This window comes from Pimephales promelas, chromosome 11 (assembly GCF_988280905.1).
Source record: "Pimephales promelas chromosome 11, fPimPro1.hap1.1, whole genome shotgun sequence".
Lineage (NCBI taxonomy): Eukaryota > Metazoa > Chordata > Actinopteri > Cypriniformes > Leuciscidae > Pimephales > Pimephales promelas.
The window spans coordinates 25,878,336-26,022,514 of record NC_142779.1 but is presented as its reverse complement, the minus strand read 5'-3'; the positions used below and the strand labels follow the sequence as shown (position 1 = coordinate 26,022,514).

At 38.0% G+C, this 144,179-nt stretch overlaps 4 protein-coding genes across 4 annotated transcripts; 3 read left to right on the top strand and 1 right to left on the bottom strand.

Moving 5' to 3' along the window:
• Positions 1-29,932: 29,932 nt before the first annotated feature.
• nanp (N-acetylneuraminic acid phosphatase) lies at positions 29,933-32,740 on the top strand. Its single transcript, XM_039657073.2, has 2 exons — positions 29,933-30,094; positions 32,000-32,740. The coding sequence occupies exons 1-2, from the start codon at positions 29,993-29,995 to the stop codon at positions 32,642-32,644; spliced, it is 747 nt and encodes a 248-aa protein (XP_039513007.1). The 5' UTR covers positions 29,933-29,992; the 3' UTR covers positions 32,645-32,740.
• A 1,751-nt stretch (positions 32,741-34,491) lies between these two features.
• polr1b (RNA polymerase I subunit B) lies at positions 34,492-51,502 on the bottom strand. The gene is made up of 15 exons (XM_039657128.2): positions 51,279-51,502; positions 51,028-51,195; positions 49,065-49,211; positions 48,836-48,968; positions 48,614-48,750; positions 44,129-44,352; positions 43,309-43,480; positions 41,132-41,300; positions 40,733-41,014; positions 39,723-39,856; positions 39,443-39,613; positions 37,154-37,310; positions 36,821-37,017; positions 36,488-36,738; positions 34,492-35,783 (listed from the first exon to the last, which is right to left on the bottom strand). The coding sequence occupies exons 1-15, from the start codon at positions 51,450-51,452 to the stop codon at positions 34,901-34,903; spliced, it is 3,399 nt and encodes a 1,132-aa protein (XP_039513062.2). The 5' UTR covers positions 51,453-51,502; the 3' UTR covers positions 34,492-34,900.
• Positions 51,503-52,095: 593 nt separating this feature from the next.
• On the top strand, positions 52,096-56,741 carry cisd1 (CDGSH iron sulfur domain 1). The gene is made up of 3 exons (XM_039657160.2): positions 52,096-52,256; positions 52,826-53,031; positions 56,308-56,741. The coding sequence occupies exons 1-3, from the start codon at positions 52,229-52,231 to the stop codon at positions 56,395-56,397; spliced, it is 324 nt and encodes a 107-aa protein (XP_039513094.1). The 5' UTR covers positions 52,096-52,228; the 3' UTR covers positions 56,398-56,741.
• A 1,379-nt stretch (positions 56,742-58,120) lies between these two features.
• Positions 58,121-91,324, top strand: ipmka (inositol polyphosphate multikinase a). The gene is made up of 6 exons (XM_089117222.1): positions 58,121-58,512; positions 60,487-60,572; positions 62,046-62,142; positions 68,358-68,530; positions 78,552-78,633; positions 89,914-91,324. The coding sequence occupies exons 1-6, from the start codon at positions 58,290-58,292 to the stop codon at positions 90,426-90,428; spliced, it is 1,176 nt and encodes a 391-aa protein (XP_088973348.1). The 5' UTR covers positions 58,121-58,289; the 3' UTR covers positions 90,429-91,324.
• The last annotated feature ends 52,855 nt before the right edge of the window (positions 91,325-144,179 follow it).

The window sequence follows — 144,179 nt, the reverse complement described above, 5'->3', positions numbered from 1 at the left end:
ACAGTCAAAGTGGGGGTTACGTTTTTGCACGTCATACAGAATAACCCTAAAGGCACCAAGGTGGCGGTGCCACCGGCTTTATATTAAATATAAATATAGCTGTGAGCAGCGATAAAGGGCCAAAGCCGGCGGTACCACCATCCCGGTGCCTTTAGGTAACTAAAGGCATAGGGGTTGCGGTGCCACCGGCTTGGGCCCGCAATCGCTGCTCGCAGCTATATTTATTATTATTATTATTATTATTTATACGACTATTCGGGCACTTTTGGGGCCCTTAACATGCTCAAAAACTCTTGAAACTTAGCACACGGGTCAGAACCCGCGGCCATCAGGGCCGGGCTGAAGATGGTACCCGGGCGTGGCAGGGGGGCTAGACAGCGCCCCCTGGAACGGGGTCCGAAAACTTGGTCCATAAATCAAACACGCTTGCATGTAATAATATGAAACTCGGTGCACATATAGATCTCATCGTTCATATATACCTCAAACTATTACTTTTTACCCCAGCCCAACAGGAAGTCGGCTATTTAGGGTTGTTCATAAAACACTCGCAATGGAATTTGAAGTACTACTCCTAGAGAATTCAAACTCACGGCACGAAACTCGGTCAGCATGAAGTCAAGGCATTGACGATGAAAGTTTGCGAGGGGATTTTTGATATCTCGAACGGTTTGGCCATGGCGAGGAAACGAAATTATGGCGAGAAACGTGAAACAGGAAGTGTGTTATAACTTCAGCATACATTAACTGATCTTGATGAAACTTCAGCAGTATGTTCGCTGTAAGAGGACGATCACATGGATGTGACTATTGTGAGTCAGAGTTATAGCGCCACCAACTGGCAGCAGGAAGTGTGTCACTTTCAAAATGCTTTGAACTCACCCTTTTATTTTTACCCGATGTGCTTCAAACTTAATCTGTATAATGTAAATACATAGCAGATGAAGACCTGTGAATGGATTCTTGATATCTTTGATACTGTTGCCGTGGCAACGCATCAAACTTTAAAATTCTTTTTTTTGATGATTTTGAGACTCTTAGCGGCTTTTGGGGCCCTTAACGGGTTTGAAAACTCTTGAAACTTTGCACACAGGTCAGATCCCACAGCCATCAGAGCCGGGCTGAAGATGGTACCTGGGTGTGGCAGGGGGGCTAGACAGCGCCCCCTGGAACGGGGTCCGAACACTTGGTCCATAAATCAAACACGCTTGCATGTAATAATATGAAACTCGGTACACATGTTGATCTCATCGTTTCATCTATACCTCACGCTCTTACTTTTTACCCCAGCCAAACAGGAAATCGGCTATTGAGGTTTGTTTGTAAAACGCTCGCAATGGAATGTGCAATACTCCTCCTAGAGAATTCAAACACACGGCACGAAACTCGGTCAGCATGAAGTCAAGGCATTGAGGATGAAAGTTTGCGAGGGGATTTTTGATATCTCGAACAGTTTGGCCGTGGCGAGGAAACAAAATTATGGCGAGAAACGTGAAACAGGAAGTGTGTTATAACTTCAGCATACATTAACTGATCTTGATGAAACTTCAGCAGTGTGTTCGCTGTAAGAGGCTGATTACATGGATGTGACTATTGTGAGTCAAAGTTATAGCGCCACCAACTGGCAGCAGGAAGTGTGTCACTTTCAAAATGCTTTGATATCACCCTCTTATTTTTAACCGATTTGCTTCAAACTTCATCTGTATAATGTAAAAATACAGCAGATGTAGACCTGTGAATGGATTCTTGATATCTTTGATACTGTTGCTGTGGCAACAAATCAAACTTTAACATTCTTTTTTGATACTTTTGGGACTCTTAGCATGCTTGAAATTGCTTGAAACAGATAGATACAGATAGCTCGACAGATACATCACATTTATTAGCCAGTAGGCATGTGCAACTTTGGCAAAAGATTAAAGTAATGTCAAAAAAGTAAACAGTAAACACTAAAAGCCTCATATCTTCTAAAAATGTAATTATACATCATTTGTTTCTAAATTAAATTATACAAATATTACAATTAAACCAGTTTTTCCCTTTTTTCATTTAAGAATTATGTTTACGTTCAAAAACAGCCAGAATGGTTTTAAAATTCAGAAGAAGAAAAAATAATCTGAGTCATACGTAGTGCTATACTGCCCTCTTGTGTTCAATATCAGGTAGGCCTATTGTGTATATTCCCACCGGTTAATCAACGTGTGACTCCGCTGGGACTCGGGAACTTTTAAATCGCTTACTTAAAACCGAAAGTCAAAATACAGATATCCGCACAAGACATTAATGTTGTGGAGTAGAGCAAGCATTTTAAATAAATTCCTATTAAGTAACTAAACAGAATGAACGTTCACTCTGTTCTGCTGGTTCCTCGCTGTTGGCGCGCACAGTTATGAATGCTTGTGCAGCCATGAGTTTTAGTTTAATTTTAAAATTAGCGCAATTTCGGGATTTGTATTATTTGAATTTATTTTTAAAAAACACAATGTTGAGTTTTATTGTAACACTGTTTAATCGCGCCCACGGTTATATTTTGTATATTATATATAATTATAATGTATTTCTGTATAAAATAATACTACAATAAAAAACACATTTGTGACCGACCTGATCCAGCAAAATTAGTCACAGTGACCCAAATTTAAAAATTGAGATTTTGATATTAATGGAAAGAGGACACTGTAAGCTTTTAAATGATACCTTGGTCATACCTTGAATGGTTGTAACGATATACAGATTTGAATTCTGGTCGTCTGCCCTTTTTTTTCCAATTGAAAACCTAAAAAAAAATCGCTTTTAAAGTTTTTTTGCCCGTTTTTTTTTTTTTTTTTTGATATCTTTCAAAATCCATAGCATTTTAAGGGATAAACTATTTATTTTATATAGCTTTATTTGACCAAATAGATTAACATATATAAATGCAATTTAACGAGGCTGAAACTCAACTTATTTTTAATTTTTTTGAAATAAATAATTAAAAAGTCACTTTTACAAAAATGTTCTAAAATCAGAAAGATTAAAGAGGAGTCAGAGAGAAATTCAGTTTTCATACGGATTAGCCCACATAAGCAGAGAGCAGTCTGTTTTCTTTCATTTTGAATGGTTGTGTTTAAAAGTAGACATTTCAATATATATATGTCTGTGAGGATACCTTATACGCTGACTTTCGGTTCATGAGACAAGCTTCAGTTCACGTGCCGCGCGTCTCCGCGTCGTGATTAGGCCTAGCCTATTGTCTGCAATTTATTTCTTATTATTAAATCCTAGTAATTGGTTGATGAAACATTGATTTAAATTAAGATAATTATTTTAAAACGAAATTTACTTTAAAGAAAGGCTTTGTGCTTGCACGTTTAAGCTATGTGAAAGTTTTAGTGCTGCTTCCAGAGAACGGTCACGTTCGGATTGTTTTTCCTCATAAATGCGAACACGGAAAATAAAATAAAGATTTTATGTTCTGGAGAGAGTCAACCCTTCTTCATCGGGTGAGTATTACTTTTGGTTTGTGCAGTGTGGTTCACATAGGCCAATTTATTAAAATATTTAATTATCTGGGAATTGGATCTCCTCCATAATGCTGAAATTGCCCAATTTAAAAAAAAAAAAAGTAATAATTTAAGTTTTGTGGTGTAAGTCTACGTATTTTATAATGTTAACTTCAAATAATACTAATAGTAATTTAAAGATGTTGTAGCTAGCATTGGGTCTGGACGTGAAGGATAACTTCGGGAGTTGAAGGGACGTGTCGGTGTCGTGATTCTGTCTTCTCACACCGTGACACAGGTTCGTGGATCTGAGTGTCGCGATCGTTACAGCCTTACATAGGCTATATTCTTCTTGCAGATAAATATACTCACGCAGTTTAGGTTAGAAGCCTCCAGTGAGTTCAACGTTTCAGGGGATACCCGGGAAATGCTCAGAGGTGACGAGGGGAGTTGAGAAGAGCAATGTTTATTTCAGCGAATTTAAAGCTTTGACAACTTTAATCGTTATTTAAATACCTTTACTCAATTATCTCGACTACGAAACCCTGTGAGATTATTTTTGAATGTCTGTTCTTTGAAATTAGCAAAAAAAAATTTTTTTTTTTTTTTTTTTTGTTATTTCATGGTTTTTCCACATAATCGGCCCATATCTTAAAATGGAAGGTTGCAACTTCCGACTCATTTCGCCAGAGCGGGTCACATTTGATTTTTATTTTTTAAACAATGTAATGTGTAACCTAAAAATAAACAGATTATTTGATAAATGGTATATTTAAATCTGCATATTGTAGCCTAATATCTGCAGGGCAGCCTAGTCTTAATAAATGTATGCTTCATTTTTCATTAGTAAATTTGATCAATAAATTCAATAATTTAGAATAATAAGACACTATAGGGCTGTTACCCTAGGTAAGGCTGATCAAATTAAATCGGTTACACAATAATGTTACGAGATTGGTTTAACAGGAGTCAATTAAAAATCGCTGTAAAGAACGATACTTTTAAACATAACCCTAAATCACCATAAGGTGTCGCCAGATGACCGTCTTAATGAACGAGTCATGGATTCAAAATGCTGAATCATTCAGTAATGAGAAAACACATTGCTTTGAGATGCGCGATGGGTCGCTGTGATCTTTGTTTAACTATTTTCTCTGCTGAAACAGAAAAATGTCAATATTGCATCTAAAAAGTCAATATTGCATATAAAATCTAAGTGACTTGACTTGTGTGTGTGACTATGTTTGTTGTAGTGATAAGAGTTGCACCCTTGTTAAAGTTTAAGGCCTTGTGTTTTTGGATATATATCTTTCTTTCTTTTTTTTTCTTTTTTTTACAAAATATGCATATAACCCATATATTTTAGATTTATTATTTGCTTTAAATTAAATTAAGATTGTATTTTTGGTAATTGAACCTGAATGAATTTAAAAATGAATGTGCTATATTTCAGATCATATATTTGTTTTTCTTAAAATTTGAACTAACTTTATTCTCAGCTGAATTATACATATTTTATTTCTGTATGAATTAAAAACACATTTGATTTTTCTTTTTTAATCAATGTAGAATGTGTAACTGAAATATAAACAGATTAGGGCTCTGTTCGAGGACAAGTAACTAAAACCAATGCGACATGATGAATGTTTGTTTCCCAAACCATCTCAGAGTAACAGCTTACTTTTCTTTCTTACTATATTCTTTCTTACTATAAACTGTGCTGTAGAGCTTGCATCAGTCAAAGCAGGGTTACATTTTGCATGTCGTGCACAATAAACCTAAAGGCACCAGGGTGGCGGTGCCACCGGCTTCATATATATATGTATATATACAGTATATATATATATATATATATATATATATATAGCTGTGATCCGCGATGAAGGGCCAAAGCCAGTGGCATGGCCACCCTGGTGCTTTTAGGTAACTGAGGAACCGGGGTTGCGGTGCCACCGGCTTGGGCCCTTCATCGCTGCTCGCAGCTATATTTATTATTATTATTTATACGACTATTCGGGCACTTTTGGGGCCCTTAACATGCTCAAAAACTCTTGAAACTTTGCACACGGGTCAGAATCCGCGGCCATCAGGGCCGGGCTGAAGATGGTACCCGGGCGTGGCAGGGGGGCTAGACAGCGCCCCCTGGAACGGGGTCCGAAAACTTGGTCCATAAATCAAACACGCTTGCATGTAATAATATGAAACTCGGTCCACATATAGATCTCATCGTTCATATATACCTCAAACTATTACTTTTTACCCCAGCCCAACAGGAAGTCGGTTATTTAGGGTTGTTCATAAAACACTCGCAATGGAAATTGAAGTACTCCTCCTAGAGAATTCAAACACACGGCACGAAACTCGGTCAGCGTGAAGTCAAGACATTGAGGATGAAAGTTTGCGAGGGGATTTTTGATATCTCGAACGGTTTGGCCGTGGCGAGGAAACGAAATTATGGCGAGAATCGTGAAACAGGAAGTGTGTCAGAACTTCAGCATACATTAACTGATCTTGATGAAACTTCAGCAGTTTGTTCGCTGTAAGAGGACGATCACATGGATGTGACTATTGTGAGTCAAAGTTATAGCGCCACCAACTGGCAGCAGGAAGTGTGTCACTTTCAAAATGCTTTGAAATCACCCTCTTATTTTTACCCGATTTGCTTCAAACTTAATCTGTATAATGTAAATACATAGCAGATGAAGACCTGTGAATGGATTCTTGATATCTTTGATACTGTTGCCGTGGCAACCCATCAAACTTTAAAATTCTTTTTTTGATGATTTTGAGACTCTTAGCGGCTTTTGGGGCCCTTAACGGGTTTGAAAACTCTTGAAACTTTGCACACAGGTCAGATCCCACAGCCATCAGAGCCGGGCTGAAGATGGTACCTGGGTGTGGCAGGGGGGCTAGACAGCGCCCCCTGGAACAGAGTCCGAAAACTTGGTCCATAAATCAAACACGCTTGCATGTAATAATATGAAACTCGGTACACATGTTGATCTCATCGTTTCATCTATACCTCACACTCTTACTTTTTACCCCAGCCCAACAGGAAGTCGGCTATTGAGGTTTGTTTGTAAAACGCTCGCAATGGAATGTGCAATACTCCTCCTAGAGAATTCAAACACACGGCACGAAACTCGGTCAGCATGAAGTCAAGGCATTGAGGATGAAAGTTTGCGAGGGGATTTTTGATATCTCGAACGGTTTGGCCGTGGCGAGGAAACAAAATTATGGCGAGAAACGTGAAACAGGAAGTGTGTTATAACTTCAGCATACATTAACTGATCTTGATGAAACTTCAGCAGTGTGTTCACTGTAAGAGGCTGATTACATGGATGTGACTATTGTGAGTCAAAGTTATAGCGCCACCAACTGGCAGCAAGAAGTGTGTCACTTTCAAAATGCTTTGATATCACCCTCTTATTTTTAAACGATTTGCTTCAAACTTCATCTGTATAATGTAAACATACAGCAGATGTAGACCTGTGAATGGATTCTTGATATCTTTGAAAGTGTTGCCGTGGCAACGCATCAAACTTTACCGTTCTTTTAGGATGCTTTTGAGACTCTTAGCATGCTTTAAATTGCATGAAACTCGACAGACACATCACATTTATTAGCCAGTAGACATGTGCAAAGTTTCAGAAACGGGCGTGGTGAGGGCTCAGTATCGCCACCTTTTGACAAAAGTGGGGTTGTTGGTTTTATCTACAGTTACAAAAATCGGTATGTATATTGTACTCCTCGAGCCGGACAACTTTCTAATTGACACTCATTAGCTAGGACCCACAGAAAGTCAGATATGTTTGTATGAATGTGGAGAAAATCTCAGAATTTTGCCAGTGTCTCAGTGTCTCTCTGTGTGAGTGAGAGGAGGGGCGCCTGTCAGGTTAATTTTAACCCTTTATTTGCTGTGTGCGACTTCTCCGGCATTTTCGGGGGCCTTAACATCCTCAAAAACTCTTGAAACTTTGCACACGGGTCAGAACCCATGGCCATCAGGGCCGGGCTGAAGCTGGTAACCGGGCGTGGCAGGGCGGCTCGACAGCGCCCCCTGGACTGCGATTCGAACATTTGTCCATAAATCAAACACACTTGCATGAATTAATATGAAACTCGGTACAATTATAGATCACATCAGGCCAAACAACTTTCGTGCTCTAAGTTTTATGACAGTTCAAATGGAAGTTATTTATGAATAATGAATTATGGGTTGTTTGAATAATTGTCCTAGGAGAAATACATCAAATTACAACGCATGTGTTTACCAATCACAACCAAACTCGGTGTGCATGAAGTCAAGACATTGAGGATGCTCAATTCCGGACGGATTTTTGATATCTCGAACGGTCTGGCCGTGGCGAGGAAATGAATTTTATGACAAAAAAGGACACATAAAGTGTGTTATAACTTTGCTCAATTTACCTACAGTTACAAAACTTACCACGTATATTGTTCTCGTCAAGCCGATCAACTTTCCAATTTAAAGTCATTCGCTCTGAGCAACAGAAAGTCAGATATTGTAGTTTGAATGGATTTATTTCCCCTGCGATTTTCTCTCTCTCTCTCTCTCTCTCTCTCTCTCTCTCTCTCTCTCTCTCTGTGTGTGTGTGGGGGGGTGTGTGGGTGTGTGTGTCTGTGTGGGGAGGGGAGGGCTGTTGTCTGTGTTTATGTGTGTGTGTGTGGCTGGCTGCGATTTTTCCTACAAGTCCTTGTCTCTAAGTCCTTGTCTTTTTGCATAACAATTTTGCATAACAATATTTTTAAATGACAAAATAGGCATATAACCCCCATCTTTTAAATGTATAGTTTGCTTTAAATAAAAGTAAGATTGTATTTGTAATTGAAGTTGAATAAATTTAAAATTCATGTGCTATATTTCAATATATTTGTTTTCCTTAAGATTTTAAAACACTAACTTCATTCTTATCTGAATTACAAATATTTGTTTCTGTATAAAATAATACTCTGACTAAAAACACATTTGATGTTTTTTTTTTGTATTTTTATTTACATGTATTTGTGTGTGTGTGTGTGTGTGTGTGTGTGTGTGTGTGTGTGTGCGTGTGTGTGTGTGTGTGTGTGTGTGCGTGTGTATAAAGTGAAGGGTTTTTTTTAGATAAAGTAGAATTTCTATAACTATGTGTTGAACTAATAAATCACTCTTGTGTGTGTTAAACACAATCTACTTAATACAGACAACTTCATTATAAAGATAAATAACAAATCCAAAAAATATATGATTATAATCTATGACAAAAAAAGCCATTACAAACTATATTAATGGAAAATACACATTGCTCTTTGTATTGTTGTAAAATATTCATGAAAAACAAGATAACAAAAATGAAAAAGATAAATTATTTTAGATATAGCCATGTTTTAAATGTATAGCAGAGATGTTAATTGAGGCAGCAACATACAAACTTTCTAGAACAACATGGACCTGGATAGCTGGTTTTTATGGAGGACAGTGAAGAGGAAGAGGGTGCAAATCAAACAGCTCATTCTCAGACTACACAGCAAACAGCTTAAGTTTTTAGTGCTTTGTTTGAGGTTTTTAGTTCTCTGTCCTATCTATTATCAACAAATAATAGATGGAACAGAACAAGAAAGGCAATTAATAATCTGTCATTGCGTCACTGCATTATGATATGAAAGGCTCAGTACAGTGTGGCACAAAACGCTTATGCGTATCCCGAGTGGAGAATGATGCGCTTAAAGCCACATGGAGTTACAGCGCACAGCGCATCGAGTCCGCATTGATGCAAGCTCTACAATACACTTCTTTTTGATAGTCAAAGCGGGGGTTACGTTTTTACACGTCGTACAGAATAACCCTAAAGGCACCAAGGTGGCTGTGCCACCGGCTTTATATTAAATATAAATATAGCTGTGAGCAGCGATAAAGGGCCAAAGCCGGCGGTACCACCATCCCGGTGCCTTTGGGTAACTAAAGGCATCGGGGTTGCGGTGCCACCGGCTTGGGCCCGCAATCGCTGCTCGCAGCTATATTTATTATTATTATTATTATTATTTATACGACTATTCGGGCACTTTTGGGGCCCTTAACATGCTCAAAAACTCTTGAAACTTAGCACACGGGTCAGAACCCGCGGCCATCAGAGCCGGGCTGAAGATGGTACCCGGGCGTGGCAGGGGGACTAGACAGCGCCCCCTGGAACGGGGTCCGAAAACTTGGTCCATAACTCAAACACGCTTGTATGTAATAATATGAAACTCGGTACACATGTTGATCTCATCGTTCATATATACCTCATACTATTACTTTTTACACCAGCCCAACAGGAAGTCGGTTATATAGGGTTGTTCATAAAACACTCGCAATGGAATTTGAAGTACTACTCCTAGAGAATTCAAACACACGGCACGAAACTCGGTCAGCATGAAGTCAAGGCATTGACGATGAAAGTTTGCGAGGGGATTTTTGATATCTCGAACGGTTTGGCCATGGCGAGGAAACGAAATTATGGCGAGAAACGTGAAACAGGAAGTGTGTTATAACTTCAGCATACATTAACTGATCTTGATGAAACTTCAGCAGTGTGTTCGCTGTAAGAGGACGATCACATGGATGTGACTATTGTGAGTCAAAGTTATAGCGCCACCAACTGGTAGCAGGAAGTGTGTCACTTTCAAAATGCTTTGAACTCACCCTTTTATTTTTACCCGATGTGCTTCAAACTTAATCTGTATAATGTAAATACATAGCAGATGAAGACCTGTGAATGGATTCTTGATATCTTTGATACTGTTGCCGTGGCAACGCATCAAACTTTAAAATTCTTTTTTTTATGATTTTGAGACTCTTAGTGGCTTTTGGGGCCCTTAACGGGTTTGAAAACTCTTGAAACTTTGCACACAGGTCAGATCCCACAGCCATCAGAGCCGGGCTGAAGATGGTACCTGGGTGTGGCAGGGGGGCTAGACAGCGCCCCCTGGAACAGGGTCCGAACACTTGGTCCATAAATCAAACACGCTTGCATGTAATAATATGAAACTCGGTACACATGTTGATCTCATCGTTTCATCTATACCTCACGCTCTTACTTTTTACCCCAGCCAAACAGGAAGTCGGCTATTGAGGTTTGTTTGTAAAACGCTCGCAGTGGAATGTGCAATACTCCTCCTAGAGAATTCAAACACACGGCACGAAACTCGGTCAGCATGAAGTCAAGGCATTGAGGATGAAAGTTTGCGAGGGGATTTTTGATATCTCGAACGGTTTGGCCGTGGCGAGGAAACAAAATTATGGCGAGAAACGTGAAACAGGAAGTGTGTTATAACTTCAGCATACATTAACTGATCTTGATGAAACTTCAGCAGTGTGTTCATTGTAAGAGGCTGATTACATGGATGTGACTATTGTGAGTCAAAGTTATAGCGCCACCAACTGGCAGCAGGAAGTGTGTCACTTTCAAAATGCTTTGATATCACCCTCTTATTTTTAACCGATTTGCTTCAAACTTCATCTGTATAATGTAAAAATACAGCAGATGTAGACCTGTGAATGGATTCTTGATATCTTTGATACTTTTGCTGTGGCAACAAATCAAACTTTAACATTCATTTTTGATACTTTTGGGACTCTTAGCATGCTTGAAATTGCTTGAAACAGATAGATACAGATAGCTCGACAGATACATCACATTTATTAGCCAGTAGGCATGTGCAACTTTGGCAAAAGATTAAAGTAATGTCAAAAAAGTAAACACTAAAAGCCTCATATCTTCTAAAAATGTAATTATACATCATTTGTTTCTAAATTAAATTATACAAATATTATAATTAAAGCAGTTTTTCCCTTTTTTCATTTAAGAATTATGTTTACGTTCAAAAACAGCCAGAATGGGTGTAAAATTCAGAAGAAGAAAAAATAATCTGAGTCATACGTAGTGCTATACTGCCCTCTTGTGTTCAATATCAGTTAGGCCTATTGTGTATATTCCCACCGGTTAATCAACGTGTGACTCCGCTGGGACTCGGGAACTTTTAAATCGCTTACTTAAAACCGAAAGTCAAAATACAGATATCCGCACAAGACATTAATGTTGTGAAGTAGAGCAAGCATTTTAAATAAATTCCTATTAAGTAGGATTGAACTAAACAGAATGAACGTTCACTCTGTTCTGCTGGTTCCTCGCTGTTGGCGCGCACAGTTATGCATGCTTGTGCAGCCATGAGTTTTAGTTTAATTTTAAAATTAGCGCAATTTCGGGATTTGTATTATTTGAATTTATTTTTAAAAAACACAATGTTGAGTTTTATTGTAACACTGTTTAATCGCGCCCACGGTTATATTTTGTATATTATATATAATTATAATGTATTTCTGTATAAAATAATACTACAATAAAAAACACATTTGTGACCGACCTGATCCAGCAAAATTAGTCACAGTGACCCAAATTTAAAAATTGAGATTTTGATATTAATGGAAAGAGGACACTGTAAGCTTTCAAATGATACCTTGGTCATACCTTGAATGGTTGTAAAGATATACAGATTTGAATTTTGGTCGTCTGCCCTTTTTTTCCAATTGAAAACCTAAGAAAATCGCTTTTAAAGTTTTTTTGCCCGTTTTTTTTTTTTTTTTTTTTTGATATCTTTCAAAATCCATAGCATTTTAAGGGATAAACTATTTATTTTATATAGCTTAATTTGACCAAATAGATTAACATATATAAATGCAATTTAACGAGGCTGAAACTCAACTTATTTTTAATTTTTTTGAAATAAATAATTAAAAAGTCACTTTTACAAAAATGTTCTAAAATCAGAAAGATTGAAGAGGAGTCAGAGAGAAATTCAGTTTTCATACGGATTAGCCCACATAAGCAGAGAGCAGTCTGTTTTCTTTCATTTTGAATGGTTGTCTTTAAAAGTAGACATTTCAATATATATATGTCTGTGAGGATACCTTATACGCTGACTTTCGGTTCATGAGACAAGCTTCAGTTCACGTGCCGCGCGTCTCCGCGTCGTGATTAGGCCTAGCCTATTGTCTGCAATTTATTTCTTATTATTAAATCCTAGTAATTGGTTGATGAAACATTGATTTAAATTAAGATAATTATTTTAAAACGAAATTTACTTTAAAGAAAGGCTTTGTGCTTGCATGTTTAAGCTATGTGAAAGTTTTAGTGCTGCTTCCAGAGAACGGTCACGTTCGGATTGTTTTTCCTCATAAATGCGAACACGGAAAATAAAATAAAGATTTTATGTTCTGGAGAGAGTCAACCCTTCTTAATCCGGTAAGTATTACTTTTGGTTTGTGCAGTGTGGTTCACATAGGCCAATTTATTAAAATATTTAATTATCTGGGAATTGGATCTCCTCCATAATGCTGAAATTGCCCAATTTTAAAAAATTTAGTAATAATTTAAGTTTTGTGGTGTAAGTCTACGTATTTTATAATGTTAACTTCAAATAATACTAATAGTAATTTAAAGATGTTGTAGCTAGCATTGGGTCTGGACGTGAAGGATAACTTCGGGAGTTGAAGGGACGTGTCGGTGTCGTGATTCTGTCTTCTCACACCGCGACACAGGTTCGTGGATCTGAGTGTCGCGATCGTTACAGCCTTACATAGGCTATATTCTTCTTGCAGATAAATATACTCACGCAGTTTAGGTTAGAAGCCTCCAGTGAGTTCAACGTTTCAGGGGATACCCGGGAAATGCTCAGAGGTGACGAGGGGAGTTGAGAAGAGCAATGTTTATTTCAGCGAATTTAAAGCTTTGACAACTTTAATCGTTATTTAAATACCTTTACTCAATTATCTCGACTACGAAACCCTGTGAGATTATTTTTGAATGTCTGTTCTTTGAAATTAGCAAAAAAAAAAATATATATATATATATATATTTTTTTTTTGTTATTTCATGGTTTTTCCACATAATCGGCCCATATCTTAAAATGGAAGGTTGCAACTTCCGACTCATTTCGCCAGAGCGGGTCACATTTGATTTTTATTTTTTAAACAATGTAATGTGTAAACTTAATATAAACAGATTATTTGATAAATGGTATATTTAAATCTGCATATTGTAGCCTAATATCTGCAGGGCAGCCTAGTCTTAATAAATGTATGCTTCATTTTTCATTAGTAAATTTGATCAATAAATTCAATAATTTAGAATAATAAGACACTATAGGGCTGTTACCCTAGGTAAGGCTGATCAAATTAAATCGGTTACACAATAATGTTACGAGATTGGTTTAACAGGAGTCAATTAAAAATCGCTGTAAAGAACGATACTTTTAAACATAACCCTAAATCACCATAAGGTGTCGCCAGATGACCGTCTTAATGAACGAGTCATGGATTCAAAATGCTGAATCATTCAGTAATGAGAAAACACATTGCTTTGAGATGCGCGATGGGTCGCTGTGATCTTTGTGAACTATTTTCTCTGCTGAAACAGAAAAAAGTCAATATTGCATCTAAAAAGTCAATATTGCATCTAAAATGTAAGTGACTTGACTTGTGTGTGTGACTATGTTTGTTGTAGTGATAAGAGTTGCACCCTTGTTAAAGTTTAAGGCCTTGTGTTTTTGGATATATATCTTTCTTTTTTTTTCTTTTTTTACAAAATATGCATATAACCCATATATTTTAGATTTATTATTTGCTTTAAATTAAATTAAGATTGTATTTTTGGTAATTGAACCTGAATGAATTTAAAAATGAATGTGCTATATTTCAGATCATATATTTGTTTTTCTTAAAATTTGAACTAACTTTATTCTCAGCTGAATTATAAATATTTTATTTCTGTATGAATTAAAAACACATTTGATTTTTCTTTTTTAATCAATGTAGAATGTGTAACTGAAATATAAACAGATTAGGGCTCTGTTCGAGGACAAGTAACTAAAACCAATGCGACATGATGAATGTTTGTTTCCCAAACCATCTCAGAGTAACAGCTTACTTTTCTTTCTTACTATATTCTTTCTTACTATAAACTGTGCTGTAGAGCTTGCATCAGTCAAAGCAGGGTTACATTTTGCATGTCGTGCACAATAATCCTAAAGGCACCAGGGTGGCGGTGCCACCGGCTTCATATATATATGTATATATACAGCATATATATATATATATATAGCTGTGATCCGCGATGAAGGGCCAAAGCCAGTGGCATGGCCACCCTGGTGCTTTTAGGTAACTAAGGAACCGGGGTTGCGGTGCCACCGGCTTGGGCCCTTCATCGCTGCTCGCAGCTATATTTTTTTTTTTTTCTTTTATTTTTCTAACGACTATTCGGGCACTTTTGGGGCCCTTAACATGCTCGAAAACTCTTGAAACTTTGCACACGAGTCAGAACCCGCGGCCATCAGAGCCGGGCTGAAGCTGGTACCCGGGCGTGGCAGGGGGGCTCGACAGCGCCCCCTGGAACGGGGTCCGAACACTTGGTCCATAAATCAAACACGCTTGCATGTAATAATATGAAACTCGGTACACATGTTGATCTCATCGTTTCATCTATACCTCGCGCTTTTACTTTTTACCCCAGCCCAACAGGAAGTCGGCTATTTAGGGTTGTTCGTAAAACACTCGCAATGGAATTTTTAATACTCCTCCTAGAGCTTTGATCCAAATTCGACGAAACTCGGTCAGCGTGAAGTCAAGACATTGAGGATGAAAGTTTGCGAGGGGATTTTTGATATCTGGAACGGTTTGGCCGTGGCGAGGAAACAAAATTATGGCGAGAAACGTGAAACAGGAAGTGTATCATAACTTCAGCACACATCAACCGATCTTGATGAAACTTCAGAAGTGTGTTCGCTGTAAGAGGATGATCACATGGATGTGACTATTGCGAGTCAAAGTTATAGCGCCACCAACTGGTAGCAGGAAGTGTTTCATTTTCAAAATGCTTTGATATCACCCTTTTATTTTTACCCGATTTGCTTCAAACTTCATCTGTATAATGTAAACATACGGCAGATGTAGACCTGTGAATGGATTCTTGATATCTTTGAAACTGTTGCCGTGGCAACGCATCAAACTTTACCATTCTTTTAGGATGCTTTTGAGACTCTTAGCATGCTTCAAATTGCATGAAACTCGACAGACACATCACATTTATTAGCCAGTAGACATGTGCAACGTTTCAGAAACGGGTGTGGTGAGGGCTCAGTAGCGCCACCTTTTGACAAAAGTGGGGTTGTTAGTTTTATCTACAGTTACAAAAATCAGTATGTATATTGTACTCCTCGAGCCGGACAACTTTCTAATTGACACTCATTAGCTAGGACCCACAGAAAGTCAGATATGTTTGTTTGAATGTAGAGAAAATCTCAGAATTTTGCCAGTCTCTCAGTGTCCCTCTGTGTGAGTGAGAGGAGGGGCGCCTGTCAGGTTAATTTTAACCCTTTATTTGCTGTGTGCAACTTCTCTGGCATTTTTGGGGGCCTTAACATCCTCTAAAACTCTTGAAACTTTGCACACGGGTCAGAACCCATGGCCATCAGGGCCGGGCTGAAGCTGGTAACCGGGCGTGGCAGGGCGGCTCGACAGCGCCCCCTGGACTGGGATTCGAAAATTTGTCCATAAATCAAACACACTTGCATGAATTAATATGAAACTCGGTACAATTAAAGATCACATCAGGCCAAACAACTTTCGTGCTCTAAGTTTTAAGAAGGAAGTTGGGAATTATGGGTTGTTTGAATAATTCTCCTAGGAGAAATACATCAAATTACAACGCATGTGTTTACCAATCACAACCAAACTCGGTGTGCATGAAGTCAAGACATTGAGGATGCTCAATTCCGGACGGATTTTTGATATCTCGAACGGTCTGGCCGTGACGAGGAAATGAATTTTATGACTAAAAAAGGACACATAAAGTGTGTTATAACTTTGCTCATTTTACCTACAGTTACAAAACTTTCCACGTATATTGTTCTCGTCAAGCCGATCAACTTTCCAATTTAAAGTCATTCGCTCTGAGCAACAGAAAGTCAGATATTGTAGTTTGAATGGATTTATTTCCCCTGCCATTCACTCTCTCTCTCTCTCTCTCTCTCTCTCTCTCTCTCTCTCTGTGTGTGTGGGTGTGTGTGTCTGTGTGGGGAGGGGAGGGCTGTTGTCTGTGTTTGTGTGTGTGTGTGTGTGTATGTGTGCATGTGCGTGTGTGTGTGGGGGGAGGGGAGGGCTGTTGTCTGTGTTTATGTATGTTTGAACCACACACTGTGGCTGGCTGCGATTTTTCCTATAAGTCCTTGTCTCTAAGTCCTTGTCTTTTTGCATAACAATTTTGTATTTTTTTTAAATGACAAAATAGGCATATAACCCCCATCTTTTAAATGTATAGTTTGCTTTAAATAAAAGTAAGATTGTATTTGTAATTGAAGCTGAATGAATTTAAAATTCTTGTGCTATATTTCAATATATTTGTTTTCCTTAAGATTTTAAAACACTAACTTCATTCTTTTCTGAATTACAAATATTTGTTTCTGTATAAAATAATACTCTGACTAAAAACACATTTGATGTTTCTTTTTGTATTTTTATTTACATGTATTTATGTATGTGTGTGTGTGTGTGTGTGTGTGTGTGTGTGTGTGTGTGTATAAAGTGCAGGTTTTTTGAGATAAAGTAGAATTTCTATAACTGTGTGTTGAACTGATAAATCACTCTTTTTTTTTCTTTTTTTTTAACCTTTATTTATCCAGGTAAAATGTTTGAGAACCACTTCTCATTTACAAACATGACCTGGCCAAGAGGCTACAGGAAAAAATAAGAACATAATGTACAGCTGTACATAGTCAAACACATAACACTTAGAACAAGCAGCTAAATAAAAATAAAAAAGACAACAAAGAGGAAAAAGAAAACGAATAGAGTGCTTAAATAAGTGTGTAAATATGGTTCATGATTGTCAGCAGGAAAAAGAGTCAACTATGTAATTTTCGAGGTTTTGCTTAAAGGTGGAGATTGGGATCAGAGATGTAAGTTTCAGGGTATTTTGTAGTATGTTCCAGTCGTGTACTGATGCAAAGCGGAAGGCATTATGTCCAAAGGTAGTAGAAGTAGGGGGGATACTAAATTTAATCAAATTACTTGATCTTGTGTGATAGGTGTTATAAGCGGCATGAAATAGGGATGACAAATAGAGAGGTGCCTTGCCCAGAATTGTCTTATATATGAAGAGAAACCAATGATGGAGCCGCCGGGTATGAAGGGAGGGCCAACCCACCAGTTTATACAGGTCGCAGTGATGAGTGTGATAGGGTGCATTTGTGGCAAAACGGATGGCTGAATGATGGATTGTGTCAAGTTTTTTTAGAGCTGTGTTTGGTGCCACTCTTGTGTGTGTTAAACACAATCTACTTAATACAGACAACTTCATTATAAAGATAAATAACAAATCCAAAAAAATATATGATTATAATCTATGACAAAAAAAGCCATTACAAACTATATTAGTGGTAAATACACATTGCTCTTTGTATTGTTGTAAAATACATTCATGAAAAACAAGATAACAAAAATCAAAAAGATAAATTATTTTAGATAGAGCCATGGCTGCTATAAAATTGAGACAACATGTTTTAAATGTATAGCAGAGATGTTAAATGAGGCAGCAACATACAAACTTTCTAGAACAACATGGACCTGGACCTGGATAGCTGGTTTTTATGGAGGACAGTGAAGAGGAAGAGGGTGCAAATCAAACAGCTCATTCTCAGACTGCACAGCAAACAGCTTAAGTTTTTAGTGCTTTGTTTGAGGTTTTTAGTGCTCTGTCCTATCTTTTATCAACACATAATAGATAGAACAGAACAAGAAAGGCAATTAATAATCTGTCATTGCATTATGATATGAAAGGCTCAGTACAGTGTGGCACAAAACGCTTATGCGCATCCCGAGTGGAGAATGATGCGCTTAAAGCCACATGGAGTTACAGCGCACAGCGCATCGAGTCCGCATTGATGCAAGCTCTACAATACACTTCTTTTCGACAGTCAAAGTGGGGGTTATGTTTTTGCACGTCATACAGAATAACCCTAAAGGCACCAAGGTGGCGGTGCCACCGGCTTTATATTAAATATAAATATAGCTGTGAGCAGCGATAAAGGGCCAAAGCCGGCGGTACCACCATCCCGGTGCCTTTAGGTAACTAAAGGCATCAGGGTTGCGGTGCCACCGGCTTGGGCCCGCAATCGCTGCTCGCAGCTATATTTTTTTTTTCTTTTATTTTTCTAACGACTATTCGGGCACTTTTGGGGCCCTTAACATGCTCAAAAACTCTTGAAACTTTGCACACGGGTCAGAACCCGCGGCCATCAGGGCCGGGCTGAAGATGGTACCCGGGCGTGGCAGGGGGGCTCGACAGCGCCCCCTGGAACGGGGTCCGAACACTTGGTCCATAACTCAAACACGCTTGTATATAATATTATGAAACCCGGTACACATGTCGATCTCATTGTTTCATATATACTTCGCACTTTTACTTTTTACCCCAGCCCAACAGGAAGTCGGCTATTTAGGGTTGTTCGTAAAACACTCGCAATGGAATTTTAAATACTCCTCCTAGAGCTCTGATCCAAATTCGACGAAATTTCGGTCAGCGTGAAGTCAAGGCATTGAAGATGAAAGTTTGCGAGGGGATTTTTGATATCTCGAACGGTTTGGCCGTGGCGAGGAAACGAAATTATGGCGAGAAACGTGAAACAGAAAGTGTGTCATAACTTCAGCATACATCAACCGATCTTGATGAAACTTCAGCAGTGTGTTCGCTGTATGAGGACGATCACATGGATGTGACTATTGTGAGTCAAAGTTATAGCGCCACCAACTGGCAGCAGGAAGTGTGTCATTTTCAAAATGTTTTGAAATCACCCTCTAATTTTTAGTCGATTTGCTTCAAACTTAATCTGTATACTGCAAATACACAGCAGATGAAGACCTGTGAATGGATTCTTGATATCTTTGAAACTGTTGCCGTGGCAACGCATCAAACTTAACCATTCTTTTAGGATGCTTTTGAGACCCTTAGCATGCTTTAAATTGCATGAAACTCGACAGACACATCACATTTATTAGCCAGTAGACATGTGCAAAGTTTCAGAAACGGGCGTGGTGAGGGCTCAGTAGCGCCACCTTTTGACAAAAGTGGGGTTGTTAGTTTTATCTACAGTTACAAAAATCGGTATGTATATTGTACTCCTCGAGCCGGACAACTTTCTAATTGACACTCATTAGCTAGGACCCACAGAAAGTCAGATATGTTTGTTTGAATGTAGAGAAAATCTCAGAATTTTGCCAGTGTCTCAGTGTCCCTCTGTGTGAGTGAGAGGAGGGGCGCCTGTCAGGTTAATTTTAACCCTTTATTTGCTGTGTGCGACTTCTCTGGCATTTTCGGGGGCCTTAACATCCTCGAAAACTCTTGAAACTTTGCACACGGGTCAGAACCCATGGCCATCAGGGCCGGGCTGAAGCTGGTAACCGGGCGTGGCAGGGCGGCTCGACAGCGCCCCCTTGACTGGGATTCGAACATTTGTCCATAAATCAAACACACTTGCATGAATTAATATGAAACTCGGTACAATTATAGATCACATCAGGCCAAACAACTTTCGTGCTCTAAGTTTTATGACAGTTCAAATGGAAGTTATTTATGAATTATGAATTATGGGTTGTTTGAATAATTGTCCTAGGAGAAATACATCAAATCACAATGCATGTGTTTACCAATCACAACCAAACTCGGTGTGCATGAAGTCAAGACATTGAGGATGTTCAATTCCGGACGGATTTTTGATATCTCGAACGGTCTGGCCGTGGCGAGGAAATGAATTTTATGACTAAAAAAGGACACATAAAGTGTGTTATAACTTTTCTCAATTTACCTACAGTTACAAAACTTACCACGTATATTGTTCTCGTCAAGCCGATAAACTTTCCAATTTAAAGTCATTCGCTCTGAGCAACAGAAAGTCAGATATTGTAGTTTGAATGGATTTATTTCCCCTGCGATTCTCTCTCTCTCTCTCTCTCTCTCTCTCTCTCTCTCTCTCTCTGTGTGTGTGTCTGTGTGGGGAGGGGAGGGCTGTTGTCTGTGTTTATGTGTGTGTGTGGGTGTGTGTGTGTGTGGGAAGGGGAGGGCTGTTGTCTGTGTTTATGTGTGTGTGTGTGTGGCTGGCTGTGATTTTTCCTACAAGTCCTTGTCTCTAAGTCCTTGTCTTTTTGCATAACAATTTGCATAACAATATTTTTAAATGACAAAATAGGCATATAACCCCCATCTTTTAAATGTATAGTTTGCTTTAAATAAAAGTAAGATTGTATTTGTAATTGAAGTTGAATGAATTTAAAATTCATGTGCTATATTTCAATATATTTGTTTTCCTTAAGATTTTAAAACACTAACTTCATTCTTATCTGAATTACAAATATTTGTTTCTGTATAAAATAATACTCTGACTAAAAACACATTTGATGTTTTTTTTTTTGTATTTTTATTTACATGTATTTATGTGTGTGTGTGTGTGTGTGTGTGTGTGTGTGTGTGTGTGTGTGTGTGTGTGTGTGTGTGTGTGTGTGTGTGTGTGTGTGTGTGTGTATAAAGTGCAGGGTTTTTTTTAGATAAAGTAGAATTTCTATAACTATGTGTTGAACTAATAAATCACTCTTGTGTGTTAAACACAATCTACTTAATACAGACAACTTCATTATAAAGATAAATAACAAATCCAAAAAATATATGATTATAATCTATGACAAAAAAGCCATTACAAACTATATTAATGGAAAATACACATTGCTCTTTGTATTGTTGTAAAATATTCATGAAAAACAAGATGACAAAAATCAAAAAGATAAATTATTTTAGATATAGCCATGTTTTAAATGTATAGCAGAGATGTTAATTGAGGCAAGCAACATACAAACTTTTTAGAACAACATGGACCTGGATAGCTGGTTTTTATGGAGGACAGTGAAGAGGAAGAGGGTGCAAATCAAACAGCTCATTCTCAGACTACACAGCAAACAGCTTAAGTTTTTAGTGCTTTGTTTGAGGTTTTTAGTGCTCTGTCCTATCTATTATCAACATATAATAGATGGAACAGAACAAGAAAGGCAATTAATAATCTGTCATTGCGTCACTGCATTATGATATGAAAGGCTCAGTACAGTGTGGCACAAAACGCTTATGCGCATCCCGAGTGGAGAATGATGCGCTTAAAGCCACATGGAGTTACAGCGCACAGCGCATCGAGTCCGCATTGATGCAAGCTCTACAATACACTTCTTTTTGATAGTCAAAGCGGGGGTTACGTTTTTACACGTCGTACAGAATAAACCTAAAGGCACCAAGGTGGCGGTGCCACCGGCTTTATATTAAATATAAATATAGCTGTGAGCAGCGATAAAGGGCCAAAGCCGGCGGTACCACCATCCCAGTGCCTTTGGGTAACTAAAGGCATCGGGGTTGCGGTGCCACCGGCTTGGGCCCGCAATCGCTGCTCGCAGCTATATTTATTATTATGTTGTGTAGCTGTGTTTTGCTGTTTGTTGTCAAACCCAAAAATGTGTTTATTTTTAAAAATTCCATTATTTTCTATGAAAAAGTTAATAATTGTATTTTATTGACAACATACTGTAGTTTGTCTTGTATATTTTTTTATTAGATCAGATAACATTTTAAGCGTCCATATGGTCATGTTACATGCCCCTCTTATGTCACAACATGCCCCATATGGTGGACACATGTGGGTCACATTTCACATTCAATCTTTTGGGGTATATTAAGAAAAAAGTGTACACTGTATTAATAAAACAAAATTAATGTGGAAGAAAAAATTCTCCGAACCCCAAGTGGATTTGCACAAACCGAGAAAAGGTTGTGCCCCGCTCTCTATACTGTAATAATATTGTAATAACTGCTATTAACTCAAAATAAACTCTGATTAACGAATTAGTGAGTAATAGAGCTCAGTTATGAGGTAGTTCACTTTTAAAGGAGGGGTTGACTGCTTTTTTTTCTTTGCATGATTGTGTTTATGGGGTGCAATATAACATGTATTCGTGGTTTTTCTTTTTTTAAAAGTCTTATTTTTCATAAACTTTACCTTTATTGTCAGCCGCGCTCTCCTCTGTCCCCTGAACGAGTGCTTGACTTCCTGATGAAACCGCTCCCTCGGAAACACGTAGTGGGCTCAGATTGGTTAGTTTGGGCCGGTGTGTTGTGATTGGCTAAACTGTCGCTCACGTTGTTCGGAAGATTAATGCCCATTACCTTTACGGGCGAAACGTGAGCTCCGGTCCAGATGTAAATATGTGTCGAACTGCAGTATCAGTTTGAGGCAGAATCAGAACCGATGAAGAGAGTACACAGAACCTCACCACACACGGCTCTTACTAAACGCTTCTGAATGATAATTTGCTAAATTTTTTAACTTTATGCACGTTTGTTTTACACAATAGCATCTGACTGGCAACAATAGCAACTGACTGGATACTAATGTTAAACACAAACAGCGTTGGCAAGTTTACGTTCTTGATCAAATCGAAAATAACGTCATAAAGCATATATAGACCATTTCACAAGATGTAAACAACACTGGTCCAGAAGCACTTCCTGTTTCAGTTTTTTAACACTACATAAAAGCTGGGATAAAATATAACCAACAGAACATTTAAAACTGAATCAAAAAGTTAAACAAACATCTTTAAGATGTTTTCTTTACATGTGAAATAAGGAAAACAGTTACAAACTGAAACAGGAAGTGCTTCTGGACCAGTGTTGTTTACATCTTGTGAAATGGTCTATACATGAAAAATATGTTTAAAACATTAGTACTTATACAAAATTCAGGTCCATAATGTTTGCACACGTTTGTCGTAGACACAATAGCATTACTAGTAGCCTAAAGTGGCTATAAAGCCAGCGCTGGCATTTGAAAAAAAAAATAAAACACAAGGCTACGTCTGTAATTATACATGAAAATACATTTAAAATGATGAAGTCTTAGCCTACTTACAGGTTGTCGCCCAACAACTGCTGCCTCTGGTTTTAAAGTTGAAACTGCTTCACGTTTTAGTAACAGTTTCTTGTTAAATCCGGCATTGAATTTGTGGAGATTCTGGAAGCTGTCTTCCGTAAAGTGCACAGAGAGCTAAACTATGATCATCATTTTCAGGAACATAATCAAACATAAATTGTATCCATTGTTGACGAACTACAGCGTCTGTGGGAAGCTCGAAGACATAAGACCTGACACACTCGACGAGCTGCTGGTGCTGCTGAAATATGTACATGTCCTTTTCTGCATATTCCGGAGGGAGGGTTGATGCAAATGTGTGGGTTAGTGACGTACCATAACCCAGCTGTAGTCCCAATCGAGTCGTTTTTGTAGGCAATTATACCTCCTGATATTAAAAAGACGATATCTCTGCTTACATTGAACTTTCAGCGCTGCAACTTTGCTGTTCATGCACCAACAGCAACATTACACACTATTTAAAATTAAAAAAGTGAAATCGCAGTCAACCCCCCCCCCCCCCCCCCCTTTAACTAATCAATAACTTAATTTATTTACACATTTGTTTGCTCGGTTGGTTAAGGAGGGAACCTCGTGTTAGGGAACAGCCCATTCTCACCCCCAAGGCGTCACTTCACTGACGCCTTGAGAAGCATTCGGACATGCTTCAATATCTGACGCTTTAGGCGCCCTTTAGCGTCAGTTAGATGATGCCCTAGGATCGCGTGTACCCTACCCCCACCCCACACCTAAACCTAACCGCGTCCTCTGACTGACGCTTTCCTTCATGTAAGTGACGCTAAAGGGCGCCTAAAACGTCAAATATTGAAGCATGGTCAAAGGTGACGCCTTGAGGTGAGAATGCGTTGGAGGCAAAGGGGAAGGTGCTACCGTAATTTATAGTCGACTCCATGTTACAAATATGTTAGAGCTATCACTTATGCCACTAAAGATTGCTTTATAAATAATCTTCCTGATCATTTTCATCATCTCATCCTCCCAGATAGCTTAGAAGAACTCCATTTTGCTACAGAAACTTTTAACCCTCTCTTTTCCAGCACTTCAGACACCGTTTCTCCTTTACTCATAAAGAAGATTAAAGAAAAAAGTCCAATGTCATGGTACAACGAGCACACTCAGGCCCTTAAGAAAGCAGCCATAAAAATGGAGAGCAACTGGAAGAAAACAAAAATAGAGGTATTTCGTATTTCATGGAAAGAGAGCATGATTGCATAGTGGAAGTAGCAAACGACTTTTCTCCAGTGTTGTGACGTATTTCCGAGAGAAACAGAATACTAAATGAGGCAAAATAGTGGACGTGGATTTTTTTTCCAACTAGCTCCTGATTGGATCTAGAAAAGGAGGTGTTCCATTCAGAAATGGAGGCAGATCTTAATGCTAGTTTAAAATCGGTTGTTGAGGATTACTCGCCGCCTGAAACACCGCCAGCAGTCCCCTTCCTGCAGCAGGAGGAGGAGGAAGATGAAGAAGAACATCTTCCTGCAGCACACGGAGGATAATTTCGTCACGGGGGGAAGCAGAACTTAGCCGTTACATGCGGAGGGTTCGAAATGGTCACCTGGACGTGGCGGCTCAGGAGCAAGTTCACACTCGCGAGCATCTCGATGTATCCCAAAGGTAACATACACTAATTGGAATTATAAAACTATTTTAATGTGCTATTACTGCTGCAACCTAAACCGTTATGATAGTAATCTGCGTGTAGCAACTCGCTAACCCGCAAGTGCATTTATGACATCAAAACTAGATTATTGGGTAACACATCACAACACATAAAGCATTAATAGACATTAATAAGCAGTTTGTAAATATAGCTATAAATGCTTTCTTCTTGATTTAAAAGCATATCTAGGTCCCACTTTATATTAATATAAAGTGGGACATATGCTTTTAAATCAAGAAGAATGGTACTTAAGTACCATGTACTTATTGAAATTAATAATTTGATACAATTGACTTATTGTGTACATACATGTTTTTACATTGTACTTATATTTTAAAAATGCCAGCATGTAATTACAGATGTAATTCATTTATGTAATTACATCTGTAATTACACAGCTGGCCCATCCCTTACACTTAAACCTACCCTTAAAACTACCCATACCACCACACCTGTCCCTAACCTTACCCGTATCACACCTCAATAGCAGCAAAAGTGATTTACGATACAACATGAGAACAATAAGTACATTGTACTTATTTTTAAATGTAAGTACCCCCTCGAAAACGAGATGTTTCATCTCAAGGGGTTATCCTCAACCATAAATTCAATTCAATTCAATTCAATTTAGTAATGGTCAGTTAACTATGTTCGTGAGCTCATCTAAAGTGCTCATCTAGGTTACACTTTATTTTGATAAATTGAGACATTCTACTAGTTATAAGTAACTTTTCAACTACATGTCAAGTAACTCTCATTAGAGTTTTAGTATTATAGTAGACTGTCAGTAGACTGTTAGGTTATGGTTAGGTGTTTAGGCTTTGGGTTAGGAGAATAAGCTTACTTGCAGTCGCCAAGTTACTTATAGTCAGTTGAATTTCAGTTGGGGGACCAACAAAATAAAGTGTTAGCAGATATTAAGCTGACAGTCCAACCCGATCTCACGACCAAGTCGTATGAATTCGACGAATGTTAAAAAAGTGGCTAATTCGTAACAATTCATACGACCTCACTCGTACGAATTAATACGATTTTGCTAAATCGTACATATTTTACGAATTGGCCAATTCGTATGAATTCGTACGAATGACCTACCCCTGACCCCGCCCCTAAACCTAACCATCACGTGGGTTTAGACAAATCGTACGAATTAGTACGAGTGAGGTCGTACGAATTAGTACGAATTAGACACTTTTTAATCATGCGTCAAATTCGTACGAATTGGTCGTGAGATAGTGTTGGACAGTCTACTTATACTTTAATGACAGTTAGTTGACATGTTGTAGAACAGTTACTTATTGTTAGAAGAATGTTTAAAGTGGACTATCAAAATAATGTGTTACCGAGGACTATTCATGCCTTGTAAAGCATTTATAAAGGAGATTTAAAGGCTGTTAAATATGTTCTGTATCACTGTGTTGTGTTTGTTACATTTTACTATTTAGAAGATTGATGTGCCTTTAAATCTCTTTATAAATGCTTAACAAGGCATGAATAGTCCTCACTTTAGATGAGCTCACAAAATATTTAACTGACCACTACTAAATGCTTTAAAACTACCTGTATTTACTACATTTACTTACACTTTCTAAGTGATCTTATGAATGACTGACCACTCAGTATAAAAAACTGGTTTATACTTCATTTAGAAACTATTAATTGATCATTAACAAAGTATGAAAATACAATTATTAAACACACTATAGATATGCTTATAAATCAAGAAAAAAGCATTTATAGTTATATTTATAAACTGCTTATAAATGTCTATCAATGCTTTATGAATGATGAATTAACTGTTTACTCATGCTTAACAAATGATTAAAAGCGTGCAGTTATTATAAAGTGTTACCGATTATGGTAATGCTCTACTGGGCGGTTGCCCTTTAAAAAATAAAACCACAGCTGGTCCAAAATGCAGCCGAGTTCTTCCCAGAACCAGGAATATTAGCCCAAATTAATAAAGTGCCTCTTCTTCAATTGGACTTTCTGTCATGTCTGCAACTTGACAGATATGTTGTCAATTTATTACAATTTAAATAAAAAAAATTCATGGTCTGTTAGTTTCTTCAAACTCATTATTGGGCTTTTATTCAACTTTATGAAACTATAATGAATTTATATGATTGTATATGCTATTTTGACTACAAGCTATATTTTTAGGGCAAACAGTTCTTGTCTGTCAGTCTTATAATGGAGTTTTATGGGGTTCACCCTGGGACCACCTGAAAAAGCATGCACAGAGAAGTCTAAATTAAACATGATTTAATGACTTATAAATGTAAGTACACATTGATGGCCTAAGACACGAAACGAGCAGTTTGTGTGAGAAAACGAACAGTATTTATATCGTTTTTGCCTCTTGTAATCACAGTCATGTCCATGATCTCTTTCACGTGTAGCTACCCCACTCATTGTTTACACTGAGATTTCAGAAGTTTTACTTTTCACTGTGAAGATCTAAATATCGAAATCGTCTTCCATAGCGATTTCCTGTATATCTAAATATGTTTAGATCTTCACAGTGAAAGGTAAATCTTCCGAAATCTCTGTGTAAACAATGAGTGACATACATTCGCGAGAGATCACTTCCGGCGCATGCGCAGACCGATCACTTGGACGTGACTGTGATTACAAGAGGTAAAAACTATATAAATACTGTTCGTTTTCTCACATAAACCGCTCGTTTCGTGTCTCAGGCCCTCAATGTGTACTTAGATTTATGAGTCATTAAATCATGTTTAATTTGGACTTCTCTGTGCATGCTTTTTCTGGTGGACCCAGGGTGAACTCCATAAAACTCTATATGTTTGACAGACAAGAATGGTTTGACCTAAAAATATAAAAATTGAAAATACTGTGGGAAAAAAAGACACCTGCATCTTGGATGCCCTTGAGGTAAGCTAAAACATATCAAAAATGAATTTCAAAGTGAACTATCCCTTTAAGTATTTGCCATTCTATGGTTCCCTCTGGTGGACAACATTAGTATTCATCTCTGAATCGCATTGACATAGATGTCTGATACTTTTTTTTTGTATGGTTACATTTTTTGAAATTTATATATATATATATATATATATATATATATATATATATATCACTTGTTAAATGGTTATTTAACGATAACATTCAGCCCTGCATTCCTGATTCAGTTTGTTTGCAGATTTGATATAGTTAGGGAGCCAAAATCTCAAAAGCTCAATAAAATGGGTTGAACCTGACATGGTCTGCCATGATTTTTATCTGTGTTTTTTCTGGTAACTTTGACCCTAAGAACAAATAATTGGAGGGTCTGCTCTGCAGAAATAATGAAAAAAAAAAAAAGCCTTTATTTTTTTATCAGAAAAAATTGAAAAATTATTTTTTTTCATCAAATCCTTAGCAGGTTGGGTAGGCTGTCAATAAATGCATTCCAGATACACAGAACACATGTGCTGACAATATCCACTGAAAAAATAACTGTTAAAACACAATTTAATGCCAAAAATTAGGCGTTTTCTCAGTTTATTTTTTTGAACGTATCATTATGCAACAATGTATAATTAACACAGCTAATGTGATAGATAAACCTAATTTCTTACCAATGTAGACATTGCAATATGATTGTAAATTAAAGTGTCATACTGTCCTCAAAGACCCAAAATATGTTTTAATAATATAAATTTGTAAATACAGTCCATATATTTTTTCATGATTCCTCTTGTTCCTATTTTGAGTTTAACAAAAACAATATCAGCATGCCTTTGGAACAACTTGAGGACGGGTAAATAATGAAACGATTCTCATGCATTTAGGTGCTATTTCAGAGTTTCTGAATGATTTCCCAAAGTTTCTGCTTTCATTCTCTACGATACAGTCTCGGCATACCATACAGATGTTATGATAAGACATTCAGTTTTGTTTTACAGTAGAGAATGGCATTCAATCCAATAACTAAAAGAGCCACAAGTTTCAGTCTTAGCCTACTGAATGCCTTCCTATCACAACATCTGTATGGTATGCTGCGACCGAATGAAAGCAGAAACTTTGGGAAATCATTCAGAAACTCTGAAATAGCAGCTAAATGCATTCAGTTTTGTTTCACAGTAGAGAATGGCCTACAATCCAGTAACTAAAAGAGCCAAAAGTTTCAGTCTTGGACAGAGTTGTAGTGATGTGGTTGAATTTGTGTTCACTCCGCTATGATGCCCTCATGTGGTCATGGTTGTGATTGCATCTCAATTGTTCCGAAATTATAAGTTTAATTATTTCCTTTTTGTATTTTGGGTGAAAAGAAGTGTTATAGTGAAAAATATATTTGTTATTTGTAAACAGGTTACACATTGGCAAAGTCTTCAACTGTGTGAAGTAAAATATGTATATTTTAATATTTGTATTATATTTAATTAATATATTAATAATATATTATAGGCCTACTAATATAAAGTAGTATACTAATATAAAGTATTATACTAATATAAAGTATTGTATTTAATATAAAGTATATAATAATAATAATAATAATAATAATAATAATAATAATAATAATAATTATTATTATTATTATTATTATTATTGTTATTTAAGATTTTAGTTGAAAATTCACAGACATCATATAGAGATAGACGCCCTGTCAACCGCTAATGCCAATCTACGTTTTAATGTAACTGACTTGTTATGAACAGTCTTAAAAAAATGACTAACAGGAACTTCATCTCCCATGATGCAAATTGAGTGCTGCGTCACAATACATGTCTGACGTCAGTAGCCGGAGTTCCGCGTGTTCGGAACTGACTGTAGTCCATATCGGACGTTTATGTGTAAAGTGATGGAAAGTCGAGGAGTTTTGTCGATTATATTCGACTTGGATAACACGCTGGTCGATACAGCTGGTGCAGGACGAATTGCCATTCAGAAGGTAAATGCATGTATATGAAAAATGCTCAAACTGACGCTTATTAGGAACAGCTGATACTTCTGGTACCCGTACTGTTCCTATCTTTTTTGACACATATGTTTAGCTATTCATTGATGTACTCCGAGTCCGAAGTATGCAGTGGTCGAATTGAATCAAGTCTCATAGGGGGTCCCCACCATAAGATTTTTATTTTGGTGCAATTCTATGGGCTTACAAAATATACACATTTATTTGATTGTATTCATAACAAACTATTTATTAAAAAGGCTTAAAGTCCCTCTTGTAGTCAATTATTGTATCCCTTAAAACTCATCTTTGATCATCAAAACGATGTTTTCCTTGAAAAAAAAAAAAAAAATGTCTTCGTGCCCTAAATGTAATTTTACACCCTTGCCTCATTTCGTACGCATTTCTATGGATATTATTATGCACACTTTAAAGAACAGCCTTTTTTATTGATCAATATATATATATATATATATATATATATATAAGATGTATTTTCAGTCCAGGAAATTCAGTCAAATGTTATAAGCGAGATCCCCCAGCCCCCCATCAGTTTCAAGCACTGGTATACATCAATCAATAATAACAATAATTTATATCAACAATAACTTTATTTTCTATAGTGCCTCCAAGGAGCTTCTCAAAGTGCTTTACACAGTAGAAATACAAGGAACAATACTAAATCAACAATATTTCATAGGTGATATTTCAATTAATAGGTAATCTTCATTGCAATTTAACTGAAATTACTGAACTTAAATATACAAGCTTGATAAAAATGATCATTCTAGAAGAAAATTTCAAATGGCACTTAGAGGCTTTTGCATCTGAACTCTTCATATACGGTTGAATCAATTGACTAAAAAAATAATAAACCCAAGTTGAAAAATACAGCAAAATGATCAGAAAGACCAATATGGCTTTCTGACTATTTTGCTGTATTTTTCAATGGCTGGCCTGGGACACAAACTCAATCACTAGGTCTAGTAATGTGAGACCTTTGCTGAGTAGAGCTGTTTCTAAAAGGCTCTTTTGTGTACTGAATCTGACTGATGTTGAAATTGTCTACATATGTGGACCTAAATATGGACTTTTTTTTTTTTATTGTTCTCAAAAATTATTTGTACACTTACTCGACACTTACTCACCCCCATGTCATCCAAGATGTCCATGTCATTCTTTCTTCAGTTGAAAAGAAATTAAGGTTTTTGATTAAAACAATTCAGCATTTTTCTCCATATAATACACTTCATTGGGAACCAAACGGTTCAAGGTCCAAAAGACAGTTTCAGTGCAAACTGTTCAAAGGGCTTTAAACGATTCCAGACGATGAATAAGGGTCTTATCAAGCGAAACGATCGCTCATTTAAGAAAAAAAATAACAAAGTTCAAGTTTTATAAGCTCAAATGCTCGCCTTGCTTTGTACTGCGATGCACATTTGTGACTCTCCTGTTCGAACACATTCATCAAAATGAACAAATCTCTTTCCAAGTCAATTCATTCGTTGAATGAACCAAATGACTTGGAAAAAAGATTATTTATTTATTAAATGAGTGATCATTTCGCTTGATAAGGCCCTTATTCATCGTCTGGAATCGTTTAAAGCCCTTTGAACAGTTTGCACTGAAAGTGTCTTTTGGACCTTTCAGCGTTTGGTTCCCATTGAAGGGCATTAGAAGGAGAAAAATCCTGGAATGTTTTCATCAAAAACCTTAATTTCTTTTCGACTGAAGAAAGACATGGGCATCTTGGATGACATGGGAGTGAGTAAATTATCAGCAAGTTTTTTTGAAAAGTAAACTACTCCTTTAAGACTGTATGAATGTCTTTTAATAAAATACAAAAAAAAAATATATATATTTGACTTTTTTTGTTTAAAAAATGTGCTCTTAATTTAGGTGTATGAGCTTCTGAAGTCGACACCTGTGCAGGAAAGCCACATCAGAGACATCTGTGAGTGCTATTTACGAAAGCTTCGTCATGAATCGTTCGACCCATCAGACGGAAAAACAATAGATAGTGTGAGGATCTGTCACTGGTATGAAGCCCTACAGGAGACACAGGGCACAGATCCTGATCCGGATCTGGCCACCAGTTGCTACTACACATGGAAGAACACACGTTTACAGGCGCTGACTCTGTCTCCTGAGATTCAATCTCTCCTGGAAGAACTGCGGAAATATTACAAACTGCTTCTGCTCACCAACGGCGATAGTCAGACGCAGTGGGAGAAGATCGAAGCTGTGAGATGTAAGGGTCTCTTTAGTGTGGTGGTAGTCGGGGGAGATTATCCTGAGCAGAAACCGGCGCTCTCCATCTTCACTCACTGCTTCAAGTCTGCGGGAGTTCTGCCACAGGACTGCATCATGGTGGGAGATTCTCTCAGTACTGACATCCAGGGAGGCGTTAATGCAGGAGTGCGAGCGACCGTATGGATAAACAGTGACTGTAAATCTCTCCCGCAGGGCTCTGTGACTCCAGACTACACTATCCCTAGTGTGTTGAATCTGAATGACGTTCTAGCTGAACTGATGTTGAAGTGATAACTTAATACGCACTTGAAAAATGTGATGACTCACGTCAGGTAAAACGTTTTTAAGGGATAGTTCACTCCAAAATTAAAATCCTGTCATCAGTTACTCACTCTCAGCTAATTCCTTTCATTCTTTGGGACACAAATGAAGATATTTTTAATGAAGTCAAATGGCACGAAGCATGCTGTTTTTACAGTGATGTTGTTCTGCTTCTATTTCTAATTAGGGCTGGGTATTTTAGCGATTCCCCTTAGCGATTCCTACTTTCTATTCCATTAAGGTAAAAAAAAAAAAAAAATCACATTTATTTTTAGTCTTTTTGCAAAACATTTAATTGTGGCGAAAAACAACTAATATAAATTTCAAGCATTATTTAAATACAAGTACACACTCGCACAAATAAATACTGAATTGAGATGGAGATACGATTTAAGATTTTCAGGTATTCAGGTACAGACACTGTAATCAAATGTAAAATAACAGTGAACTTTATGAATAAAATGAACATTTTCTCTTTATCTTTTGTTGTTTGATTAACATTATGGAGATGGCAGCAATAATTTTCGGTTGCTATCACTTTAAGATGGATTGAATTAATATATTATGCTACGTTCACACCGGACGCGAATCGCGCGTCAAATTCGCGCCTGACGCGTCTAGTTTGTGAGCCGTTTACGTTATCTTAAGACATAGCTGCATGTGTTTACTTGAATATTTTGACATTTTTGTGTATTTGTCTGTTCAAGTGCAAGAGAATTAGTATTGCGGCTTTGGATGTGCGCACTGCACAGAAAACAGCGTGAGTCTTCTTGCACTTGAATGGTTTAAAATCATATTAAAGTGCACACAAAGCAATCTATAAGAGGAATTTAAATTTTTATAAGTGTCCGATTCCTGACCTTAAAGGGATAGTTCACCCTAATATTTGATTTATCCCCTTAAGACATCCTAGGTGTATATGTCTATCTTCTTTCAGATGAACACAGAGTTATATGTGTGTGTGTGTATATATATATATATATATATATATATATATATATATATATATATCGTTGTTCTTCCAAGCTTTATAGTGGTATTGAATGGCGGTCCTGATTTTGAAGTCCAAAATTGCATCCATTCATTACAAAAGTAATCCATAAGACACGAGGGGGTTAATAAAGACCTTCTGATAAAAGCGATGGGTTTTTGTAAGAAAAAAATATATTTATTTAAAACTTTATAAACTAAAATAACTAGCTTCTGGCAGAAAAATAAGGGGGTTCTGATACTGGTATTGGTGCCTTCCCATTTCCATACATTGTTCTACGAATAATGCAGATTGTCGCAGTACTTATGTCCTCTGTACATGGTCCAGTATTAGATGGAGTTTTTTTCTGAGTATGCCCCTAATGAATACGATAGTGTAGTCTATTAACTGCTTGTTCGTATGATACTAAGTTTTAATGACTATCTTGTGATGGCCGTTGACTTCAATGTTGTGCATTATAGTTGATAGGTCTAAAATATCTCCGATTTAGCCTTTCAAAGTTGTTTAATGATTTTATAAAACAGGTCAACGTGTGTGATATATGGCGATTGAGAACAGTGAGATCCGCGTCGCCACAAATCCTATTCATGCATTTGTTATCTGCTCATGGATGTGACTATCTTTTCTCCCATTTTCTGTTCCATCTGGGCATAAACATTGGAGATATAACACATTCTTACTCATGATCAAGAATTTCTATCATAACTGTGTACCTCAACTGCTACAGAACAACAATGTATTGTGGTCTGCTTTACTAACAAATTACTCTGTTGTGTTTTTTTAATAAATTTGTCAAAAAGAGACAGAATCAGTTTCAATAAATATATTCAAGTCTTAAATCTTAAAACTTTAATGAAATAATTAAAATGTTACTAAATAAAACGAATAAATCGTAATATTAGTAATTACGAACAATTAATGGAGGTGGGTTTGTGCTTCCTGAAAAGTACAAAAAATTTAATAGAACCAAATGAACTGCAATTCATATGCATGAAAAACCTTGAAAAATGTATATAGTCCACTTAAGTGCTTATTGCTATTGATATGAAAATAGTCCACATTGGCGCTAATTACAATTGATAAGGAAATATTGTTGATGGCCACACTCATACAGACGCATTTCTTTATACGAGTGAGACAAAAACTCAAGCGAATAAAGCATGTTACCTTTTTTCTTCACATTATACTGTCAGGCACTTTATTTTCCACGAACGCGAAAAACTGAATACAGTTCTTTACTTGACATCTAATTTGACTTTTATGTTCATTGAAGCAAGCTCTGCTACGAAGTATCTGAACACATAAGGAACGGATACAGTCTCAATAGAGTCGCTCTTATTGCACAACAAGCAGTATGTTTCCCGATGCCGTGTAGTTGACCAATGAGGAGGAGGCTTTTCCAGAAGCGGCGACAGCAGGCTGCCGCAATCTATGCAAACTTGCGCCACGGAGCGATCTGAGCAGTTAAACAGCCGGTCGTGAAGCAGAAACGACGTCCCGTGAGCCAGCAAAGCATCCCGTTCCATCTCTCCAAACCGGATCCCTCCCTGCACGTTCCTCCCTCCCAGCGGCTGATTGGTCACTTTATCTCTCGCTCCCGTAGTTCGCACCTGGAACTTGTCAGAGACCATGTGACGCAAGCGCTGGTAGTAAACCACCCCGATGAAGATGTCAGCCTCGAGCTCCAAGCCGCTGATGCCGGAGTAGAGCCGCTCTGTTCCGTAGAAGTTGTATCCCGCGGCTTTAAGCATCTCGCCAAAGTGCTCCAACGCAGAGCTTTCCTCTGAGAACTTGAAGGGTGTGGCGTCGTGAGACAGGCCGTGGAGTGACGCAGATTTTCCAGCCATGCTCTCGATCAGCATCCCGATGGTCATTCTGGAGGGGAAGCCATGAGGGTTGAACAGGATGTCCGGGCTCATGCCGCTCTCGGTGAATGGCATGTCCTCCGCGGGCCACAGGCGGCTCAGGATTCCTTTCTGACCGTGTCTACTGGCGAACTTGTCACCAATGGTCGGGTTCCTGGGAATGCGGTTTGTGATGCAAATGTACTTGAAACGGCCAGTGCCGGTGTCATTGCTGCACACCTTGATATTGTCCACTATGCTGCTCTCCTGGTACCTGAGGAGAAATAGGTGTTCAGAAATCAATAATCAATGCTGCAGGGATGATGTTTTTTTGTAGGCCAAACCCCCCCAGAAATTAGGTTAATATTGGAGTACTTCAGGTTCCATTGTCCTGAAGTCAATGGGTTTTTGATTTAATGCCTGAAATAAGGTCAGTGGTAAACGAGAAAACAAATCTGCAGTAGTCTGTACTAAACATTATAATACAAAATATAAAAATAAGTAGATTGAAATTTGTACATTGTCTGTTTGCCTAGTGATAGAGCTTTTAAAATTAGAATAGTTAATAATTATTTTGTTGCATAAAAAAAAAAATAACAGTTTTAACATTTCCTCAGTAAAATTTTAGCAGTACTTGGCTATGTCAGTAAAGCAGTGTAAATCTTGTCAACAAGACAAAAGAAAGTAGTTTTTTGGTGAATTTCTTTTGTGACAGATTATTTGTGAATGTTTTTTTTTTTTTTTAACGAATATGACCAACTTCGCAAAGATATATATATATATATTAATAATTGAATTGACCAACCAAAAATTAAAACTTGTAAATTTAAGTATAATCAAAATAATAATAAATATTAGAATAGTATAAAAACCATATAAAAATAAAACTGAAATGGAATAAAATGAATGACTATGACGACTTCATTAAAAGGCAATTTTTTTTCATTAAAAGCCAAAGTAACTAAAGTGATATCTTACTTGAAATAGACCACACGACTCTGGCCGGTATTAAGATTGATGTAGCTGTAGTAAGGGTCTCCATACTTCAGCACGGATCCAATAAATGGCAATCCATCTGCATCCAGTCTGCCCAGTAATGTGGTGTCCCCTGGCTTTACCCCAAACACAATGCTGTCTTCGCCTTTGACCTTTTTGCCCAGATCTATGACATCGGTCTTATAAACAAAACCATGAGCAAAGCCACGCTCCCATGAGGACTTATTGACAATCTGGAGAAAGTTCAAAAGGATGAACAATATTAACAAATGCAAAAGGACGTTTCATAATGTACTAATGGGAAACTATGCTTACCATAGCATCTTCCATATCGTAGCCAGTGTAAGAAATGACAGCCACTATTGCGTTTGTGCCAATAGGGTAATTGTCCATGTTGTAGTGATCGTACATCGTGGGTCTGACCAGAGGACTCTGGGGGGTCTGCAGACGGTACAGTTTATTGTCGGATCGTTCCTGGTATGCATGCATTGGGAAGCCCATGGTCTGTTTACCTAAGATGGGATGATGTCAATTAAGTTGCAGCCCATAGTTCATTTGTTTTAGGATATTTGTAGACATGTTATGACAGAAAGTAGTAATTTAGATATAATCCATCAAAAACACAAAAGAAAAAAGAGGAAGTCTTACTCATCTGGCACTGGTACATGTTTCTGGGGCTCTGGTTGTGATCAGAGTAAGGGATGAATTCTGCAACCACGCTCAACATGCTGTGAGGAAACAGCTCTTGATGTGTGGTCACTCCCTCCTCTAACTCTTCTTCAAAGATGCCCACATTCAGGTACACCTGAAAACAGTAAAGAGTGATGAACTTCCAGCCCACTTTTTTTTTTTTCAGTGGCCAAGGCTTGGTTCCAGAAGTTTTTGTAGGAATGGGGATTTTAAAAGAATCTTTGTAAGACTTATCAGCGAAGAAACCAACCAATCAGCGATGAGGTTAATCACAACATTACAAACGTTGATTTGAAGTAAAAAAAATCATTTAAAATTGGACAAAAAGACAAAGGTTAAAGACTGTATTAAACTGCTTCAGTGAGGAAAAGAACTACAACAACCCTTTACAATGCGAGTAAATCATTTCCTAGGCGACCAAATTGCATTCTAGATGACTAAAACATTTTTTTAATTAGCCAATGGCTAGTAAATTGCACAATTTCAGTCATGTGTGTTTGAGTTAGAGGCAAAAAATACTTTTAGCGCAGATATAATTTCATTGCCTGCTGAGCTTTACTTTGATTGGTCGAGAGCGCCCTCTATCGCTTTCGCTCACACTCACTGTGAGAGAAAGAAAAAGGCTTACACGTGAACAACTGAAACACGCTAGATCTAAATGCAGGTCTGGACCATAAGGACTGCCCGATGGCCAAGAGTTGACAGAACTGTCACGGTCCCGTTTGGGCGAGTCCTGTATCATCATGAAAGTTTATCATTTGGACGTTTTTTAGCCTTGTCAATTTAAACATTCAAACACATTTTTTTTTTTTTATTTGGGGTCATTGCTAGGACATGCTAAATCAGAACAGGCTGAAGTTATGTGCCAGGTTAAAAAAAAAAAAATAAATCCACAAGTTTCCGAGGGGCGCTCCTGTAAAAATTAAAGTGGGTGAAACTTCCGGTGAGGCGGCGGAAGTAGCATTCCAATGGTATTTTGTGTGTTAGTTAGCGAAGATGCTAGCTGTTTTTCGGAGAATTATTTTACTATTTAAAGATGCAAATCTTTATGAGAAATGTCGTTACGGAGCTCAGGTACAACATGTGCTGTTCGCGGTTGTATGTATAACCGGACTAAACTAATTCAGTGGCTTAAACGTGATTGTTTTGAACATAAGCCGAAAACGAAATCAGAGTGATCCTGCCAATGACTAACGTTAGTTTCCATCACCTCCCAAAAGATGATGAATCTTCCTGTGTACATTTGTTTAAATTCGTATTATTCTATAAACTCTATCAGCATGTGATTGGTTGTTCGCTACTGATGTTACACCTAAACTCAGGATCAAAGCCTGAGTTGACAGAATACCAAATGTGCCAGTTAATGTATTCAAGTAGCACATTCATTTATAATTTTGAATAAACTCCAAAGCACAATGACTAAGTGTGTATTTTTTATTTTAATTGTTTGTCAGCTCGCACAACTGTCTGTCACCATGCCTTGATGAGTATTGATTATTAATAATGTTATTATAATACTCCCAATCAACTACTGCAGAGGTAAAGGTACTGTTATTTCACCCTTTTGAATTTCGTTGAGGTTGTGTTCCCACATCGTTAGCGAGTTTGGATCGCTATAACTTGAATGACTGTCAACTGTTGAATGAACGAGTGTCAAGCATGTCAAGTCGGGCTTTGTTTTCTTCCAACCGGAAGTCACGCCCACTTTTGACGCAAGGCCTCATGGGGCGTAGGAAACTTGTGGATAAAATAAAAAAACAATGTTCAAAGGAAGTATATAGGACTTCTGTTACTAGGTTACTGTACTGTTACAGAGGTAAAAATGTACAGAAATGTACATATACAAAATCACAGTTAGCTAAAATCGTATTACCATATTTTCCGCATTTTAAGGCGCACCGGATTATAAGGCGCACCTTCAATGAATTACCTATTTTAGAAAATTTTTCTAAAATCACATTTAAACAAATGTACACAGGAAGATTCATCATCTTTTGGGAGGTGATGGAAACTAACGTTAGTCATTGGCAGGATCACTCTGATTTCCGTTTGACTGGGTTTGTGTTATGCATCCACTAGATGTGCTAAAGGGAATGTAGAGAGTGTACGGCACCGGAGGTGAGGCATTTATTTAGTACCGGTAAATTAGACAATCATTTGTTAACAAACAAGTATTCATTACTTCAAGCCAACCAAATGATTATCAGTGGTGCCTGAGTTAACAACTTTTCTACAACAACTTCTCACCTGTTCAAAAGTGCCAATAAGTTCCTGTTTGCCCAGGCCTAGGTTTCGGACAGGCCGCACCATGCGACAGGGTGTGGTGAACAGATGGAGGCCTGGGTACAAACTGGCTTTACCCGTCTGAGGAACCAGAACAATCTCAGTCCAGGGTGGCACTTTTTTCTCTCTCAGCACCTGCAGATGTCACAAATGTTCAAATTTATATGATAAAACACTCAATAAATTGATCAAGGAAAAGGAAACTGCAAAAAAAAAAAAAAAAAAAAACTAAATCATTTCCCACCTTAAATCTGCGTAGAGATTCGACGACTGAGGGCGCCACTTCTTTTTCAACCCAGCCAATCATGGCCCCGTCCAGTATGACAGGATAACAGTCTGAATAAGGCTGACTGGGGCTACCGTCTACAGCAGTCACACCTGGTGATAAAATAGTTTCACATTGATTTGTATAGCGTTTAATCAATACCCATCGTTTCAAAACAGCTTTACAGAAAATGCATTATTCCACATTACAATTTAGAGTGATCTTATCAGCGGTAACTAAGTTATGTATTTCAGAAATGTACATATACAAAATCACAGTTAGTTAAAAGTGTACTAAAATAAACAATCATTTGTTAACATAACTCAATACGTCAATGAGCTCATTGTTTCTGCCTTAAATTATTACATTATGACATTTAGAAAAATGTATCATTGGTATATGTTGATTCAGAGTTTGCGTCATCTGAATTCTTCATTGGATATTACAGATAGGGCTGCACGATTTGGGAAAAACAATGTAATAGTATAAAAATTGCAATTGCATTTAAAAAGCTTTTTTTTTTAAAACAATAATAGACAAAATAAGAAATAATTTACATTAAAAAAAAAAAACAAGCATAATTTTATTTTGTAGTACTGTATTGTAACTAAAATTACAATACAATAATTATGGTCTTAATTTATTTATGTTCAGACTTTAAACCATAGAGCTTTTTTTTTTCTCTTTTGTTGTTGCGCATGACCCAAACTCAGAGCAGATGCAGTCCATTTTGTGCAGAGCTGCATGTACTGTGAACAGAGCCACACTGAAAACACTGGATTATGAGCTGCTTGCTTGTAAAAACAGTGCCATGCTTCACTCTGAAACATGCAGTGTGTTTATTTATTCAATTAAATCACAGTCTTTGTGAAACTATATTGAGATTTTGGTTTTATTTCGACTAACCATGTAGTCCGCCAGTCCTAATTATAGCCATTTTGCTAGAGCCAAGTGATGATCTTGATTAACAATGAAAAGATGTTATATACCCAGAGAGCAGAGCAGCGCAGGCAGGGTGGTTGTGGGATGCCCCTGTGCCACAATCTCACATTGGGCTGTCAGGTGGTTCATGAGGCCGCACGGATCTCCGTCAGGAGTGTGTACCGGACACAGGAATCCCCAAGACTCTGGCAGCAGCTTCCGCACACTCGTGGTCCTCATCTTAGCGAAGGCGGCTCCTCTGTGCACGCAGCGAAAATGAGACAGGTATCGGATGTAGTTCAGCTTATCCGCCACGACGCACAGTCCGGTGTTCTGCAGCATGCCCAGACCTGGGGTTGAAAAGACAAATTTTATCTATTGATGCAAATGGAAAACCTGTGACCGCACATCAGTTCTGTGACTTCATTCTGTATTAATGTGGCACGTTTACAATACCAGTTTCATACCTGTCTTGGACTGGAGGTTTCCTGTGGCTAACATATACTCAAAGGCATTGGTGAGATCTGTAGCCATGTTGAAGATTTTGGTTAAACCATTTGTGGTCAGCTCTCCCAGTCTTTCACTTTTCTTTTCCAAGATCCTTTTAAACGACAACAGCCAGCCAGCCATTTTCTCCTAAGGAACATTCAGAACAGCTTTGGGAATTTTTGTTGTTGTTGTAATGTGCTGCATTTTGAACTTGCAGCTATAGACCATTTCACAAGATGTAAACAACACTGGTCCAGAAACACTTCCTGTTTGTAACTTTTTTCTTTATTTCACATGTAAAGAAAACATCTTAAAGATGTTTGTTTAACTTTTTGATTCTGTTTTAAATCTTCTGTTGGTTGTATTTTATCCCAGCTTTTATGTAGTGTAGGGATGGGACGGTATGAAAATTTCATATCACGATTATAGTGTCCAAAATAATCGTGATTATCAATATTATCACGGTTTTGTTAAAAATTTATGAAAGTGCTCAAAAAGAACTGATGCTCACACTGAAAACATTTCAACAAGTTTTATAATTGAAAATCAAAAAACAACAAATAAAACAAGCCTCTCTATGCAGTTTTTTAGGCAAGATTCTATTCTATGGCATTTGCTTCTTTATAATGCCCGTCGTCAATAGCAACACATTATTACACAGCGCACATCCATATCACAACGGACGTGCTCTTGTTTCATTCAAACACAACTTGCCGTCTTGCGTCTCCGGTTTTTGATTGTATTGCAAAAATGAAATCAGAGTTGATTTATTGCTTACAGAGTTTGATAATATTGGTGTGATATATCTTGTCTGGACGATTGTTTTACAAAATGAATTCATAAACAGGTAAGATTTAAAACATTAGCTAATCTCATTATCAATTCAATATGTCCACGTAATTATGTGGTATAAATAAAATCGGTTTAATACGTGATGTATCTATACTTTACTATCCCTTAAAATATCACTCTTAATAATGGTCTTGTTTGAAGTTGTTCGTTCGTCTTTGGCTCAAATCCACTTGCTACGAACTTTTCTTCGCGGAAGCTTGACGTCTATTTCAAGTGAGTGACATAAAATGTTTCAACTCAAAACAACATTTCGTGCCCAATTGTTTCCCAGACGTAGTTTTGGTATTAAGGTCAAAGTTAACTTGCCTTGCGTTCGGGTGATGATCACACAAGACGACTCGGCAGATTTGAAGTGTTTCTATTGCAGTGACTTTTTGTTCGGCAGACAGGGTGACCATCCTCGATCAAGTTTCCCTCAGGACTTTTGTAAAACCCAAAATATGACCACACCTCAGATTTGGTCCTTTTAAAAGGCTGAAAAATCTCCTGAGCACGGTCACTGCCTTCCGCCATTCCTTCTCAAATAGTAATTAAAAAAAATATTGCATGCTGCGCGCCTGCGTCAGACTGGCCGACAGGATTCAGTGAGTTATTAAAATCGCGATAATCAAACACGGTTTTAATGATAATTCAATTTTAAACGATATTACTAACCGTCAGTACATAACATTTTATCACGGTTTATCGTGAAACCGGTTATCGTCCCATCCCTAATGTAGTGTTAAAAAACTGAAACAGGAAGTGCTTCTGGACCAGTGTTGTTTACATCTTGTGAAATGGTCTATACACACTGCTGGTTAAAAGTTTGGGGTTGTTAGTTTTCACACCACATGACAGACGGCAGTAGACACTGTCTGGTTTTGTCGGATCAGTTTGCTGGCGTCTGTCTGAGCTTGTTTTTGCCCGATTCAGCATGTGGAGCCAGTAAAAGAATGTCACATTTATAAGGATATTTATAATGTTACAAAAGGTTTCTTTTTGAAATAAACAAAAATATTACGCATCATAACTGTTTTTAACATTGATCATAATAAATGTTTCCTGAGCACCAAATCAGTGTTTTAGACTGATTTCAGAAGGATCATGTGACACTGAAGATTGGTGCTGAAAATTCAGCTTTGCCATTACATGAATAAATTACATTTTAAAATAGATATTTTAAATTGTAACAATATTGTTTGATCAAATAAATGCAGCCTTGAGCATAGTCAAAAGCATTAAAAAAAATCTTACCAACCCCAACCATTTAAATGGTAGCATTTATGAAAGGGGACATGTGAACAGTTGATAAAGGTGATCTTACTTTCATGAACATGAGGTAGAGCTGGCCTGGTGTGAGAACTTCCTGGAACATCAGACTGTCAGGGTTCTCCTCCATACACTCCTGTTTGGCAAAGCTAAAGAGCTTCCGTGTCATCATGCACAACACGTAGAACTTCTCCAAATTTGACTTCACGTGGATACACAGACATTCACTGCAAAGAGAAGATTAACAGTGTAAAATGCCACATTTGATGGAATTTGTTGATGTGTATACATTTTGAAATGCAATTATTATTTTTTGCCATATCATGAAGCTCTACATCCAACAGATCACACTTAAAAAGAACACTAAAAAGAATTCTAAATTAACTGATATTATTAAAGTAAAAAGTATTATTTAACAATCACCCAACCCATCTACAGTGCTGGTCAGAATTCTTTGCCCACTTGGTAAAAATGACCAAAGATGGCTGTAAAAAATACATCTACATTGTTTATCTGCATTCATTTATTGATTTATTAGAAAAAGATTCAGAGCCATTATCTTGGAAAAAGGCGGTTGCAAAAAGAATTAAATAAAAGGGGGCAAATAATTTTTCCCAACGCATTTTGGAGAATTGGAGAATGTGATTTTCCACCCACTTTCTATTATTTTACTTCAATGAAAGTTTAGATTTTTCCTTTTTTTTTAATTTTTTTTATAAAATATCAAAAAGATTAACAATGCAGATTTACTTTTTACAGCCATCTTTGGTCATATTTACCAAGGGGGCAAATAATTCTGACCAGCACTGTACATCAACAAAAGGGCAAAAAAGCAACAAAAAACCAGTGTTGGTTCTGTAACACCTAGGACTTACTCTAACAGGAACTGAGCACACTGCTCGTGAGTGAACCACTCTGGGAGGTCGAGTTTGACCCGGAAACGCTCGCCCAGGTAACTGAGCACCTTGGCTTTAGTTGTGCAGCCCTGGTCCATGACCATACGCAGAATTTCGGAGATACAGCTCTTAAAGAAAGAGTTCTCCTCTCGACCTTTAATCAGCTCCTGGTAGATCTGGTAATCTGAGAAATCCACTAGAGCCTTTTGGGGTGAAAGGAAAGGCATTTGAAACATTAAATACAAAAGCGATTATGCACCTGCACCTAAATATGACACCACTCTCTGGAAAATCTGATTGGTCATCTGATTCTGGTCAGTTGAGCTGGTCAAATATGTTTGTACAATGACTTGTATAGAACCTTGTAAAGAAGCAGAACCACTATACTTTTTGTTCCAGTGACTGACATTTATATGCATGCAAATATGAAGAAAAGAAACAAGCTCATGCAAAGAAAGTGTTTTTTTTTTTTTTGCAGAGTTTCAAAGTTCAAGTTTTGAATGGCAAATTTTTAGCACATTATTTAGCATTTTTGGAATTATTATCATTAAAATATGCTGCAGAGTGTGACGTCATCATATGACTGCTGCAGTATCTGATGAAATTGTGCAAAATGGAAAGTGTAACTGTCCATTGTCCCAGGCCACTGACAACTCACATAAAAACTTAAAGGAACACTCCGACTTTTTGGGACGTTAGCCTATTCACCTTACCCCCCATAGTTAGATAAGTCCATGCATACCTTTTTCATCTCCGTGCGTGCTATAAGTCTGTTTGACGCACCCACCGCTAGCCTAGCTTAGCACAAAGACTGGATGTGAATGGTTGCAGCTTTCATATTAATCCAAATGAGTGACAAAATAACGCAAACATTTTCCTATTTACATGTTGTGATTTGTATAGTCACAGAATGTACAAATAACAAAGTCAAATGAGACAGACATCTTTTAACAGTATAAAACCTGGGAACTATTCTCTGAAGGCGAAGCACTGCCACTTTGGCGGAGTAATAACCGCATCACCTGAGACACGCCGTGGTGAGGAGCGGAGAGTTCGCTCAGTGTTTGGGTAACAGAGTCAGCCATTTATAAATAGTAAAAGCGTAGTTTAGAGTCATGGGTTTTCGCTCTATTGTAAATAGCTGCGACTGTAAGCAGGGGAGGTAATACCATGTTTCACAGAATTCCAACTAAAAACGCTGACTGGATGAAGAAATGGCTAACTTACTCTGGATATTTATCCAAACACACCTAAATAGATTATCAAGGGACATTATGTTTGCTCGGTACATTTCAATGGACGACTATTTTGAAAAATGGAATTTGCCACACGGACCATAATGTGCTGAAGGATACGGCCATCCCATCGATAGCACAGACAGGACAAGTGGATCACCTGCGGCTGAGGTAAGTGTTCCGTTATGTTTTTAGATGACCTACTGTAAAAGTGCCATTAGCCAGAGCTAATGTAACGTTAGTGACACTATTATATGATTAGGGTATGAATATGTTTTTATCTTGATGCGGTGCGGACGCGCTTGGAAAAAAAACGAGCGCGTTCACCGCGTTGAACTTGCACCCTGCGTGCGGCGCGCCTAGTAGCCTAAATTTGAAATAACCATGGAAATAACGAACTTGAGCATGCAAAAGGGTACGATAGGCTGTGAGTTCATTGTTCAAAAACAATTTGTGCTATTACTTTCCCCTTATTCTATCCTATAGTAATGCAATTATACTGTATATTATATAGGCTACTGTTGAATACATTTGGTTCAGCTAACAAATAGCATTTAAAATATATTGATTCCTGTAATAATAATTATTTATTCATGTGATATTTATAAATCTGGGTGCGTTTTTGGTTGGAAATCAATGAAACATGGTACTGTATTACCTGGTCTCCACTGTTTATTGTCACAGCTCATACAATAAAGCAAACACCCATGATAAACTATGCTTTTCTATCTAACGTTAGTAATTGCTGACTCTTTACTCCAACACTGAGCGAACTCTCTGCTCCTCGTCACGGTGCGTCTCAGGTGATGGTTATCACTCTGCCCAAGTAGCAGTGCTTCGCCTTCAGAAAATATAGTATTTATACGGTCAAAAGATGTCTGTGTCTCATATGGCCTTGATATTTGCACACTCTGTGACTATACAAACCACAACATGTAAATAGGAAAACGTTTGCGTTATTTTGTCACTCATTTGGATTAGTATGAAAGCTGCAACCATTCACATCCAGTCTTTGTGCTAAGCTAGGCTAGCGGTGGGTGCGTCAAACAGACTTATAGCACGCACGGAGATGAAAAAGGTATGTATGGACTTATCTAACTCTGGGGGGTAAGGTGAATAGGCTAAAGTCCCAAAAAGTCAGAGTGTTCCTTTAAACTTAATCAATATATCCTGCATCCTCTAATATTTATTTATTTGGGAATTTGTTGTGTAATAAGTTGTTGTGGTGTTGTTGTTTAACTATTACAAATAATTTTTGGATATTGAAATTAGGCTGAAATATAATTTTAGATAAAATAAAATAAATAAACATGAATTAGAAATGTTACAACTAACTGAAATAAGTTTAAGGTGAAGTTCTAAATAAATAGATCTGAAATGAAAAAAAAATATATTTATAAAAACTTAATAAAAATTACAAAGGACAATTATAATGATTAAAACTTAAAGTCCCCCTGTAGTCAATAGTTTTATGCCTTAAAACAGCTTGAATCTACAGCCTTGACATTTAATATATGCGGTTATATGAATATGCAAACTCGGGGCTAGTTTGCATATTCATATAACCGCATATACTAAATGCACTCATTACTCCTCCACTCACTTGCAGTCATTGACTTGATTGGTTAGAAGGTAGTTTGTGACGTCAGAAACACCAGTGATTTCAAACAGTGTTTTTGAGACTGTCTTTGCTTTGGTTCACTGCAGTTTTAAGGAGAAAAATACTCAGCAATGGTGTTGACTTATTAATTTGTACATGGTTTGTCTTAAACCATATTAAAAACCCCACATAGACATAAACAACATTAAAAACTTTCACCACACCGGGGACTTTAAACTGAAATGAAAAATTAAGAAGTAAATACAAAAAACAAACAAACAAACAAAGATAAATACTAAAATAGAATATACATGCCCATTTTCACAGAGAAGGCTTAGAGGGATAGTTCAAATTGTCATCATTTATGGTATCCATTGACTTCTATAGTAGCTAAAAACTACTATGGATGTCAATGGCTACCATCAACTCTTTGGTTACCATTCTTTAATATATGATTTTATGTTCAATGGGCTATATGCACGCATAAGTTCCGCATTTGACGTAAGGATGCTCGTCCATTTCCGGTTGTGTAGATTAAAGCGGAGGAAAACCGGAGAAAACGGGATTATGGCAGAGTCTTCAATATTTACTGTCCTCCCGTCTTTGAAACGAAACGTACATACGTTTAGATGTAATTTTATATATAGTTATGTTTATTTAATATAATTTTAAAAAGAAGCATAAACACAACGAGGGGTGTCCGTTTTATCTGTTTTTGTGACTAACGTTTCATTAGTATAACCATGGAGTATAAAATTCAATATAAATTCTCGGTATTGCATTGGACTCTACGATCGGCGGAAGTTATCGAGCATCCCTAATGCTTTACCGGAAATACCGCCGTGCATAGAGCCCATAGAAGAAAGAAACTCCAACAGGTTTTGAACAACGTGAGAAAATGATGACAGAAATGTTCATTTTTGGGTGAACTACTCCTTTAAGTCTAGACCCAGGCCAAAATGCATGTTTGAGCCTATTTAATGCAGGTCCTGATTTTCAATTTGGAAATGGGAAGGGTGGGTGTCATTTGAGGGGGTAGTTACATTTCTCTCACCTAAATCTATGCTCACTATGTATTTGTGTGTTTAATGGGGTCATTTTGATGTGTTTGGGCTTACACCTATTTTACAGTCTATGGTTTACACACAGCACAAGGAAGCTTGATTTCAACCTTGAAAACAGAATGCGAAAAATTACTAAATGAACTAATAAATTGTGTGGATTAATTTGCATATTCATCCACAAAACTAATTGATAAATTGTTGTGCATATTTCCCACCTTATAAGTGCGACACCTGCGGGAACGAATAAAATTATGCTCAATACCAATAATCCCGTGCCAAAATTCAAGCCCTCATTGACGCATCTTAAATTATATCAGGGCCATTGTTTTGTCTCAAGAGACACACCAGTAATGTTTTTTTAAAGGCACATTTATAAAAGCTACTTAAATGCCCTAATTTACCAAAGGCCTTATCCTTGCTTAACCCGAGCCAGACTGTGAAATCGGGTCATATAATAATAAACATGGTAACAAGTAGCGTAATGTCAATTATCACAAAAGAAACACTTTTAGGATGATTTGAACAGTTAAAAAAATTTTAAAAAAATAAAACTATTTTCTTTTACCTTCAGCGCAAAGCCCAAGGGAAGAAAGAACAGCTCTTTCTGGTAAATGAAATTCACCATCACTGTTCCATTTTCCAGGTAGTGTAGATTCATATTGATGGCTGTGTGTTCTTCCTTTACACAGTGCATTGAAATACCTGCAAACAGTTAATACTGAAGTCAATCTGTGTATTTCAAAAATCCTATTTCAATGATTCATTGTGAAAAAGATAAAGCACACACCGTACTGAGTGTAGCCCTGTCCTCTGCTCTTAAACTTTGGTCTTGATATAGCGATGGGATAGTTCCTCCTCGGCATGATCAGAAGACGAATCACCTTCTCTATGCCATTCACCACAAAATAACCACCCATTTCCTACCGGTAAAACAAGACTAAGTGTTTTTTTTTTTATCCAAAAGACAACAGTATGATGGTGGCGTTACATGCAGTTGTGTGACGTGTGATTTATACCTCAGCTTCTTCGTGATGCTTGATGAGTTCTTTGGGTGAGAGACCGTGAAGGTTGCAGAGTTTCGATTTGACCATGATCGGCACCTGTCCCAAAGACTGTTTGATGATTCCTTTGGGAATGCCATCCACAGACCAGCTCACATCAGCCTATGAAATCATAAAACACTGAGATCAGCGGTCGTCAACTGGCTTGGCTCCAGGACCCAAGACTGGATATCAAGCAGTGACCTAACTAGTCTCAGCCTTAGAAATGACTGTTGGCTGAACGTCTGATTGCATTGGTTGAATACTACAAACAAGATTTCCAGGATTTAACTGTCCACCTGGAAGCAAAACCGATGAGATGCTGATTGTAGAGGAACCGGAAGACAATACAATGCTGAATAAAGTCGTAGTTTTTTGTTATTTTTGGACCGAAATGTATTTACAATGCTCCAAATCATTCTAACTAACCCACTGATGTCACATGGACTAACTTTGATGATGTCTTTATTACCTTTCTGGACATGGACAATATACCGTGTATACATTTTCAACGGAGGAACAGAAAGCTCTCGGACTAAATCTAAAATATCTTAAACTGTGTTCCCGAAGATGAACGGAGGTCTTATGGGCTTGGAACGACACAAGGACGACATTAAATGTAAGAAATGTACTAGCCAATGGTGATTCAAGTCAAGGTGTCAAGTCTAGATTTGTGATTATTTGTCTGTGGTGTTACTGGGTTTCATGGTAACACCACATGATTCCACAGAAAATATTTTCTCATTATCATTTCATTTTAGCACCTTTGCCAGGTATGGAAAATGATCTGCTGTGTTGCTATAGAGAGCATAGAGATGCAAGTCTACAGTATATTTAATCTGTGGTGTTACTTTTATATGTTTCTGCCATTCTATTCTCCCTCTGTGATTCCCTTGATCTGAGCGGTAGAAGACTTGGCTACTTTTCCAAAGTTTGCCTCCTGAACACAAACACTTTTTTTGACTGAATTCTACGATGTTAAGTGGGTGAAAAAAAACCCCAACTCCTCAATCTAGTATTTGGGTAAAAAATGGGCACCCATAGAAATGAATGGGAGCATTCTCAAATAAGCCAAAATAAGACACCAGGTGACAGCAAAGTCACTTCATCTTTAGGTTTTAGCTCTAAGAACTTATTGGAATGATTTTTTTTTTTTTAATGTAGCTAAAAAAAAATAAAAAATAAAACATAAAAATGAATAGGCATAATTTACATAGAAAATATGGTACTTTTTGAAGTAAATAAATTCAAAAATACTTCAAAAAAAAAACACCATAAATGGATAGACAAAACTTTATCGAAGACAGTGATATAATATTTTTAATAAATAAAAATTAGGATCACACCTGAGTCCTCTGTGCCCACATTTGTCCACAATTACAAGATTAAGGGCTATAAAGTGAATACTTTTGAGGGTTTGAGGGTTAAAGGGTCCTAGATGAAAAATTAAACACTTTTATATTTATATACTGTATGATATTATTGCGATACTCCAAGACATAAAAAAAAAAAAACAATTCATTAAAATGCTAAATATGATATTACATTGTTGGGGTAAACAAATAGGTTTAGACTTGATGCTGGTAACCAGATTAAAAACATTCATAATTTTGAAGCTAAAATATATAATTATTTTAAAGGAATATGCTTGCACTCTGTCACTAAGTTAGACATTTTTAAAATAATGTAGGCCACTTTTTTACTGGTAACATAAGACATTTGGCATTAGGACCCACAAATAATCCTCTATTGCATTATACATTATATGTAGTAGTTTAATGTAGTAGGCTACTTACATTAAAACTTGTTATATACTATACCACAATACATATTGTTGCATTGCGATATATTGTTACACACACACTAGAAAAACTGCAGTTGATCTGCCAATATGACAATCAATTCACCATATTTTCTCATATTTAACCCTCATGCTTACCACCAGCTTTCCCCTGTATGTACAGCGCCTGCCTCTGCACTCGGCAGGGAACATCCGCAGATCTCGGCTGATTCCTCCTTTAGGAACCGCTGGCGTATGAATGATGGCCTCCACAAAAGACAGGCTGACTCTGTTTCCCTTGTACAAGAACTCCAAAGGAGGAATGGCCTAAACACAAACATATTTTTACCTGTATAGCCAGCACGTGCATGTAAGTGCCTAGAGAATAAGCATGCGTGTCTGCCCCTCACCTCCACAACCCGACATAATCCATCAGTAACTGCCTGATCAAATGACTCAATGTGCGCCTTCACCAGCTCTTGCACAGGAACGTGCTGCTTGTCTTTCGGGACTCCGAACCCTGCCTCTGTCAAATTCTTTAAACTCGGTTCGGACTTTAGATTACACCACTTTGAGAGATCCATATTGCTGCGCACACACGTGTGTGCTTGTAGAGCGCATAACTTCCTTTTACACGATTTCAAAATAAGAGTATTTACTTAAATATATTTATATATTTCTTAATATAATATATATATATATATATATATAATTTAATTTTAATCCCCTGATCCTAATATTTTTTTCCCGGCATTTGGACCATGATTTAGGATATTACTTATTCTGAATTCTCGATATCCTAATGCAATTATTCCTTAAAACTGATCTCTTTTAAATGCAGTACACAACAGCATCAAACATCATACCGGTGTTTTGTTTCCTTATAATGTGTAATGTGTTATTAAGAGTATTTTATAATAAATTGTTTAACCATAAATATGATATTATAAATAGTATACTTTTTCAGAGCTTTGGTTTTAAAACAATCAATTTTCATACTATGAAAATACTGGCATTATTTTATATAGAACACGAAAGAAAATCGTAAAAATGAAATATTGTAAAATATTAAATATATAAAATATAATATATAATACAATATTGTATCACACTTGTTATTACTTAAGATCACAGATACTTTTCTTTTGGAATGAGGGTCGTTTTCAACGCACACGTGCTCGAACTGAAGGGGATGTCAAAGTAAAAGTCCTACTTGTGCGCAGTAACTCACATTTTGCGTAAAATACAGCGCTCAGTTCAGCTTATTGAAGTCACCACTTGGCCTCGAGGACGCTTGAAGATCTTTAAATAATGAGCAAACAACAGTAATAATAAATAATACAAACAGTAATAATTAAACATGAGCGCGTTAATCTCCTCCCATAAAGGTAAAGATATTATTGAAGGTGTTGTAGAAGTGTTTTAGAAATGTCCTATTTTGCTCATGCTGTGTGTGTTTGTATAATTATGTTCGGTATTTAGCAGCAAAGAAACTAACGTTAATGGAATAAACGGGCATTTTCAAGATGTGATTCACAAACACATTACATGAAGTTGTTTAAATGAGCGTCTCTGAAAATGTTTGCTGTGTTCGTTTCGGGTTTTGGATTTGGTTACTATGACTATTTATTTAATACAGATTCATTAGATTTGTCATTGTGATGTTATTGGAGTCACAGAACAACGTACACTATTTAGTAGCAATTTTATGTAAGTTTAAGTAACAATATTAATATTTTCATTGGACTAAAAGGCTTGTAGAATCTGTGGATTTCTTTATTGCCTACGTTTTATATGATTAATGTAAGTAGCAATATGTATTAATTATAACATATTTTAAGTATTTGGACATATTTGTAACATTATTATTATTATTATTATTATTATTCTTTAATCTTATGTAAGCATAATCACAGTAGAATGTATGGTAAGATCTGTTAATTCTGTCCTCTTCTAGCTGAGATCATCACTGCAGCGTCTGTGACGTTTGGAGCTGCAGCAGTGGGAATCCTCATCTACCAAACATTTTTCAACAAAAGCAAATGTGTGAAACCTAAAGTGAACCTTGATCTGCAAAAAGACAACCCCAAAGTGGTGCATGCGTTTGACATTGAGGACCTGGGCGACAAAGCCGTGTACTGTCGGTGCTGGAGATCCAAAAAGGTGAGAACGAACTTAAGTAAAACTTATGACAAACTTTGAACCATTGACTGTCAAAACAGAGAAACAGTAGAATCAGAAATGTGAGTGTTGAGGCCCATTTTCAAAAGCAAGTTCCTCCTGGAGAAACTGAAATTATATGTCACTTGCTGATGCCATCTGAAACCTACTTTCATGAAATTAGGAGAAATGTTTATTATGTATAATACATGTACACCTGGGTTCAAGGGGGTGTTGATCTTGAACCGGTCTGTTAGCATTCCCATTTCCATCATGCGTGGGGCGGGGCGGGTCCAACTGCCTGCAACAGGTCACTTGCAATCTGTCATTGTCTTTATTTATGAGAACTAGATTCCTGAATCCATTTTTTTTTTGTCAGTCTGCTGAATATTACATTTTTAAATTCCACAACCTCATTATTCTGGAGCCACAGGAACATCGAAGGCAGCAGGGGGGAAAACAGGGGAAAAATTTGTGTTTAAAAAATACTCTGTTTTATATAAATGTGTACTGTTGATTAAAATGCTAAATTTGATATTATATTGTAGGTGTAAATGAATAGGTTTGGACTTTGGGTCCTGGTAACCCAATGCACATGACAATGTTAGTACCAGATTAAAAATATTCTTAATTCTGAAGCTGAATATAGAATTATTTTAGATGAAAATATGATATTATCGCAATATTATCATATTTTAGGTATTTTATGCTTGCACTCTGTCACTGACTAGATATATTTAAAATAATGTAGGCCACTTTTTAGTGGTAACAAGACATTTGCCATTATCAGGACCCACAAATATTCCCATATTGCATGATTATACATTATATTCAACATTATATAGTTCAATATAGTACTGACACTAAAAGTAAAAACTTTTTTCTCACAGATACACAAAATACAACTATACACAATAAATACTATCACTATCCACGATACATATTGTTGCATTTTTTGTATTGCTACACCCCTAGTCGCTTCACCTCCATTCACAAATCTTCTCTTGTGGGATAGTAAAGTGTCCAGAATCAGTAAAGTGACTTCAGAATCTCGCCAGAAGTACTCGGACCTTTTGCCTACTGTTTATCCAATATGTATTCGCACATACTACTCTTAAGTCATACCATTTTCCATAATGCTATATAGTAGGGATACTATGGAAGTATTCGATTTCAGACGCAGAATCAGTGTTTTAAGATGCATGCTTATGACTGCACATGCACATTGCCCAGTCTAGCCTGAAAAATACGCTTTTTTAATGTTACATGAGCATAAGAAACAACATTTATGAGACAGTTGTCAGATGAAATTTAATTAAACTTGGTGATCAGCTTGGGAGAATTTGATGTTTCCCCATTTAAAGAGACAGGAGTATGACTGAACTAACTGGCGTCAAAAACAGCGGTTCTTATTGAACATTTCCCAAGATAAGAGATGATGCTCAGGTACAGTTGCGCTCCAAATCGTCTGCCATCATCTTATCGGTTATCTCACTTTTGGTTTATAATTGTACCGTCCGTCGGTTAAAGGTGGAATACCTAAGATTTTATGCCGCTAGAGGGCGCTACATTCAAAACAACAACAACGGCTTTTTGCTTGATGACGACGTGGAGGAACGCGGAATGATGGGAACTGTTGTTTTCAACTCCACCGTGGATAAATCAGTCAGACGGGAATCGAAAATTAGTTGTCATGGATGAGGTAAAGTTCGATTTCTATAAATGTTGCGTTTAATGACATGCTTGTTTTTCATTAAACTGCAATAACCGCAAGAAAAATCCGGTTTAAAAGTAAATTAGTTATCACAGATGTTACAGTACGAGTCACTGGACGAAGTGACTTATTTTTGTCTCAAATCGTTGCTAATGGATCCTGACTTCGCCCTATGCTGCAATATGGATTTAGTTTTGCGTTCATTTACAAAAATCAGCTGCTTGAATAACAATAGCTGATGTTATTAGATTTTTCAGTTGAGATTCTCAATTCATTCAGTTAACGGATGCTCTGAGGTAAAGTTTTCAGAATGCAGACTCAGCAAAGATTGTATTTAATTGTACAGTACAATAACATAGAACAGACATTATCTTCCTTTCATGTCATTAAACATAACAATATTGCTGGCCATACACTGATGAGAAAATGCGCGTCCGGTGTGCGATAACGTTACCTGGAGTTGCCCTAGACGCGACGCGGAGCTTCTCGTCCGGTGTGCGACCCCCTTTACAGCCAACAGTTCACATTCCGAGAAAACTGAAAAGAATAATTGTGCTCCCTTCCATAACAAATGCGCGAAACAAGCTGACGTTTGTTGCTTGATAGACGCTAACGCACAACTACAACTACCGCATTTGTCCAGGACTACACGTAGTACGAGCGGAAACCGAGGTAACGTGGATATGACGTGATTGACTGCCGACACCCAGCTCACCCCTGCTCATACGCCCCGTTTCTTTGGTTAAAATCTCAATTTTCTCGCGATTTAAACATTGTTTGAAACATTTGGAATATTGTAAGTTATCATCTTAACTAAATATATAACACTGGCCTTGTGATTTTGGGATATTTTAATGCAAAAATCTTAGGTATTCCACCTTTAACTAAACGAAATGGTTTTTGCCTATGATAAGAAAGGCAAAACGACAGTGGCAAGGCAAGGCAGTTTTATTTTTATAGCACGTTTCAGCAGTGGTGCAATTCAAGGTGCTTTACTAGGTACAAACATAAAAACACAAAAGCAAAATTTAAGAATACACAACATTAAATAAATAGGTCTTCAACCTTGATTTAAAAGAACTAAGCGTTGTTGCAAACTTACAATTGTCAGGAATTTTATTCCAGAGATGCGGCGCATAAAAACTGAATGCTGCTTCCCCCTTTTTAGTTCTAACTCTGGGGACAGCAAGCAGACCTGCCCCAGATGATCTAAGAGGTCTAGATGGTTCATAGCTTACAAGCAAGTCAGAAATATAACTAGGTCCTGAGCCATTTATTGATTTGTAAACCAGCAGGAGTACTTAATTGTACCGTCTGTTGGTTATCTAAATGAAATGGTTTTTTCCTATTATAAGAAAGGCAAAACGACAGTGGGGACAATGATGCGGTTTCCAAGTAATGTCATCAGTGTATGGCCGAACACCGCGTAACACCGGTACCAGACTAAGGCGACGAGCCTAGTGGTGATGGTCACATTTTGGTCACACGAGTCTTGAGATTCAGTGACATCAAACTTGTCATAACACATCTGTAATGAAATGTTTTCTCTGGTCTCTTTCTTACAGTTTCCATACTGTGATGGGGCACATGCGAAACACAATCAGGAAACGGGAGACAACGTTGGTCCTCTGATCATAAAACGCAAGGAGGCCTGAGCTATTCCACTGTTCATCAAAGTCCATTCTCCGCGATAGAGATTATGTGTCTTCGCTTTACGTGTGTGGTCGGGGCTGCTGGGATTAAAAGAGTGATTATATTATCCCGTGTTTGTGTGTTTAATCATATAGTGTATATGTTTGACAGGTTCCAGCGATCTGCTTTCTGGGGTTGTTGTTAAGCAATACATAATATTTTCATATCTATTTTCTGCTTAGACTTTATGGGATGACTGATGTACAGATTTCTGGCTTAGCCAAAATCTCCTAAACATGTTTATGTGCTTGAACAATGGTCACGTTACTGTAGATGCACTACAGATTAAAACTTGAATTAAAACACATTAGTCTAAGTTTGAACTGAATCTTTGTTTGTTATGAATGTGATTCATATGAATGTGAAATGTGTATGGAAACCAAATGGCCACCTTCTCATTTGCTTTTTGTGTGTGTTGCCTGTTAAACTTCACATGATGTGACCTCAACTGATCACTGATATTTAATGTATTTAAAGAGACACTTCCATCTAATCTCTCTATTTTTGAATCAGATGTCGTTGAATCTGATAGGTACTGTTATATGTCATTTAAAATCTAATTTGGTAGGCTATATTTGCCTCTGCTTTTGGAAAGGCTAAATATATTTCTATAGCAGGAGAGAAAATGTTATATGAACCAAAATCATGTTTTGATGAACGTATGTGAAATGTATTTCTCTCTCTCTCTCTCAGAAATGTACACTTCACAAGTTTGATGTTAATAAACAATGTCAAACTGACTGTTTTTGTTTGTTTTTTTTAATTAAACATTTCTAGATTTCAGAGTTTATCGCTTGAATAAAATGCAATTATTGCTGATCAACAACTTAAAGCAATTGAAAGTCATTGCATTCTTTTAACCTTCAAATGGTCTTCGTTTCCTGTTTATACTTCTGGGCTTCGGGTACGACCCCAACAATTGATTGAGTAATTTTAAATTGTAAAATATACATTTTTAATTATACAAATAATATATCTTTTTTTTGTTTACTTCTCATGTATTCATTAGTTCTGTGTTTTTTGGAGATATAAAGTACTTTTGTATTCATATACCACACACAATTCCTCAACTACACCATTAGCTTATATGAAATATTTTTATTTTATTTTTATGAAACATTGCATTTATGCTCTAGTACTAGGCCTTCATTTCTGTGTAAAAAAAAAAAAAAATCAGATTTATGCCGGATTTTTTTTTTCTTTTTTTTTTACATATGAAGAAAATATATTTATTTATTTATTATTATTTTTTTTTCTCATTTCCCATTAATTTCAAAGTGGGGTCATATTAACCCCGAAGACCAGAAGTATTAACATTTTTTAACATATACCTTCAGAACAACCGAATCAAGCCCAGTTTTTGTGTGTGTATAGATAGATAATGAATGAAAAGTCACAAAATCTTATTCCACTGAGATGAAGGGAACCTTTTTTTATTATTAAGTAAAAGTCGGTTGACCCGATTGAGGGTTAAATCCCCTCTTTAGATGCGGATTTGATCTTTAAATAAAGAGTTTGAAGTGTGAATTTAGTTAAAGCCTTTACAGTTCAAAATAGCGCGGACGGGACGCTATAACGCAACCTGTGAGAACGCCGACTTTGATTGGTGGACTGCGTGCTGACGTCACGTCCCACTCAGGAACCAGAACGCAACCTGTGAGTACGCCAACGTTGATTGGTGGACTGCGTGCTCACGTCGCGACTCATTCAACAACCCGAACGACGCGTCGCGCTCCGGTAGTGTAGATAAAAACTAAAGACGAGTGAATGAACGAAAACATTCGGGGCTCCAGACGCCTATCTGGTCAAATGAAAGAGACGTTTTGTTTTTTAATTAATAGAAAAACTGTCAGATATGGAAAATCATTTACAGAAGTTTTTCCAGTATCCGTTCAACTTGGATAAGTTCACGCTGAACGTGTCTGCAGAAGGTCAAATCATGGACTCATCAGCTCGAACGCTGGAAAAACTGGAAAAAGACAATAAAAAGAAAGAGTCAGTAAAACAGGTGTTCTTGGATGGATGCGTGCCCTTTTCTCATCAGGTGGCCGGGCATAAATGGGGGATCAATAACACTGGTCAGTTTATTCTTAACTTCTGTAAAGAGTTTTAGTCATGTTTCTTAGACATGCTGTATTAATGTATTTTTTAGGTTATAGGGATTGATGAAATAATGTGAATATCAGAGTCTTAAGTTGTTTGATATTTGGACTAGGACTATTGGATTTCATCATATAGGCTTACTGTTTGGATTGGATTATGAACACCCATTTTTAAAAAGTTTTTTACAGGACCTACTATTGTATCAAACCAATTTTTATAATTGTATAAACCAATAAACAAATGGTAGCCTATTCTAATAAATCAATTTTAATTCCTACATTAGTCTTTAGTGGAATAATGTTGGAATAATAAAGGAAACCACAGATTGATCTATAGGAATTTTCTAGTCCTAAAAGATTTTCTTTAAATTACTTTCCTAATGATATATAGGACTTTTTAGAATCTTGTAGGACTGTTGTTATAAATTATGATGTAAATTCCTATAGGAATCATATACATGTACATTTTCTTTCTGAGAGTAAATTTACTTGTGACCTGTGGAGGACTTTGCACAGGTTTTCCTAACATAGTTGGTTGAGTAATATGCGATAAAAGTATTAGATAACTAATTATAGTTTATTAAAGGGTCACAGGATTTGTCACATTTGCTTAACATGGGATATCGTCATGGTGATTGCTATGAAAAGAAACAATTACCTTCTCTCTGTCAACAGTCAGATGACATCATTTCCTCTGTTGTAGTAACTCTTATGACTCTGTCATGGGGATTTTCTGAGTGAATGAGACGTGAGCTGTTATCTGATGTATTGTCAGATTGCCAGTGGTCAGCACTTTGTCTTTTCTTGTGTTAAAGGAATAGTGTCACCCCAAAATGACAATTCTGTATCACCTACCATCATTTTCCAATATTGAAAGTGAATATTGGAGAACTTTTGATGAAAAATATATAGGCATTTTTTATTACAAAATAATTGTATTCTAAATAAATGAAATTAAAGTTCAAAAGAATCCTGATTTTTTTTTTATTAGGTTTCCACAAAATGATTAATCAGCACAACTGTTTTCAACATGGATAATAATAAGATATGTTTCTTGAATCTTGAGCACCAAATCAACATATAGTAATTATTTCTGATTGTGTGCCATTGAAGACTGGAGTAATGATGCTGAAAAATTGGTCCGTGACTGGAATAAACACAATTTTCAAATATATTAAAATAGAAAACAGTTATTTTAAATTATAACAATATTTCATAGTATTATGTTTTTATTGTATTTTAATAAAATGAATGCAGCATTGGTGAGATAATATAATTAGTTTGGTCACTCCAAAACCATTTAGGCCCGAAACCGAAAATAGCTGTTTCCACTGAAACTTTTTGGTCGTCCCTAACTTTTACACATGCGTTTTCTTTCTCAACTGTTTACGTTCACTTAGAATAAAACCGACTCTGTTTATTTTGGATATTTTTGACATAATTTAGTTGTATTTGTGTGTTCAAATGCAAGAAGACATGTACGAAAACAAAGAAAACAGCACACGGAGCAAGTGCCAAAATGAGTTCTCTTCCACGTCTTCTTGCTTGAAAATGGTTTCTATAAAATGTGCACAGAGGAATCGATAAGCATAATCGAAATTTCAATTTCATTACAAGTATCCGATGCCTAACCTTGAGTATCTGATTTTAGAATTGGAATCGATTTTTGATACCAAATCCTAGTTCACAAATCAAAAAAAAAAAAAATTCACTTATCAGCTGCAACTTCCTGTCACCCTGTTAGGTAGCCTATGAAACCCTAAATTTGTTGGCATTTAATATAGCTAATATTCTAATAGTGTCATTTATGTGGCTTTATTCTCTCCTAATTTTTGCCTTCAGATGTTTTCCCGGCTGCCATAAAAGCATTCACACTCAAAATAGTCAGAAGTTGTCATGATGATAAAGTGCCGACAGGTTTTCAGTGTTTGGTTCACTATAATTGCACAGGTGTTCTACAGCATCCTGATGGAACAATTCTGAAGCAGCTACAACCTCCTCCGAGAGGCCCACGGGAGATGCACTTCTATACACAGGTAATTTAAATCCACAGTCCAATATCTATACAGCAGCGACAGTTGCTAATAATGTCAGGGGGCCAAAATAACACCCTAAATACTAGAAAAGACTCCTGACTGCCAAGCACAATACAGTAAATAACACGTTTCATACTGTCCCGAAGGTCAGAATGATTTTTAAAAAAGATATTAATACTTTTATTTAGGGTTGTCTCTAAGAAAGTAATCAAGTTATAGGTTGATTATTTTGACAATTGGATCTTTTTTGGGTTTTTTTGTGTGGTAATATAAATAGACTAACAACATGACGAAGAACAATTTGAATATAAACATGCTGATGTATTATCCTGTGTTGGCGTAGGTTTACGTTACAAATCTGGTGAAATGGTGCACGTTGCATTGCCAGATGAATGTTATAAGCAACCCAAACTCACAGCATTTGCTGGAGTCTGTTAGCCGAGCTGCTGAGACATGCTCCACACATGTAAATGATAACGGTACAACACTTCAATATGAAACTCAAAGCACACCAGTCTGTATATGCATTCCCAAATGCACGTTATTGGAAACCCAAACAAACAGCACATGCAGAGACTGGTTTTGTGTTGAGCAGCATTTACTGTGAACGAAGGGGCTCTGAGAAACACATGACCTACATGCATGTAAATAAAAGTGTGGCGCTTCACTCTTAACTCCACAGCACATAAAGGCTACTACGCAGACTTTGTGATGTCACAATAGCACTAAGCCATATTAAGATTTTTAAATGGTTTTTAAATACATTGTGCAGCCTTATAAAACTTATCATGCGTTTCATGGATTCTCATTCTTGGAATGTGCCACCTCTGGTACTTTGCCAGTACTTTGCCGCCCTATCAACACAGGCAAATCAAGGATGTTTTTTTTTTTTTTCTTATCAAGTTCTTTAATTTAATTGGGGAATTGTGACAGCCCTATACATTATAAAGCAAGGATGCATTTAATTGATCAAAAGTTAAGTGAAAACATTTATAATGTTACAAAGGATATCTATTTATTCATCAAAGAAAAAAAAGTTTCCTCATAAATGTTAAGCAGCACAACTTTTTTTCAACATAGATAATAATAAGAGGTTTTTTGAGCAGGAAATTATCATATCAGAATGATTTCTGAATGATCATGTGACACTGTAGACTGATGTATGATGATGGAAATTCAGCACTGACATGCTGGAATATATACAATATATATATATATATATATATATATATATATATATATATATATATATATAGTATATTCAAGTTTAAAACCGTTATTTTAAATTGTAATAATATTTCACAATATTACTGTTTTTACTGTATTTTTAATCAAATGAATGCAGCTTTGGTGGGCAAAATAAATGGCTTTTTTTAAAAACATGAACATTTTTACCAGCTAATCTTACCAATTTACTACTAGTTACACTACTGGTTTCAGAGTAAAGGCACATGACACTTTTTTCTTCTGCAGGTATATGCCAAAGACTGCACAGACACAAGACTTCTGGATCTGCAACAACATCTTCCCAGGTTCTACGGCACATGGGCGCCACGGGAGTCGCCACATGGTGAGATAAGTTTTCATGTCAAGATGTCAACATGGAATAAAATCATTTATTGCAATCCCATTTTAGTTGCATAATCGTATGTATTTAAGAACAAAATAGGTTATTGAACAGGGATGGAGCAAGTTGTTACGTTTTGATAAGATTAGGATGGCATACATTTGTTTTATTTGGAATAATATGCACAGATGAATCATGCACAAGGAACATTGATCAAATGCAAGGTCATATGCAATTTCATGTTGACTTTAAATTACTAATGGCGTGTTGTGTCACACGGTTGAACTCAGCAATCGTGTCCATTAAAATGGTTCCTTTAGCAGTCAAGCTTGAAGGTCAGCTCTAGTTAGTGTTATCTATGTTTGGCGAATTTAGAGGGTTGCTAATGAGTTAATAATTTATAGATGGTTTGGAATGTGGTATATGGGGTGTCATTCAGCAGTGGGTTTTTATTAGCTTATTAAAATGCTCTTATCATCATTTTGCATGTTGCCATGTGTCCAAAGTACATGTGCTTCACAGTGTGTTTGTTTAGTCTGTATGCATGTAGTCTATGGACATTTAAAGGAGTGTTCAGTTTATCATTGGACTTTACACTGCTGTTGCCTCCTTGTGTTTGTGAGTGGCCATCCCAGTGATGACACAATAAATACTGTGTCAGTTGACAGCACTGAAAAAGAACTTGTCAGAAATAATTGACTTCGTGGAGGCTTGGCCTCTGAAAGATCACTTAAAGGTACAGTGTTCAGTGTGATTGTGGAAATCAGTTATGAGCCATTCAGACACAGAAGTAGAATACATTTTTCAATGGTTTTCCTGGACTCAGAAACTCTAGTTGGGCCTGCAGTTTAAATTATATAATAACTAAAATAGCAATAATCATAATAATAAAAAAAAATACTTACTTTTATGCTTTTACATTTTTACTTAACATATATTCAAACTTGTTTTTATTTTTTATTTATTTTTTATTTATTTTTTTGAAAAGCCTACTTTTATTCAGCAATGGTGCATTAAATTGATCAAAACTTACAGTAATGACTTTTACATTGTAACAAAATATTTCTGTTTAAAATAAATGCTGTTCGTTTAAACTTTCTATTCATAAAAGAATCATGAAATGGTTTCCACAAAAAATGAAGCAGCACAAACTTTTTCTGTATAGAACTGACCAAATAAATGCGGCCTTACTCTGGCTAACATTCTGGTAAGGTTCTCTGAAATTTCTTCCAGTAACGTTCGATCAAAGTTATCAGGTCTTTAATAATTTTCATAAAATGTTAGCACAAAACCATAATTATTTTTTTTTAAATGTTACTACTGGTTCTAAAACATTGAAACACAATGTTCTCATAATGTTTGCAAAAATATAAAACAGATTTTTCCCTTTACATTTGTATAATGAAGAAAACCATTTTTTTTAAACTTTAAAAAAAGTCTCTGGTTATGAATGGAACCCTTGTTCCCTGAGAAGAGAATGAGACACTGAGTTGACTGACACTTTGGGGAACACCCTCTGCGTAACGCATCTGAAGTATGAATGAAACTAATCCAATCCTGATTGGTGCTGCGTCATGACATAAAGTGTTGGCATACAAGGAAGCTACAAAGGGATGCCGGCACAAAACAGAGTTAGCTTGTGTGATGAAGCAAGTTGCTCCCAGGCAAGTGAAGGCATGACGGAGGGACACAATGTCTTGTTCCCTTCTCAGGGAACAAGGGTTACAGTCGTAACCCGAGACAGGCCACCGAGATAGCCTGAACATCCCAGTTACTGATGGTCTGTTTGGATGCGGGAAGCCCCTTCTTGGGCGACCTGGAGCACTCCAGCAACTGATCTGACTTCCGCCATGAAGAAGACCTATGGACATGTATCTTGAGAACAGGGCAGAGCAAATTAAGTCTTTCTTCATCCACCGTCATGTGAGGTGGAGAATGAAAGCCTGCAGAACCTTAGGCCGTGCCACATTAGATGGCACTTTAGGCACATAGCCCGCCCTGGGATACAAGATAGCTTTAATGTTGCCTGGAGCAAACTTCAGGCACCCATGAGATATAGCGAGTGTCTAAAGGTCTCCTACTCTCCTAAAGTGGTTCGAGGGGAGCCTCCACCAGCCCTTCGAAAACCATTGCCAGGTCCCATGTGGGAACTCTGGTACGAGCTGCAGGTCTCATCCTCCGAGCCCTTCTGAAGAAATGACCAGCTGATGTCTCCACAGAGGCCCATCACCCAGAAGAGCGTGAAAAGCCATAATGGCAGCCACGTACACCTTGAGTGTGGACGGGGTAAGATGAGCCGAGAAGCGATCTTGGAGGAACTGTGAGATGAATGGATGGATAGAGTATGTGGAAGTATGTGTCCTTGAGTTCTATCGTGACAAACCAGTCCTCGGATTGAATTTGATTCACGATGGTGAGCATCTTGAACCTGAACCTGAACCTCCTCAGAGACCGATTCAAGTGCCTAAGATCAATTATTGGGCACAACCCCCCATCCTTCTTGGGAACTAGAAAACTAGCTGTAAAACCCGGACTGCCTTTTACTAGCTGTAAAACCTAGACTCCCTGTCTGGCTACATTCTATAGCCTCCTTTACCAGCCTCCTTTACTTCTTGTTCCAATACCCGACCCTGCTATAGTTTAACTACAGTCCAGACCACCCCATTGAACTTTGGTGGGTAGAAACTGAACTGCAGTCTGTACCCCAAGGGAACCAGCCTCTCGAGACTGGGTTCGGGTATCGTTCGAGATTCGTCCTCAGTCCCCTGAATTTGCTCTCCGGAAGGGTTTGTTCGAAACGATTCTCGATGTGCGGACACGAGCGCTGCCTGGGCGCAAGCCTGTGGGGCAGACAGAGCAGCATGCGTTCACTGGAAACCTATGTGTCCCGAAGCACAATTACGGCGGGATATAGACAAAGATTTCCTGAGGGCTCCCCAGATGGGAGGGTCTTTCGGTTTTATTCTTGACACCCCGAAGCGGAAGACCGGTAGGGAATAATCTAAAACATTTTCCAGCGTGCGGAAGCCCTTGCGGCGGTCACTGCAGCGTGCATTCGCTGAAAACCGATGTGTCCCGAAACGCACTTTATGCTGGATACAAACATCGATTTCCCAAGGGCTCCACTGAGGAGAGATTCTCTATCATCCCTCCACGGTGAGGACAGCCTTGCTATTTTCGTCTTGTTTTCGATACCCTGAAACAGAGGACTGACAGAGAAAAATTTTGAACGATTCACGCTGTTCGCTGCTCATCATTTTAAGTCAGAATTACTGTAATTGCAGCTATAAACATTGGATAATGGCAGGCTGAATTAAAATACCTAACTTCTTAAAGTGAGATAATATTCCATCATTTTAATTTCATAGAATTAAATGCAGCCATAATCACCAAACTGTTTTAGTATTTTTACAGTCTCGTAATCTACATGCTGCCTCGGCAAACACGAGAATTGAGCCGTAACAATACTTGGCTTCCCTCGAGAAGAAAGTCAATGGGCGCGAGGCTGAAACACCCGAAAAGGCACGGCTGTGTGCGTCAAGATATTTCTCAATGAACACAGCCAGCACCCTCAGGAGCTGACTGTGCATGCCTTGCAACCATACAGAATCTTTATTGCAGAGTAGACCAAATCTACGCGCTGCCTCAGCAAACGTGAGATCCGAGTCACTATAGATTCTTTATTGCAATGCAGACCTTTAATCTTCCTCGGCAAACGCAAGATCCTAGTCACAGAATCTATATTGCTGAGTAGATCCGTAATCTACACGCTGCCTCTGGAAACGCGACATCCGAGCCACTAAATTCTATATTGCAATTATTTAGGACAATTCTTATGAGACAAACAACATCAAATAGGACAGGCAGTTTGACACAAAGTGCTTGCTGAAGAGCAAAAATCTTTTTTTGTTGTGTGCCGGCGTCCCTTTGTAGCTTCCTTGTATGCTGTCACATTACATCATGACGCAGCACCAATCAGGATTGGATTAGTGTCGTAGTTGACACAGTTCAAGTTCCCTCGAAGGGCAACTGAACACTCAGAAATAACGTTTTCATAACTTAATGGGAACATTAGCAGAACTTTCTTAGAATATATTTTTATCAGCTTCCTGGGTTCCTTCAGAAACATGAAATAGTCTTATTGCCATTTGTGTATTGAACAAGTCAAGTCACATTTATTTATATAGCGCTTTTTACAATACAGATTGTATCAAAACAGCTTCACATTGATAACATGAAAATAATACAACACAGATCAATAATATTGTTGAATATTAAATGTCCCCAACTAAGCAAGCCAAAAGCAAGGCAACAGTGGCAAGGAACCAAAACTCCATCCGGTGATTGAATGGAGTAAAAAACCTTGAGAGAACCCAAGCTCAGTCGGGGGCCAGTTATCCTCTGGCCAACGAAGGAACAGTGATTACAAAACAAATTGGATCGAAACATTAAGAGAATTTGTCCATTTCCATCTGTCTGTAAGTCGAAGTAATCACGCCGGTTTGGAGACGAGATGTTGAGGATCAGTGATGGCTGTCGTGTCGATGAGGCTGGCACTTAAGGATGAGTCGGGATGGGTCCAGGCGCAGGTCCACCATAGAGGGTCCCTCGGGATAAACAGAGAAACTAATATTAGCGTAGACGCCATCCTTCTTTTGATGTACCAAGTACATCAGGATTTATGGGACGTGTTCCCGGTTCCGGCTGATCTAAACTTCCGATCTAAACGGATCTAAACAATCCGATCTAAACTGCAGCCTAATTTTGAATTTAGGAAGTCTATAGTGTGTTATGTGTATGCTAGGCCAAAGAGATGTGTTTTTAGTCTAGATTTGAACTGACAGATTGTGTCTGCTTCCCGGAGAGTGGAAGATTGTTCCAGTGTTTTGGTGCTAAATAGGAAAAGGATCTACCACCAGCAGTCGATTTTGATATTCTAGGTATTATCAACTGGCCGGAGTTTTGAGATCACAATAGACGTGAAGGACTATACTGCGTGAGGAGTTCGCTCAAGTACTGCGGAGCTAAACCATTTAGTGCTTTATAAGTGATCAGCAATATTTTAAAATTGATTTAATGTTTAATAGACTGCCAATGCAGGGTTGACAGAACCAGGCTAATTCATACTTCCTGGTTCTGATAGGAGAAACTCGAGCTGCTACGTTTTAGACTAGCTGAAGTTTGTTTATTAAGCGTGCAGGGCAACCACCCAGTAGAGCATTACAATAATTTAGCCTTGATGTCATGAACTAATGAACTAATTGTTCCGCATTTGTCAATGAGTGCAAATGGCGTAATTTAGATATATTTTTAAGATGTGGTTCTACAGATGCTAGACACATGACTTTTAAATGAGAGATTGGTATCTAAGAGCACACCCAGGTTCCTAACCAACGACGAAGACTTAACAGAGCAGCCATCAAGTGTTAGACAGTATTCTAGGCTGTTACATGTGGAAGTTTTTTGTCCAATAATTAGAATCTCTGTTTTTACAGAATTTAGTTGTAGGAAATTACCAGTCATCCAATTTTTTTTATATCAGCTATGCATTCTGTTAATTTTGTGAATTGGTAAGTTTTGTTTGTTTTGAAGAAATATACAGCTGGGTATCATCAGCATGACAGTGAAAGCTAATTCCATGTTTCCTAATGATATCTCCTAATGGTAGCATGTACAGATTGAATAGCAGCGGTCCTAGTACTGAGCCTTGCGGTACGCCATACTGAACTTGTGATCGATAAGACATCTCGTCATTTACTGCTACAAACTGATAACGGTCAGATAAGTATGATTTAAACCATGCTAATGCAGTTCCACAAATGCCAACATAGTCTATTTAAAATAATGTTGTGGTCTATTGTGTCAAATGCAGCACTAAGATCAAGTAACACTAATAGAGAGATACAACCAGGATCTGATGATAAGAGTAGATCATTTGTGACTCTAATGAGAGTGTGAGAGTGTATGTACAGTATGTATATCGCCTAGTGTATGTATGTATATCGGTTTACCATCATGGTTTAAAGACTATCACAACTCATTTGTCATTTTAAACTGTGTTAGCCATCTTGATGACAGCATAATTTACAACACCAATGTAGAATATTTAGCAGAAAACTTGTCTGCCAGCCATAAGAATTGATGTACTAAAACAACACTGGCTGCCATTCCGTCATCAAATGCACAAAACCGTGTCTTCTTTATCTCTCATATCTCAGAGCTGTATCTGAAACTGGAGGATGTGACGAAGAGGTTCTTACGGCCCTGCATCATGGATGTGAAGATCGGGAAGAGAAGTTACGACCCGTTTGCATCACTAGAAAAACGTGAAGAGCAGATTAGCAAGTATCCTCTGATGGAAGAGATCGGATTCCTGTTACTGGGAATGAGGGTGAGACAGCATGCGTGTGTGATTTGTTAACTTTCATTATATTCATTATGCAGGCTCCTCTTTTCCCCTGGTTGTTTTATCTCCGTATACTCCCCTTAGTATCTGATTTCCTTATTACAAACTTTGAGAGTTCATAAACACAATATTAAGCTTCAGATCACCTGAGGGCTCTTGGTTCGCTTTCAGTGCTGCAGAACAGAAATCCCCGTCTGCTGTCTTAAGGCATGATCGATATCCAGAGCTTATCCAGACACTAGGTTAATACCCTCTGAGGAATACTGATAAGACATTTGATGATAAGATTTTGATGAAACCAGTGGTCAGTTGCACACACTCCTCTGCTTTTGCTTTCTGCACCTCATTGTTCTGCACTGTGAAGAAGGGCACATGAGAAGAGATAGAGAGATCAAATTAATTCCATCATTGAGTCTAAAGATCTTCTGGCCCCAATGCATCTATCATGATACAAACAGTGACATTTTCTTCTCATTGACTGCATGAATTGTTTGTGAGTGATTGGCCTTTTATTGGATTATTCTGTCAGGTTTATGTTCTGTTTTATGGACTATTAGGGAATGTTTACAAGACAACAATATACTAAACACGGAAATTTTTTTCCTTTGCGTTTTTCTTTGTACAGACGACAACATTGTCAAAATGGCCCATGTTCACACGGATCCACAAAAACAATTAAATGCAGTTAGTCAAGTGGTTGGCGATGTCACTTTGTAAAGAAACACTAAGTGCCTATAGACTGAACACGTAATACCAGAGGTGGGGAGATATAAATGTCCGTGGCTCTACCATTGGAGAAAGCGTATTAGCTAACTTGGGTCACATGTGACTTGATAACCAATCACATTACAGCCTTGACGTCATTGAATTTCATTCAGAAGTATGCAACAGTCACCGAAAATGAATTAGAAGTGCTGAGAAATTAATGAAATTCTTAAACTGAATCATACCTCTCGCACAATTGTCCATGACTTATAGATAAATTAGATCAATAGATATAGATAAATTAAACAGATACATTTCAAACTGTTTAATAAGAGTAAACAAGATTAGCCGATGGGCTGTCAATTTATTAAATAAGCTATTTCAACACAAAGTGGTTTATTCAGCAGATTGAAGCCTCTCCTCCATTGACATCCATTCAAACAAACAGCTTCTTGTCTTCTTACCTGCATACCACAGCTTTAGTAGCGTTAACGTTAGCATTATGCATTTGTTTAATCTTGCAGGCTTGACTTTCAAGTGGCTTTTGGTAATAAGCATTCTCATGACATAACCGTTTTTACAAATTGACTTTTTTGTAGTTTTCACAGATACAATAATGGTATTGTTATCAAAAACTTGCCATTTGTCATGCAAATGAGTAGCCAAAGTGCTTAAAATGTTTGTTTTTTTTTTTTGGTTGAAAGCGGTGTCATGTAAACAGTATCACGTTAGGTAGGTTTTATTAAGTAGGCTATAATCCAAATCGTAGTCATCCAGGCAAGGGTAAAACTCCATATAATCAAACTTAAAATACAAAACAACAAGAAACAAAACAAGAAACAGACTAGAAAGACAGACGTCAGAAGTGTAGTGACAACTCTATGACAAGGACTAAAACAGGCAGGGTATTTATACACAAAACTAAACAATGTAATAAGAAACAGCTGTGTGCAATAATGAGTGATGAGAAAAGACAAAGGATCGTGGGAAATGCAGTTCCAGAGTGAATGGTGACAGTATGGGGAAAAAGACCTCGGTCCCACTTTATATTAAGTGGCCCTAATACCTGTGAACTTACATGGTTACTAGATATGTACTAAGTATGTAAGTACAGTGTAAGTACACATTAGTATTTACAGCTGTAATATTTGTGTAACTACACAAATGTAATAACACACTGAAAGGTATGGGTGAGTACAAATGTGTAACAGGACATTAGTAACAACGCTTTTTTTCACTAGAGTAAGTACACATGTGTAACAGGCACTATGTAACTACATTTTGGAACAACAATGTATTTACACACGTTCTTCCACTTCCACACAGTCTTCAATACTGTAGTTACTAGTTTGGAAGGTACTGAAATCATGATAATTCCTATGTGTATACCATGTATTTATTGTATGACTGGCAGGACTCGTGCTGAATTACAGCTAAAGTTTCCCCTTGTGGTATCAGTGTACTGTACTTACACGGTAACTCCTCAGTAACTCTGCACTTGATAGAATGTGTTAAACAATCATAACTTACTGTGTATAATAAAAACAACCAAACCTCTGTACAACTCTGTATTAACAGTGTACTTACATGGTAACTCCTCAGGAAGTGTCTACTTAACATAAAGTGTAAAAGGGACATAACTTACTGTCTATAATAAAAACAACCAAACCTCTGTACAACTCTGTAATAACAGTGTACTTACACGGTAACTCCTCAGGAAGTGACTAGTGTAAAACGGCCATAACTTACAGTGTAATATACAAAACCCAAAGCCGTGTGCAACACTCTATTAACAGTGTTACATGGTAACTCCTCAGTAACTCTGCACTTGATACAAAGTGTAAAACGGCCACAACTTACTGTGTATTATACAAACCCAAACCTCTGTACAACACTGTATTAACAGTCTACTCACGTTGTAACTCCTCAGGAATGGTCCACTTGATGCAGTGTAAAACGGCTTCAACTTAACGAGTAATATAAAAAAACACAAACCTCTGTGCAACACTGTATTAACAGTGTTACATGGTAACTCCTCAGTAACTCTGCACTTGATGTGTGAAACGGCCACAACTTACGGAATCATCATGATTTCAATGGAGTTTCAGTGCCTATTGAAGACTGTGTGGAAGTGGAAGAACGTGTGTAAATACATTGTTGTTACAAAATGTACTTACATAATGCCTGTTACACATGTGTACTTACTCTAGTGAAAAAGTGTTGTTACTAATGTCCTGTTACACATTTGTACTTACCCATACCTTTCAGTGTGTTATTACATATGTGTAGTTACACACATATTACAGCTGTAAATACTATGATACATGTAACCATGTATGATATCTAGTAACCATGTAAGTTCACAGGTATTAGGGCCACTTAATATAAAGTGGGACCGGTTTTATTAAGTAGGCTATAATCCAAATCGTAGTCATCCAGGCAAGGGTAAAAGTCCATATAATCAAACTTCAAATACAAAACAAGAAACAGACTAGAAAGACAGACCTCAGAAGTGTAGTGACAATATGTGACAACTCCGTGACAAGGACTAAAACAGGTATTTATAAACAGAACTAAACAATGTAATAAGAAACAGCTGTGTGCAATGAGTGATGAGAAAAGACAAAGGATCCTGGGAAATGCAGTTCCAGAGTGAATGGTGACAGTATGGGGAAAAAGACCTCTAGTAGACACTCAGGGAAACACAAACCAGACCCTGTGACAAACAGCCCCTAAGTTTGTATCACCTTGATTTCCTGTGTTCTGTTCCGGTTTCCTTTGGCCCCCACATTCCCGCTCTTCATTTCATGTTATCTAATTATGTTGCATACCTGTTACTGGTTAAGTTTGTCAAATTTCAGTCTGGTTTTAGACAATATCACAGTACAGAGTCAGCCTTGCTGAAGGTGTTGAATTATCTATTGCTTGCTGTGGATTCAGGTAACTGTGCAATTTTGTTTCTTTTGGACCTCAGTGCTGCATTCGATACCATTGACCATGCTATCTTGCTGGAACGGTTGAAAAACTGTGTTGGAATTCAAGGTACCGCATTTAATTGGCTTAAATCGTATCTTTCTGATAGAACATTTTCTGTGGAGATTGGGAATTTTTCTTCCTCCTCTGCACCATTAACTTGTGGTGTACCTCAGGGGTCTATTTTGGGCCCGCTGTTGTTTTCCTTGTATTTGCTCCCCTTAGGCTCGATCTTTCAAAAGCACGATATTCCAGATCACTTTTATGCAGATGATACTCAGGTCTATCTCCCTTTGGAAAATGAGGACAATTATGACATACGGTCTTTGTTGAACTGTCTTGAGGAGGTAAGAGGCTGGCTGGCAGCTAATTTTTTAACACTGAATGATTCTAAAACCGAAATTGTAATTTTTGGCTCACCAGCTTCTACTTTACAGATTGAAAAACAACTGGGTCCTTTAAGAGGGAACTCTTGTGCTCATACTAAGAATTTGGGGGTGATTTTTGTTAACGGCCTTAAATTTGCCAAACAAATTAACTCAGTGGTGAAGAGTAGCTTTTATCATTTGAGATCTATTGCGAAATTAAAAGCATTTTTAACAGTAAAAGATTTAGAGATAGTGATCCATGCCTTTATTACATCTAGGCTAGATTATTGTAACTCTCTGTACCTTGGGGTGGCTAAGTCTTCCTTATCCCGCCTACAAATGGTACAAAACGCTGCCACCAGGCTTCTTACTGGTACTCAAAAAAAGGGAACATATTTCGCCTGTTCTTGCTTCACTTCACTGATTGCCGGTCGAATACCGTGTCAAGTTCAAGGTATTAGTATACGTGTTTAAGGGGTTAAATGGTCAGGCGCCCCAATACATTACGGACCTTCTCCACATGAAGTGTTCTAGATCTTTAACCTGTTAACTGTCACCCCCCCTTTTTTGAATAGACATGAAAATGCACATTTCGAACTTAAATGGTTGTAATTCAAGAATGCTTTGGAATATAGACATATGATTGGTCTTGTTTTAAAGAAGACATTTGGCAGATTTTTGTAGAAGTGAAATAAATTAAGAAAGTGAAACAGAAAAAAAGTTATAGAAGTTTGAGTTTATGGAAATGTACAATGTAAAAATATTAATTATTCATATTTTACATAAAATATATATTTTCAAAACCTGGGCTACTCTAAAATGGCAGAAAGATCAAAGCCAAAAATCTGAACAAGTTGTGTTTCAAATTTTAGGTTAATATCTCAAAAAATGAGCTTTCAGTAAGATTTTGTTTGAGCGCAGTACCAAACTTTTTCACTAGGGCACAATCAGACTCCATTACTGCCCATATAAGGGCGCCTGCATTTCCATTCGTGTTTTGAGTGATATGAACCATTATTTTCACAATTTTCATACAATTTCTGAAGTAGAGATCCTATTCAGGAGTAGCATGGGAAGTTTGGCAGATTTTGATATGAATTGAACCTCTAAAAAACATACAAAGAACACGCATGTAAGTTATAGCTAGCTGCCACGTCACAAATGGTGAATTTATTATTTTTTTCTTGATATTTTAAACTTTTCAGACCTTTTTTTTTCCAAAATAATTGAATGGATTCTATCTTTTGAACTTTTGGCATGAAAACAAACTGAGGTATCTACCATTTTTTCATGATTTTTCATGTTTACTGCTATTTTAAAATAAAGGTCTGAACATGCCTTATGAGTATGAAAATATTCTTGTTTTATATTGATAAATTATGGCTCCTCTGTAATATATTTTGAAAATTAGTCACCAAATATGGAAACTAGAGATTGTAAGCTTTCAAATGATATATAGTTTGTCAATATTATTTAAGGTATTTACTAAGATATTATTGTTTTAAAAATATAGTGGCAAACGTCCCACCTGTGGGACGGTGACAGTTAACTGGTTAAGGTCCTCGAACAAGTTGATGCTTACTATGCCACGATCTAGACTGAAATTAAAAGGGGATCGTGCTTTTTCGGTCGCTGCTCCACGTTTGTGGAATGATTTGCCGGATCATGTAAGGCTGTCTCCCACTGTTGATAGTTTTAAATCATCACTAAAGACTTATTTTTTCTCTTTGGCATTTGGTCAAATGTAATTTTATGATGCGCTTTATGATGTGTTTATGTTGTGTTTATGTTGGTTGGTGTATTTATGTATTTCATATTTTTTTTTAACTGACTGTACAGCACTTTGGTCAGCAGTGGCTGTTTTAAACGTGCTTTATAAATAAAAGTGCCTTGCCTTGCCTTGCCTTAATACTTTCACTTTTAGGGCCCTATCATACACCCGGCGCGACACAAGTGTGTTTTGCTAGTTTCAGCCCGACGTAGTTATCATTTTCACGTCCTATCCCACGTTGTTTAAATGGCAAATGCATTCGCGCCCATTTGTTCATCCATGTGCGTGCTGGTCTGAAAACGACGTGTGTTCAGGCGCACTGTTGGCGCCAGAGGTGTAAAGTCTAGGGGTCAGAAAATTAAAGTCCTGCCATATGTTTATTCCACCCATGAATTCTTCCTGCTGATTTCACTAATTAGTTGACATCTCCTGGCTGAATAATTGTGCTAATTAGTAAATCCCATGATTGGAACAAAATACTGAGGAGGACTTTTACTTTCTGAACCTGGACTTTACACCTGGTTGGCGCATTACTATTTTGAGGCAACTGAATTAGACTGTGCCACTGACCAACAAAAACCTGGTCTAAAGTATTTTTTCTTTTGTTATTTAAAGGGCACTTTAGTAATGTGCATATATAGGCGGGTACACAACGCGTGTACACTCTGCGTATTGCACACACAGGGTTTGCAGCAGCACACAAAAATGCCAACTATTAAAAATAAAAGGATTACAATGTAAAAGATTAATATTGTATAAAAATATGGTATAATATGTTTGCTCTCTGGAGAAGTGTTCAGAAATAGTGAATCCACCATGATGCGAGTACAACTGGCTTTTTAAGGGAATGGCAGATAAGACTCTGATTAGTTTATTGCATGTTACACCCAAAATCCACCCATGTCTGAGAAAAGGGACAACCCTTTTAGATCATGCGCCGGGCTAGCCAACCATTTTTCCCAGACCGGTTTAGATTTTCACCTGCCCTGCTAAAATGCACAAAAAGGCTATCGTTTTTGACCCATGTTTAAGAGTTTAAGGTAGGCCTAACAGGTGAATATACAGAAATTGAATAATTCCTTTGTCTGTTAACCCTCTGGGCTTCTTCGGTCAAAAATGACCGAAAACTGTTACGTTTTGAAATGTTTAATTTTTTTGATTGATCGGATCGGGCTGAAACTTGGTGACTTTTGTTGTATTACCTGTATGAACACACAAAAAAATCAAGGAGATGGATTCTGATTTGTTAAAGGGTCGTAAAAAAAAAGTCACACTTAGCTTCCTCCCGGTCAAAAATGACCGACATAGGAAATGAATGGGAAATACGAAAAAATAGGAAAACTCAGAGAAACTTTTGGTGGTACAAGCTACAGATCAGCAATTGTGCAGAAAAAAAGTGTACAGCAATGAAGGGGTGACACTCTAGAACATCAAGAGTGCAAATAAGACCCCCCCCCCCCCACAAACACACACACATGCACACAAACACACACACATACACAGATAAACTGGCAAGACTGCACCAGCAAATTTGTAGAATATGAAAAATAAAATCAATAAATGAGAAAAAATCTTGCTTAAATGCGCACTCACACACACACGCACACAGACATGAGAAATCATGTCTAAACCAACAAAAAGAATCAAAAAGCCTTTCTATGTATTTGAATAGAAAGCTATAGGCAGCCTACAGGCTGTACAGGACATTGCACACATGTAACTATTTTTTAAAGCCACTAGGTGGCGCTCTTCTACTTGAATTATTTTTTTTATATTAGCTGACACTCTATTTTGATGTGAAATGTTGTATTTATTGAAAAATAAATAAATAAAAATATAAAATAAAAATATGTATATTAATTCTAATGGAAAAAATAGCTCATAAAAATTATATAATTAATGCAAAGTATCATAAAAAATTCTAAAAGTTCTAAATAATAATCAGAAAATATTATAGAACAAAAATATATTTGAATGGTTATCCTGGGAAGAAGTAAAGTTAAATTTTAAGGCTTCGTCCGTTTTTGACCGGGAGGAAGCTAAGTGTAACCCTTTTACGAAGAAGCCCAGAGGTTTAATTAACTGCATTTAATAAACACAGTCTTTGCAGCATAAATTATAAATTGAATATAGATTAATCTTTTAAAGCTAATTAAAGCAAAAATCATTATTCAGTCAAGAGTAGTGAGTCACTTTCACTTTGTTTTCTGTTCTTTGATTATCATAACACATACATGCAACGAGTGTGCTGTTGGTGTCTGTCAGACAGATAGTAGCCTAATGATAGTGGTCTTTCCAATATAATGAAACATATCACTGTATTTAAAGGATGTAATTTAAAAGAAATAACTTTCTTTGAAAAGTATTTTATACAAATTTGATGAAAAATTATGTTTAGCATTCTGGATAGATACTGAATTATGTTTAGCATTTGAAGGAATACAAATTTATTTTATGTTTCATAAAGGTTTAACAGTATTTCTAACTGAAAAATGCATACAGTGTTTACCATTTTGAGGCCAAGAAATTAAGCCAAACATTCCAGGTGTCGTCTTGGCCATTTAGTTCAAGATACAGCTCTGCTTTTGTCTCTATGATAATGGTAAATGTTTAACCACTCTAGTCAGACTGATTGGATTAGCATCTCAAGGCTCCCAATAACTGCTATGCTGATGAACTCAGGTAACCAGCTGAATCATTTGCATTTGATTTGTTTCAAGAGTCTCCTCCTCTATGTAACTCCTCCAGATTAGCATGTCAAGGCTCAGAATAACTGCTATGCCGATGAACTGAGGTAACCAGTTGAATCATTTGCTTCTCCACCTTTATGTAATCCCGCCCTCTTTGAAATATAGAAATTAGAATGTAAAGTTCTTTTAAGTCAGATGATGTTGAAATGACTGCAGCTACCAGCAATAAAGAACTTCTGCTTGGAAAACATCTCATGTTGCTCATGTATTTCCATTGTCTCCTGGTCTCCTCAGGTTCTAACTTTTCTAAGGAAAAAAGTTTCCCACACATTTTAGCATTTAACATTTGTACATGACAGACACCAACAGCCCACATGCTGCATGTCTGTGTCTTTAATGATAATAGTCTGGCAAGAATAGAATCTGTACTTGTGTGATATAGTTTTTCCTTGCCACTGTTCTCTGAAAAAACTGCTTGTGAAAATGATCTATTCTGAATAGTGCTATAAAAATTAGTTTAATTGAAAAATTGGTAAACTTAACTTAATACACATTCAATATTTTCCAAATAATATTTGTGTAATTTATTGTGGTATTATGACAATAAAAAAAACTGATAAATTAAATTTGAAACATTATCTTTATAATAAAATACTTTCTCACACAGTATAAGTTGGTCTTTATGCATGGAAATATAGCTTTATATTTTTGGATCGTCATATTTGGGGGTCCTTGGCATCAACAGTTTAGGAAAAAAAAAAACCCTGACCTGGGCAATCAGAGTGTGTGGTATTGGTATAATATATAGCCAGTAGGTGTTGCAAGGTTTAAACCAACCATGATAAATTAAAAGCAAAATGACAGTATGATTGCCAAATTCTTTTTACTGCAAGGCCAGAAAAATTACCTGTGGAAAAGAGTCAGGTCAACAAGTCCATTGTAGAATTGATGCTGTTGTTGCAATGCATTTTAGATTGCAATGTTTATTATTGACAGTTTTTGTGTGTTTCATTAAGTGTCTCCATCTCGTTTCATCTGTTAAGTGTTTCCTTCCTCCAGCCCCTCCTCAGTTTATCATCCTTTCTCTCTGGTTTCTCACTTGGCTTTTTGCACCTAATTGGTTTCAGTGTCTCTAGGTTGGGGAATATTTTCCAGCTGCTGTCACCCTCTCCTTCCTTTTCGCTCTCTCTCTCTCTCTTGTTCTTGCTTTCCATGTTATTTCTGTCTGTTTCATTTGTTTTGTAGTGTGGCGGGCTGTAAGGATCCATCTAGTGAGGCTCATCAAAGTTTTAAGTCTGTATGCATGCAAGTTTCTCCAGTGCTGTTCTAAAATCTAGTGAGATGCCTATGTAGACAGCATTTACATTTGTGGTGCATTAATGCTGAAGTCTAGACAGCAAGGCAGGTCACTATGTTTTGAAGAATATTTTCATATTTTTCTTTATTGTAATGTCTCTGGATCTCCTCTAATCTTTTTCTTTCTCATCTTCTCACCTCAGGTGTACCAGATCAATTCAGACAGTTACATTACTCTTGACCAGTTCTATGGACGCAGTCTTGGAAAGGACACCGTTAAAAATGGTCTGACTCCAATTTCATGTTTTTATCTTTATCATGGTTGTTTTTTCATTACTATATGTACATTATATACTGAATTGTGTTTATAAATAGAGATTAAGTAGTTTTTAAAAAATAGTATTTTTCAATGCTTTATATTTTTAATGGAAGCAGATAGGCCTTATTGTGCATTATTGATCATTATTTGCGCAAAATTTATTTTCTCAGACACTGAGTTCTGCTATTATCATGCGCTAAGCAAGCGTTGCAGTTAAAACATTAAAACACAGCATGCCACAAGAAAAGTGTTCAAAAGCATTGCATCCACTACAAATATTTCTATTTATTGGGAAATTGGGACTTAGGATTTCTCTGTAATTATTTCATGTAATTTAAGTGCATAACTCAATTAATGTGAATGACATATGTAATTTAAATGTGTATATCAGATGTAAAACATAGTTTAAATCATCTTTTATTTATTTAAACTGTTTCTGCGATCATTAGGACTATAATATACATATAATAACGATATAAAGAGGTTTTTCTTCATCTGCCGTGGGTCACTCAGCTCACCATCGGTGTCGCCAAACTGCACTGTCTTTAAAATGTTCCTAAGCATGGGTTAGAGTTTGCGTGCAGGTGCGCAACTTTTCCTGTCTAGATTGTTTTTATAAATCACAACTTATGCGTCGGAAGTGATGTAAGCCTCTTTCGGGGCGTGTTTTGTGCATAAATAACAGTTATAAATGAGGCCCCAGATTCGGCCCACATCCGGTACCCATTGAATCTACATGTACTTGATGTGGCCCAGACCTGGGCCGACACTGTTTTACTGTATGGGAGATCAAAAGGATAAACAATTCAGCTTTATTTTTACAGCCATCTTTGATCTTGATTTTGCTAGCACTAATAACCACAGCAGATAAGTACTTAACAAAAACTTTAAAACAACAAAAAACTTCAGGAGAGGGCTGTGCCAACATAATAAACAAACAAAGACAAAATCTTTGGGAAGAACAAAATGTCCCAGGTTACGTGTTTAACACTTGTTCCCTGAGAAGCGTCCCTCCGCCACAACTTCCTCTGGCTGGAAGCAACTTGCTTCATCGCAAAAGCTAACTCTACTGTGTATGCCGTCACATGTTATGTCATGACGCAATGCCAATCTGGATTGGAATTCATGGTTTCATTCATGCTTCATTCGCGCTAGGCTGGGGGCTTTCCTCAAAGTTCGTCGATACGACCCATTATGCATTGCTCTGAGAGATAACAGTTTCCCCTGGGATCACAGAAGGATCTGATGCCTTGGGACAGGAACCAAGGTTTCTTCCATATGGACAGGAAACGAGGGCATCTGCGCGTAACCTTGATCATAGAGAGCGCTGTCCTTGGGGAAAACCCCTTATGGTTTTAAACTGATGGGCCTTCATGTGCAGCAAGCAAAAAGGTATCAGATTGGATGCAGCTGCCATGAGCCCCAACAGTCTTTGATAGCGTTTGAAATGTTCCTATTTTTGTTTTAGGAGTTCCTAAAAACAGTTCAACATGCATGCAAGGATAAAAAAACGCTTTATTTGTCTTATAATACGCATTTATTTTTAACTGATTTATCACCGACTCCCAAATGATTCGTACAACGACTCATTTTTCCAAACCACTCCTTTGCGTGAAGCTAATCTGCCGTGATTGGTCAGATGACAGACCCAGTCAGTTATTGTTTGTAAGCATAACGCATAAACATATTGATAAAGCACTGCAGTACTACAAGACGATCTATACTTTATGACAACTCCAATAACAGCGACAAACATTTCACATATTTAAAAAAAAATTACATTGGAGACCTAGAAGCTGCGCTGAGCGTAACTTACACACACACACACAGATACACGCACCCCGACGCAACAAAACCGTTCAAAACCCATAAAAGCAACAATTATTAATAATACTTACAGGCTTTGATTCGGAGGAGGAAGCTGATCCATATACACTGGGTAAGTAAGTTACTGAGCCCTCCTTCAGGAACAACCGCTTGCGAATCCACATTTGAATTCATTTATGTTTTTGAACGATTCGTCATTAAAATGAGAACACAATCGGGCTATATTGTTGTGGTATTATTGCAAATATGAACTCTAACCAGCGATTCTTCACATGCTCGTCCCTGATAAATGAAAACAAAGTGGCTGAACTATCTTTGCATTGTAGAACACAGCGTCTTCTCGACATGATGCTATGATGAAGTATTTGAATGTGTAGACTTCAAGTTTACACTTCCGTCTGCGCGCGCAGTAACTGGGCACGGCCAATGACCTCTCTACGTCACGATGTAACAGCTAATGACTCGTTTCAAAAACAATTCATTTCATAGACTCAGAGTCGACTCTCACTTTTGAAAGACAATAACTTTATAGACGGTGCACTTTCAGATATAAATCTTTGCAGGATGTTTTCATTCCCTTGAAAACGTCTCTGGTTACGTATGTAACCTTAGTTCCCTGAAGGGAACGAGACGCTGCGTGTAAACGCCGTGGGAACGCCTCTGCGTGATGAGTCATGAAGCACGTATGAAATCTGTCCAATGGCGAGACGGAACGTCATAGGCGGGGTGACGTATCGACCAGGAAACCATAAAGCATCCCCGAAACCCAAGCGCAACAGCTTCTGATAGGACTGAAGCAAGCGCTCACGGGCATGCTGGGAGTATGGCATGGACACGCAGCGTCTCGTTCCCTTCAGGGAACTAAGGTTACATACGTAACCAGAGACGTTCCCATTCAGGGAACTTCGAGCTGCGTGTAAACGCCGTGGGAACGCTAATACCAACGCCGCCATGCGAGCAGGTGTCCGTTGTATGAAATCAGGCACATATTTAGACGAAAGCACCTGCGCCCCTGGAGCGGAGCTACCATACCCCTGGTTGAGTGAGCCCAGACAGCCAAAGGAGAAGGCTGACCGGCGGACTCATATGCAAGTGAGATGGCCTCGACCACTCACTTACTCAACCTCTGCTCAGATGCGGGAAAACCTTTCTTCGGAGGTCCAAAACAAACAGATAACTGTTCAGGCTTTCTCCACAGGGCAGCTCTGTGGACATAAGCATCTAGAGCCCTCACAGGGCAGAGCAGATTAGTTTCTCTTGGTCTGACCTCACAATACCACGAAGAAAAAGAATTACCAATGGGTATCTCCCATGAAAAGCTCCACTCAAAGGGACGTGGTAAGCAGATAGGCCACCACATACACCTTTAGTGTGGAGTGGGATAACCCTGTGGAGAAATGCTCCTGAAGGAATTCCAGCACCGCCACACCGGGCAGTTAACTGGGTCCAACTGGTGTTCTCCACACCAAGAGGTGAAACATTTCCACCTCAAGGCATATAATCTCCTCGTGGACGGAGCTCTGGATTGGAGGATGGTCTCCAAGACCTCAGTCGAGAGACCCGATTCTATGAGCTGGGCCCCCTCAGAGGCCAAGCCACAACCTCCATAGATCTGGGCGGGGGTGAAGTATCGACCCGCATCCATACTCGGGCCGGCCAACGCGGGGCTACTAACAGTAGAAGGACCCCGTCTCGGTGAACCCTCTCCAGAACTCCTGGGAGCAGAGCAATCGGGGGAAATGCGTACAGGGGTGACCTCGGCCACTCCTGTACCATCGCATCCAACCCCAGAGGGGCTGGTGGATGCAGAGAAACCACAGCATGCAGTGTCTCAGTCCCTGGATTCAAATAGGCCTACCTCGGTATGACCGAAATGACTCCATAGGAGCTCCACCACCTCGGGATGGAGTCTCCACTCCCCGGGCCTCGGCCCCTGCCTCGACAGGATGTCTGCTCCCCGATTTAAATATCCTGGGATATATAATCGCCAACGAAAGAAGCTTTCCCTGGGCCCACAGAAGGATCTGGCGCTAGCCTGAATAATGGACATGAGCGCAGACCCCCTTGATGGTCTATAAAAAGACCACCGATGTGCTGTCTGACCGGACAAGAACATGGTGACCCCTCAGGTCTGGGAGAAAGTCCACAGACCCCGGGCCGAGCGACCACTCATGATCGCCCCCAGCCCGTGAGGGAGGCGTATATCGTTAGCTTCTTTGGAACAATGAAGTAACGGCTGTAATACCCCAACTCTCTGTCGGGGGGAAGAACTCGTTCTATCGCCCCCTTCAGTAACAGAGCTTTCACCTCTTGTTCCATGACCAGAGCCTGCTCGGGGATACCACTGTAGGCAAAATCCCCCGAAAACGAGGCGGACGTGACCTGAACTGGATCGCGTACCCGCGTTCGATAGTCTGCAGGACCCATCGAGATATATTTGGAAGACTTTCCCATTCTGCCAGAAATTCCACTAAGGGTACCAGTCTCTCGAGACTGGCCTCTGGAGTAATTATAGAGACAGAAACAGTGCCCTGTGACCGCGCACAGGCAGGGTTTAACGACTGTTCTGTATCGCTCCTCGGAGCAAACGAGCTTCCCTCGGGAAACCACTCGCTAGGACCGTCCGCGCCCACCCTCACAGGCAGGTTCAGCAGAACGGGTCCCTGCAGACCCCCCTGGTGGTTTATGTAAGAGACCACAGACATGTTGTCTGACCGGACAAGAACATGATGATCTCTGAGGTCTGGGAGAAAGTGTTTCAGAGCCTGAAACACCGCCATCATCTCTAGACAATTTATATGCCATCGGAGACGATGGTCTTGCCACAGCCCGCGGGCCGAGCGACCACTCATGATCGCTCCCCAGCCCGTGAGAGAGGCATCCGTCGTCACCGTTACCCCGCGACACGGGCTCCCAGCGCAGGTCCCAGGGACAGGAACCAAGGTTCTTTCCACATAGCCAGGGCACGGAGACCACGTCGCGTGACCTTGATCTTGCGGAGCGGGTTTCCCCTCGGGGAGAACCCCTTGGTCCTGAGCCACCACTGTAGTGGTCTCATGTACAGCAGGCCGCACGGTAACACGTTGGATGCTGCTGCCATCAGACCCAGAATTCTCTGGAATTCCTTTACAGTGAGTGACTGGCCAAGCTTCACTTGCTTGACAGTCGAGATAATCGAGGCTATACAAGCCGGCGACAGACGTGCTTGCATCGTCGTCGAATCCCATACCACGCCTAGAAAAGTGGTCCGCTGAACTGGCGAAAGCACACTCTTCTTGGCGTTGAGTCTCAACCCCAACCTTCTGATGTGGGCGAGGACGGCATCTCGATGCCGAATCGCCTGATGCTTCGATTGAGCCAGAATCAACCAATCGATGTAATTTAAAATGCGAATGCCCTGGAGACGCAGCGGGGCAAAGGACGCAGCGGGGCGCGTCCATGCATTTCGTGAAGGTTCGAAGAGATAACGCTAGGCCGAATGGAAGGACCCGATATTGGTACGCTTCGCCCCCAAAAGCGAACCTCAGGAACTTCCGATGTTGCGGAAGGAAGGAGATATGGAAGTACGCGTCTTTTAGGTCTATCGTGACAAACCAGTCCTCGGACCTGATCTGTGACACGATCTGCTTGAGAGTCAGCATTTTGAGCTTCCCTACTGACCGATTTAAGAGGCGCAGGTCTAAAATCGGACGCAGCCCCCCATCCTTCTTTGGAACAATGAAGTACCGGCTGTAATACCCCAGCTCTCTTTCGGGAGAAGGAACTCGTTCTATCGCCCCCTTCAGTAGCAGAGCTTTCACTTCTTGTTCCATAACCAGAGCCTGCTCGGGGGTCACCACTGTGGGCAAAACCCCCCGAAAACGAGGTGGACGCGACCTGAACTGGATCGCGTACCCGCGTTCGATAGTCTGCAGGACCCAACGAGATATATTTGGAAGACTTCCCCATTCTACCAGAAATTCTACTAAGGGTACCAGTCTCTCGAGACTGGCCTCTGGAGTAGTTTTTAAAACAGAAACAGCGCCCTGTGACCGCGCACAGGCAGGGTTTAACGACCGTTCTGTATCGCTCCTCGAAGCAAACGAGCGTCCCTCGGGAAATCGCTCGCTGGGACCGTCTGCACCCCCCATTACAGGCAGGGTTGGCAGAACGAACCCCTGAGGGCACCGAGAGAGAGCGGGCGCCGGATTCAGCGGCGAACACCTCTGTCTCACGGTGGGGACCACCCTCAGTAGCCTGACACCAGTGGCGTCAGGACTTCTTCGACGAAACCTTCCTGGCGACAGTAACCGTCCTCAGATCAGTTCTATCCCGGGAAGACCTCGCCTGAGAATGCCGCGTCTCAGCCCAGTTTTGCTGGGGAGGAGCTTCCACAGAACCACCAAAAAGACCTTCGGTCGACAGCGGCGCATCCAGGAGAAAAGCTTTAACTTTCTCCTTCATATTAGCCAGATTTAGCCACAGATGCCTCTCCGTGGCCACCAGGGCTGCCATAGAGCGGCCGACTGATCTGGCCGTCTCCTTGGTGGCACGGAGAGAAATATCTGCTGCCTGACGCAGCTCATTAACGCTGAATAAGCTTTGCCCACCAAAACCGAAGTATTTCTGAGTGGCTTGGTTTTTTTTTTTTTTTTTTTTTTTTTTTGGCAACGCCGGTGTTTTAAAAGACGATGCCGTCTCAGGAGAAAGATGGCTAGCCAAAACTTCCTCCATCCTCGGCATCGCCCCATAACCGTGTCTCCTAGACCCAATATTAGCATACATAGAGGTCTGGTGTGTTCAAAATTCTAGCTGACACTGGTTTGTCCCACGATCTACACACCTCGGTGTGTAGATCGGGAAAGAAGGGCAAACACCGGCGTGGAGGTAGTGAGTGTGATTTTAAAAATCTCTTCATCCATTTTACTCTTCACTCTCGACTCTTGTTTCTCAACTGGCCATACAATGCTTAGTTTTTCCACAGCCCGAGTCAAAACCTCCATCAGCTCTACATTCCCACACTTTCAACATCCAGCTCCTCAGAACTGGATAATTGAAGCGATGGCGCCTCAGCCCGGGCAGGAGAAACCGCAACGCGGACCCCCGCAGCGAGATCTGAGGCACTGGATCTACCAGGTAAGGGCAGAGAAAGGGCGGAGCCCGTCTCCATCCCCGCTGATAGATCCATCTGCGATCCCCACGACGCAAGCCTTCGCTGTGCCTCGGCAGCAGCGGGACCCGAGCCGCGGGGAGCGCGCACCGAACCACTCTCCTCGAAGAGTGCTCGGCGGGAGCGGAGTGTCTTCATGGGCAGACACTCGCAATGCTCACAGCCAGCCCCCTCGAGAGCCGACTGAGCATGTTGCACTCCCAAACAAGCAACACACAGATCGTGTGTATCCCCACCCGTGATGAAGCGAGGGCAGGGATGAACACACTTTCTGAAATGCTGTTGTTTGCTCGCCAGTTTCACTTATATATATATATATATATATATACAATACTTTCAGACAGACAAATTCATACATAGAGCGCTTGTGAAGACTCAGAAGCTGTTGCGCTTGTGTTTCGGGGATGCTTTATAGTTTCCTGGTCGATACGTCACCCCGCCTATGACGTTCCGTCTCGCCATTGGACAGATTTCATACGTGCTTCATGACTCATCACGCAGAGGCGTTCCCACGGCGTTTACACGCAGCTCGAAGTTCCCTGAATGGGAACATTAATTCACTTCATTCCACACCATATGAACAGTCATTTTCAAAAATCCATTATCGGGGCTCTTTAAGTCTCAACCCCAAGCTTGAATGTGGCCAAGGATGACATCTCAATGCCGAACTGCCAGCGAGGGGAGTGTGCTAGGCTGAATGAAAGAACCCGATATTGGTACGCTTCGCCCCCGAAAGTGAACCTCAGAAACTTCCTGTGAGATGGAAGGATTGAGACTTGGAAGTATGCGTCTTTTAGATCTATCATGACAAACCAGTCCTTGGATCTGATTTGGCTCATGATAATAGGAATAGTGAGCAATAGCATCTTGAACCTGAATCTCCTCAGAGACCGGTTCAGATGTCTTCGATCTAATATTGGACAACCCTCCTTTCTTCCTTGTAACTATAAAGTACCGGCTGTAGAACCTGGACTCCCTTTCTGGTGGAGGAACATGTTATATGGGCTCTTTTACCAGCAGGGAGTGAACTTCCAGTACTAACACCCTGACACTGCTGTGGGTCTAGTGCAGTCCAGACCACCCCGTTGAACTTCAGTGGGCAGACCCGGAACTGTAGCCTGTACCCTATTCCTACAGTGCGTAGGACCCATGGCGATATATTGGGGAGACATGGCCATGCTTTGAAAAAAAAAATCCCGCAAGAGAACCAACCCTCGGGGCTGGTGTCGAGTGTCTTGTGAAAGCCCTTCATAATACCCTTCATGATAATCGAAAGCAACTCTCAGTGTGTGGACGCGAGCGCTGCCTGGCCGCAAGCTTGAGGGGCAGTGTGTTCACTGGAAACTGATGTGTCTTGAAGCGCCACTGGCGGTGGGATGCTAACACCAGTTTCCTAAAGGCCTGAGAGGGGATCTCTATAGCGCTCTCTCTGGCGGCCCTCCACAGTCTGAATGGTAGGCTGAATTGAAATATCTACCTTCTCGAAGTCAGATAATATTCCATCATTTTAATTCCATAGAATTAAAAGCAGCCATAATCACCAGACAATACTGTTTTAATATTTATATTAAAGATTTACGGTCTCGTAAATCTACACGCTGCCTCGGCAAAATCGTGATTCGAGTCATTACAATATATTTGGCTTTCATCCCTCGAGAAGAAAGAACAGTGAATAGAACCAGCACCCTCAGGAGCCAAACAGTATTATTTCCCAGATCGTGTGTGCCGTTTTTATTGCAGACCCGTAATCTAGCCTCGGAAAACGCGAGATTCAAGTCGTTCACAATTGACCTTTCGCCGGCCCCTCCCACAAAAGGGCCATTGTCCAATCACACATCATAGCAACCGTTACTGTGTGAGCTGTTCCATCAAACAGTAAGCAGTGCGCCCACGGCATTTGTAAATCGGACACAGGATACCCCGAGAGATTGTCTGGAGAAATTGTGTTTTTTCCCTTTCCAAAGCCCAAAACACAACGCGAGCGGTGCCTAAGATGTATTAAACAGTGTGGACGCCCCAATCCCAGTTAAATGTGTCGAACATGGTTAACTCGTCTCGCGTGCAGCGTGCGTGAGACTGAGATTAGTCAAAGAAGCACGGAGAAAGCAGATCAAGAGGATCCACAAAGGACTTACATTTTCTAAAGGGTTGTTGTTAACATACCATGATATTCTCGGGGAAAATGAGCAGCAGTCAGCTAAGTTAGCAGTGCAGCACCGTAGACTACAGTTTAGAGGACGTTCGCAACGGGGAAAGCATGAAGCTTACATGACAACATCAGTTCATATATCAATATCGTAACGAATAGAAATAACCTTAAATAACGTATGGTTCTCTGCCTCTTTCCGTCTCTTATGCATAACTTTAGTTACTTTTTAAACACGAAAATCGCATTCAGCATGAGCATGACACGCAATCGGTTGCTGTGGTAATGAACAACCTGCTTGTTAAAGCGAACATGCTACTCCTGTATCGGAGGCAAAATGAATAAATATGCAGCGCAAGTTATATATTTCGAACTCCAAACAATTAGCCACTGAACCCGTTTATAAAATCTTCAAGGCTGTGCTGGTTGCATTTGAGGTAACTTAGCATGGTCATGGGTTTTTTCTGATTTGCTTGAGACTGGTAAGCATTAGCCTAAATAGTAGTCATGTCTCATTCATTTCTTATTTTTATATTTGGAATAAATCCCTCCACTGCATACCGTAACCCCTTTTGCTTCGATCTTGCTTGATATCGCGGAGGTATTGCTCCAAAAAAGGTCACTGACACGCACGGGAATACCCTTTGCCGTCATGGCAATCTGTCACGCTGCCCGTGTTTGACCATTTGTTTGACGGAGGTAGCAACAGTAACTAAGGGGGGGCGGGGCTCGGCGAAAGGCTAATTGTGATGATTTCAGTGTGAGGAAGGAAGAAGATGAGGTAAGCTGACTGAGACGTGTGCGTTTTATTAGAGTAATTCAAAGAAATCACCAACAAAAGGTTGCGCTCCCCACAAAAAAAAAAAAAAAAAACTCTTTCGCTGCAGCACTTGGGTTTCCAGTCACTCAGTTCTCAGACACGCATGGAGTCCCAGTCCTGTCTCTCACACTGTATCTATTTCCTGGTGTCTTTTATCCCGTCTCTCCGGCCCCCTCGCTGTGAAAAAAGTCAACAGGGGCGAGGCTGAAACACACGAAAACACACGTCTGTGCGTGTCGGATATGAACGCAGCCAGCCCCCTCAGGAGCTTACTGTGCATGCTAGGCACCAAAACAGTCTCACAATCACACACCGATTCTTTATTGCAGAGTAGACCCGTAATCTATGCGCTGTTTCAGCGATCAGAATCTTTATTTGAAGGTCTTGCGGGACAAACATTATTATGATTGTACACAACGCATTCTCACCCCAAGGCGTCACCTTTGACCATGCTTCAATATTTGACGTTTTAGGTGCCCTTTAGCGTCACTTACATGACGCGATCCTACGGCGTCATCTAACTGACGCTATAGGAAAGCGTCTGTTAGAGGACGCGGTTAGGTTTAGGTGTGGGGTGGGGGTAGGGTACACGCGATCCTAGGGCGTCATCTAACTGACGCTAAAGGGCGCCTAAAGCGTCAGATATTGAAGCATGTCCAAATGCTTGTCAGTTAAGTGACGCCTTGGGGGTGAGAATGGGCTGTTGTACAGCTCTTTGGTCTGGAGGTGCAGTTGTAAAGTGCTTTATAAATAAAATAAAGTAGTAAGTTGTGTCCCGGCGTCCCTTTGTAGCTTCCTTGTATGCTGCCATGTTACGTCATGACCCAACGGCAATCAGGATTGGAGTAGTTTTGTTCATGCTTCAGACGTAGGTTGAGTTTCCTCAAGTTCAAGTTCCCTCGAAAGGTGGGAATCCTTGTGCTTTGCTCCTCTCCACTCTTATCCCCACTTCCTTCTTTCAGGATCCAAACCATGCGCTTACTGAGGAAAGGCAGATGATGTTAATTTGGAGCTTTGCAAGATAGAAAGTGAGAGAGAGAAAGATACCCCCCCCCCCCCTCCCAAAAAAAAAAAAAAAAAAAACACACACACACACACACACACACACACACAATATAACAATTGAAATCCTGTATCAGATTCAGAACACTCTCATTATTATTACTCATTTACACAAATCAAAAGAAAATATTTCCTGGGATGTAATATTATGTTCAGCCCTAAAATTGTCTCCCAGTGATTTGATTTAACTTGACTGGAAAATGTGTGTGATCCTGTAGTCTCAAGACTTTTTCTTCCCTCAGGCCTGACTAGATTCTTCCACAATGGTGAAGCCTTACAGAGGCATGCACTTTCCCTGATCATCTCTAAAATCCGAAGCATTCTCCGCTGGTTTGAGGGTCAAACTCAGCTCCATTTCTACGCCAGCTCTCTGCTGCTGGTGTATGAAGGCTCTCCTCGTACAGTCAACGGATGGAAACACAAGCGAGCTGACACAGGAACAGGACATCAGCAGGGGGAGCCACAGAGCAACTGTAACAAACCCCACGAGGCTCTGATCGTTCAGGGCAGTTTAACACACAGTCATCCGTACCGCCGTGAGACCAACGCAAACGGAATGTGTGCAGGAAGTGTAGAAGAGGAACGTGAGGAAATTGGAATGGGGGAGACGAAACAATTTGGACAGGAGGACGCAGTGGAGGTGAAGATGATCGATTTTGCTCATGTATTTCCGAGCAACAGCCCGGATGAGGGATACATGTACGGTCTGAGGAACCTTCTCTCCACTTTAGAACAAATACTAAAGACTGACATCTGACCTCCTGAGGGAGTCCATCTCTCTCTCTCTCTCTCTCTCTCTCTCTCTCTCTCTCTCTCTATCTCTCTCTGATCTGATATTTCTAGCTGTTGTTTTCAATGAATTTGGAAAATTGGGTTATATATTTTGAGAAGTTTTAATCGTACAATGAAAACTTAATGTAGCTTTCAGAGCTCAAAACGTCTGGATAAAAAAGACTGTCACTTTTGTCAACAACTAAATAATTTACTAAAATTATAGATATACCTCATAAATCATAAATAAACAATTATGATTATTTTATCAACACACAACATGAGTTACTGATGATGCTATACTTCTGATGCAACTATTGATGTTTTTATTCTAAGAATGCTCTTCTAATTCCAAAGAAAATTCTAGTCAGATTTTATTGTATGTTTACCCTTTCTTACTGCCGAAAATATTCACTTTTTGCTCCTTTTAAAGAACTTAATTTATTTAATTTTTTCACAAATATGTACAAATAATTTTTTTTAATCTGTAAAAAACAATGAATATATATATATATATATATAGTTTTTGTATGGTTTAAAAATAAGAAAGCTTCCCAAGAACATGTTAAATGCTTTTCATAAAAACTTGAAATCATACAACAAAATGGAAAATGTGTATGTTTTTTTTTTAAATCGCTATTTTTAAATTGCTTCTGCTCTTTTTTAAGTGACGTCAAAATGATGTGAACCGTAAAGAAATATCAGACACATACCGATTTTATGCTGACATTCTTTGTTGATAAGATCCAATTGAGTTTCTTTTTAATAGCATTTTAAATCTACTTTTCATTTGACATAGTTTCTATCCCAAATGTCCAAAATATCAGGACTCTTTGTTGTTCAAAAGTCTAAAATGGCATAAATAAATATGTCTAGCCCAAAGTGTTCTACCAGCAGTTAATTGTTCTCTTATGCTTTAATAATTATGGTGGTCAAATTTTGCTTTGCAGAAAGCTTCAGATTCTTCACTGAGTTATAGTTTTCCCTAATGGCTGCTCTGGGTTTTCATCTCTCCCTTAAAAGTTTTCTATTATCCATAAACCGTCTCTCACATGAGCAACACTTCTTCCATACTGCTCTGTGATTGGACAAACCCAGAGTGTTATTTCTTGAGATGCTTTGCAGTTTTAATGTAGATGAGGCAACAATGAGAAACCGATTGCTTATGTGCAAGTAAACACGACCAAAAAACTATTATTTCAATTCATCTTCTGAACTCATTATTTGTAGTGATGTGCAAAAACACCACATTTCTTTTTAATACATACAGTTGATCAAGCAAGTCAAGACAAAGTCGTTAGCGGTGTAATAATTATAATGTTATTTGAAAATAGATTAAAACAGACAAATAAATGAGCATCTGAAGTGAAGTGCATTATGTCATGTGGATAAGCACGCAGTTATTGGTCATATAGCTGCTGTCCTGCTGCGGTTCTTCATTTACAGTTTTCTTAGTGTCATTCTGTCCTGCTCTTTTTTAAACTGGAGGCATTTTTCATTTTTCCTAATTTGAGTGTAATTTGAAATATAATTGGAACCTCAGAAGCAATTTCCCAGCAAATGCCCCCAGAAACACTCAGCTCTCAGGCATCAATTAAATAGGTTTAAAATATATATATATATATATATGAATGCCTTAAGATCTCACTTTCTAGCCGCTAACAATATTTTTTTAAATTTCTTTTTTCACCTTTTGATCTCAAAGCAAGTTCAAACACATTTGTGTACATGGAAGCATTTCATATGTTTTTGCACAGCTCTGAATGAATAAATCATACATGTCATACATAAATTTGATGTTTATATTTTCTGCCTGTGTTATAGTGTGTGTGTACTTCCCCATATTTTCATTTGGTGGTGCTGTGGCTCCTGTGTGGCCGCACAGATTGAAAGACTGGAAATGGAGACAACTCAAAACTCCATCCATTGGCATCAGATCTGGGTAAGAAATTCAGAGTAAAACGAAAGCATGACATAGCTGTGCACATGCTGTGGTTGCTTTCTATGTGGTGATCTGAAAGAGCTCTATGGGAACTATGTCTATGACACGTGTGGGAGTTTAGTTGAGATGAACACGAGACCGGGGCGGGCTTGAGAAAACAGTTTTACGTGCACATATTCTGGACGGGCTTTATTTTTTTTTTTTGTATTGTGTGTTGGTATGTCCATTCATTGATCATGCTGGGAGCGTTTGTGTGATTTGTGATGAAGTTAATCAATATATGGCCGGATCGAGATGAAGGACAGGAGGAAAAGAGAGAAACTAATTAAAACTGGTATTGATTCTTTATTAAAATGACAAGCTTTATCTCATAGTTCTCAAACATGCACATCCAAATAATGTATTCTTTGAATCAATGCACTGCCAAATCCTAATTAATTTTGATCTTTCACCCGAGTTCTTCAAAAGGTTTGAAAACATTTATATGTATGACTTATTTTACTGAAACAGTATAGACATTCCCCCTATTGGATGTTTGTACAATCAGCACATATACAGTAATTGTGCTCTTAAAGTGGTCAATATCAATGGATATTACTCCTTCGTGGACTGGAATGAAGAGTGACATTACTAAGCGTTTTCTCTTAAGAAATGTACTGACATGATTCGATTTGGAGTCTCCACACTTTAATCAAGGTTAATGTATATTTCCCAATCCATCCTATATAGCCTGTTAAATAATCTATTACCGGAGGTAATAAGAAAGCTACTTGATATTGATTGAATAAACTCTCTGATGAATTCACTAAGTGAGGATTCATCAGATGACTCTTTTTAAGACTTTTTTTGTTACCTGTTGGTTTTAGAAATGTCACAGTGGAACAAAAGAGTTTGCTCAGGAAAGTTTATCAAATTTATCAAACCAGATGCCTTAACAAAGCCATGAAAATCATATCAAACCTTAGGCATCCTTTGTTTATTTATCATTGGATTTTGTAATTTTTCATTGTGTATGTTTTTGTGTTGTCATATGTATGTACAGTACATTGTTTGTCCTTTGTGTATGAATTAATTTAATTTACTTCAAAAAATATCCACAAGTAGCAAAAAAGACATACTTAAGAAATATCTCAGTATATTCATGAAGAAATATGCTTACCTTGCAAAACTACACCAAGAAAAGTTGGCAGGAGTGATTTATTTGTTTATCCATCGAAGAAGTGTTGTGACAAGTGCTGTTGATTGACACTGTGGATTATCTAGTGGATTTTTTTTTGGCACAAAATACCTCAACCAGATGGTAGAGATGGCCCAATCAGATAGAGTTAAGTTAGGTACTCCTCTCAATAAAATATAGTGACTCAAAATGTGCTCAACCATTAAGAGCAAGACACAACTTTCAACCTAATTACAATAATTGCTCATTCTGTTAAAAACCATTTCGATCTGACTGTCCATGGGAGATGTGATGAAAAATGTGGAATGTGAAAAATGTCCGTCTACGTCTGGCATAATAATAATACCAAGCAGGTTGAAAATTGGTGAAATTACACTTTAATTAGTTGTTCCTGAATTGTCGTTATCAAGATTTGTTTGTTAAGCCTGTTTTATGCTTCTGCGTCGAATCGACGGCGTACCCCCGTAGACCCCTATCCGTCGACACGAACCCCTCTCCGACCCCTCCGCCGTAGCTCGACGTGCACCTCCAAAAATTTGTAACTACGCGTCTATTAGCGCTATTTTTAACATTTGCACCCTCGTTCTGATAATTATAATACTCTTATAAAGAAAGTAAATAAAGAATTAAACTAAAAAATAAACTTTTTTTATATTATTGTTAATATATATGTCTATATTCTTTTCTTTCTTTTTTGCTCGCAATAAACTTCAATCAATCAATAAATCAACGTTTGTTTTGAAACACAGTTTGTTATTTATTTTCAATACAATGTTCACGGTTACATCATTGATAATACAGTACAAACCAAGTCTGCCACGGGACACATTATCCTGCCATAGCACAGTTCCATGTGGAGACTGAAAAAATCCTTCAAGTCATTCCGAACAGGTATCGTTATGGCAGCTCGGGTGGAACCTTTATTTTACTGTCTATGGGTGGAACGGGCCCTGGACATCCGTGTTGATTCTGTGGGGATAAAGTTTGTGTCGTCTTGTTATTCAACGTCAATTAGCTCCAGCTGGCAGCTGCAAAAACAATTCTCTCTCTTTCGCTCGCGGCGCACGGACCCAAAGAGATTCGCGAACCCCCCTAGCGTTCTGGCGGCGAAATGCACCGCGATGCACCACAACCTCACGCAGAAGCATAAAACGGCCACAACGCCGTAGTAGTGACGACGTAGCTACGCCGTGGAGTTGACGCAGAAGCATAATGAGGCCTTTAGACTTGCAAAGTTAGCACAATATGAAAAGTATATTTTCTTGCCGTTATTATACGGTACACACAAGCTGCAACATTCTAATCTAAAAAATGAAGCCTACCCGGAAGTGTGAAAAAATGCAATACATCGAAAATCCGCTAGAGGCCGGTCCCAAAAGGGAGCAAATGTCCATAAATTCATGTTTTTACAGTTTGGTCCCTTGGACTTTTATTGTAATCTTCAATATGTTCCGCGTGCCTGATAACTGTGTGGGGGGTGAATTTTTTTCTAACTCGTTAATTTAGATCGTATTTAGATATAAAATGTATGACAAATAAGGGCAGTTATCTTTGATTGACAGCTGATAATGGGCTGCGCCGAGTGGAATTTGACGTCTCGGCCATGATCTGACACAACACATCATGCCACCTCTGTATCCTTTCTGAACATTTGTATTTTGTATTTCCCAAGATTTTCCATTATGGCGCCACCCATACCCCCCATAAACAGCCTCAAAACTGTTCTTCAGAAAGTCTATGGGTGACGTCACAGAAGCTTTTTCCATATTTTTTACAGTCTATAAAGGGTACACACCCTATTAATCTCATCACATTAAACTGTAAACTCAGGATGGTAAATGGCTTGTTTTATCTTGAGGATGTAGATTCACCACTCTATAAAATGTGTACTTTTTAGTAGACGTATTTTAAGAATCAGTATTGAAGATCACGATTAATAAAAAAATGTAAAAATGATTTTGTCCAACCGTATTCACTATGGTACTGTAGCCTTTATGACCTTGAGCAATACATGAATTAATGTGTGTGAACAAATTTTTGTGTTTTTACTTAGCCTACATGTTTATTTGCCTGTGACATGTGGCACATGCCTGTTGTTTTAGATTTGCAAACATAGCATTTGGATAATTTATGTAAAAAAAGCCTGAATATATAGACCTATATTTCACCCTGTACTTTCAGCATATACAGTATGTTCAACAGCGTTCATGTTTATGGTTCAGACAAACCTTTACTAGTTCCAGTATATAAAGCACATAATGCGGTCTGCTGTGAAGTGCTCTTAAAAATCTAAACTGAATTGAGTTTGACTAACAACAACAAAAAAACAACAACAGGCTTTTAAAAGCATGATTACCACTGAGGTTTGGCATGCTCTTAATGCATCTTTATTAGTCTTTCTTATATACAGAGAATGAGACCAATGAAAACGTTTCTCAATACATAATCTTTACAAGCCGGTGGACATCTTTGCTTATGTTTGGTTCTCCGGGTCTTTATGATATTATTTGTTGGTCTTCAGTTTGATGAGTGTGTAACAATGACTTTTGTTCATCTTCAGAACAAAATGGAGTGATTTGTTAGCAATGACAATACGGCCTTGAGCAAGACAGTTAACCTCATCTTAATCCAGGTTCTATCTGCTTTGTGGAGTGTTTTGAGTTATATAAATGTCATTCTGAGGTTGGATGATATTAGCTCTCCTTGATAGTCCTATACCATCTTCTAGTTGCATTCGGATTGAATAATATTCATGTAGATACTTTTGTAGTTTTTCTTTTCAATAACTCTTGAACCTTAACATACTATACAAATAGAATTTAATTCCTTTTTTTTTATTTTCAGAACAGCCTTGAGGTTTTCAACAGTGTTTGACAAAAGTCTTACTGGTTGGGGTATTATAACCACACAACAGAAAAGCTACAATTTCTGCATTTTGTTCATAGGCTGTCTCCATAAACAAATTACATTATTGCCTCCAAGGACAAAACAAAACGAAAAAGGTCAAATATGTCAATCATTTCAACCAGAGCATTGTGAGTGACTCAGACTTCTGCGGATTGAGATGCCACTCAGGACAGTAAAACATGGAAGCTTAATGGATTTTACATATGATGTGATTTTATGGTTATTATAATGGAAGAGTCAGGGCAAGGGTAAAAAATGAACAAAGCAAAATGTAGGCATTGCTCTTTTCTACATTATAATACTGAGTAAAGCCAAGGTGAATGAAGCAAAGAAAAGATAAGGAAGCAGGAAATTACTGAGATGATCTGCTGTTTTGACTTTCTTAATAACTGAAGTCAAGGTATCAGAAAAGGTGGAGAAATTCGATCTCTCAAACACAGGTGAAGCTATTTACAATGATTGCATTAGAAGGTAGATGATACTTATACAAAGTGAAAATAGTTGAACATTTATAAACTTTGGTTAGTGATCTTTGGCTGAAATGCAACTTTATGCACAACCTCCAGCCCGCATAGAAAGGTTCTTGGGACTCCAGACAGAGACACCAGTAACTTCAAAATGTTTTCTGCTCAACAGTGGCTTTTTTTTTTTTTACGGCTGGCCTATTAATACAATTAATTTGTTTAAAAGAAACCTTCCCTAATAAGCCTTAATCTGAGTTCTTGAGTGCTCTAAATCAAATCTTTTGACAGTTCGATAATCTCGATTCAGTTTTAGTAAAACATTAGTTGTTTTTATGCCTTTTTTCCAAGACTTTGCACTATTTCATGCTTTTTATCTACAGAAAAACCCTTGCCCATATTGCATGATAAATGGGACGTGCTTAATAATGTGGAACAAAACAGTACCGACCCACCGAGCCGAGGCATGGACTCTATAAGCCCCCTGAAGGTGTCCTTTGGTATTTGGCACCAATATGTTAGTTGCTGTAAGTCCTGTAGGCTGGAGCCACCGTGGATCGAATTTGTTGGTCCAGCACATCCCACAGATGCTTATTTGGATTGAGATATGGGGAATTTGGAGGCCAGGGGACAACTTGAACTCTTCACCATGTTCCTCAAACCATTCCTGATTAATTTGTGTAGTGTGGCAGGGTGCATTAGGCCACTTCCACCAGGGAACACCATTGTCATGAAGGGGTAGTATATCTGGTCTGCAACAATGTTTAGGCAGGTGGAAGTAAATTCATGTGTCAAATTTACTTCCACATGAATGGCCGGACCCAGGGTTTCCCAGCAGAGATGTAGGGCCTCTGGTGAACATGGTCCAGGTGAACATTCTTCAAACCATTCCCCCCATTCTGACAATTGAGCTTATTTTTACCTGTTTGTAAAACATGATCTGTGTAATTAATGGCTATCATCTTGGGGTTAATTGCCAAGATACACATGCATGCAGATAAAATAACATATCATCCCTTATAGACCCTTTTACAGTTGGTAAACATGGTGACGTTTTTTTGTGGGCGGAGCTTAGGTGGAGGCAAAAAGTTCCATCTGGCCACTTCACTAACGCTAGTTAGCAAGGATTGTTAGCTTGTTTTTTAACAATGACTGGAGAAAATCCGATATTATCTTAATGTGTAAGGTTACTCAGTGTCCAGGACCGCGATTGTTATTTCCAAAAGTTATTTTTAACGGACGGAACCAGATTGGCCGACCTGTAGCCGCCTACACGCTCACTCATGGACGATCTGACAGGATTAACGTACGTTACCTCGGTTGAGTGGCCTGACTTCTACACCTACCTTATAGAGAAAACGATCGTAAAGAGAAACTGAGGCCTATAAATCTTTAGATGCCTATATGGTCCTGTACAAGACTTGTGTGTATGATCCGCAGTTCTGCCAAGCCAGCGCCGAGACCACGACAATGTAAAGAGTGACATTACAGTGCGATTTTAATGATGTGAATATTTTCTAGAAATAAAAGTTCCAGATACAGCATATTCATTTTTCATCAATTCTTACACCAAACAACACAACAAGATGACATTTAATAATAGTAACAATTATTTAAGCTCCTTATTATGTAGCTGAATCTTTGCTGTTTTGCATTGGCCGCCTGCAGTTTTCACTTGTTTTGCCTCCAGCTAGCGCCGTGACGTAACTGTGACGTCGGCGCAAAAGGGGTCTATTGGGAGATTTAATAACATGTAAGACTGATCTGATCCAAACCTGTATGATTAATTATTAATTATGGATTATTAATTATGATATGTAAATTCCCCATGATTGGATCAACCCAGAGTCTTTACAGAACATTGCTCAGAGCATCACACACCCTCCACCGGTTTCTTGTCGTCCACACAGTGCATCGGGGTGCCATCACTTATAGGTAAATGAAAACGGGACTCATCGGTCCAGGCTACCTTCGTCCACAGCTTCAAGATCCAGTTCCATCGCTCGTGTGTCCATTGTGGGCACATTCGTTAGTGGACAGGGGTCATTATAAGCAATCTGACTAAGACCTCCTGTTGACTTCTGGACCAGGCTGCATAGCTTTCATTGCCTTTGTGCATTGATGAGCCTTCGGTGCTTAACACCCTATCACAGGTTTCTGGTTTGTTCCTTCTCAGACCACTGTTGGTAAATTCTCAATATAGCTGACTGGGGCCGTTTCAGAGATACTCAGACCCAGTTGCCTTGCCTTAACAATTTGGCTCATGTAAAAGTAGCTATATATATGTAGAATAGGGTTCTTTACTCAACTCCAAAGGATATTTAATGCAAAAAAAAAGGTTCTATAATGAGAAGAAAGAACCATTTTGACACAAAGGTTCTTTAAAGGCTATTATTCGTTCATATATTACATTATTTTGCAACATTTTGTAGTATGTAATTAAATTATTGTTTATTAAACTGTTGTAGTAACTTAATATCACATTTTAATCATGCTGATTTTGGAGGATTAAAACTGAAATGGCACTCTTCATCTGATATTGATTAATTACATTTTTTAACCCACATATCTTGAATTTTGTGATCATTCACATGCATTGCATTTTAGGGGTTCCAAATACGTAGTGCTTTAGAACCTTTTAAGGTTCCATATAGAACCTGTATAGAATCTGATACAAATATCATATATCTATATATCTATATCTGAACAAATATAAGAAAATCTCTGTCATGAAATGGCATCTGTCACAAAAACATGAAGACATTATTATTATTTATTTATTTATTTTTTTGTTAGAGTAATAAACATCTAGTGAGGATAACATTTATTCTGAAGTAAAGTTACCAGAAGATGTGGAAGCACATCTGTTTATATCTTTAATTCAATGCATTCATGTCTGTAAAATTCTGAAAGGACAACTTGAAGCAACACACACTGTTAAACATCCCTACAAGGCCTAAAGAAATACAATAATACCTAAACATCAAACTATATCACCATGGATATGATAGAAAGGTCAAATTCATTCAGCATGACTGCAGGAGTGCGAAAGAGGAGATGAAATCTATTTGTCTATTAATTGACATTTGCAGAATGATTCCAGGACACTTTAAATGGGAAATGGATTGGAGGGAGAGAAGGAGGGAACATGAGATAGGATAGAGAGGGAACGAGAGAGAAAGACTTGACTTTTAGAGCCCTTTCAATTTACACAATTTTCCAAAACATTACAGCGCTAATATACAAAACTAACTTACTAAATAAATAAATACCAATTAAAAAACATATTTCTCATGCAATGTCACTGAAGCATCTCTCACACCCCACCTCATTTAGAAAAAAAAGTACATTTTCAGTTTGTTTCTAATTTACAAACTCAATTGCAACCTGTTAAAGAAAATACTAATTTCATCATTTGTTTTTCTAAAAGTGGAACCAGTCTTGGACACTCACAAAATAAAGCAAACAGCGCAACTTACGGAAAGAATGTTCAGGCAAAACCATCATTAAATTTAGAAAATCATTTGTAGCCAAAACTGGAAGTGTTAAAATGGAAGTGTTCTCCATTTAAGATCCTCACATTATTAAGGAATAGGAGGCTTGTAGGCCTACAACAGCCTCCAAGAGGGATTCACATCTCTGGGCACAGAAATGTAAGTCCTCCATTTAGTATATATCGTTTTCTTCAAGTGTCCAAAGTGTGCTGATTAAGCAAAACTAAGATAAACCGTTTTCTTCCCCATACTTTGGAAATCCCAAAATTTAAACCGCTCTAACAGTAAAACCTCAGTGTTCTCTTCAATTTCCACATTTTTATAGGTCAACTGTTAATGCCAGAGAGTTCTTAGATAACAAACAATTAGAACAGAATCTATAAAGGAGGTTGGGCTGGGCTTTTAAAGCTTTTAACTACCCCTTCCACTATTCTTATTGACCTAATCCCATAATGCATAACTCTAGTTATTCCAGAATTAAAAAAAAAACAACAAAAAAAAACATTTTAATTACAGAACCTAGTGGTGGCTTTAGCTTAAAAAGAGGGTTAAAAAATAATGGTTCTGCACATCCATAATTTTTAATCACCCATTTTTAATCACTCTTGAAAAATTGATAAATAGAATTGAAAAAGAAAAATTTTACATATTTTCAACATAAGGGTTTTCATTTAAAAATAACTCTTTGTCAAGGTCTGTTCCTCCAAGATCTTTAAGAATATACATGGCTTTCCATCAGAGCAGTGCAGCAGTTGTTACGATGTGTGTAGTCTCATTGCTGCAATGTAAAATGCCTTGACCTCCCTCTGCAACGGGAAGATAGAGCACCCCAGGAGAAAGCAAATGATAGCCATTCCAAAAGAAATATATCTATATATATAAACTCTTCTGAAAGACCATCCAAAGGTGAACGTTCAGTTGTCAAAAGCCTCTCAAGATCCATCATGTTCTTTGATAATTGTGGTAAATCACTAACAGAAGCACGTGCGTTTATTCTCCATTTCATGGCTCTGAATGATATACATCTTCATAAAAATAAATAGCAAATTCATTAATTCCAGTTTGTGTTGTTGAAACTCTTCCATCTTGGAGTTTCAGTTAATGAAGATTGATACGCTCTTGGCTTTTTTCAAGTCAAAAGCAGTAGAATCCATATCATTTAGATGGGTGAACTTTACCCTTAATATAAGGCAGTTTTGCCTTGTTCTTCCACTAAGCTGCGTAGAAATGTATTCATTTCAAAAGATTCAGTGGAAATGAATCCTGTGGCACCATGTCTGCTTTGTCCAAGGATTTTTTGTTCAATGGCTTTCATGTTCTCTACTAGAGCACGTATGTGCGGTAAACTGCTGACAAAATGTTTTAATCTGCTCCTTGCCCACATCCTACCATTGACTTAAAGTCCCCGTGAAATCAAAATTGAACCTATTTACTTTGTTAGCGCATATTACTAGTCTTGTGGTGAACAATTAATCCGTGCAAGTAAATATTAAAAATGTTTTACCTTGGTAATCTTTAATCAAAATCTGAAAAGTTACTTCCGGTCTGGAACGGTTGATGACGTAGGTTTCACAGTTTGGGTGGGGAAACGCTTAACCACTCCCCTCAAACCGTTAGTTTGCTATGAGCGAGAGATGGAGAGGAGGAGCGCTAGAGTAAAAACCTGCCCTCTGTTCAATATTCCGTTTCACTTGGAAATACGTCACAGCACGGGAGAAAAATCGTTTGCAACTTCCGGTTCACGGGGACTTTAACGATGGGAAATTGTCTCTCTCCAAGCATTCAAAAAAAAAGGTGAAAAGTCTGTCACGGTAGCTATATGAATTCGCTGTCTCTTTTCTTGTCTTGTGCGTTGGGCGGGGTCGCGGCTCATCGAAGCTGATTGTCACCAGCTGCGCTCGATCAGCATGCCAGCTGCAGCGAATCAGCAAACCCTATTTAGTCCCTCTGTTTTCTCCTTGTCTTTGTCAGATCGTTGTTGGATGTTCCTGTGTTCCCGCTCATTTCCTGTTCTCAGTGTTCCTGCCTGTTCCAGTTCGTTTGTTTGTTTGTTCGTTCGTTACCCTAGGACTTCCACTTCAGTTCATCAAAGTTTCCTGTTTCACCATCATCTGGGGCCTCATTTATAAACGTTGCGTACGCACAAAAGAAGGCGTACGCCGCTCTCTACGCAATAGTTGGTATTTATAAAAAGCAAACTTGACGGTAAAATGTGCGGTCCTTCACGCAAGCTCTGACCCAGGCATACGCACAAAAACGGGTGAAATGAGAAATGGCGACACCGTCGGCAGTTGGAAAAAACACGTGAAAGTGTGTGAAACTGTAGACGGTTGTGTAAAATAAATGGCAATACTGCCTCTCATAAATAACACGAAGACTTCACAAAGAAAGTCTTACAATTAACAGCCTACACGAACACCCGTTTGACCGATCTGCAACAGAAATGCACATTAACACATATTTCCAAAAAAAAATAAAAAATTTTCTTCAATAATATTGGCATATACAATTCATCCTAATAAATAAGATGGTAAGCAGAACGAAATAATGTACAAAACTGATATTCTCGCCAATATGTCCGTCTAACGGAGCAGATTTAGCAATTAGAGTCAGTCAGATAGATAATTATGGAGATATATAGATAGATCAATACATTGGTAGATGTAGGCCTATTATTTGTCCCCTGGGGAAAGTCGTTTTCATCGTAAAAATATCTTTATCAGCTATAGAATCATGGTATTCATGCATATGCCTTTAGTTTATTTTATTTTTGATAAAATAACGTATGACGTGACCATTCAGACCATTCCTCAACCATTCAGAAAGCTGCAAGAAATTATATTTGCGCTGAAGTATTTCCAATTTAGATTAAAACCGACATCCGTAGCTTGTCAGATGCAGAAAATGGATGTAAATAAAATGCCCCATCACAATGCGTATAATGACGCACAATGGCTGATCTTGCGCTCTTAGAAGATGTGGCGATTAAATGGAAGGATTCGGAGTGAATGCATCATCTTCACAACAAAAAGTGTGGAAAAAAATATTTTATTTATTCAAGAATTCCCTCACTGTGCAGTTTTTTTCAGTTAGGACAGTCTTGATTTCGCCCAACTCCTTGGCCACCTCTCTAATTGAATTAATGAGACGCTTTTTTGCCTCGACTTTGACATCCGACCATTTCTTTTTTATTTCGGCCACAGTCCGAGGTGAGGCTACAGCATTTACGGCGTCTGCAACCTTTTGCTACTCAAGTGCCTTTTTGGCATTAGTAATGCCCACTGTGCCCTCCAAACAACATTTTTCTCCTCTTTTCCACCTCGCCAACGATAACTTCTAATTCACATTGAGTGAAGTTACGTTTTTTGTCAATTCCTCTCTGTGTTTAACATGATTTCGCAATCGATGAATATTAACTTGTGGGCGTTTCACGGACTATTTATGGGCAACTATGGGCGTGACATGAAGCCGCAAAAGCTGCGCTACATTTAGAATTGATTGTGATTTATTAAGGGAAAAATGCGTAGGATGTGCGTGCGCACGGTTTTATAAATCCGAATATTTCTGTGCGTTCTATGTTTCATCCGTACGCCACTTCTGACGCAAATTCTACGCAAAGTTTTATAAATGAGGCCCCTGGACTTTTGACCATTTCCTCGCTACATCTGGACAGTCATCGGGACTGGGATTACCCACAGCAGTCCTGTGCTACCAAGTGCCTTACCACGGACATTCACGTCATTTACCTGTTCACTACAATAAACTTACTTTTACTTGCAACTGAATCTTCCGTCTTCTTTAACCTAACAAAGTCAAGTCACCCTCATTTATGTAGCGTTTTTAACAATATAGATTTTCAAAGCAGCTTTATAGTGATAATAGGAAATTAAAGTAACAGAGATTGTTTTGGCTTTACAGCAGCTCTAGAATAAGGTTATTGTCCAGCCAATTCATTTTTGATGGATTCACTTCCGTTGTAAAGATTATTAGTTATTAACTTAGGGGCCGCTTACAAAACACCGTTTTAACTGAAAACAGAAAACTTTGAATAAGTTCTGGCTGTTAATTTGCATGACAACAGTCAAAAACCTTTGAAAAAATGTATCTGTGTGTAAAATCCAAAATGTGAATTTGTGAAACCGGTGACGGCATGCACTTGCATACTATATATGTTTAGTTTATATGTATGCGCCCTTGCGTGAATAAAGCAGTGGTCCTGAAGTAACCTGTTATCAAAGTGCCAGAGTGATTTATTAGATTTAGTGGACTCAAGAGAAACAGCAAAGAAATATAATGATGTTGAGAGAAAAGTAGGCGAAATAGAATTTCTAAAAAAAAAAACATTCCCCTGATTCCATTAGCAATCAGTTGTCTAGGGATGTGTGTTATACACCATGGCATTCTGGTGAGAAACTGAATTGCTGCAAGAGAACTCAGTGCTTTAGATTTCTTCCTCTTGTTTGGTTCTCCCTCTGCCTCTCATTCACTACTAAAGATGAATATTTCAGCTGATGGTGCCACGGAGGTCCAGCGAAACGTCACTTCTCCAACCCTGTCAATGAGATCTTCTGAAGAGGAAAAAGTTTGTTCTACTTGCTGTGAATCTAAGACGAGAGCTGTCAGAACCTTTCACATGCATTAAATCCTACAAACCTAAGTCTTCATGACAGATCAACTCATCAGATACTGCAGGTCCAGCTGTCTCTCTGATCTCTCTCTCTGTGTGTGTGTGTGTTCTTGAGGAGTGTGAGTGACTGAGCGGTGTGTTTGAGTGAGTTTCAAACTTTTTCCTTTTTTCTCTTTCTCGATTTTCTACATTTTTTTAACCTTTATTTGCTGACTTTGTCTGCAAAGTAGAGCAGCAATGGGGTCGAATTCTGATGGCTTTGAGTCTTGACCTCACGCCATGGTCCAAATGTTTATTGGATGAGACAATGTCCTTGGAAGACTGTTTAATTGCTGTTAGTAATGCAGTTGGTGTTTTGAACATCCTCTGCATTGAGAATGAACAAGGCAGTTGTTATTTTCCTGAGGGAAATGTTTATGGCTGATTATTTGGTTGAACATAGATTATCTGAGAGATGCATTCATTCTGGTTTTGTGCCGAATCTGACCTCCACCAAATTATTACCCCCCTAGTATTGGTAGGTTTAGGATATGTTGTGGGGGAGGGTTGGGATTAGAGGTTGGATTAGGTGTAGGCAATAGCTAGCAGACAAATTTCGTCCAACACAGGTTTTGCCGCTAAAAAAAGTTATCCTTTCCAAATGATAAACTTGACCGCCTGATTGTGCATTATGGCATATTATAGGACTAATCAAAATTATCGTGCTTGGTTTAAAAAAAAAACTAAAAAAAAAACAGAATTAAACCATATCATGTCTTTTAGACATCACACGTCGATGATTTTAAAAGGGTCATGAAACCCCAAACCAAATTTTCTGAGATTTTAACAGAGGTATGTGTGTTGAACACCATTGAAGACAATGTTAGCATCTGTTAGATTTAATAATTTTTTTTTCCCGCTTTTTTCATCTTCCGGGTTTAAAATCTTCTTTGTAGCGGGTGACGTGGCCATGCACTGCACATTGCGTTGATGACTCATCAGTGTCTCATAATTATTAATGAGACTGAGTTTTCTTATCCAATGAGAAGACACGTCCTCTTAATTATTCATGACACCACGTGGATTTTTCCAACGACAGACATGTCAAACTCTGTCATGTCAAAAATGATATCGCGTAGTAGATGAGAGAGGCAATCATGGGACGCAAGTATTTGTTTTCATGGTGCAAAGTCCAAGTGCGTTGAATATGTTCCCCGCGATGCTGCCAGGGCTAGACTCTGCCTCTGGACGGTTGGTTTGCCATCAACCACGGACACATCTAAACATGATCTAAACTATAGTGTGTGCCGCGAACATTTTCTCGAGAGAGCTGCGAGAAGTGGAGAACGGTGGACTTCGCCTTGTTGACAACTAATCTAAGTGCATCTTGCGAGTGATGCAGTATCCCGAGGACTTTCTATCCCTTCAGAGGTGTGTGTGTGACTGTGTGTGTGTGTCTAAAATGAGAAGTCATCCACCTCCGCAGAGCCTTTATTATGAGGGTTCAGAGGGCGCGTAGACTATGCACGGAATGATTGTTTAAGTGGAAAATTATTATTTTTTTCCCTGAAATGTATTTATAGTGTCTATATAAACCACTATATATTTTATAATGACATTATAATTATAAATGTAGCCTACATTAATTTGTTTTAAATGATTGCGATTACTGTAGGCTAATATATGTAGCAGGACATTTAGTTACTTTTGAAAGGACAATAATAAAGTGTCAGTGTATTTCATAAGACTTTAACTTTGTCAGCTATATATAAAAATCTAGCATTTCCTCACGTTTTACCATTGCTTTTTAGTGACAGTCGATATGCATGGGACATTGACGTGATGGCCATACCACACACACTCCCTCCCTTCTTCTTACAGCTAGCCACGCCCATTTACAGTAAGTTGCATTTTTCAAAAAGATTTTGAGCTAGACTTGAGCTGAAAGAGGGGGGTTTCATGACCCTTTAAATGACAAATTCCAAAGCCTGGAAGTTGCTGTAAGACTGATGTTGAATGGGCAATACAATCCTTATTACTCAATTCAAAACATTCAATTAAATGTTTTACTTGTGGGAAACAGGGCCATGTGAGACAACCTTTAAATGTGTCCTTTAAATATGGAGGCTGAAAGGAGAGGGAGAGTAATTGTAACAGAACAGGTAAATACTGCTGTGGCTAATAACATTGCAGAAAGTACTGATAATGTAAAAGCAAGATGAAACCGCTGCTATATCAATCACACATTATAATGATCCACTTGTCGGGTTATGCTATTACCTCTGAAGGCCCTATTTCTATGTGAAGCCTCTCTCCTTTTTACATAAAGTCTATGCGACGGCACTGCAGAGAACGACATGGAGTCTGATAACACCAAAAAACTCCTGCCTTCTGCACAACACACACTCCAACACAAACTCCACATAAATATAAAAAACAAAACAAAATGTATCTGCTGAAGCTCGTCAGGCCAAACGTGAATCGGATCGACTTAGGACGAAAACACGGATCGTGGATATTTTTATTGTGATAAATTACATTAGTTTTACATTACATTAGTTGTTAGTTTTCAGATATGCTGAAATAATGGTAAACTGTAATGAAATAGTAATGAGACATATGAAATGAATACAAAAGACTGTTCCAGTATAACAAAAAGTAGGTGCCTTAGGATGTAACTTTTATTTTATGTACTAGATCTATTGTCAAATTCAGGGGTCTCAAACTCAAATTAACTGGGGGCCGCTGGAGATAGAGTCTGGGTCAGGCCGGGCCGCATCAAGTATTCCAAAAAAAAAAAAAAAATGTATTTAAGTATTCCAAAAATGGAGCACAACTGATCCAATCTTCTCAATCTTTATTATTAACGTTTCTTCTGAACTGTTCCTCTGAATTTGAACATTCCTTTCTGTACATGATTGGTTCTTCATGAGCTGTCCTTCTGACAGTTGACAGTTTTACAAACTTTCTTTGTCTTTTTCTTATACACAACATCTTTGTTGTGATGATAGTCATATTTGCTTTTTATTTTCTTTATACAACACTATTATATATATTTTATATTATATATTCCTTTTATTATACTTAGAAAAACAATTACTGCTTTTGAAATACAAATAATTCTTTCTACACATGTAGTGTCTCAGGCAAATTAATGACTTTGCACATATCAAAGCAAACCTTCTTATCAACCATTACATGAACTAGTTCAAAGTTCAATTCACAAATTTTAAAATGAACTAGTTCAGTTCATATTTCAAAAATGAACTAGTTCTTTTTTTTCCATATGTTGCTGCGAGCTTCTTTTTTTATTATTAGGCTATTATTATTGCCACAACCCATATACAACCGCAGATAACAATCATTTTATCGACGGGCAAAGTTTGCACAGACATGTAAGATTTTCCCATCCTCACCGACCTCATAAAAGCCTTTTGAATGATCTTACGACGCCTCCTCGCTCCTCGGTTCACAACCACTTGAATGAACGAGTTCACTGTAACGTTCATCATGCAGTAATACAGTAGGCTACGTTCAGTTCACGTTCGCCCAAAATATGAACGAGTTCATTAACTATCGTTCATTGAACGCGTTCAGACACAACACATATTACAAGCACAAAATGATTATTCTCACATTGTTTTAGAGCAGGGGTATCCAACACGTCGCTCGCGAGCTATCAGTAGCTGTGGCCTGATTTGGTGGTGGTAGCTCGCCTGCTCACATATCGTGCTCACATATTTTGCACGCTCAAGTACGTTTCAAATGTATGCGCGCATCAAGCGCCGAGCGCGCTCATAATTGAAGCGACACGCTCATTTTTTCCAGGCGCAGTATATTTGTACTTCGTGGTTGTCTATGACAACTATTGACAACAAACCCACGGTAAGCTGTCACGAGACAATATATGGTAGCCCATAAGGGATAAAAATAATAATAATTAAATAAAAAACGCGGCAAACGCAACGGCGGGCCGCACTAAGATTAAACTTTAATATCAAGTAGGGGGCCACAAAATATCATGGGCCGCGAGTTTGAGACCTCTGGTCAAATGTCACTCATCCCACTACTATCATAATGCTTCTAATACACATTTCCAGACATGTTCAGTAGCCTACAGTAATGTTACTTCGATCTTACCGTTACACTGATCTTATCGTTACACTGAAATTGTTCAGTCTAGTTCACTGACCGTTTTCGTTATATCATACATTCACCTATGTTGACATTGCTGAGTGTGAAAGATACCAATAGTTAGTGAAATGCCTTATGCTAGATAGCACCACAAATGTAACATCATCATTGTACAAGTCGTGGCCCCCTAGGGCAGTGAAGCAAGTGCATTCTGGGAGCTGCTGTCTTTCATCCACATGAGCCAAAAATACATTTTCTGGCTTTTCTCAGTCTAGAAAGCTCCAAATTCAAAAATCATTTCACATTTCATTTCTTCTACATAAATGTACCATTTTACATATACATTCATCTTTCCAGAGGTGAAGTATCCCTTTAACAACAGCATACAACTGCATATCTTGGAACCTTGCAATCTCAGCCTCCATTTTCAGGCACTCTAAAGTCTCTGGTCTGGAAAGCTTTTTATAAGAGCTTCATAAAAATCTTTCCAAATATGGATGCCGGATCGTAGCCTTCTTTTTTCATATATATTCCTCTGACCTTTTCTTTTTTGCAATTTCTCAGTCATCTCTCTTTCTACAGGTCTTTCTACAAATGTCCTGCTTGCTCACTCTCTCTCCTCCCCCATCATAAATGTTTACACCCCCTATTGCTGATTGGCTGCAAGAGTGTTAAAATGTTGTTGTTTTTTTTCAGTACACAATTTTTTCGACAGTTTCTCAGAAATTGCTTACTGCACCTTTAAGTGATTCAGGCTGAATTAATTAATGCAGAAGTTTTACAGATTTCCAAAACAACTTCTAATCAGCTTGAGGAATATCAAAAACATTGTAAGTACATTTTTCACCCCGTATATTAAACATTTTTGATGAATGATTTTACTTGAAGCATGTAAAATGAAAAACCTACTTAATGAGCCCCTATCATGGATTTTTGAAAATGACTGTTCATATGGTGTGGAATATAGCTCTAAGGGAATGAAAACATCCTGCAAAGATTTATATCTGAAAGTACACTGTATATAAAGTTATTGTCTTTCAAAAGTGAGAGTCGACTCTGAGTCTATGAAATGAATTGTTTTTGAAACGAGTCATTAGCTGTTACAGTTACTGCGCGCGCAGACGGAAGTGTAAACTTGAAGTCTACACATTCAAATACTTCATCATAGCATCATGTCGAGAAGACGCTGTGTTTTACAATGCAAAGATAGTTCAGCCACTTTGTTTTCATTTACCAGGGACGAGCATGTGAAGAATCAGTGGTTAGAGTTCATATTTGCAACGATACCACAACAGTATAGCCCGATTGTGTTCTCATTTTAATGACGAATCGTTCAAAAATATAAATTAATTCAAACGTGGATTCACAAGTGGTTGTTCCTGAAGGAGGGCTCAGTAACTTACTTACCCAGTGTATATGGATCAGCTTCCTCCTATGAATCACAACCTGTAAGTATTATTAATAATTGTTGCTTTTATGGGTTTTGAACGGTTTTGTAGCGTCGGGGCGCGGGGGCGCGAGGAGGTAAGGCGCAATAATTATGTGTGTGTGTGTGTGTGTGTACGCTCAGCGCAGCTTCTAGGTCTCCAATGTCAATTTTTTTTTAAATATGTGAAATGTTTGTCGCTGTTATTGGAGTTGTCATAAAGAATTTTGCGTCTTGTAGTACTGCAGTGCTTTATCAATATGTTTATGCGTTATGCTAACAAACAATAACTGACTGGGTCTGTCATCTGACCAATCACCACTGATTAGCGTCACGCAAAGGAGTGGTTTGGAAAAATGAGTCGTTGTATGAATCATGTGGGAGTCGGTGAGCAAATCAGTTAAAAATAAATGCATATTATAAGACAAATAAAGTGTTTTTGGGAACTCCTAAAACAAAAATAGGAGCATTTCAAATGCTATGATAGGGGCTCTTTAATTGTTAAAAGCACTTTTAATGCTCAATAAGCTGTTGCACACATTTTATAATCAAAAGAAGAAAAAAAAAAACGCTTTTGTGAACCAACTCGGTGCATTATATGCCGATAAACTGATGCATGGTTACATAGGTCTATACATTTTTTAAAACACAAACATTATATACAAGTTATTAGCAATAACAGCAAAAAATACTTTTCTTCTCAATTTGTTTTGGATCAATTTCTCTGAACACTTCTGTAGCAGCAGGTCAGACTCTAGTAATAGCTACGTTTCAATTCCCCATTTCTTTAAGTCTTTTCAAGTGTGTATTTGTGGGTAAATTACAGTGTGAATTTAGCTGCTCTTGAGACTTTCCTCAGAGCTCCATAATTCAAGGTCTTAAGATTGCGTTCAGATGAGAGCGAGAGCTGTTTGACATGCTTTGAAGATGCAGTTTGTCATGATGACCTAACACACCAGAGGAGACTCATAACCCTTCCCTCCTATTTGCCAAGCCATGATAGCCTCACATTTCGTGATAGCACAGAATGCAGGAGCCATGATGGTGCTGAAAGCAAACAAGGTTGTAAGTTATCCAGACATTTACACGAACAGGACGGATCCTCTGCTAAAGATGACAAGGGCAGGAGGTTTTCACTTGTCTTTTACTGCAGCCAATAAACTTAAGCATAAAATTGTCAGGCCTCAGGGTGTCATACTTAACGCAGAGTAAAGTGAGAGCTGTTGAAACTAATAAAATCAGCCGGGGATTTTATTATAGCCTACCTTTTTTAATGGCTGTTAGGAGATGCTGACGAAAGCGCCAGTCATATGCGTGTTCGTTTGGTTAGAGTGTGGAATGTTAAGCATGAGAAAAAAAAAAAATATATATTTTTTTTGATTGTTTAAAACAACATTATTATGTTGTAGAAGACAGTTTAAGGCATGTTCCAGAGTTTTCTTTTTAGATGCAAGCAATCATATGGCTGAATGAGCCACTTCTTAGTTAATTGACCATATATGTTTATTAGGAAGAACTTGTTAATTAAAGGGTTAGTTCACCCAAAAATGAAAATTAAGTCATTAATTACTCACCCCCATGCTGTACCAACCCCGTAAGACCTTCGTTCATCTTCGGAACACAAATAAAGGTATTTGTGATTGAATCTGATAGCTGGATCAGTCCTACATAGAATGCCTAAGGGACTGGCTCTTGACGGCCCATAAAGTCATTAAAGAAAAGGTTTAAATATTCCATGTGCCTACAGCGGCTCAATTATAAGTTTATCAAGCAACGAGAATACTTTTTGTGCGAAAAAAACATAAATAACGACTTTATTCGACTATTCTATTACTTCCTTATGGGCGCATGCGCGAGAACTGAGACGAGGACGTTCTCCTTCGACTACATTTTGTTACCGGCTGCTCACCGCTTAGGAGTATTACCGCCACCTACCGTACAAAATGATGATCCATATATAAGGCGCTCCGGATTATAAGGAACACTGTCGTTTTTTGAGAAGATTAAAGGCTTTTAAGTGCACCTTATAGTGCGGAAAATACGCAAATTGAAAAGCGTATGTACAGCGCGCATCTTCCTCTGCTTGTAAACAGAAAGTTTTGCACTTCCAGCTATATCAGCACATCATCTTATACGGTAGGTGGCGGTAATACTCCTAAGCGGTGAGCAGCCGGTAACAAGTCAAAGGAGAACGTCCTCGTCTCAGTTCTCGCGCATGCGCCCATAAGGAAGTAATAGAATAGTCAAATAAAGTCGTTATTTATGTTTTTTTCGCACAAAAAGTAGTCTCGTCGCTTGATAAACTTATAATTGAGCCTCTGTAGGCACATGGAATATTTAAACCTTTTCTTTAATGACTTTATGGGCCGTCAAGAGCCAGTCCCTTAGGCAGTCTATGTAGGACTGATCCAGCTCTCAGATTCAATCAAAAATACCTTTATTTGTGTTCCGAAGATGAACGAAGGTCTTACGGGGTTGGTACAGCATGGGGGTGAGTAATTAATGACTTAATTTTCATTTTTGGGTGAACCAACCCTTTAAGTTCTGTTAGTAATCAGTCATTTAGCTACTTACCCTCCCCCCTCCGATTTGCCCCCGTCAGCATCGAGGGTTCGACTATATATTTTATTCTACTTAAAAATATATATATATTTTGAATACTTATTTAACTGTTGTCACATCCCTTGACAACCTATCTCATTTTCCCTCTTTTTTTCTGTTTATAGCCCGTGACAGCTTTTTTGCTTTATCCGTTTTTTTTTCCAATGACAACTAACTTGTAGGCTCCCTGCTCGCCCCGCCCGCTGGCGATATTACCCCACTATGATTCTATGTTGGAATCTTATGAGGGCGCCGACTCTAGCCTGTTAGTCCTCTAAAATGTTAAATAACAATGAGGAAACGCAGAAATGTTTTAGAAATGCACAACAGCAGCTACATATAGAAAATACCAAACAATTTTTTTTTTTTGTCCATCGCTTTGGTACCTCCATGCATATAGCGCATACCCACTTTTTGCGCCACTGTACATACATATATATATATATATATATATATATATATATATATACACACACACACACACACATATGTATTCATTGTTTATTTACTCTATACTACAGGTCAAACTGGCCTTAAAAAATATCTGTAGATATTTGAAATTAGAGGCAACCACATACCAGTAATCACACAGATGTATCATTTTTTTTATTTAAATATCAAGATTTAAAGCAAAAACAGAATGGTCCAACTTTAGCTTTGTGAAATTATTATACATAAAAAAATACCTTTACAAAACAAAAACGGACTGAAAAAAAATGCTAACTCACACTCTGACATACGGAAGCAGGCTCAAGAGATGGATAATGAAGTTAATAGGAGTTTGACAACAAGGTATGGAGACTGACCGTGAGTGAGACGGATGGAACAAAGAACACTGAATGCTGGAGAGGAAGACGCTAGAGTGGAGACTGGAGAATGGTTGGTCAGAGAAACAAGGTTAGCAATATCAGGGTAAGTAGTCTTCTTCGTAGGAACGAGACAGGGCTGTGAAATGAGGTGAAGAGTGTGTCTTTATAGAGGTGGTGATGATAAGGTGCAGGTGGGAACAGAGGAGAGTGATGGGAAGTGTAGTGCAGGAACCTGGCAGACCTGTAACCCCTCCCAGTAGACACAACCTTGCGCCTTAGATGATCTAACCAGGAGGGCCCTGGTGTCGATGTCGGACTAGCAGGTGACCGGGGTGGAGCTGGCAGTTTGGGAGACAAGTGTGGAGACAGCCCTTCAGGCGGCCATGGCAGAGACGGCCACCTTGGAGTCTGCTCCCGCATAATAGGAACATTATAAGAAATTACTGAAGTGCAATCAGACAAAAAGATTACATTTTACACATTGTAATCCACACATTTTGGATAATATAATCAGACTACTTTTTGATTACTTTTAGATTACTTTTAACCTAATTCGTTTATCACATTATTTATTTATTTATTTATTCATTATTATTTACTAGTTTTACCATTTTCTTGTGAAAATATACTATAGTATAGACCATTTCACAAGATGTAAACAACACTGGTCCAGAAACACTTCCTGTTTCAGTTTGTAACTGTTTTCTTTATTTCATATTTAAAAAAAAAAAAAAGAAACATCTTAAAGATGTTTGTTTAACTTTTTGATTCAGTTTTAAATGTTCTGTTGGTTGTATTTTATCCCAGCTTTTCTGTAGTGTTAAAAAACTGAAACAGGAAGTGCTTCTGGACCAGTGTTGTTTACATCTTGTGAAATGGTCTATATGCATTTCTTAATGTATTTATGCTGTTTACCATGTTTGCTGAAATATCCCCTTAGCTTTGGAGCATGTGCGTCTCTCTTTCGGAATAAAGTAGGAAACATGGTCAGTGATTCCTAGCGTGTGATAAATATTCATTGTTTACTCTGAAGGTAATCAACTACTGGAGGGGGGGTTAGCATCTAAATCAGCATTATGTTCATGCAGTTCGTCAAGAGCTGAAATTCGTACATTTTATGATTGTTAGAGCACTTTGTGAGGGTGGAGCATTGAATTGGCTCTCAGTATGTGGTTACTGATAGGGGAGAGGGTTTAATCATATAGAAGGATATCAAGTGCCTGGGAGGGTGTAATGAAGCAAAACTGATGGAATAAAACCAATAAAGCTGTGTTTACACCGTGGTTTCACACTAAAACGGCTCTTAGTTGATGAGTCAGAGTCTCTTACTGATTTGACCTGCTGGGTGTAAGTGCTGACTTGCATGTGGCTGTTCGGTTTGCACGCCAGATTAAGTCAAATCGTATTCAGTCAATAACTTCAACTTAAAATTCAGTTTGGCTTATGACCAAAGTATACATTCAGGTCATATCTGCAGAAACATTTTAGGATCGATCACATGCTGTGTCTCAACGTTCTCTCTGTGTTACTGTTCTGTGGATCGTTTATTAAATTTCTCATTTATGTCTGATCCATAACTGAGCGTGAGGTGATCAATGACTCTTGACCTCTAATGAAATAACACAAAGGCAGAAACATTGAAATTAAATATGTTAGTCACAAACATTTTTAAACCGCACTAAGCAAGGACATCTAACATAGATAGAGAGAAAGCTATCCATTAGCATTCACATTTAAGCATATCTATAATTTGTTTAATAATTTTATTTTCATACTTTATTAATGATCAATTTATCATTTCTAAATGAATAATTGCATTTTTTTATAAACCAGTTATTTAAGAGTTGTCAGTGGTTCATAAGATTACTTAGAGCGAGTAAGTAAATGATTAATAAACAATTTAAATGTACATTTATACGTCTTATTATTCAGACATATAGTGATGGTTAGTGAGTGTGTTAATAAATGCTTTATTAACATGTATTTATGTTGTAATTTAGGGTTAATTCGGCTAGTTATAAAGCATTTAGTAATGGTCAGTTAACTATGTTTGTGAGCTCATCTAAAGTGAGGACTACTCATGCCTTATAAAGCATTTATAAGGGAGATTTAAAGGCTGTAAATATTTCTATGTTCTGTTTCACTGTGTTGTGTTTGTTACATTTTACTGTTTAGAAGATTGATGAGCCTTTAAATCTCTTTATAAATGCTTTACAAGGCATGAATAGTCCTCTCTTTAGATGAGCTCACAAAAGAGTTAACTGACCACTAAATGCATTATAACTACCTGAATTTACTATATTTACTTACACTTTCTATGAATGACTGACAACTCTTAAATAACTGCTTTGTAAATAATGCTATACTTCATTTAGAAATTATTAATTGATCATTAACAAAGTATGAAAATACAATTATTAAACACATTATAGATATGCTTATGAATCAAGAATTAATTAATGTCTGTTAATGCTTTATAAATGACGAATTAACTGTTTACTAATGCTCAACTAATGATTATTAGTGTGCAGTTATTATAAAGTGTTACCGATTTTTTTTCAGTTGATCAAAAGTGACAGTGAAGAATTTATAATGTTAAATATTCTGTTTCAGATAAATGTTATATTCATATATTCAATGTTATATTAACTTTTTTTATTCATCAAAAAATCCTGGAAAAAAAAAATTGATTATACGGATAAATGTTTCTTGAGCAGCAAATCAACATTTGTCACGTGAGGTTGAAGCAGGTGATGTAGTAGGATTCATTTGCAGATTGACTTTATTTACACCAATCAGGAATCAAAAATAAATTATATATTAATGTAGGCTATATCCAAATAGAAAACAGTTATTTTACATTTTAATAATATTTCACGGTATTATCACATAAAGACAGCCTTGGTGAGCAGAAGAGACTTCTTCTAAAAACATAAATATCTAGCTGATCCCAACCTTTTGAACGGCAGATTATATACTAACAGAATCTGTTTTTGAAATTTTGAATAGTTTTGATGCTCACAAACCTTTAAAATGCTCATGTAGTCCTGAAGGCAAATCCTTTACCCTAAATCATTCATTTGATCTTTGGTTGATCAGACCATTGCTACTGATGCTAAGTTCACACTACAGGATTTTAAGCCCGATTTATGGCCGATTTTCAAATCGTTAGCTCGCCGACAGGTCAGGGTGTTATCGCGTGCAAATCGCGGGGGATTAGCTGACGATGAACACTTGTCAATCTGTTAGTATGAAAGAGCCAGCAACGCAGCGAAAACGCTCGCAGACGCCTCGCAGACGCGTCGCCGAGCCCAGAAAAATATCTAGCCTGCTAGATATCCAGAGCCGTCGTGTGACTCAAACTCAGTGATGTAATGAGTACAGCCAATCATAGCAACGCATGGGTTGATGACACCAGGTAAATCAAAATTTTTCTAAATTTTTAAATCTAAAAATTAAAGGTAAATTTTAATTTTTTTTTTCCTCAGAGCAGATCGTTGTGCAAACAGTGTGCAGCACTAGTTTCTGTCTGATGTCCATATTCACGTGTTGTGTTCTCTTCTTCGCTGGCTATTGGTGCAATATTTATTTATTTATTTATTGTTCTTTGGTGACAAAACGTGGTTTGTAGACAAGATAGAATCGTTGGGTGACAGAGTTGTTGTCAACTCGTTATTTATTTGATTATTTTCAGGATTTAGACCGTAACAGTACTGAAACAGCTCTCATTGAGTCAAATGATTGTTCTTATCATCTGATCGTGGTTATATCTCTATGTAGTGCGTTGTCAACTCGTGTAGTGAGTTACCTCCTGTTGTGGATCAATCATGTTGTGTTGTGTGGTGTGAACAGCTCAACAACTTGAACACTCCTGATTTCACTGAGAGCAAGTCATGTAGTGTGAACCGCACAGTTCAGCCCGACGTTTTAAAATCATGTGAACAAGGCTTGATAGGTGATCACAACAGCTGAATGTGGACACAAGTGCACTTAGGACGTGTCCGAATCCACTTTTACTAGTTTAACGACGGAAAAAAATTGGTTGGCGCGCCCAACGCATGGTCTATAAGGGTCGTCCCTATTCTCTTAATGTGTAGGCAAATGGGTGTGTTTTGGGCGTAACGTGCAATAAACCAATCAGAGTTCCCATTCCCTTTAAAAGCCAGTGGCTCCATGGCAAATTTGCTATTTACATGGTGGAATTTGCATGCAGAAAGTGTCACAGTGTCTGGTTGTGTTTCCCTTGTTTAGCACTAGAGGTCCTCGTTCTCACTGTGTCCTTCACATTTAACTGCATTTCCCAGCATTCTGTCTGTCACTATCACTCATCAGTTCATTGCACTCAGCTGTTCCCCATTGTCATTGTTACCAGGTTTTCTGTGTTAACCCTGTATATATTCCCTGTCAGTGTTAGTATGTACAGAGTCGTTGTTGTATGTCACTTTCCTTGAGGTCTGTTTTGAAGTTTGTTTTATGTTTTGTTTTTCCTTGTTTTGGACTGCTTTATTGGATTTTGACCCTTGCCTGGCTGATTATGAGATTTCGATTACCCTACCAATAAACTGCTGCTATTGGATATCTGTTCCCTGTGTATGTGTTCGTGACAGCTTAAATGTGAAGGATACAGTGAGAACGAGGACCTCTAGTGCTAAACAAGGGAAACACAACCAGACACTGTGACAGAAAGACTAAGTGCTTCTCCAGAGAGCAAATTGATCTGCTCTTGTGCAAAGTTAAAGGAGAACTCCGGTCAATTTTAACATTGAGCTATTTTTTTTTTATTTTTTTGTACATTTGGAGTGCTGTCAGTACGACAAAAATGACAAAAATCGGTGTTCCCTACACCGTGTAATCGTCTTTTTAAAATTCACACCCTGTTGACTTCAATGGGGCATGTTCTAAACCTGCTTTTAGCCTCTTAACATTTTTGATTTGTCATTACGAGTGCACAGCCATGTGAGTGGTGTTATTAAGAGTGACCACGGTCAATCTGACTGCAGTAGATGAGAAAGATATGAATAAAAATGATGTTCATTCTCCCTGTTTTCGGTCGAAGCCCACAGTAGTCGATTGTCGAGTTCACGCACAAGATCATTGGTGAATATCATCTCAAACCTACGTGTTGTTCTGAGAATATCAGCTCAAATGGATAGTTCATCCGAATCATATGTTGAACACACGGAAGAGGTTTGAGGTGATATTCACTTATGATCGCGCGCGTCAGATAGAGAGTCGAACTCTGGACTTCGACCAAAAACAGGAAGCAAATAGAGGTATGTGAGCTGGCTGAATTAACATCAATTTTATTAATATCTTTCACATCTACTGCAGTCAGATTGACTGTGGTCACTCTTAATAACACAATTCACATGGCTGTGCACTTGTAATGACAAATCAAGGATGTTAAGAGGCTAAAAGCAGGTTTAAAACATGCCCCATTGAAGTCAACAGTGTGCAAATTTTAAAAAGACGATAACACGGCGTAGGCAACACCGATTTTTGTCGTTTTTGTCTGTACTGACAGCATTCCAAATGTGCAAAAAAAATGAGCCAATGTTAAAATTGACCAGAGTTCTCCTGAACATACACATTTGCTATTTAAACAACATAGCACAGAATGTGAAGATGCTAACTGCGTCGGGCTGAAAATAGCAAAAAAAAAAAACACTGGTGTCTTATTTCGTCGGTTGTATATTGTTCATTGTCTTCAGTATTATTTGAAAATAATGTCAAACCAAAACATTGTGTTTTGTCTTTATTTGATCATTACTGCATCTAGATGAGAACAAGATCATTTTTAAAAGACTTTTAACAAAAGCATCTGGAGAAACTGCAAATGGGCTTTGTCACCTTTACAGTGTTTAAAAAAAAGGGATGAAGTCAGGCGTTTAGATACGCCAGCTGTATCTTGCAACTCATTAATTCCTAATAATAAAAAAAAAATGGAATGAATATTCATGAGAGACAGGTGGGATCTATTAGAACTAAAATGAAGTTGTCTTTCAGAATGTCAAGTACTTTTTATATTAATAACCTAAAAAGACTGCAAAGTCGCAAGGTGATAACAGCAAATAAACAACATATGTTGAGCATTAGCTTTTGACTTGCATGGCGTAATTAACAGATATTGAGATAAATGGGTGGAGAAATGAAGAATTGTTGTGCAATGACTGAGGCAAGATATCATAATTTTGTTGAGTAGCTATTGTTTGATTTTAAAGTCTCTAATTTTTTTTGTCAGGTGACCTGTTTTAGTGATACATACTGATGTCCAAAATCATACTTAACCTATAGGTTCAGGGGTGATGTGATCTGTTACTTTCTGGAGTTAAAGGATAATTAAAGTCTTTAAAACCACACGTACACACACACACACACACACACACACACATATTATTACATTTTTCAGTTGATTTAGTCTATTTAGTACGGAAGCCCTGAACCGCAACCTAAAAAAAAAAAAATCAGTAAAAATAAAAAAATCTGTAAAAAAAAAAAAAAAAATCTGTAAAAAAAAAAAAAATCGAGCATTTCGAGATTAAAGTCGAAATGTTTCGAGATTAAAGTCGGAATGTTTTGAGATTAAAGTCGAAATGTTTCGAGATTAAAGTCGAAACATTGTGCATTCATAACAGTGCGCGTCCACTGGCTCAGAGCGCGCGCGCGCGTGTGTGTGTGAAGTCGAACTGCCATGGATAAACCCAAAATAGTAGCTTTTTACTTTTATCTGGGCTTTCAACAAAATTCTACACACGTCACACGTGCTAGTGGCAGTGTTTCTGAGGTGTTTTTGTGATCGTCTATCTGGGTCGAGAACACAACAGTAACTGTTCAGTCTCCCTCTTCAACGTAAATACGCTCTGGATACATTTTAAGTGCATCATTCTGTATCCAATCATTTGGCCGGATCCTGTGATTTCCTAAGATTTAATAACCACTTATGGTTGAGGAGAGATTCTCTGATATGATTGGAAAGCACTTTGAGTGTAGGCATATATGAAAGCGCTATATAAATGACCTATTCATTCATTCATTCATTCATTCATTCATTCATTCAACCATAAAGCTGGATTTCTCCATTCAGTCTGAAAAGTGTTTTCCGTGTTGGTTTTCCTATAGGCTAAAGTCTATTCCGGCACATTATATTTTATAACGATAAAGTAAGATAAGTAATTCAGATAAAAGTAAAAAGCTACTATTTTGTGTTTATCCATGGCAGTTCGACTTCACACGCACACGCGCGCGCTCTGAGCCAGTGGACGCGCACTGTTATGAATGCACAATGTTTCGACTTTAATCTCGAAACATTTCGACTTTAATCTCGGAAAATTCCGACTTTAATCTCGAAACATTTTGACTTTAATCTCGAAATGCTAGATTTTTTTTTTATTTATTTTTTTTAGTTTTTTTTTTTTTTACTGACTTTTTTTTTTTTTAGGTTGCGGTTGAGGGCTTCCGTAATTTAGTTTTACATCAAATATAATGTGAATTTTATTGATCGAGATCTGCCAGCACTAGCACAATTTTACACTTGGGTGAATGATTTGCGGACAGCTTTACTTGCACAAGAAATCCCCCATATGCTAACAAGCCAATGAGGACACGGGACAATGGTGACGATACATATAACAACAGAGATTACCAAAATTACCGCCATTTGGCAAATAAATAAATAAATGAATGTCAGTTACATGCGTATTACCAAAATTTCTATCATGTAAGCTTTATGGTACAATTTGTAATAATGTATTTTGTTAACGCCAATTAGCGAGTCCACGAATGGCATGGTGTGTTGCATTTATGGACCGCACACCTCTCCTGAATCTTTTACATTTATGCATTTGGCAGATGCTTATATCCAAACAAAGTGACTGAATTTCATTTCTTAATTTCCATGGGAATCGCACCCATGACCTTGGCTTTGCTACCGCCATGCTGTATTGTTTGAGCTACAGTACAGGATGGCTTTATATGATTAATTAATTAAATAATTTTAATATTAATGTATTATTTTTAATAAGGAGAGGTCACTTCAGATGGTATTTTATTCATTGTATCAAGGAACCTTTGATTCTGGTTTGGCTCATGTGAGGAAGTTGTTAGTTTCTGCAATGTGACATTCACAATGAGCTGGACTGAGCTGCGGGCAAATACTTAGGTCTGTTCTGTTCAGATGGTGCTGTTTATCATTCTCTTGCATAAACCACAGAAAGAAGAGAATGGGAGAAGTGAAAGTTTGGGCAATTCTGTGTACATCTTGGCAAAGGAACCTCTACATTCATTACCTGCTTTGTTGGGAGGTTTCAGCATTGATTTAGCATTTTCATCTGCAGAGCCAGATGGTGCTATGAAGCATCCAAAACTTTGCAAGGCAGACCTGACAATCTCATCATCCCCCACCATCACGAATACTCTTGCTGTTCATCTTTGTGGCCTCCACAGTTTTTTTTTTTTTTTTTGGCGTTCGAATGCGGTGAACAGAAATTTGGGAACAGCTTTAGTCAATCAAGCTTTATTTGGTAACACTTTACAATAAGGTCCATTAGTTAACATTAGTTAACTACATTAGTTAATATGAACTGCACATATACAGCATTTAATGATCTTTGTTAATGTTAATTTCAACATTTACTAATATTTTGTTTAAATCTTGTTAACATTAGTTAATGCACCATGAACTAACATGTACAAACAATGAACAGCTGTATTTTTATTAACTAACGTTAACAAAGATGAACAAATACAGTAACAAATGTATTGCTCATGGTTAGATCATGTTAGTTAATACATTAACTAATGTTAACTAATAAACCTTATTGTAAAGTGTTACCCCTTATTTGAATAACAATGATCAACGACACTAGATAAAAGGTGTTGCAAGAATTGGATAATGAAATATTTTAATATCAGAGTAGCAGCTAATACCACTCATTCCTCATGCACGGAATAAATGCCAGATCCCGACTAGAGACATATCTGTATTGACACATGGAAAATGGGATGCCACTTGTGTAATACAATAAGTTTTAGTGAGTCCTTGAAAGGTCAATATCGTGCACTTCTTTAAGGACTAGAAGGCTACAGTGTTACTCTAATCAACTAATTGGTTTGTCTCTCAGAGGACAGCAAGCTGAGGTTCTTGCATCTCCTTGTTTTTGTTCAGTCTGTGAAACAATAAAAGCATTTGCTATTTACTTAATCCTGAGGTTGTGTTCGGGTCATTTTGACCCGGAGAGGATTTTCTTTTTCCCTGAAAATGCTAAATAACATTATTGCATTGAACTAACTGTAACTTGAACTTGAACTTACTGACTTTACTCACCCAGGGTATAACTGCTTCCCGAAAATTTCAATGAGGCCTACGATCAATCAGTTTCAAAAACAAATACAAAATCTGTCCTAAATGAAAGAAAACAAGTTGACTAAAAGATTTAATCTAATGTTTGGTGATAATATAGCAAAACGGGAAATTATAAGACATTTTTCAGTCATTCGGTTTTTCTTTCACCAGGAACATTATAAGTGTGACTTTTTGTACAAAAAGATACAGATGATACAAAATACCCCTTTATAAAATACAATAATTTCAAAACAAACTTAAATATTAAAAGTTAAATATTAAAGCACACTAGTTTTATAAACAGTGCCCCCCTCCCCCCATGCGTTATTGTTGAATATTGACGCATTTATTTACAAAATCTTTTGTTTAAAAAACTGAGGTCCATAAGTTCAGCTCAATGACACCTATGATCAATCAGTTCCAAAAAGAAATACAAATCCTGTCCTAATTGAAAGAAAAAGATTGAATTCAATATTTGGTGATAATAAAATATTGAGTGATTTACAAGCAATTTCTGAAAGGCTAGTCATATTTGACCAGGAACAAGGAGTTACAAGGTTCTCTTACGAAAGTACTCTCATGTTGCGTAAGCCCGGACGCGGTTCGTCGCATCTCACTAGGCCTGCCCCTTTCCTGCCTGAACTCCACAAGGAGCAAGCAAAAAGCTGGAAGGCGCCATTTTCCCGCTAGGCTCTGCTCTTCTGCTTCTTCGATGGTCTCAAGGGGGTAATTCATCAGCCGGAAGTTGAAGCCTCGTTAGCATTCCATTGACTCCCATTCATTTTGGCGTCACCTTGAACTTTACATCTGAGGTGTCCAAAGACTTTTTACGTTATGGCCCTATAGAGGCAGGTTTTGTAAAAGATAGGCTAACGTTTGCGTCATAACGAATCGACTCTCCGTCGCACAGTAGAGAAATTACAGTATAGACAGGAGAAGAAGCTTGCAGGCAATCAGGGGGACTTGGAGGCATAAAGCTACAGAAGTTACATAAGAGAAGCCCATGGAGAGTAATAAAGTTGATCCTGCTGCTAGATCATGGACAGCTAATACTCTCCGTCTCTGTGACATTCGGAAGGGAAATATTCAGATTTCACTTGGACCAGCTACTTGAAGACGTACAGGTTGCTCACGCGCAGTATGGCTGGTCATCAACTTTTAATGGGGTTCAATGTTCTCCATTGAAATCCATTGTGGACGCGAAGGACAAAAGCTACCTCGCTATTCCTCAGGTAGAGGAAGCGGTAGCCACTCATCTGTGCCCCCCGTCTGCTGGATGGCAATCGAAGCTGCGTTGCCTTCAAAGTCCTGCAGGACCAACCGTGGTTGCAGGTCAACCATCTTCACTATGTGACCAATAGAGCAACTAATAGGCGCACGAGCTGCCTCACCTAGCTCTGCTCTATGCAACAATGAGTTACGTTAGTAACCGAGTGTCGTTTTCAACTGGAGGAAACATTATTGAGAGGTTATGAGAGAATTTGCCATCTAGACATGTAGTCTATTATTTTTGAATGAATCATTCATTTGACTCAGATCTTTTTAATGAATCACCTGATCTGGTTCACATGACTGGTCCTATAGACCTTATTCAGAGCAGCGCCCTGACAGGTATGGCATCCGCTGTAAAAAGCTGAATAAAGCTCCTAGATTACTTACAATTTTCCACAGCTTATATTGTCGGGAGTTTTTTGTCAACTAAATTTCTTGGAAAGATATTTTCCCAGTGTTTCATGAGCAGAACAAAACGAAAACACATTAAATAACAGTACAGTCCATAGAAGAGATGCATGTCTATCCCTCACAGCCTCGCTTTCATTCTCATTAAAAATCAAAGATGTGAATAAGGCGTATTGATTCTGAACAGTCACTCTAGTTCAAATCCATGACTTAGTATATTATGGAATATAGAGTTGTATGGAGAATTTGATAACTTTTTCATTCAAAAATAATCTCTAGTTCTCATTCATTGTAATTACATAAAAAAGTGTGACCCGTTTCTTTTTTTAAATAAACATAGCTCCATAGCAGCCTCCAGTCTCCAACACCTGATATATATATATATATATATATATATATATAGATAGATAGATAGATAGATAGATAGATAGATAGATAGATAGATAGATAGATAGATAGATATAATATGGCCAGTTTACTACATATGAAGCTGGTCATTATCAAGGCATTTGTGTTAACCTGCTCACTGATGTATTGGAAACGTTACCAGGGGTTTTGTGTGATGTGAGCCAATCTGTGGCTGGTATGCTAATTAGTGTGCTGGGTGTTTGGGTAATTACGGCTTTGTTGAAGTTATTTGTCTCATAGCTGGAAAAGGATGGCACATTTACGCTAATCTCTCACCCCTCCTGTAGTGAGGTTAGGACATGATCCATGAAGTCAGCCTGGGCGACGCTGAGGATGACACCATTAGGGTCTGAAGTGTTCATTAACAACTCCTTAAAAATAACCATATAAATTAATACTAAAGAGCTGCTGACAGTGAGTTTAACTATGCAAGTACATGGTTAATAGTCATTTATGTTCAGTAGTCCCATCAGAATAAATGGGTGCAATTGTAGTATTTCCACATTTTTGGAATTGGTGGTTTAAAATTACGAGATTGTGGCATTTATTTTGCAGAAATATAGAGTCACGATTGGATGTTCTTGTGTGATACCTGTAACCTGGTACATGTTCCTAGTTTGTGTGCTCTCTCTCTATTCATATCTCTGTCTCTTGTCTTTGTTTTTTTTTCCAGTGTATTCATGAGATGATGGTGATTTTTCATGATCATTCGGACATTAAATCTTCGGCACCTCCGCTGAGGCAGTGCCGTTCCTTCGATTCCTCCAATTTTCTCTGGGGCAATTACTTTCTGTCACTCCTTCTCACCCTCTTCGTCTGCGCCCATTTCCGTTCGATCATTCCAATCAAATTCCTCTCTTTTTCTGTCGTGCTATCAAGGAGGAGCAAGAATTGGCCACCTTCAAACACATATGAATGAATCTGGCCCTGCACAATTTTTTTTGTGGCTGTTTACCAAAGAGTATTGGTTGTCAGTCTGAAGGAATGAGAGAAGAGAAAGATGAGAGATCCAGAGATGAGATGGACACACTCTAAACATCAGTCACTATTAGTTTGTCTCGCTCCATCTGCTCTGGGCTCCAGTCTTGAGCTGAACATCAGGTCAATATATAACTCTGCTTATGCATATTATTTTTGTGAATATGCTTTTATTTTCTCTTTCCGAAAAATAAAGAGGAATGCATTGGCTGTCACTTCCCTTAGAAAACATTGGATGAGTATGGATTTTTTTATTAATGTGTTTCCTCTCACATTACGCTCAAGACAAGCCATTAATGTCTCCTTATGCACTCAAAAGGAAAAGCTTTTCACACAGTTGATTTTTTTTTTTTTTTTTTTTAAGTTGCTGTGCTGAACTATCAATTCCCAAGATGCCATAAACCTGAGGCTGGGTTCAAATGTAATTTACAACTACTGCTCATGGTTAAATCACTTGGAAATGAATGAATCTACAACACAGACACATATATCTTAAGTAACTTCACAACTGCATTGTTATTATTTAAATTTGAAGATTTTTGTTTTCATTTATATAATTTATTCACTACCAAACATATATATATATATATATATATATATTGTTTGAATTGACAATTTGACAACATTCAGTATATTTGGTTTAAATTAAATTGTAAAATATCATATATTTTATTTAAATCACCACTCATTACATTACACTCTACTACCAATTAAAAGTTTGGTTTCTAAGATTTTCAAAAAGGTTTCTGAAAAAAGTATGCTCACCAAACATACGGAAAAACAGTAATACTGTAAACTGTGATAGTGTAAAAAAAATTATATATATATATATATATATATATATTCTTGTCATGGCAAAGCTGAAATTTCAGTGTCACGTGATCCTTCAGATCCTTCGCTCTCCTGAGCCTATCTCCTTTTTATATACATTCTGTGCGACGGCACTGCAGCGAACGACATGGAGTCTGATAACACCAAAAAACTCCTGCCTCCAGCACAACACACACTCCAACACAAACTCCACATAAATATATATAAAAAAAGAAAACAAAACAAAAATCTGCTGAAGCTCATCAGGCCAAACGTGAATCGGATCGACTTAGGACGAAAACACACATCAACATCGCCAGAGCGTTTGAATTATGGAGACCTCTGCTATTTTTATTGTGATAAATTACAAGTTTTCAGATAATAATGGTAAACTGTGATGAAATAGCAAGGTAAACTACTGTACAACATACATGAGACATATGAAATGAATACAAAAGACTGTTCCAGGATAACAAAAAGTAGGGTTATACTTTTAGGATGTAACTTTTATTCCCTTTTGTCCTGCGAACTCCAACGTGTTGTCGGGGAGTACCCTGACGAATTCGGATCCCAATTCGCCAGGGAACTCCCCGACGACACGTCTCCGTTCCCTTTACTCAGGAAACGAGGATTACGTAACCGAGACGTTTTATGTACTAGATCTACTGTCTGTAACGTTACTCATCCCACTACTATCATATTGTTTATAATACACATTTCCAGACACGTTCAGGGGTGTGTTTCCCGAAAGCATCGTTAGCCAACTATGGTCGCAAGTTCCGTCGTTATCAGCATAGTTCAACGATTCGGTGTTTCCCGAAACCATCGTTCCAACGAACATTCGCAAACAGCATCGCAAAGTTGGGTGGTTTGAATGACAGCTCTCGACCTATGGTTAGAAGCATCGTTTCTATATTGCAACACATTTGGAGGTAATAAATCCTTATCTTGAGCATAATGAGCAAGCTGACATTCAGTCAACCGGTGCCTTTTATTTAGAATACTTACAAATGGAATTTACGTCTTTTAGTTTGTCAAGAGATTTGAAGTAACGTGTTTGAAAAGTGCGCATGTGCGAACGCGCTCCACTATGTAAGAACGAGCCAAATATTGAGTCTGGTAATAAACCAAAACAACTGAGAACAATTAGAAGTAGTCCTCAGATGACATGTCTGCAATTTATATAAAACAAATCTAGCGTTAATTGGATCTCAAACAGTTTCATTAAAAGCAGTTAGTACTCCACCACGTGTGAAACCAACGTGGTTGAACGATACTTTGCGACAGTGTGTTTCGGGAAACAGTCGTGACTAGCTACTTGATTTTTCCAACGATGCATCGTACTATGGTAGTGAAGCAGTGAACTACGTCGTTGTACGGGAAACGCACCCCAGTTCAGTAATATCACTTCATACGATCTTACTGTTACACAGAAATTGTTCATACTTTCACATATGTTGATATTGCTGATTGTGAAAGATACACGAATAGTTACAGGGTTCTCAAGTTTGAGCAAAAGCTTGGAGTGAGATCACACGCGGTTAGGGGAGGAGCCATAATGAATCCCCGCCCCACCCATCCCCGCCCCCAATTTTACCCATTGTTCATAATTAACCAGAACAAATTAAAATTATAACAATTAGTAAATCTGATAAATGACAGAGCAATTCATCACATCAAATACTCTTTAATGCAGTATTACAAATATAGCTAACCAAAAATATAACAAATTGCTCCAAACAGTTTCAAACAAATCTTTAAAAATTGCATTTTGATTTTTGAATGCGTCTTCTAGACGAATGATTTATTGTGTGGTGGGACATTGAGAACAAATGGACAGATTAGAGTGCACCACCTCTTCCACTGTCCTCCTCTAATCTGGCAACCTTTTTAGGGGGCTTACCCTTTGGTGACCAAAATGACAAAATATCTTTCTGCTTTTTTCCTGACATCTTTGAAAAATACAAATGCAACATTATGAAAATGATTAAATATTACCCAGAGCAATCTGCTGTAATACATCCTTAATGTAACTAGAAAGACTATTAATATTACAGTATAATATAATTTAAAATAAAATCAGTAAATCTTCATTCCTTTCCATACCCACTAACATTTCTCTTAGTTTCAGATAACGTAAGATAGCCAAACTGAGCCTGGTTGCAAAGTAGTTGTAGAGTTTTTGACTGCATCAATAATAATGTACGATGGGCTACATATTAAATGTTTTAGCCCAAAAATGTTAGACAAGCTTCTTCCAACTTACCTTCTTCTCCATCACGACACATGTGTTCGCGCAATGTTGTTGGTTACCTAGTAACGAACGTACGGTGGCCGAGGATGTTCCGTCCATTTCCGTGTGTTCGCGCTACTGAATGACAGTGGTGCACGCAGCGCGCATATATGTTGCCTAGTAACGAACGCAATCTGGCGGAGATACGCGCTGGCGGCAGGAAACTTCACTTTGTTTGCCTGCGCCTGCCTCGTATACAACGTTAGAAAGCTTTCAGCCAGGACAACTTGGTTGGCATTGCCTTTTCAGCGTGAGAAATACACAGTGTGGCGTGTGAGCGTGTGAACCGGTCGAAATGCGTGTGTCTCACGGCCAATGCGTGAGACTTGAGAACCCTGTAGTTAGTGAAATGCCTTATGCTAGATAACACCACAAATGCAACATTATCATGGTACAAGCATGGAGCATTAGTTCAACGTCAAGCTGATAAAAGTAGCCTATTATTGTAATTTTGCAGTGCGAGTTTACATGAGTTTTCTGCCAGTGTTGTAGTCGAGAGCAGGTCACTCGAGTCCGAGTCAAGACCGAGACCATAGAGGGTCGAGTTCGAGTCGAGACGGAGACCATAGAGGGTCGAGTCCGAGTCGAGATGGAGACCAAAGACAGTCGAGTCCAAGTCGAGACCGAGACCAGAGAGGTTGGATAGGTTGGGTCTCAAACCAAACTTAAAGGATTAGTTCACTTTTGAAAAAACTTTTGCTGAAAATTTACTCACCCCCATGTCATCCAAGATGTCCATGTCTTTCTTTCCTCAGTCGAAAAGAAATTAAGGTTTTTGATGAAAACATTCCAGGATTTTTCTCCTTATAATGGACTTCCATGGGAACCAGGTCCAACCGAGGTCCAAACGACAGTTATAACAGTTTCAGATGCAGCTTCAAATGTCTTTAAACGACACCAGACGATGAATAAGGGTCTTATCATGCGAAATGATCGGTTATTTCAAAGCTTATTCCAAAAATGTAACTTTTCTAAGGACAAATGCTAGCCTTTCTCCATTCTGTGAGGCGCGTTTGCAACGTCACGTAATACGTAATTATGTTCAAAAGGTCACGGGCGACGTAGCCAGAAGTACAGAGTCAGTTGAACGCATAGGTTGAACGTGAAAACTAACTCAAACACCGTTTACAAAAAAGGAATTAAAAGGTAAAACAACAATATCGGGCGATTTTGATTCTGTACTTCCGGCTACGTCGCCCGTGACCTTTTGAACGTAATTACGTATTACGTGACGTTGCAAACGCGCCTCACAGTATATTACAAGGCTAGCATTTGTCCTTAGAAAAGTTACATTTTTGGAATAAGCTTTGAAATAACCGATCGTTTCGCATGATAAGACCCTTATTCATCGTCTGGTGTCGTTTAAAGACATTTGAAGCTGCATCTGAAACTGTTATAACTGTCGTTTGGACCTCGGTTGGACCTGGTTTCCATGGAAGTCCATTATAAGGAGAAAAATCCTGGAATGTTTTCATCAAAAACCTTAATTTCTTTTCGACTAAGGAAAGAAAGACATGGACATCTTGGATGACATGGGGGTGAGTAAATTATCAGCAAAAGTTTTTTCAAAAGTGAACTAATCCTTTAAAGATATCTTCAAGAATATGTAAAATATTTGATGGTAACAATAAAATTGGCACCATACTCAAACAGTAAACCAAATATACCATGGAATCATGTACACTGTAATGGTAAAAAGGCCACATAGTGGTGTAAAGGTAATTTTATTATAATTATTACTTACAATTATTACAATCAGTAAGTGCTCTTTCACATAACATTACTGCACACAAATTCTGTGTGGCTCTTATATGCAAACTGAATTATGGATGATAAGGTAGACATTTTCAATACATAGTTGAGCTAGAGGCTCCACATCACATCTGACCTGAGTCCTGCTGAATTTGCGTGCCGCGAACGTTATAGTCTCAAGTCACGCGCAGTTGCGCACAAGAAAGTCAGCAATCATTGGACATTTCAATCAAGCAACAATTTAAAGAAATATTAACATACAGTAATAATCATGACATATTTTGAATGGGACTCGGGTGGACTCGGGAATAAGTCCGAGTCCCAATATGTTCGAGTACGAGTCAAAATGCACACGAGTCCATGACAAGGCCGAGTCTAGGGCTGCAACTAACGATTATTTTGATAATCGATTAATCGGACGATTATTTTTTCGATTAATCGATTAATCGGATAAAAAATTATATTTCATTTTTTGTTTATTATAACTAAATAAAACCCTAAAAACCACACTCTTTTGTGTGTTAAACAATCTACTTAATACAGACAACTTCATTATAAAGAAAAACAACAAATAAAAAAATGACAAAAATGCTATTGTAAACTAGATTAGTGGATAACTCAGCAAAACTTAGCCTAGAAATATCACAAGTGCACAATAATTTTATAAAATCTGAACATTTAGTGAAAAAAACATCCCTTAGTGGGGAACAAATAAGAGACAATAAGTGTAGCACTAACTCTAGTAAAACATTACACATTGCTCTTTGTATTGTTGTTACACATTCATGAAAAACGTTGTAGAAATCAGATGCACAACTGTTTTAAATGTAAAGCACAGCTGTTTAGTGAGGAAGCAAAATATAATAGATAGGACAGAACAAGAAAGGCTATTAATAAGCTTTCATTGCGCAAAAGTATTATGACATGATCATGAAAGAGCTGCACAAAGTGCTTATGCGCATCGCGAGCGCTGAATGATGTTAAAAGCACCAAGGAAGGAGAATACAGTATCTATGCAATATTTTATTAAGCCTTTCATTTAACAGTTTTAAATTTCAGTTAGGCTACTGTGCACGTGAAGAACAATTATACTGCGCCGACTCTACTCTAGTGTTGTGATCCAACAGACACTCAGTAGAAAGTGATTAAGTTACAGCAATAAAAGTCTAGCAAGATAGAAACCATCATAGACCTTTATCTATGGATCAATTATAATAATAACATTAAATCATCTTGGAAAGAGTTTCATCATGTTAACTGTTGCAACGCGACGCGCTGTTTGAACACCGAATAGAGAATGACTGACAGCCGCAGTGGAGGGAAAAGGTTAACTTGAATTTAATGACTTAAATATACATTTCTATGTCACATTATACTACAGTATGGCTTCATAAAGTATACACGATTAACGTACGTCACCTATTTTGGTTTCAAAACGGCGAATTTTCCCGAAAGGTGAATGATTTTCGTGTATGCTGCATATTGATAGCGGTTTCCTGATGCCCGCAAATTAGTTCAAACTCACGGAATCAAGAGTGCGCATGCGAGACAGAAGATAATGTGCTCCAAACCGTCCGTGTTGCGCACAGACCGGCGAGGGAGAGAGACTGCGTGTGTGCCTCATGAAGCGCATGTAAGAAGCGCATGTAGCATGTAAACAATCCCTGTGACGTAATCAGACCAACTAATCGATAATGACATTCGTTGACAACGATTTTCATAATCGATTATAATCGATTTTATCGATTAGTTGTTGCAGCCCTAGCCGAGTCCATTAAAATATGGTCTCGAATCCGAGTCCGAGTTTCGAGTGCACAACACTGTTTTCTGCATGTTGTGTGATGCTTTCTCCGGTGTGTTGAGATTCTCAGTGTGGCTGTGTACCATGAGTGCTCGCTCTTGTGTTCGTGTACGCGCAAGAGCACGAGCACTCTTGTAAAAATTGGTCGCAATCTGAAACATCACCGATTCAGGTGGCTAAAAAATACATATTGCACCTTTAACCCCAAACATTTAAACACACTGTAATTTTATTTTATTTTTTTCCTGTCATTCAAAAGTAATTTTACTCTTTCTCAGTGCTCTCATATATTTCAAGTTGATGAAGAATTGAGTGCAGTTCTCGACTGAATAGCAGTGGATCTTTATGTTTCTACAGTTTGTCTCTGTGTAAGCTATATCATGTCCTTTCTGTAACATTTTATCAGTCTCAGAGCGAGAGCTTTAATGAAAGAGAGATTGTTTCAAGGACAAATACAGCTCGGTGTAGGTTATGTCTCTGCGGCTGTGTGAAGTGTTGGCTCTTTGTGGACGGTGAGAGATGAGCAGGTATTCTGCTCAATGGCAAGGATCATTCCTCACAGCCAATTCTGCTATCTCCTACACACAGGACTCACGCAGCTGATTGTTTCCATAGCTCAGAGGATAGCCGAGGGAAGACGCATACTCGCAATACTCGCATACACGTCTTTGTCGAGAAATATAAAGTCCTGGAATAATAAGAATGATATCAAATTGAAGAATTGGAGTTGCACTCAACTGTGAAAAATGAAAACCAATGACTGACCTTCAAATCAAAGCAAGATTCTGTGAAAAACTAGTTCCTCTCCAAATGTTGGCTTCAAGCAGCCGGTCTTTGCAGATGCCTGTGGCTGTAAATGAGTTTTACAGTTGATAGTTGTCATAAAATGTGGGACTAGAGATCCAGAACTGGTTGTCACTAACTCTAAATCATTTAATGAGGCCATCAAATCCACTTTTTTTTTTTTTTTTTTTTTGGAGAAGTTGCAATTTTGGGTAAAACTTTACAATGTTTACAATGTTACATGTACTTACCCTAGAGATAAATTATGCAAGTAAATTTACATGCACTTAACCTTAAATTATTACACAGTAACAATGACACCTTAAAATAAAGTGTAACCCAATTTTGTTTAGTTTGTAAGGTCACGTGAATGGGGAAGTTAATCTTGTGTTATATTGGTCTAATAGCACAATATAAAAATAAAATAAAAGGTTGTAACAACGGATGGAAACTGGCTAGACCTTTTAAAGATTGTTCCAAACCCAAGTGTTGTTGTTGTTTTTTTTCAAAAAGAACACTTAATATTCTGTAATATTATCGGTTTGACTGCACTGAAACTATAATGAGAGCATAAGTTCTCACAGTTCTCTGCAGAGTTTCTTTATGGCTGATTCGCTGATAGCTGATTTTGTAGCTATGTTTACAAGGACACTTTTTGTTTCAATCGGATTGATGAATAAGTTTACATGAACATTAAATAAGTGAGCAGGTTGATGTGTGCTTTTAAATGTTACAAGCTTCACGGGATAGTTCACTTTGAAATTAATTTTTGTTATCTTTTAGCTTACCTCATGGGCATCCAAGATGTACCGGTAGGTGTCTTTGTTTCTACAGTATTTTCAATTTTGATATTTTTAGGTCAAACCATTCGTGTCTATCAGTCATATGGTCAATGGGGTCCACCTCAAATAGCCTCTTTTGTTTAGAGACACCAATGTTAGTTCCCAGCATGCTTTGCACTAATGGAGAGGAAATATTGAAATGAAGTGTTATTTTATGTGTTTTTGAGTAAATTGAAACATCTGTTAATGTTTAATGTTCAGTTATGTTTGTCATTTGAAAGAGTTTCTATTATGTTGAAGTTTTGATCATCACCATTGTACAGAGGAGTAGGGCTTATAGTAAGATTGTGAATTACTGCAGTTATTAATATGCTGAAGCATGATGCTTTGTTAATTGACCAAAAACTTAATTACAATGCTAATGCAGTATAACAAGTTTGATGATTAGCACAGTTGATTGCTGTTCTAAGGCATACAGTCTTTTAAAAATGCAATATTAAAGTCAAATATGAACAGGTTATTTTTATTCACCCTATTTCATGCATTTTTGAGCGTCAACTTAAAATAAAAAGCACATTTCTTTAAAAATATTAAATTTATTGTATAATAGACTAAAATAATTTAGGGGATTTTACATGATTTATTCAGGTAGATCCAATGAAAGAAATCAAGCCTTAACTACTCAAAAATATAATGTGTAATATTGTTAGCATTTATTTGTTTAATTAAATACCAGTAACATTTTATACAGTGTACTTGGATAAGTGGTCATTGTACAGCGTCTCTGTTGACGACTTATCTTGGGATGAGACTGTGTTACTCAGAATGTCACGACTGACCACTTAGAATCAAGCATTTCAGAAAGTTGCTTAATAATCAGGAACATTCCAGGTTATACATTTTTTTTTTTTTTTACATCAACAATGAATTAAAACTGATCCAATTTACTTTGTGTTGTGCACAAATCAATCAAACAAAAGGATAAAATCAAAATTTGTCTTGTTGAATATTCTGTTTCACTCAGATATGTTTTGCATTTACATATGCTGTTAACAGGACAGGTTATATTTAACCATGCATGCATATTCCTGAACCCTTTTTTTTGGCCCCTCATAGCAGTTTATTTATTTTCTATATTTAGTTCAACTGTTCAGTCTCCAGTGGTGCACCATGTGTTGATTGATTTTATGAAGCGCAATCATGAAGCATTTCTGCCTTCATTGTTAGTGGTTTTTGGAAGGAGGAGATTGGAAATTGGAGAAGGGGAATTAGGTATGCCAGCAAAACAAAACACAGAATAAGAATCCAATCTTTTGATGGAGCAAATGAATAGTTGTGTTCTGAAGCTTTTGTCCTTAAAGAAAAATTATCATCTGTGCAGTCCAAAAGGAATTTATCATTGTTTTTGTCGGATGTTTATAATTAGTCTTTCTCCCAGCCTCTCTCTCTCTCTCTTTCTCTCTCTCTCTCTCTCTCTCTCTGTAGCATTTGCATGGAGTCTTGTAGTATTGAAGAACTTCTTAAGTGCTCTTTAAATGCCCAATTCAAGGGTACACAGCAGATTTAAGTGGATAAATGTTTAAGTATAAATAATAATAATAAGCATTAAACTGGTGCCAGGATATGACAAAATTGTATTGTAATATTTAGATGTGCTTCAATCAGACTCAACCGTATCATGAAGCAAAGTTTATTCAGATTGCACCAATATTGATAAAGATTTTATAAGGATTGGCCCTTTAAATAAAAGACGTACACATGATTAAAACATTAAATAAACAGCCCATTCTCACTCCCAAGGCGTCACCTAACTGACGCCTTGGGAAGCATTTGGACATGCTTCAATATCTGACGCTTTAGGCGCCCTTTAGCGTCAGTTAGATGACGCCCTAGGATCGCGTGTACCCTACCCCCACCCCACACCTAAACCTAACCGCGTCCTCTAACTGACGCTTTCCTTTAGCGTCAGTTAGATGACGCCGTAGGATCGCGTCATGTAAGTGACGCTAAAGGGCGCCTAAAACGTCAAATATTGAAGCATGGTCAAAGGTGACGCCTTGGGGTGAGAATGCGTTGAAATAAAACACACCCATTTAGTGATACGAAATATCAGAAAACAATTTGAATTTAGAATAAATATTGCAGTAACTGACTAAATTTACGAATGCTGCCATTTCGACTACGTGTCTCTTAAATTACTAACCTGGTGAAACACTCCGACTTTTTGGGACTTTAGCCTATTCACCTTACCCCCCAGAGTTAGATAAGTCCATACATACCTTTTTCATCTCCGTGCGTGCTATAAGTCTGTTTGACGCACCCACCGCTAGCCTAGCTTAGCACAAAGACTGGATGTGAATGGTTGCAGCTTTCATACTAATCCAAATGAGTGACAAAATAACGCAAACGTTTTCCTATTTACATGTTGTGGTTTGTATAGTCACAGAGTGTGCAAATATCAAGGCCATATGAGACACAGACATTTTTTAACCGTATAAATACTATATTTTCTGAAGGCGAAGCACTGCTACTTGGGCAGAGTGATAACCATCACCTGAGACGCACCGTGACGAGGAGCAGAGAGTTCGCTCAGTGTTGGAGTAAAGAGTCAGCAATTACTAACGTTAGATAGAAAAGCATAGTTTATCATGGGTGTTTGCTTTATTGTATGAGCTGTGACAATAAACAGGGGAGACCAGGTAATACAGTACCATGTTTCATTGATTTTCAACCAAAAACGCACCCAGATTTATAAATATCACATGAATAAATAATTATTATTACAGGAATCAATATATTTTAAATGCAATTTATTAGCTGAACCAAATGTATTCAACATTAGCCTATATAATACAGTATTGCATTACTATAGGATCGAATAAGGGGAAAGTAATAGCACAAATTGTTTTTGCACAATGAACTCACAGCCTATCGTACCCTTTTGCACGCTCAAGTTCGTTATTTCCATGGTTATTTCAAATTTAGGCTACTAGGCGCGCCGCGCGCAGGGTGCAAGTTCAATGCGGTGAACGCGCTCGTTTTTTTCCAAGCGCGTCCGCACCGCATCAAGATAAAAACATATTCATACCCTAATAGTGTCACTAACGTTACATTAGCTCTGGCTAATGGCACTGTTACAGTAGGTCATCTAAAAACATAACGGAACACTTACCTCAGCCGCAGGTGATCCACTTGTCCTGTCTGTGCTATAGATGGGATGGCCGTATCCTTCAGCACATTATGGTCCGTGTGGCAAATTCCATTTTTCAAAATAGTCGTCCATTGAAATGTACCGAGCAAACATAATGTCCCTTGATAATCTTAGGTGTGTTTGAATAAATATCCAGAGTAAGTTAGCCATTTCTTCATCTAGTCAGCGTTTTTAGTTGGAATTCTGTGAAACAAGTATTACCTCCCCTGTTTACAGTCGCAGCTATTTACAATAGAGCGAAAACCCATGACTCTAAACTACGCTTTTACTATTTATAAATTGCTGTATCTGTTACCCAAACACTGAGCGAACTCTCCGCTCCTCACCACGGCGTGTCTCAGGTGATGCGGTTATGACTCCGTCAAAGTAGCAGTGCTTCGCCTTCAGAGAATAGTTCCCAGGTTTTATACGGTTAAAAGATGTCTGTGTCTCATTTGACTTTGTTATTTGTACATTATGTGACTATACAAATCACAACATAGGAAAACGTTTGCGTTATTTTGCCACTCATTTGGATTAGTATGAAAGCTGCAACCAGTCACATCCAGTCTTTGTGCTAAGCTAGGCTAGCGGTGGGTGCGTCAAACAGACTTATAGCACGCACGGAGATGAAAAAGGTATGTATGGACTTATCTAACTCTGGGGGGTAAGGTGAATAGGCTAAAGTCCCAAAAAGTCGGAGTGTTCCTTTAAAGCATTAAGCCTTGAAAGACTACATTAGCCTGCAGCGATTTTACCAAGATTCTTATAATATGTAGTGCATGCCTAAACCCCCCCCCAAACTGTGGTAAAATCATGGTCACATTATGCTAAAGACATGAATGTTCATTTAATTATATAATATTAATCAAAATTCATAATTTAAACATTAGTTATCTATTGTTGACAAGCAATGTGTATCTGTATAGGGTTTCAAACAAAGCTCGTCCAGTTGATAATCAATTGCATTTTTGTATTATAAATTGATTTAAAACCTAAAAAATATGTTGAGCACATCATGGTCATGGTTGCTGGAAATATTATTATGGATTCATTTTCGGGCTTTTGGGTTTAATTTAAGAAACCTGGCCTTGATCATTAATTGAAACCAATTTAACAGTAGATTTAGCTCTTTATAATTCCTTTCTTTCTTCTACGTTTCTTCTAAGTGCTCCACTCACCTCTGAAAAATCTTTTAAGTAATTATTTTTGAACACAGTAATAGAAGGTAAGGTTTAAAAACAATATTTTATTATCTTTATGAAAATGTAAGCCGAACACTTTCAGCAGTTTTTATATTTATAAGACTCAAACTATTGTAATCAAATCCCAAACAACCAGTTGAAATGTCAGAAAATGGCCCAGATGGAGACCATGGGCAATATGCATCATTCTGCGTATTTTACACAAGCACTTCTGGATTTATTAGAAAGTTTTATTTTGGTTTTTGCAGATGAAATTATATGGAAATGCTCTTTAAGTTTATCTCAGCTGTCCAATCTTAAAATGTAGTTTACATGTATCTGAACCAGTTTACAGAAATGCACCAGTGGATGGTTTTGAAAGGATGATGTCTTGGGAAAAATCAAATTTCCCATCTGTCTCTTCTTTTGTTAATTTTACACAGGTTTTCTCCCAGTTGTCCTCGTTTGTCATTTCACACGGTCTGTTCTTATAGGTTCTCTCAGGCGTTCCTCCAGCTATAACCAATTGACACAACTGCTGTTTAGTACAAACATTTGAATATGAAACAGACATGCTAATGTGTTTCTTTTAAACTCCACAGAACATTAAACTGCCAAACCCAACAAACGTTTATCTGCACAGAAGAGAAGAGAAACAACTGTTTCGCCTCCAGCTCTGAATAAATGAATGTTAATAGTTTTGTGAAAGTGTTGAAAGGAGGAACTTTTAACCTCAAAAGGTAAATTAAAAACATTGAGACCGAATAATAATACAAAACCTAAATATTTAAGTCACCTCAACCCACAGCAGGGAGAAATCACTAATGAGATTTTTTTAAATATCAGATATTGTTTTACAGTTTTTGCTTTTGAGAAAGACTCTCATATATAGAGAGAGCTCCTGAAGATATGAGATAGCTTAGACTTACTGAATTCATAGGTCAGAGTTTTCAATATAAACTCAAACTTTTCTGCAAAAGACTTGTCCAAGACCAATATATCTATCTGTTTTTATTTACAGTATTAACTTTATACTCTTACTGTATATAAACCTGGGGTCTTCAAACTTTTTCAAAGACACAGCAAGAATATAACTTCTTAACAAAAAGTCTAATCAAGGATATAGTCCTATAATAACGTTTTTGCATACTTTGAGACAATTATTTATTTTGGAAACTTATGAAACTTATAAATGTGAACATGTGTTGAAAACAACTACAAAAATATTTTAAATAAAATATATGTTTCATCCTTCAAGGAAAATATCTGTGACAAAGTTGACACTTCAATTATTTAAATGCTAGTAGCCTATCTGTATACGTAAACTGAACATATTTTAGTTTTTCTTTTTCTTTTGGTCGAAATGCATATGTTTACATCATTGATTTGATTTAGACACAGCTGTAATAGCTTTGCAAGAGCTATTTTGTTGCACGTTAATTTTTTTTTTTTTTCCAGGAGACGTGAAATGTTTGAATTTATGTGGGGTGAAATCATTTTTATGTGGGGATTGGCTCCATTAAAAACCAAGTGAGAGTGTTTGTTATTTTGGTTTGAGAAGATTTCACGCGTCATTTGCCTCCGGTTAGACAGGACCTTTCTCTCTGTCTCCGTGTGAGTTTAATTCAGTGCTGCTTTGCTCAACAGTGTTTTTGACCATGTCTGAGGCTTTTTTATCCTCAAACAAGGCTGCTTGTTAATTAAATCTGCAAGTAAACCTAAGGACAAAGGCCATGGTTGTTAAATGCTGGATATTATGGCACCTCTGTTTGTTTTTCCTAAAGGCGGGCATACACTGTGCGATTTTCGTCCGATTTTGAGCCGAATTCTGACTCGTGCGACTCATTTTCTTGTCGGACCGATTTTCAGCTTTGTCGTGCGTCGTTTGTCGTGCAGTGTTCGTGCAGTGTACAGGGAGAAACGAGAGGCGATTAACCTCTCACGATCGACAATCGGATGGTCGGATGAATTTCTGGCATGTCAGAAATTTTGGTCGCTCCTCGTGACTATATCGCACAGTTGAAGCAAAGCTACGAACCGATTGCCCTAAACTCAGTGTTTTTTCCCTCACTGCGCCTGCGCGAAAACAGAAGTTTAACCATTTCATCTGCAGCAAAAATAAAATTAAAATAAAAACGAGCTACAAATTACTGTTGCTTAACCTCCAGTTCGTGTTGCAAAATGGATAATATTACCCACCGTCTTCAAGCCACCTGATATGTAACACCTCTTTTATTGTTTTGTCAAACAATGTTTTTGAAATAAACCTGTTTTTAATTTTCATTGATGATTAATAATGGCAATGTTCGGACATATTATAGACTGTTAATAGTTATTTTATATGTATATAATTCATTGTAATCGACCTAAATGTTTTAGACAATTTTTAATGAGGAGTAAGATTAATATTCCTCACAGCACGTTGGTTATGTGCTGTGAAAATATTGCGTGGCAAATAGCGGATCAATTTAATAGTAAAATTAGCCTATAGGCCTCCCCTAATAATGATAATATAATAATAATAATAATAATAATTAAATGCATAAATTGAAAATACTAAATCATCTGGATACTGATTGCAGATGCTTGTTTTGACAATATCTCTGGATACATACACGTAAATAGGCGCAATCCAGGGGGTTATCGCAGATATTACACGTATAGTGTGAGCAGTGAAGTCGCAGCTCGACGATCGGACCGTACAGTGTGAGCACATAAATCCTGAACTTTGGCTTTGCATCGCATGCGATTTACTCGTTCAGTGTGAGTAGGTACCTTGCTGAAATCGCACAGACATCGCACAGTGTATGCCCGCCTTAAGTTAACTGAAAAGTCGATTAACCCATCAGGAATTGATTAGATCGCGAAAATCCAGTGTTTACACCAGAATAAAGCCGGGTGGTTTAGTGGACTGATTTGAAAGTAAGGAGGATTGTGAAATTAGCAGTAGCCATGCTGGTACACCCTTAAAAATAAAGCTTCTTAAGAGGGACCTGCGGTTCATTGAAGAACCTTTAACATCCATGGGACCTTTCCATTGGACAAAAGGTTCTTTATAGTTGAAAAACGTTCTTAAGATTATTTAACATGTTCTTTCCTAAGAAGAATGGTTCAATGTTTTCCTGAATTTTTTGTTGATTTGGGGTAAAATAATTTGTATCTGGAGATTAGCTCCAAACCAAGTAAAAGTGTTTCTTCTAAGAAAAAACAAAACAAAACAAAAAATGAAGAACTGTTGACTGAAAGGTTATTTTGGGGGGAAAGTTGTTGTTCTAATTGGCATCACTCAAAAAAAAAACCCTTTAAATGACAAGTTGGGTATTTTACAATTAAAGCCCTGTTTTAAGATAGTTTCTAATGAAATAGAATGGTTAAGATTGTTTTTTAGACAGATGCTGCTGGCATGAGAATTTTCAGTTTCTGTGGTTGCACCCCCACACCTCTACAATAGAAGCATAGAAGCACAGGAATCCTTTATAAAACGCATAAAACTTTAGTTTACAAAGACATGAAACTCACTGAGTGGTCTGGGGTGTTCACTGATATGCTCACACAAAAATCGCTGCAAAAGATGCTTTCCAACAGTTTTTATCATAGTTTTTGTACAACTCCATTGACTTGTATTGTATGTTCTGTGATGTACGGTATTACTCCGCCGCCGGAAACGGAAATGGGGTTATTTCTATTCTTTCTGTAGTTAGGGCTGTCGCGATAACCGCAATATTGCAGTACCGCGCTTCTGACAGGTCAACCGCAGAGGATTGCACGTGTTACGACCCTTGGCTCAAGGGAAGCAACAAAAACAAGGGACACACGCAAACCAAATTATAGGCTCAAAAATAATGTTTATTTAACTACAAATAATAAGACAAAACAGAATAATGAAATGAAAACAATTAAAGAAAATAAAAGTGTTTCTGTAGTAATCAGCAAAATCAGTGTGTAGAGCACGGTGCATGGTTGAAAGTGTAATGCAATGTTGAGGTTTGAAATGTGAATGCCAAAAAGCAACAAAATACAACGCAAGCCAAACACCAAAGCAAAGTCCGAAACCAAAGAGCCCTCCTTCCTTGGCTCAGATGGTGATCTTTTAAGCGTCTAAGGTCACAGGTGTTTCCATTGAGGCAATTAGGCCATTTGATGCAATTAGCGGGCTCAGGTACCAACAGCAACACTCAAGACCAACAGCAGGGGTCGTCACACCCCTCCCCATAAAGACAGGGACTCCCACAAAGATCCCTGTAACAGAACAAACAAATCTCAATAAATAGGCATAATATATTACTCAAGTTCAGGACCAAAGACAGCTCCCAATAACGCCAAAGGGAATGATACATTTGAATCCAATAGATTAAAATGCATCAGGAGCGCGTGACAGCGCATCAGCCACCACATTTTCCAACCCTCGTATGTGTCGAATATCCAGACAGAAGGATTGCAAAAACAAGGACCAGCGAACCAACCTCTGGTTAGGACACTGCAAAGAATTGAGAAAGATTAATGGATTATGATCGGTGTATATCACAATAGGTGCACAGGCGTTAAGGTAAACCGCAAAATGCTGCAAGGCCCAAATCAGGGCTAACGCTTCCTTTTCGACCACAGAATAGTTACGTTGGTATGAGTTAAACTTTCTCGAAAAGAAACTAACTGGATGGTCTACTCCGTCCACATTCGACTGCTGAAGAACAGCTCCAGCCCCAACATTACTGGCATCAACGTGCAACGTGAAGGGTTTATCAAAGCACGGAGCCATAAGCACGGGCGCTGAACACAGCAGGGATTTTACGTTCTCAAAAGCTAATTCGCAACTGTTAGACCATAAAAACTTTGTCTTACCCTTTAACAAGTCTGTCAGTGGTGCTACCACAGTAGAGAAATTGCAACAGAAAGATCGATAATATCCTACCAACCCTAAAAACCTCATAAGCTCTTTCTTGGTCGTTGGGGAAGGAAAATTCTGGATGGCTTGCACTTTAGCCTGTATCGGACGCACTTCTCCATTCCCCACTACCTTCCCAAGATACGTGATGGTCGCTTTCGCAAACTCGCATTTGGCCAAATTCACGGTAAGTCGAGCATCAGACAAACGTCTCAACACCGAACGCAACCGTGTTAAATGAGACTCCCAACTGTCACTAAAAACGACTAAGTCGTCCAAATAGACGGCACAACCCTC

Excerpts from the sequence above, each read along its gene's own strand:
- nanp (XM_039657073.2), top strand. The coding sequence starts at position 29,993 with ATGTGTAAAGTGATGGAAAGTCGAGGAGTTTTGTCGATTATATTCGAC. Across the intron at positions 30,095-31,999 it reads GACGAATTGCCATTCAGAAG|GTGTATGAGCTTCTGAAGTC; the intron begins GTAAATGCATGT and ends CTCTTAATTTAG.
- polr1b (XM_039657128.2), bottom strand. The coding sequence starts at position 51,452 with ATGGATCTCTCAAAGTGGTGTAATCTAAAGTCCGAACCGAGTTTAAAG. Across the intron at positions 44,353-48,613 it reads CCTTGGGCTTTGCGCTGAAG|GCTCTAGTGGATTTCTCAGA; the intron begins GTAAAAGAAAAT and ends TCACCCCAAAAG. Across the intron at positions 39,857-40,732 it reads TGCGCTGCTCTGCTCTCTGG|GTGTGACTGCTGTAGACGGT; the intron begins GTATATAACATC and ends TTTTATCACCAG.
- cisd1 (XM_039657160.2), top strand. The coding sequence starts at position 52,229 with ATGAGCGCGTTAATCTCCTCCCATAAAG. Across the intron at positions 52,257-52,825 it reads GTTAATCTCCTCCCATAAAG|CTGAGATCATCACTGCAGCG; the intron begins GTAAAGATATTA and ends GTCCTCTTCTAG. Across the intron at positions 53,032-56,307 it reads GGTGCTGGAGATCCAAAAAG|TTTCCATACTGTGATGGGGC; the intron begins GTGAGAACGAAC and ends TCTTTCTTACAG.
- ipmka (XM_089117222.1), top strand. The coding sequence starts at position 58,290 with ATGGAAAATCATTTACAGAAGTTTTTCCAGTATCCGTTCAACTTGGAT. Across the intron at positions 60,573-62,045 it reads AGATGCACTTCTATACACAG|GTATATGCCAAAGACTGCAC; the intron begins GTAATTTAAATC and ends TTTCTTCTGCAG. Across the intron at positions 62,143-68,357 it reads GCCACGGGAGTCGCCACATG|AGCTGTATCTGAAACTGGAG; the intron begins GTGAGATAAGTT and ends CTCATATCTCAG.